The 124,529-nt window shown below is 53.1% G+C and overlaps 6 protein-coding genes and 2 long non-coding RNA genes across 41 annotated transcripts; 4 read left to right on the forward strand and 4 right to left on the reverse strand.

The window, feature by feature from the left end:
* Positions 1–4,945: 4,945 nt before the first annotated feature.
* LOC135968966 (uncharacterized) lies at positions 4,946–9,453 on the reverse strand. Its single transcript, XR_010584017.2, has 2 exons — positions 8,619–9,453; positions 4,946–6,205 (listed from the first exon to the last, which is right to left on the reverse strand). It is a non-coding gene; the product is annotated as an uncharacterized lncRNA (long non-coding RNA).
* Positions 9,454–9,543: 90 nt separating this feature from the next.
* DEF8 (differentially expressed in FDCP 8 homolog) lies at positions 9,544–29,434 on the forward strand. 14 transcript variants are annotated; one of them, XM_065537687.1, is made up of 13 exons: positions 9,544–9,571; positions 9,894–10,112; positions 14,356–14,492; positions 15,287–15,384; positions 17,621–17,770; positions 19,422–19,563; positions 21,382–21,546; positions 22,201–22,328; positions 22,477–22,590; positions 24,129–24,209; positions 24,913–25,053; positions 25,208–25,317; positions 27,251–29,434. In XM_065537687.1, the coding sequence occupies exons 1-13, from the start codon at positions 9,546–9,548 to the stop codon at positions 27,351–27,353; spliced, it is 1,614 nt and encodes a 537-aa protein (XP_065393759.1). In that variant the 5' UTR covers positions 9,544–9,545; the 3' UTR covers positions 27,354–29,434. The 14 variants fall into 14 exon arrangements, with proteins under 14 accessions (XP_065393759.1, XP_045238068.2, XP_073884247.1 ...); XM_045382133.2 differs by having other exon boundaries at positions 9,894–9,990; positions 14,359–14,492; XM_074028146.1 differs by having other exon boundaries at positions 9,894–9,990; positions 14,359–14,492; positions 24,919–25,053.
* Positions 29,435–32,071: 2,637 nt separating this feature from the next.
* On the reverse strand, positions 32,072–33,394 carry CENPBD1 (putative CENPB DNA-binding domain-containing protein 1). The gene is given in 2 exon segments (XM_015442830.4): positions 32,072–32,586; positions 32,589–33,394. Coding segments are annotated over 2 exon segments (561 nt in total). The 5' UTR covers positions 32,773–33,394; the 3' UTR covers positions 32,072–32,209.
* Positions 33,395–33,433: 39 nt separating this feature from the next.
* LOC102138490 (mitochondrial inner membrane m-AAA protease component AFG3L1-like) lies at positions 33,434–62,647 on the forward strand. The gene is given in 18 exon segments (XM_005592848.5): positions 33,434–33,619; positions 39,206–39,359; positions 40,873–40,967; positions 42,721–42,870; positions 45,526–45,594; positions 46,400–46,524; positions 49,707–49,893; positions 49,895–49,978; positions 52,011–52,148; positions 52,386–52,539; positions 53,929–54,040; positions 55,182–55,306; positions 58,008–58,118; positions 60,730–60,845; positions 61,354–61,554; positions 61,633–61,827; positions 62,312–62,502; positions 62,504–62,647. Coding segments are annotated over 18 exon segments (2,472 nt in total). The 5' UTR covers positions 33,434–33,484; the 3' UTR covers positions 62,634–62,647.
* LOC141409331 (uncharacterized) lies at positions 34,088–37,081 on the forward strand. Its single transcript, XR_012429457.1, has 3 exons — positions 34,088–34,195; positions 34,978–35,055; positions 36,949–37,081. It is a non-coding gene; the product is annotated as an uncharacterized lncRNA (long non-coding RNA).
* Positions 62,648–65,304: 2,657 nt separating the features above from the next.
* DBNDD1 (dysbindin domain containing 1) lies at positions 65,305–79,460 on the reverse strand. Of its 3 annotated transcripts, none has more exons than XM_045382140.2 (4): positions 79,282–79,460; positions 68,955–69,101; positions 68,455–68,595; positions 65,305–66,938 (listed from the first exon to the last, which is right to left on the reverse strand). In XM_045382140.2, the coding sequence occupies exons 3-4, from the start codon at positions 68,525–68,527 to the stop codon at positions 66,781–66,783; spliced, it is 231 nt and encodes a 76-aa protein (XP_045238075.1). In that variant the 5' UTR covers positions 68,528–68,595; positions 68,955–69,101; positions 79,282–79,460; the 3' UTR covers positions 65,305–66,780. The 3 variants fall into 3 exon arrangements, with proteins under 3 accessions (XP_045238075.1, XP_045238074.1, XP_005592904.1); XM_045382139.2 differs by lacking the exon at positions 79,282–79,460 and adding an exon at positions 78,987–79,142; XM_005592847.5 differs by lacking the exon at positions 79,282–79,460 and adding an exon at positions 78,585–78,828.
* Positions 78,012–113,378, forward strand: DRC4 (dynein regulatory complex subunit 4). 19 transcript variants are annotated; one of them, XR_010584015.2, is made up of 12 exons: positions 78,857–79,027; positions 90,680–90,766; positions 94,925–95,122; positions 96,383–96,589; positions 99,509–99,563; positions 100,266–100,471; positions 101,085–101,252; positions 101,597–101,683; positions 104,977–105,186; positions 108,010–108,985; positions 110,904–110,969; positions 111,611–113,378. XR_010584015.2 is itself a non-coding variant. In XM_074028138.1 (12 exons), exons 4-12 carry the CDS (start codon positions 95,084–95,086, stop codon positions 111,758–111,760), a joined length of 1,188 nt encoding a protein of 395 aa, XP_073884239.1. In that variant the 5' UTR covers positions 78,857–79,027; positions 90,680–90,766; positions 92,053–92,987; positions 94,802–95,083; the 3' UTR covers positions 111,761–113,378. The 19 variants fall into 19 exon arrangements, 18 of the variants coding, with proteins under 18 accessions (XP_065393750.1, XP_073884239.1, XP_073884238.1 ...); XM_074028138.1 differs by lacking the exon at positions 108,010–108,985 and adding an exon at positions 92,053–92,987 and having other exon boundaries at positions 94,802–95,122; XM_065537680.1 differs by lacking the exons at positions 78,857–79,027; positions 108,010–108,985 and adding exons at positions 84,043–84,076; positions 92,053–92,987 and having other exon boundaries at positions 94,802–95,122.
* Positions 112,129–115,904, reverse strand: LOC102139239 (5-hydroxyisourate hydrolase-like). The gene is made up of 4 exons (XM_005592849.4): positions 115,664–115,904; positions 115,084–115,223; positions 112,921–113,056; positions 112,129–112,415 (listed from the first exon to the last, which is right to left on the reverse strand). Exons 1-4 carry the CDS (start codon positions 115,721–115,723, stop codon positions 112,326–112,328), a joined length of 426 nt encoding a protein of 141 aa, XP_005592906.1. The 5' UTR covers positions 115,724–115,904; the 3' UTR covers positions 112,129–112,325.
* Between the last annotated feature and the right edge of the window lie 8,625 nt (positions 115,905–124,529).

Below are 124,529 nucleotides of genomic sequence, written 5' to 3' on the forward strand. Positions count from 1 at the left end.
TACTCAGGAGGCTGAGGCAGGAGAATGGCGGGAACCCGGGAGGCGGAGCTTGCAGTGAGCCGAGATCGCGCCACTGCACTCCAGCCTGGGCAACAGCGTGAGACTCCGTCTCAAAAAAAAAAAAAAAAAAAACTAAAGATTTAAGCAAGTTGTAGAAGGTTTGTAAAAGATTAATTTTGTGAAACATTCTGTGTGTGAGCAAGTTGGCTACAATGAAGAGTATTATTTAGTTTTTCTGTAAATTGATCTTGAAAAGCACACTGATGCAGAGCCAGAATCTGTGTCTGTGGGTCTTAATAAAGGCTTTTCTTAGAGCATTGATCTCTTTAGCAGAAAATTATAAATGTTTATAAAAGGTATATAAAGGCTGGGAGCGGTGGCTCAAGCCTGTAATCCCAGCACTTTGGGAGGCCCAGGCGGGCGGATCACGAGATCAGGAGATCGAGACCATCCTGGCTAACACGGTGAAACCCTGTCTCTACTAAAAAATACAAAAAAACTAGCTGGGCGAGGTGGCAGGTGCCTGTAGTCCCAGCTACTCGGGAGGCTGAAGCAGGAGAATGGCGTAAACCCGGGAGGCAGAGCTTGCAGTGAGCCCGGATCGCGCCACTGCACTCCAGCCTGGGCAACAGAGCCAGACTCCGTCTCAAAAAAAAAAAAAAAAAAAAAAGGTGTATAAAAATCTTACGTTATGGTCAAACTAATTAAAATTTGACAAACTAATTAAAATTTGACTAAATAAAATTTGAGATTTTATTTATTTATTTATTTATTTTTTTGAGACCGAGTCTCGCTCTGTCGCCCAAGCTGGAGTGCAGTGGCGCGATCCTGGCTCACTGCAAGCTCTGCCTCCCGGGTTTACGCCATTCTCCTGCCTCAGCCTCCCGAGTAGCTGGGACTACAGGCGCCCGCCACCTCGCCCGGCTCATTTTTTGTATTTTTAGTAGAGACAGGGTTTCACCGTGGTCTCGATCTCCTGACCTTGTGATTTGTCCGCCTCGGCCTCCCAAAGTGCTGGGATTACAGGCGTGAGCCACCGCGCCCGGCCGAGATTTTATTTAAATTAGCTTTAGCATTAATGATTCACCAATGTAAAAATGGAATTTGGTTTTCTTTATTTCTATTTTTTTTTTTTTTTTGAGACAGAGTCTCGGTCTGTTGCCCAGGCTGGAGTGCAGTGGTGCAATCTTGGCTCACTTCAACCTCCACCTCCCAGGCTCAAGCAATTCTCCTGCCTCAGCCTCCTGAGTAGCTGGGATTAAAGGCATGCACCACCACACCCTGCTAATTTTTGTATTTTTAGTAGAGCTGGAGTTTCGCCATGTCAGCCGGGCTGGTCTTGAACTCCTGACCTCAGGTGATCCGCCCACCTTGGCCTCCCAAAGTGCTGGGATTACAGGTGTGAGCCACCACACCTGGTCAATTTTTCTTTTTTGAAGAAGATTTTTATATATTATGGAGAGATAATGAAATATTTTTGTTTGGCTTTTGAGTAAACTGAAGAAAACAAAAAAGGTGAGAATGAAGACCAGATTCCATTGACCTTGTGTTATCCTCATTGGGTCTTGTTTGGAAAGCTGAGTTTCCTAGCAGAGTAAAGTTTTTTGCCTTTCTAAAACTTCTGAGTCATTTTGACTAAATGGATGACTTATGTTGACCTGAGATTCTAATTTGTGATATCCAATGTTTAATGATATTTGACAGCTTTACCAAACACAAATTCTAAATTCTTTTTTTAAAAAAACTAATCTTTTAAATATTAGGTCCCCTAAATTCCAAAAGAGACATATTTGACTGGTATGATGTATTAAAATCACACAGGAAGTATTGTCAAATGTAAAATGGTGTTTAACTTTCTTTGGGTTATATATAAATACGTTATTCATATGTATTACAAAATTATGTAAGATTTCTATATTTCTTTTTTTTTTTTGAGACGGAGTCTGGCTCTGTCGCCCAGGCTGGAGTGCAGTGGTGCGATCTCAGCTCACTGCAACCTCCGCCTCCTGGGTTCATGCCATTCTCCTGCCTCAGCCTCCCGAGTAGCTGGGACTACAGGCACCCGCTACCACGCTGGGCTAATTTTTTTCTACTTTTAATAGAGACGGGGTTTCACCATGTTAGCCAGGGTGGTCTCCATCTCCTGACCTCATGATCCACCCGCCTGGGCCTCCCAAAGTGCTGGGGTTACAGGCGTGAGCCACCGCGCCCGGCCAGGGTATTCTTAAGTTATGGCAATTTGCACATGTGCAAGAAGAATCTTGTGATGGACACAATTGGAGACACTAGTTATTTTACCAGGACTTTCACTGGAATGGCATGTGCTCAAATATAAACAGACTGCTTTTGTGTTTTGTTTTGTTTTGTTTTGTTTTTTGAGACTGAGTCTTATTCTATTGCCAGGCTGGAGTGCAGTGGCATGATCTTGGCTCACTGCAACCTCCACCTCCTGGGTTCAAGCGATTCTCCTGCCTCAGCCTCCAGAGTAGCTGGGACTACAGGCGCTCACCACCACGCCCAGCTAATTTTTTTTTTTTTTTTTTTTGTATTTTTAGTAGAGGCGGGGTTTCACCATGTTAGCCAGGATGGTCTCGATCTCCTGACCTCATGATCTACCTGCCTTGGCCTCCCAAAGTGCTGGGATTACAGGCGTGAGCCACCGCGCCCGGCAACGGACTGCTTTAAGGAATCAAAGTTGACTTAGCCAATAAAAGCCGCTTGGGAATACTGACCTCATACCTTGTCTGTATAATCTCTGTATGGGATTCCTAACCTGCGGTAAGTAAAGAATGTCACTTTCTGACAGCTCCAAGAGACCCAAGTTATCTTTGGGCCTAGAGGAGAGAAATTCACACAATTCATAGAGTATTGGCAAGCACAGGTAAATCCGTGGCTGGGTTGAAGGTTTTAAAAAGTCTAATCTGAGATTCCTTATGGAAGAAAGTTTCAGCAAAGCCAACTTCAAAACTAACCTATATGGCAAATAATTATTCTTGCTGCACTTTATGCAAATAATCTGGCCAAGCATAGTAAGACTAGTATTTGTTCTACTATGATTTGTCCTGAATAAAAATGGAGACTGGAGAGAGAAAAATGTTTCAGAAAAACCATACTAGTAAACCTGTTGTTAGAGTCTTGTTCGTTGTTTTTGAGGTTTTTTTTTGTTTTCTGCAATGTGATCTGAGTCCTGAATTGTTTCTGGGCTACAAGTCCCCACGCTAATACTTTCAAATTTGTCTTTTGTTTTTCTGACCTGGACTCAGTGAAATTGCTACTTTTTCCTGAGGCTCAGAAAGTTGAAGTTATTCTTTGTAACACGGGTGAAAACATAGTGTCAGACTGCCAGGGGCTTCCTCCTCTGTATCTAAAGATGCTTTGAGTCTAACATCTGGATAGATTGTGTCCAACAGTAAACTTTTTCTTCTGTTTTCACAGAAATGCCTCTTATTAAAAATATGTTCATCTTCCTTATATACCTAAGTCTAGCCCATCTGCAGTGCCGCCTCCTGTGATGGGAAATAGCTGTTTAACTGAACTGATCTTGTCTCAGGACCCGGAAATCAACTAAAAAGATATGTGACAGTGTATCTAAATTTGTTCTTTCCTGTCTATCCCAATGTGTCTTTTTTTTTTTTTTGAGACGGAGCCTTGCTCTTGTCACCCAGGCTGGAGTGCAGTGGCCCAATCTCAGCTCACTACAACCTCTGCCTCCGGTGTTCAAGCGATTCTCCAGCCTCAGCCTCCTGAGTAGCTGGGATTATGGGTGCGCGTCACCACATCTAGCTAATTTTTGTATTTTTAGTAGAGATGAGGTTTCACCATGTTGGCCAGAGTGGTCTTGAACTCCTGACCTCGTGATCTGCCCACTTCGGCCTCCCAAAGTGTGGCGTGAACCACCGTGCCCGGCCCAGAGGGATCTTTTGAAAACAAAATTATACCACTTCTCTGCTCAGTATCCTCCAGGGGAGAGACCCACCACACCAGTTGTTGGTGTGGACACAGGAACCGCTGGAGCACTCACACCTCCCAGCAGGAACATGAAAAGGCACAACCACCATGGGAGAAAGTTCATGCATCCTAAGAAGTAAAATCACTGCACGTGACCAAGCCATTCTGTTGCTAAATATTGCCCAGGAGAATGAAAGCATATCTCCACACAGTGATGCACACACACGTTTATAGTAGCTTTATTTATAATAGCAAACACTGGAAACAGCCCAGATGGCCATCAACAGGTGAATGGATAGACAGTGTGGTCATCCATGGATACTCAGCAGTGAGAGGGATAAACCACAGACATCTGCTGCCACATGGATGTGTCTCAAAATAAGTATTTTTTTTTTTTTGAGACAGAGTCTCGCTCTGTCACCCAGGCTGGAGTGCAGTGGTGTGATCTTGGCTCACTGCCAGCTCTGCCTCCCGGGTTCACGCCATTCTCCTGCTTCAGCCTCCGGACTAGCTGGGACTACAGGCGCCCACCACCACACGTGGCTAATTTTTTGTATTTTTTTTTTTTATTAGAGACGGGGTTTCACTATGTTGACCAGGATGGTCTTGATCTCCTGACCTCATGGTGATCTACCAGCTTCAGCCTCCCAACGTGCTGGGATTACAGGCATGAGCCACCACACTTGGTCTCTTAACAGCTTTGTTGAGATATAATCAACATACAATAAACTGCACATGTGTAAGGGTAGAACTGGATAGATTTTGACATATGTATACATTTGAGAAACTATGACCATGATCAGAGATGTGATGAGCATCAAGAAGGAAGCAGATAGTAAACCTATCCTCCATCAACAGATGAATGGATAAAGAAAATGTGGTACTTTACACAATGGAGTACTATTCAGCCGTAAAAAAGAATGAGATCCTGTCATTTGCAACAACATGGATGGAACTGGAAGTCATTATGTTAAGTGAAATAAGCCAGGCACAGAAAGACAAGCTTTGCACGTTTTCATTTATTTGTGGAGGCTAAAAGAAAATTAAAACAATTGACCAGGGCCAGGTGCCGTGGCTCACGCCTGTAATCCCAGCACTTTGGGAGGCTGAGGCAGGCGGATCACAAGGTCAGGAGATCGAGACCATCCTGGTTAACACAGTGAAATCCTGTCTCTACTAAAAATACAAAAAATTAGCTGGGTGTGGCGGCAGGTGCCTGCAGTCCCAGCTACTCAGGAGACTGAGGCCGGAGAATGGCGGGAACCGAGTAGGTGGAGCTTGTAGTGAGCTGAGATCGTGCCACTGCACTCCAGCCTGGGTGACAGAGCAAGACTACGTCTCAAAAAAAAAAAAAAAAAAAAATTGGGCTGGGTGTGGTGGCTCACACCTGTAATCCTAGCTACTCAGGAGGCTGAGGCAGAAGAATTGCTTGAACCCAGGAGGTGGAGGTTGCAGTGAGTCGAGATCACACTACTACACTCCAGCCTGGCAAAAGAGCGAGACTCTGTCTCCCACCCCTCCCCCCGAAAAAATTAGGAAGGCGTGGTGGTGTGTGCGTGTAGCCCTGGCTACTAGGGGGGCTGAGGCAGGAGGATCCCTTGAGTCTAAGAGGTTGAGGCTGCAGTAAGCCGAGATTGTGCCACTGCACTCCAGCCTGGGCGACAGAGTGAGACCCTGTTTCCAAAAAAAAAAAAAAAAAAGGGCTGAGAGAAATTTCCAACGGCTCCTATCTCACCACAAATCAAAGCCAATGTGTTTACTATTAGCTCATAGCCTCCCATATCTGGTCCTCTGCCCTCACTTCACCTTGTGCTAAACTCCAGCCACATGGACCTGCTTCCAGTTCCTCACTCACAGGAGGCTCTTTCGGTTCCTTGAGGGCTTTGCACTCGCGTTTCTACCTGGATGCCCCTCCCACTCTTCAGCGGTTCTCTCCCTTCTGATCCCTGAGGCTTGGCTCAAGCATCTTCCTTCCCTGATCTCAGTCACTGTCTCGTCCAACTGTTTATTTCCTTCTTGGTGCTTATCACATCTCTGATTAATTTGCATCTTTGCTTATTGTCTGGTTCCTTGAGTGATGGGACCTTGTCTGTTTTCTCACCACACTGTCCTAGTGCTTTGACCAGAGCATGGCATATAGTTGGTGCTCAATAAATTTATTTGTGGTGGCTCATGCCTGAAATCCTAGAATTTTGGGAGGCTGAGGTGGGCAGATCTCTTGAGCTCAGGAGTTGGAGACCAGCCTGGGCAACCCCATCTGAAACAAAACAAAACAAAATAGTAAATGTTCTAAACCAGTATATAAATTCTCTGTAACTGTAGATTCTCCCAGAACTCTGGGATGCTAAGGCTGGAGGATCACTTGAACCCAGACAGTCGAGGCTGCAGTGAGCTATGCTCATGCTGCTATGCTTAAGCAGAGTGAGACCTTGTCTCTTCAAAAATACGAATAAAATAGGGCCAGGCATGGTAGCTCACGCCTGCAATCCCAGCACTCTGGTAGGCTGAGGTGGGCGGATCACTTGGGTCCAGGATTCCGAGATCAGCCTGGGCAATGTGGCAAATGTCTCTACAAAAAATACAAATAAAGTTAGCCAGGTGGTGGCGCTTGCCTGCGATCCCGGTTACTCGGGAGGCTGATGTGGGAGAACCACTTAAGCCTGGGAGGTGGAGGTTGCAGTGAGGTGAGACTGAGCCACTGCACTCCAGCCTGGGTGACAGAGCGAGACCCTGTCCCAAAATAAATAAAAATATAAAGATTAAAAGTGTTGTTGAATGTCTACAGAGAAATAGAGATGGTCATGACACACTATGTTGTTTGTTTACTTATTTAATTTTAGAGACAGGTTCTTGCTCTGTCACCGAAGCTGGAGTGCAGTGCGCCCCTGCAGCCTCAGATTCCTGGGCTCAAGCAATCCTGCCACCTCGGCCTCCCAAAGTGCTGGGATTACAGGCATGAGCCACCACGCCCGGCCCACACCTTCTGATTAAGAAAGTAGACTTTAAACTGCGTGGAGAGTGTGGGTTTATCTTTGTCTGTCCTTGGAGGAGGGTTCCCATTGCTTTTGTGGACACTGGTTCAGATCAACAACCGGTTCTAACATGCATCTGGGTAGTGGGTCATCTGCTGGGTGGAACCTCCTTCCTCTCAGGGCCAGCCTCAACCGGGGACCCATTCCTTTCTTAGTCTATGTGAGGAGTCACCCTCTGTGTCCAGGCACTGGCCGTGAAGCAGCAAAGAAAGGCAACAAAATGTTGCCTGCAGCTCTTAGCTTCTGGTGGTTGAGGGGTGGGGGTAAGAAATAATAAATAAAAATGTCCAAAACAGAAGACAACAGACAGTGACGAGTGATTAGGGAGATGATGAGTGAGTGAGGGGAAGGTCCCTGCCACCCAGAGATCACTGAGTACCACTGAGCAGAGGCAAGGAGGAGGTGTTCGGGTTACTGGGGAGGAGTGCTCCACAGAGGCTCAGCCAGGCAGGGGCCCCGCTGGGGGTGGGCCTGGCCTGTTGGGAGAGGAGCCAGGAGGTGAAGGTGGGGGTGGGGGTGGGCCTGGCCTGTTGGGGGAGGAGCCAGGAGGTGGGGGTTGGGGTGGGGGTGGGCGTGGGGCTGGCCTGTTGGGAGGAGTCAGGAGGTGAAGGTGGGGGCTAACTTCTTCCCAAGGTCCCTCGACTGCCAGGCTGAGGATGAACTGTGGGGCCCAGGTGGGAGCTGAGATGGAAAAGGGCTTTTCTAGAAGGAGGAGCTGGGAGAGAGGCCAGGTGGACGTGGAATCTCTAGGACTGAGGACCTTTTTTTTTTTTTTTTTTTTTTTTTTGAGACGGAGTCTCGCGTTGTGTCACCCAGGCTGGAGTGCAGTGGCGCGATCTCCGCTCACTGCAAGCTCCGCCTCCCAGGTTCACGCCATTCTCCTGCCTCAGCCTCCGAGTAGCTGGGACTACAGGCGCCCGCCACCACGCCCGGCTAGTTTTTTGTATTTTTAGTAGAGACGGGGTTTCACCATGTTAGCCAGGATGGTCTCGATCTCCTGACCTCGTGATCCACCCGCCTCGGCCTCCCAAAGTGTTGGGATTACAGGCTCGAGCCACCGCGCCCGGCCGGAGAACTGAGGACCTTGAAGCAGCAGACAGAGCGGCAGCTCAAGGCAGTCTCCCTCCAGATCTGAGTGCATGGAGGAGCACAGGGTCCGAAGCTACCCTGAGCTGGGGTGGAATCTCGCTCCGCCCCTTCTGAGCAATGTGGCCTTGGTGGGGCCGATGGAGTTGCCTGTTCTGTAGGTGACTGCTCGCCCCCAGGCTTCCACAGGGTTAAATGAGATGGTGTTGGGAACAGGGCCCCCAAAATCTGGCCATAAACTGGCCATAAATAAAATCTCTGCAGCACTGTGACATGTTCATGATGGCTGTAACACCCACGCTGGAAGGTTGTGGGTTTACCAGAATGAGGGCAAGGAACACCTGGCACACCCAGGGCAGAAAACTGCTTAAAGGCGTTCTTAAACCACAAACAATAACATGAGCGATCTGTGCCTTAAGGACATGCTCCTGCTGCAGATAACTAGCCAAACCCATCCCTTTATTTCGGCCCATCCCTTTATTTCCCATAAAGAATACTTTTAGTTCATCTATGGAAACAATGCTTACCACTGGCTTGCTGTTAATAAAATACCTGGGTAAATCTCTGTTCAAGGTTTTCAGCTCTGAAGGCTGTGAGACCGGATTTCCCATTCCACGCTCTATATTTCTCTGTGTGTGTCTTTAATTCCTCTAGCGCCGCTGGGTGAGGGTCTCCCCGACCCAGCTGGTCTTGGCAAGATGCTGTGTGGCTCCCACTGGGGAGGCCCCCAGTTACTGGCACTGTCGTCATGATGCCCACTGAACAAAGTGGGCCAAGCCCAGAGGCAGCCAAAACCACATCTTTCTGCATAGAGGGGAAACTGAGTCCGCGAGCTCAGGGCAAGGGCACCAGGCCCATATGCTGGCCTTCATCTGTCCTCAGCTCCTCCCTGCGGGCACAAGCGGGGGCAGGTGAAGAATCTTCCACCTGAGAAGTGTAAGAGGAGGGACATGGGGGCGGGGAGCAGCCGGCCTGCTCTGTGTATAAACAACCGGACAGCAGGAAGGATGCCAGGGCCCACGGACACCAGCTGCCTCCGAAGTCCCGCCGCCCGGGCCTCCACGGAGCAGCCTCCGAAGCGCAGCGTGGCCGTGTCCTCCGTAAAGAGGGTGGAGCCGCCCCGGGCCCCTCGCTCTCCAGCCGTGAAGCCCCGCCGGGGCCTGCAGGTGGCAACCCGCAAGCCGCCCGCACACGCGGGTTCTCTGTTCCTTTTTTCTCCTCGACCACTGCGGTTAAAAAAAAAAGCTAAAAGCCACCTGTTTTGTTTTTAAACGTGCTGTGGCTTGGATTTCGGCCAGGCCTTTTGTGGTGACAGGAAACCCAGGACGGGCGCCCCGGCCGGGCCTGGCGGACTCCGGGGCTCGCAGACTCGGGCCCCGCGTGCCATGAACCTCCGCGCCGGAGGCGGCAGCAGCGGGCGCCGGGGATCAGCGCAGCGGGGCGGCCGGGCGGATCCAGCGCAGCCGGGAGGCCGGGCAGATGCGGGGCGGCGCGGCGGCGGTCAGGTGAGCGGCGCGGGGCTGGCGGGGACGGGCTGGGAGGGCGGCCCGCGCCGGGGCCTCGAGAGCTCGGCCGCCCCGCCCCGGGGACCCCGCCGCTGCTCCGGCGTCCACACCAGCTGCGTGCGGGGCACCCGGGCGGCCCAGGGGACCCGAGTGCTTGTGCCCCCTTCCTGGGCTGCTCCGAGCCTCAGTTTCCCCATCTGTGGAATGGGGGGTGGGACAGACCTGCCCCGCGAGGAGCCCGGGACACCAGGGTACCCCGAGCGAGCTCCTGCGGGCGTGGTAGGTGGGGGAGGCACAGTCCTGGGGCGGCTTCTCCCTGCAGCAGGTGGCGAACCCACGGCCAGGCTTCCGTGGCGAGCAGCCCTAGAGGAATGACCGTCCTGTCCCTGAGAGCCCCTGGGCCCTGGCAGGCGATCCAGGTATGGGCAGACAGGGCGCTGTTGACTCCGCACACCGCGGTGACTTCTCAGGTTCTGGGGGTGGCAGCTGCAGTGGTGACACCACTTCCTGGTGGTCACACGGCGGGCAGGGCGCGGGAGGCCAGCTCCATGCGTCCCGAGTGTCCTGAGCTTCAGCCCAGAGTCCCCCTGTGCCCCGGAGCCCCGCCGGCTGTTCTTCTGTTTCCTTTCATTGCTAAGTTGTGGAGTCCTCCCGGATGAGAGCAATGGGCTCTAGAGGAGGGGCCGGGGGTGGCCAGACCTCTGCTTTCATTCTCCCACTTCCTGCCTGCTCCTTTCTGAGGCCAAGTCCTACATCTGGGTGCAGAACTGGTGGGTGAGCCTGGTGGGAAGAGCATTCTGCTCAGAGTCGGCCACTGTGGCCAGCATCCCCAGGTCAGCGTGTGGGGAGATGCTAAGGCTGTGAGGCCAAAGGCCTCGCCTCATTCATCCCCTGCCCATGGGCCAGGCCTGGGGCTGGCACTGACTCTCAGTAAATACGCAAATAAAAGATGCCTTTTTTTCACAGCCCAGAGGAGAGCTCGTAGCCTAGAGTACAGCTGCTGGGCAGAGCAGAGGTGTCCGTGCCAGCGTGCCTGCTTTGATGCTCCTCTGGCCGTGTTTTAAACACCAGGAGGTTTCCAGGGGCTGCCCCAGGCGTAGCTCCTGCACCCTTTTTCCTGGGCTGGTCACCATATGTGATGACAGTGCCAGTCTGTTCTGAGCAGCTCTGGGCTCCTGGCTTCACTGACATCATACACAAGTCCTTAGCCCTTCCATCCACCCCAGAAAGTAGGTGTTCCCCCTGATTTATAGGCAAGAAAATGGAGAACCAGAGTCTAAATCAGGGCTGATTTATTTTTATTTATTTATTTTTTTGAGATGGAATTTTGCTGTGTTTCCCAGGCTGGAGTGCAATGGCACAATCTCAGCTCATAGCAACCTCCACCTCCTGTGTTCAAGCGATTCTCCTGCCTCGGCTTTCCTGATTAGCTGGATTACAGGCGTGCACCACCATGCCCAGCTAATTTGTTTGTATTTTTAGTAGAGACAGGGTTTCACCATGTTGGTCAGACTGGTTTTGAACTCTTGACCTCAAATGATCCACCCGCCTCAGGCTCCCAAAGTGAGCCACTATGCCCGGCCATGATTCTTTTTTTTTTTTTTTTTGAGACGGAGTCTCACTCTGTCCCCCAGGCTGGAGTGCAGTGGCGCGATCTCGGCGCACTGCCAGCTCTGCCTCCCAGGTTCACGCCATTCTCCCACCTCAGCCTCCCGAGTAGCTGGGACTACAGGCGCCCACCACCACGCCTGGCTAATTGTTTTTGTATTTTTAGTAGAGACCGGGTTTCACCATGTTAGCCAGGATAGTCTCAATCTCCTGACCTTGTGATCCGCCCTCCTCGGCCTCCCAAAGTGCTGGGATTACAGGCTTGAGCCACTGTGCCCGGCCGCGCCCAGCCATGATTCTTAAAAGTAATGGTACTAGGCCAGGCATGGTGGCTCCCACCTGTAATCCCAGCACTTTGGGAGGCTGAGGCAGGCAGATCACCTGAGGTTAGGTGTTCCAGACCAGCCTGGCCATCAGAGCGAGACTCCGTCTCTACAAAAAGTTAAAAAACATTAGCTGAGTATGGTGGCACACACCTGGAGTTCCAGCTACTTGGGAGGCTAATATGGGAGGACCCCTTAAGCCCAGGAGTTTGAGGCTGCAGTGAGCTATGATCTCACCATTGCACTCCTGCCTGGGTGACAGAGCAACACCCTGTCTCAAAAAAAAGAAAAAGTAATAATGATAAGTCGTAATCAGTATTTATTGGGTGCTTACTATGTGCTGGCCAGTGTTCTCTGAACTTAGTAGTAACTACTTTAATCTTGATAATAACCCTGTATGGTACTATTGTAATCCCCATTTGAGACATGAGAGAATGGAGGCAGAGAAGGGTTTATCCACTTACCCAAGGTCATGCAGCTAGGAGCTGGCAGAGCTGGGATTCCAGTTGGGCGTGTCTGTCTTGTTACCATGAGACTATTGGTATCATCAGTCAGAATCTTTTTTTTTTTTTTTTTTCGAGGTGGAGTCTCGCTCTGTTGCCCAGGCTGGAGTGCGGTGGCTCAATCTCGGCTCACTGCAGCCTCCGCCTCCCAGGTTCACGCCATTCTCCTGTCTCAGCCTCCCGAGTAGCTGGGACTACAGGCGCCCGCCACCACGCCTGGCTAATTTTTTGTATTTTAGTAGAGACCATGTTGGCCAGGATGGTCTTGATCTCCTGACCTCATGATCCACCTGCCTTGGCCTCCCAAAGTGCTGGGATTACAGGCGTGAGCCACTGCGCCCGGCCCGTATTTATGTAAAATTTAATAGAGATTGGTCCTCACTGCATTGGGCCTGGCCTAATGCCGTCCTCCTGCCTTGGCCGTCCAGAGTGCTGGGATTATAGGTGTGAGCTACCACGCCTGGCCCATTACTGTTATTTTCAGATAGCCCTGATTTAGTCTCTGGTTCTCCATTTTCTTGCCTATAAATCAGGGAGAACACGTACTTCCTGGGGTGGATGGAGGGTAAGGACTTGTGTATGTCAGTGAAGCCAGGAGCCCAGAGCTGCTCAGATCTGCCTGATCTTCTCAAGCCCAGGGAGTCAGAACTGTCAGTCACTTTACCAAGTGTATCTGCTGGGGAGGCTGGGAAGTTATGTGACACACAAAAATGAGGCTCCCCATTCAGGAAGAAGGAGGAGTGATGTTGGGACGGCCTGATTTCCCCTGTGTCCTGGGTGCTCCCTGGGAGACTGGGGAGGTGCTGGCATCTGGCAGCCGCCTCTGGCTCTGTGACCCACCCAAAGTCATCAGGTAATAAGAGAAAGAGGTGGGACTGGGGCCCACGCCCCTTGTGTCTTCCCTGTGCCTCCCTGTTTGGGTCCACGGGCAGCCTATCAATGGGTGCTGGATCCTTTTGGGCTGGCGTGCAGGTGCCCAACCCACACTCCTTCCCCACAGGCACAACAGGCAGGACAGGTCCCATAGGTGGTGTGGAGTCTTGCCCAGTTGCAGGGTAGCCATGTGGGGCTGGGATGGCCACCTTATCCCACTGCCAGTGAGGCAATGAGTTCAAATCCCAGTTCCCCCAGGCCACAGTGTGACTCTGAGCAGGGCCGTCCCCTCTGGGCTCAGCTCTCTTTCTTTTGGGAGAAGGGGCAGAGGATAAATCATAGGATTGTTTATTCTACTTGTGAATTATTTCAGGCTGTAACAGGTGTAGTGAAAGCATAACTAACACTGATGCGGTTACTGAACAACTTTAAAAAGACACCTCCAACTTCCTATAACATCAACAGGCCTTACAGCGAGCTTACTTTGTGCTCAGTCTCTGTTAACTCATTTCACCCTCACAATGGCCCATTACGGATGGGAAATGGAGGCAGGGAGGCTAAGGAATGTGACCCAGGAAGTTATGTGGGAGGGCTGCATGCAAACTGCCTCTACTCCCACCCCAACCAAAGTGCCTTCCTCCCTGCCAGGAGCCATCAGCCCTGTGAGTTCTGCAGTTTTCTGAGCCTCAGAGCGGGAAAAGAGCATTCTTGATTCTTAGCTTCTGCCACACGGAGAACTAGGCCCTTCCTGCCTGTTTCCTGGGCTCCTGAGGCACAGAGCCGTGGGCCTGGTTCAGCTCATGTTGCTCATCCCAGGATCAGAACCCAAGCCAGAGAGCCTGGATGCATTTGTAGGGGCTTCTCCGTGTGCTGGCAGGGAACCCTCCCAAGATCTCCCACTCCTGGTATGGGGAAGGTGGGCCCTGCTCACCCACATGTGGCAGAGAGGATGGGCCCTGGCACTGTCCCCAGGTGTCCAACCCTGAGTCCTGAGACAGGGGCTGTGGTTTCAGGCTCTGACAAGGAAGCACTTTTTGTTGGGGGCCCAGGAAGGAGGAACCCATTTCTGGGAGGTCTGTCTCACAGGAGCAGGTGGATGGCAAGCTAGAGTGGGGCTGAGTGAGTATCTGGGGCTGAGGCCTAGAGAGGATCCCATAGCCAGCTCTAGGGCTGGAGCTCTGCAACGTCGGGCCAGAGGACCCTGTGCTGGGAAGGAAGATGGGCCACATGCCCTCGTGGGACCCTCATTGTCACCGTGAGCTCTTTCCAAGGGGACACCACCAGTGGGGGCCTGGGCGGGAGGCAGCTGAGGTGTTTCCGGAAAAGGCTGAAGATTGAGGCCGTGGTGTGAGGACTACCCACTTTAGGGAAATGAAAGAGGCCAGCCTCACCCCAGACACCCCAGTGTGGTTGGGGAAAGGGGATGGTCCGTGGTGAGCCTGGTACCTGGGGACTCATCCTGGCGCTGCCTGGCCCTCAGGTGGGATGCTATGGAATATGATGAGAAGCTGGCCCGGTTCCGGCAGGCACACCTCAACCCCTTCAACAAGCAGTCTGGGCCAAGACAGCATGAGCAGGGCCCTGGGGAGGAGGCCCCGGACATCACTCCTGAAGGTGGGTGCTGGTGGGAGTCAGGGTGGGAGCTGGGCAGGTCTCTGACCGTGTACGTGGACCCCCCGTCTTCCTGCTGCCTCCTGTGCAGCCCTGACTTTCCCACAGAGCCGGCACCTGCTGGCTCTTTTCTGTTACCCGTCTGTTCTGTGGTTCTGTGGTTTGTTTCTGTGTCCCTACTAGAATTCACACTCCGAGAGCAGGATTTGTGCCTGACCCGTCCCCGCTGTATCCTAGGGCCCAGCACGCAGTAGGTGCCCAGGGAACACTTGCTGAGTGAGGTCCACTGAGACCTGGTGACGGAGAGGTTAGCTGAGGGAACGCACTCTGGGTTCCCTCGTCAGAAGGTGGCATGAGCCTTAGAAACTGCAGATGAGGCCATCAGGGGGTGCTTGGAGCGGGGCAGCTGCAGAGACGGCCTGGAGTCAACACTGGGGTTCGTGGACTTTGCCACGTAGCCATCCAGTGGTTTTTCTGTCATCCCCATGGTCATCCATGAGGTGTCTGCCTTAGAAATGGGATGTTTCTATAATGCTATCTCGAGGACCTTTTGGCACTGAGTATCATTCCACCTCCTCCTTTCGAATGTCTCTTTCCCGTCTGCACAAGGCTATGGGTTCCTCTGAAAGCAAACTGGATGGCGTGCAGATCTGAGTGGTGCCCAGCTCCCACAGTGCCTCCTTTCTGTGCGGCTTCCTGAATCCCTTTCCCACTCCTGGCTATCTCAGCTCCTTCCTAGGGGATGGGAGGCAGGAGGTAGCAGCTGACCCTCCACACCTGTCCCCGTCTTCCCCCAGAGGCCCTGCCTGAGCTGCCCCCTGGGGAGCCAGAGTTCCGCTGCCCTGAACGCGTGATGGATCTCGGCCTGTCTGAGGACCACTTCTCCCGCCCTGTGGTAAGGTTTTGGATCTGGAAGGGGAGAGGGACTGAGGGAGCCCCCAAGGCAGGAAGGGCCGGGGTTTCCATGTCACTCCCTCCCAGATGGTGGGACGGCGTCCTGTGAGCTGGGGTATAGCCTCACTCCATTGTCAGGCTCAGCAGCCCCCACCTCAGCCAGGGCTCCTGGCTTTGAATCTGAGGCCTGCATGACACCACAGACCCCCACCCTCAGAGCCTGAGTGAAGGCAGGTTGAGACAGCCGGAGATTGGGGTTCGTGAACCTGGGGCTTCTCCTATCCCCTGAGCTCCATGTCTTCATGTAGCAAATGTGCAGAGAGTCGGTTCCCTCTGGGGTCCTTGAGGTCCTGTAGACTTGCAGAGAGTCAGGGTGTGGGAGGTAAGGGGGAAGCTGCTTGTCTTCCTCCTACTGACCAGTAGGTATTACAGGGCCACTCTTGTTTGTTCTGTATTTTGTTCCATGGAAGCCTTGTGTTGAAGAAGAAAAGGGGGAGGCTATAATGATTTTTTTAAAAAGTTTGAGGCTGGGCGCGGTGGCTCACACCTGTAATCCCAGCACTTTGTGAGGCCGAGGCGGGTGGATCACAAGGTCAGGAGATTGACGCCATCGTGGCTAACACGGTGAAACCCGGTCTCTACTAAAAAATAGAAAAAATTAGCCCGGTCGTGGTGGCGGGTGCCTGTAGTCCCAGCTACTCGGGAGGCTGAGGCAGGAGAATGGCGTGAACCCGGGAGGCGGAGCTTGCAGTGAGCCGAGATCGGACCACTGCACTCCAGCCTGGGCGACAGAGTGAGACTCCATCTCAAAAAAAAAAGTTTGAAAACCTTTTATTTTTACGCAAACCATCTCCAACTTTTGAGAGAAACATTACGGTAACATTGAAATGTAACTTTGAAATGATTTGAGCCAGGCACGGTGGCTCACGCCTGTAATCCCAGCACTTTGGGAGGCCGAGGCAGGCAGATCACAAGGTCAGGAGATCGAGAGCATCCTGGCTAACATGGTGAAACTCCATCTCTACTAAAAATACAACAAATTAGCCAGGCATGGTGGCAGGCGCCTGTAATCCCAGCTACTCAGGAGGCTGAGGCAGGAGAATTGTTTGAACCTAGAAGGCAAAGGTTTCAGTGAGCCAAGATCATGCAGCTGCACCACTCCAGCCTGGGCGAGAGAGCGAGACTCTGTCTCAAAAAAAAAGAGAGACTTCATATGTGTGTTTCGTATCTTTTTTTTTTTTTCTTTTTCTTGAGATAAGGTCTCTCTCTGTTGCCCCTGCTCTGGACTACAGTGGCGCGATCATGGCTTACTGCAGCCTCGACCTCCTGGGCTTGAGTGATCCTCCCACCTCAGCTTCCTGATTAGCTGGGACTACAGGTGTGCACTACAATGCTCAGATAATTTTCAATTTTGTTTACAGACACGGGGTCTCGCTTTGTTGCCCAGGCTGGTCTCAGGCTCCTTAGCTCAAGTGACCCACCCACCTCCGCCTCCCAAAGTGCTGGCATTATAGGTGTGACCCACTGCACTCAGCTTGTTTCGTGTATTACAACATTTTGAGCACTTCCTTTAGGCCACAGACTGAGCTGCAAGGGGGAGGGGAGGGTGCCACCTCCCCTTTGCCTGGGTCTCAGAGCCCAGCAGCCTGGAGGAGGAGGATGGCTCCTGAGGGCGGGATCCAGGCCCACAGCTCTGAGACCTGATCCCGTCTTCCCCAGGAGCACCAGAGTGTTCTGAGTCTGGGTCCTTGCTGGGCCCTGAGCCCCCTGGTCATTATGTGGCGAAAGCAGCCGGAAGTGCTGGGACTGGCTCTTGGCATCTGCCTGTGCTTGGCAGTTAAGCTGGAGGCCACTTACTCTCCTTCACGACAGCAAATGTCATTTCCCTAGCTTTCCTCCAAGAGGAAACTCTTCAGAAGTAAGTGAAGTGACGTCACAAAAAAGCATCTGGATTTCTCAAAGAAGGAAGTTGTCTTTTGAAAAGCATCTTTCAAACATTAGATTTTCAGAGGCCCGTGGGCAGACAGGTCGGGCTGGGAGTGCGCAGCACCAGGTGGACCTTGACCGTGCTGCCACCTTTCCTGTCCTTGAGCAAGTCCTCAGTGCCCTCTGGCTTCAGTTTCCTTCTCTGGGTGAGGGGTGTCGGGGTCTGCTCTGGGCCTGTCTCGGCAGGTGGGCCTTAACAGGGAGATCCTGCAGGGTGGGTATTTGACTGCCCCCGCCCCCAACCTGGGCAGGGTCTGTTCCTGGCCTCTGACGTCCAGCAGCTGCGGCAGGCGATCGAGGAGTGCAAGCAGGTGATTCTGGAGCTGCCCGAGCAGTCTGAGAAGCAGAAGGATGCCGTGGTGCGTCTCATCCACCTCCGGCTGAAGCTCCAGGAGCTGAAGGTGGGTGTGGGGCCGCCCCACCGTGGGGCAGCCTGGGGCCGAGGCCAGGACTGTGGAACCAGGAGGACCCTGCAGCCTCTGGATCCCTCTCAGGTGGTGGTCTCCCTCTCGGCCACAGGGGCTGGGGTAGAAAGGCTCCAGACCGGCAAGGTGGAAGACGGGCCCTCACCCCACTGCGGGAGGTTTCCCTGTTAGTCTAGACCCTCCTGTTGGAAGAAACAGAAACCCAACCTTAAGTAGCTTAAACCAGAAAGAAAAATGTATTTTCTTGGTGACTGGAAGGTCCTCCAATGTCAGGAATCTTGCTGTCTCCCAACTCGACTTTCTGCGTCTGATCCAGCCTCAGGTAGGCTTTCCAAAACTGTGTGGTGGCAGAGATGGTCCCGGCAACCACACCTTGCTTTCCAGCCGCCGAGCCTCCTGTGCAGATGACAGCTGCCTTTTCTCAGTGGTCATAGCAGGAACCTCAGGCCTGACTTTCATTGGCCAGTCCTGGGCCCACCCCTGACCTGATGACAGTGACTGATTGGCCAGTTCTGGGTCATGTGCCCACCCCTTACCCAATGACAGTGGCTGATTGGCTAGTTCTGGGCTGTGTGCCCACCCACTGAAGCAAGCGGGTGAGCTGAGTTCCTCCCTGAGTGAGCCACATGACCTGGACAAGGACGGGTGGTGTCTTGAAGGTGACAACAAAAGAAGGTGGGGGTCCCAGGCCACGGATGTTCCTGATGCAGTCCTTGGGTCTCTGTGTGCTTTCACCTGGCTACCCTGTGTCCCCTGTGCTGATTCATGAGTCCCTGGGAATGCAGAAAGTAGAATATTCATTAAGAAACAGGTAAATTGGTGGTAACAAAAAAAACCCCAAAACATAGTGGCTTAGAGAAGATGTGTTCAAGGCCGGGCGCGGTGGCTCAAGCCTGTAATCCCAGCACTTTGGGAGGCCGAGACGGGTGGATCACGAGGTCAGGAGATCGAGACCATCCTGGCTAACACGGTGAAACCCCGTCTCTACTAAAAAATACAAAAAACTAGCTGGGCGAGGTGGCGGGCGCCTGTAGTCCCAGCTACTCGGGAGGCTGAGGCGGGAGAATGGCATAAACCCGGGAGGCGGAGCTTGCAGTGAGCTGAGATCCGGCCACTGCACTCCTGCCTGGGTGACACAGCAAGACTCCGTCTCAAAAAAAAAAAAAAAAAAGAGAAGATGTGTTCGTTTCCTCACGTAAAAATCCCACGGGTGGTCTGGGGCCCCTATGGCAGCTAATGGTGTTGGAGAGGGCCTCCTTTTCCATTGCCCTGCACCTAACTGGCAGAAAGCGGGAGGGGCAGAGAGGCCGCGTCGCTCCTGCTCACATGCCCGTGGCCCAGCGCGATCCCACACAGCACGTCGCTGCAAGGGATGCTGCGAAAGGTAGCAAAGGATGCTAGGAAAGGTAGCAAGGGATGCTGGGAAAGGTAGCATGTGACCTTGGTGGTGCTTGTCCAGCTGATCATTGTTTACTGTGAAAGGGAGAAAAGGGACGTGGCATTGTGCTGAAACTCACAATCTCTGCTCTAAATGGTGCCTGGAAGAAATAAGCTGAGGGGCTTGTGTGAAGGGAAAGGAACTTCAGCCCAGCTCACCTGTGACCCCTCCCTGACTCACCCTCTGCAGGACCCCAATGAGGATGAGCCAAACATCCGAGTGCTCCTTGAGCACCGCTTCTACAAGGAGAAGAGCAAGAGCGTCAAGCAGACCTGTGACAAGTGTAACACCATCATCTGGGGGCTCATTCAGACCTGGTACACCTGCACAGGTGGGCCGAGACCCAGATGAGGGGGCTCATCCAGACCTGGTACACCTGCACAGGTGGGCCGAGACCCAGATGAGGGGGCTCATCCAGACCTGGTACACCTGCACGGGTGGGCCGAGACCCAGATGAGGGGGCTCATCCAGACCTGGTACGCCTGCACGGGTGGGCCGAGACCCAGATGAGGGGGCTCATCCAGACCTGGTACGCCTGCACGGGTGGGCCGAGACCCAGATGAGGGGGCTCATCCAGACCTGGTACACCTGCACGGGTGGGCCGAGACCCAAATGAGGGGTGAGGAATGAGGGACTCTGCTGGGCTCACGTTCAGATCTGAGCTGTCCAGTGTGGTGGTCACTAGCCAAACATGGCCAAAGTTAAATTAACTAAATATGCATTTCCTCAGTTGTACTGCCTGCGTCGGACAGTGCTGTTCTGGATGAGAATTAAACTAGTGAATTACATGGTGTGTCAGTTTGTACAGTGAAGAAAAAGGGAAAGGAACTAGCACGTGTTAAGGTAGAGCGAATGTGACTTTAGGGCAGAATGTAAAGGCATCATGTGACTTTTTTTTTTTTTTTATACGGAGTCTCGCGCTGTCGCCCAGGCTGGAGTGCGGTGGTGCGATCTCAGCTCACTGCAAGCTCCGCTTCCTGGGTTCGTGCCATTCTCCTGCCTCAGCCTCCGGAGTAGCTGGGGCTACAGGCACCCGCCACCACACCTGGCTAATTTTTTGTATTTTTAGTAGAGACGGGGTTTCACCATGTTCGCCAGGATGGTCTCGATCTCCTGACCTCGTGATCCGCCCGCCTTGGCCTCCCAAAGTGCTGGGATTACAGGCATGAGCCACCGCGCCCGGCATCATGTGACTTTTAAGCAAAAACTTGAAGGTCAGGGAACAAGCCAAGAGAATATCTAGGGAGGAATGTTCTGGTGGGGGCAACGCTGCGGTTGATGTGTCCAGTGCCTTGAGGAGAGGCAGAGAGCCAGGTGTGGCTGCAGCTCTGTGTCAGGGGAGGTGAGCTCAGGGGTGGTCAGGGCTTTTCTTTAAGTGCTGTGGGGGCCACAAGTGGGTACTGGACATACTTGGGCTTTAATAGGTTACCCTGGCTGCTGATTGAGCTTGGACTGAAGAGAGAGATGACTGAGGAGAGGAGGATGACTCTGATTGGGTTGGGACAGGTGGTGGGAGTGAGGAGTAGCTAAGTGCAGTGCCAGCTGAAGGTTTGGAAACGGAAAGTAACAGATGAGAAAATTGTCTGACTGGGTGCGGTGGCTCTCACCTGTAATCCTAGGGCTTTCAGATGCAAAGATGGGAGGATCACTTGAGCCCTGGAGTTCGAGGCTGCAGTGAGCTCTGATCGTAGCACTGAACTCCAGCCTGGGCAATAGAGCAAGACCTTGTCTCTTAAAAAGTACAAAACAAAACAAAACAAACAAAAAACAGAGATAGAAACCCATCAGGGTAACTCATGATATTTAAGGGTGGAGCTGCTGAAACGGAGATGGGAAGCTGAGGGCTTGGGAGGGAGGGTGGGGTTTCGTTTGTCTGTTTGGACAGGTTGGGTCTGGTGCTGGGAGTGGCAGGTTGGCACTGGACATGTGAGACAATTGGAGGACAAGGTCTGGGCCACCTTTGGGGCAAGGCTCGGGCCAGGGACAAGAGGATCTTTGAGGTTCTAAGGCTTCCCTTGGTGCCAGGAGGTCTTAGATTGATCTGGGCCTCGGAATAGAACCCATGGGGAGGGGGCAGGCCAGCTGAGGGTGGCCTGGGCTGCAGGTGCACCCTTCCCGCTTTTGAGAACCGTGTGTCCTTCCACCCTAGGGTGTTATTACCGCTGTCACAGCAAGTGCTTGAACCTCATCTCCAAACCCTGTGTGAGCTCCAAAGTCAGCCACCAAGCGGAATACGAACTGAACATCTGTCCTGAGACAGGGCTGGACAGCCAGGATTACCGCTGTGCCGAGTGCCGGGCACCCATCTCTCTGCGTGAGTGGTGGCAGGGAGAGAAGAGGGTGAGGGAGCTGTTCCTCGCAGGGGAGCTGGGTGCACCGGTGTGTAAGGACACGTAGGTCAGACAGCTGAGTGAGGCCCTGGGGCAGTCCCTGCTTGTTATCCTTGGGAAGTGACAAGGGTCTGTTGCTGCCGTTTTTTCATTTCTCACTGAAGCAGACACAGGTTCCAGGCATTCTGTAACTCGCCCAGATCACTGAGGAGCACCTGGAGGGCTGGGACCCAGCCTCCGCCTTCCCATGTCAAAGTCTCCTAGACGGGGACCGGGGAGAAGTCACACGGCACAGAAAGTCTCCTAGACGGGGACTGGGGAGAAGTCACACAGTTGTCATGCACATGCGTGTCAGCTCTTCTTTCTAGAGAGTTGCTGGCGTTAATTCACGAAGTTTCTGCCGCAGTCCTACAGTGAGGCCCTGTTTATATCCCATTTTACTGATAGGAAAACAGGTCAGTGAGATGCTGGGACCACCTGAGATCTTGTGGCTGAGGATAGGATGAGTCAGGAGGGAACCCTTGGCCTGGTGGCTCTCTCCCTGAGGGTTGTGGTCCATGGGAGGACAGACCATGAGGCTGGAAAGCTGAGTGGGGCTTTGGTGAGGCAGGGACACTCATGGCCCCCTGACCCTGCAGGGGGTGTGCCCAGTGAGGCCAGGCAATGTGACTACACCGGCCAGTACTACTGCAGCCACTGCCACTGGAACGACCTGGCTGTCATCCCTGCACGCGTGGTGCACAACTGGGACTTTGAGCCTCGAAAGGTGGGAGTTGGAAGGTGGGGGCATCCCACTGGCGAGGGAGAGCAGGAAGGAGGATGGGGGTGTGGAGCCGGTGTACCCCGGGGTGTGTGCTGCTGGCTGCACGGGCCCTGGGTGGGTGTGAGAGGTGTCACCCGGCCATGCCTCGCAGGTATCTCGCTGCAGCATGCGCTACCTGGCGCTGATGGTGTCTCGGCCCGTGCTCAGGCTCCGGGAGATCAACCCTCTGCTGTTCAACTACGTGGAGGAGCTGGTGGAGATTCGCGTGAGGCTGGAGCCCTGGAGTGGGGGGCAGGGGCGCTGTGTCAGATGGGCCCTAGGGCTGGGCCAGTACCCTCTTCTCCTCTGGGCCATGGGAGGTTCTGAGCAGAGGAGGGAGGCCACCTGCTTAGGGTCAGCTGGGCACCATGGCTGCCCTTTTGGTTGAAGATGCTGGAACCGTGTCCAGTAGTGATCTGATGCCAGGCAAGAACGCAATATTAAATTTTCTAATAGCCATATTAAAAAAGTAAAAAGGGCTGGGCGCGGTGGCTCAAGCCTGTAATCCCAGAACTTTGGGAGGCCGAGGTGGGTGGATCACTTGAGGTCAGGAGTTCTAGACCAGCCTGACCAGCATGGTGAAACCCCATCTCTACTAAAAATACAAAATTAACCAGGTGTGGTGGTACACGCCTGTATCCCAGCTACTCGTGAGGTTGATGCAGGAGAATCACTTTAACCCCGGAGGCGGAGGTTGTTGTGAGCCGAGATCGTGCCACTGCACTCCATCCTGGGCAACAAGAGTGAAACTGTGTCTCAAAAAAAAGTAGGCCGGGTGCGGTGGCTCAAGCCTGTAATCCCAGCACTTTGGGAGGCCGAGACGGGCGGATCACGAGGTCAGGAGATCGAGACCATCCTGGCTAATATGGTGAAACCCCGTCTCTACTAAAAATACAAAAAACTAGCCGGGCGAGGTGGTGGGCGCCTGTAGTCCCAGCTACTCGGGAGGCTGAGGCAGGAGAATGGCGTAAACCCGGGAGGCGGAGCTTGCAGTGAGCTGAGATCCGGCCACTGCACTCCAGCCTGGGCAACAAAGCGAGACTCCATCTCAAAAAAAAAAAAAAAAAAAAAAGTAAAAAGAAATAAGTGAAGTTAATTTTAATAGTATATTTTATTTAGCCCAATATATCCAAAATATTATTTCAACATGAAATCAATGTACGTTTTTGAGATAGTTACATTCTTTTTCTTTTTGTGCCACGTCTTTGGCTCTAGCATGTGTCCTCTGCTGAATCTCACTGCAGGGCAGCCACTTCCATGTGCTCCATGGCTGTGCATGGCTGGGGCCACTCTCTTAGCCAGCGGTGAGGGAGGAGGTAGGGCGGGAGCCGAGGGCAGACGGGAGCTGCAGTCCCGGCAGGATGTGACGGCGTCTCACGCGAGGTGGTGAAAGGAGTCAGGTCCCGTTTTACCCAGGAGGAGACTGTGGCAGCAAGTTGAGTTGCCAAGGCCAGGGCTGGGGAGGCCACTGGGATTTCTCTGGAAGTTTGGCTTGGTCCTGAGGCTGCTGGCTCCCAGACAGTTGTCTGCCTGTGGGGCCGGGTGGGGGCAGAGGGAACGGAGGGTTTTCTGGGCCACGGTAAGCGAGCCTCACGGTCCTGCCCAGTCCGGGAGCTGTGATTTTGGGCTTTGGTGAAGCACTCAGATCTCGGCCCACCCGGGTGTGAGGCGAGACGTCTGTGAGCAGGGCTCCCTGTGAGGCCCACACTGGGGCAGCCCTGTGTCCTGGCTGAGGAGGCCTGCCTGCTCCCGCCTTGTTTGCAGAAGCTGCGCCAGGACATCCTGCTCATGAAGCCGTACTTCATCACATGCAGGGAGGCCATGGAGGCTCGCCTGTTGCTGCAGGTCAGACTGCCAGCGGGACTGGCCCTGATGGGAAGCGCAGCCAGGGCAGTGAGGCTCCTCCGGCTCAAGTCTTTTCCAGACAGCTTGTGCATGGAGTGCCTTTAGCAGAGGGGCTCCCGGGTCCCAAGGAACAAAGCAAACAGGCGTTCAGCCCACAAAAGAGTTCTCCCATTAGTTCAGTTCGGGAAACCCTGTATCCTTTATGTGAATCTCCATAGGGGTGGGTCCAGGCCAGCCCTCCTCAGGCCAGTTGACCACAAAAGCAATTTCAGGGTTCATCTAATTATTTATTCAACAGATACAGATGTTCTAGATTCTGGAACAGTGAACGAAACAGGCAGGAAAGCTTGCCCTGAGAGAGTGCCTTTCAAGTAGGGAAGACAAGAAAAATAAGTTGTGTGTTGGCGGGGTGAGCTGTGTGACAAGACAGAGAAGGAGGGGTGGGGAACACGGGGGTGCAGTGTGGCTGGGAGGGGCTGCATTGGGGAGTGGAGGGCGGCGGCTACACGGGTCAGGAAATGTGGCCCAGGTCCATCTTCCCCTGTTGGCTTCCTGGGGCTCCTGGATTCTACTCCTGGGGCCCAGACCCTTCTGTAGCTCGTTTCTCTGTGGACACCCGGGCCCTGACCGCTGGAGCGACCATGGGTGGGCAGTGGGAGGGGCCCTCCCCAGTGCAGGGGTCACAGCTGCTGGGACTTGGCAGCTCCAGGATCGGCAGCATTTTGTGGAGAACGACGAGATGTACTCTGTCCAGGACCTCCTGGACGTGCATGCCGGCCGTCTGGGCTGCTCGCTCACCGAGATCCACACGCTCTTCGCCAAGCACATCAAGCTGGACTGCGAGGTGGGCCTGTGCCCGAGGGCTGCTTTTCTCCAACCCCAGCCCTGAGGGGGGATTGGCAGGAGAAGCAGCCCAGCCCGGTGTGTCCCTGGCCTGGGAGTGCCCAGAGGAGGTGGCACTGACATGCCCGTGCCCCAACCCCACACTGTTCCCCCAGCGGTGCCAGGCCAAGGGCTTTGTGTGTGAGCTCTGCAGAGAGGGCGACGTGCTGTTCCCGTTCGACAGCCACACGTCTGTGTGCACTGACTGCTCTGCCGTCTTCCACAGGTGGGTGTGGCCTGCGCCCTGCACTCAGGGGCTGGGGCTCTGCCCCGTCCTCTGGGGAGCTGCCCCTTGGCCTCCGGTAGGATGATGCTGTGGGAGCTGGCACTGCTACCCCAAGAGAGGGGAGACGTAAAGACTCTGACTCACAGGGCCTTTGCTGACCCTGAGATACGAAGTCAGACCCTGATGTCTGTGACTAAATGAGAAGTTCCCTTAGGAGCAGCACCTGGGGGATGAGGGGGCTGCCCCTTCCCAGGGCCATCCCGGACCAGCCCCTGAAACTCCAGCTTGGTCTTGGATGTGTTCACAGCATCCCAGCTGCTCCCTTTCTTCACTAGGATTGAAGTCACTCTTTCAGGGTTAGGATAGGCTAGAGATTCCCAAACTTATAGTTCCTGTCACCTTTTCATATCTCAGTAATTTTTTCAAAGTGTTTCTAAGCCAAGGCTGGGCGCGGTGGCTCAAGCCTGTAATCCTAGCACTTTGGGAGGCCGAGACGGGCGGATCATGAGGTCAGGAGATCGAGACCATCCTGGCTAACAAGGTGAAACCCCATCTCTACTAAAAATACCAAAAATTAGCCAGGCGTGGTGGCAGGCGCCTGTAGTCCCAGCTACTCAGGAGGCTGAGGCAGGAGAATGGCGTGAACCCGGGAGCTGGAGCTTGCAGTGAGCTGAGATCGCGCCACTGCACTCCAGCCTAGGCCACAGAGCCAGACTCGGTCTCAAAAAAAAACAAAAAAAAACACACAAAAAAAAGTGTTTCTAAGCCAAAAGAAATTCCTGGCCGGGCGCGGTGGCTCAAGCCTGTAATCCCAACACTTTGGGAGGCCGAGACGGGCGGATCACGAGGTCAGGAGATCGAGACCATCCTGGCTAACACGGCGAAACCCCGTCTCTACTAAAAAATACAAAGAACTAGCCGGGCGAGGTGGCGGCGCCTGTAGTCCCAGCTACTGGGGAGGCTGAGGCAGGAGAATGGCGGGAACCCGGGAGGCGGAGCTTGCAGTGAGCTGAGATCTGGCCACTGCACTCCAGCCCGGGCGACAGAGCGAGACTACGTCTCAAAAAAAAAAAAAAAAAAAAAAAGAAATTCCTAACACTTTGATTTATTAAGTACTTATGCTCTCTCGTTTTTTTTCCTAGCCACTAGACCAACAGGAAAAAATATTTATGTTCAAACAACTTTATAAGTATTTATATCCTAAAGATTTGGTGGCTCTTTGGAAAAATAGTATACACAAATTAGAAGAAAAACATTTTAATTTCATTCTTCAGTAAGTTCTTACTCATGATACGAGTGCACCTTTCGGGCCCCACACATCTTTCAGACCTGGAATCAGACGGAACACTCCCCAGCAGCTTCTGTCCCCTGATTTTTGCTTGGAATTTGCTACTTTTCATAGCAACTGCTGAAATCCCAGCTCTACAGAGCTATGGTCACACAGATGGGACTGTGGCAGAAACTAAGGTTGAGACTGACTCACTTGAGCTAGTCGTTTGCTCAGTGTCTGACAGATGTTAATTACTGCTGTGTTCTGTTTAAAAGTTTAAACTAGGCTGCAGTGCCCCAGGGTTCCCTGATGCACAGTTTGGGAGCCAGGGGAGGTGCCAGGCACGCTGGGATAGGAACAGGTGGGAATCGTGAGGAAGGGCTCAGTCTGGCGCGGTCACCTGGCTCAGCCCCTCAGCTGTGTGAACTGGGACCTGTGTGGTCGGGGGATAGCAGGGAACGTGAGGACCCCTTGGAGGTCCACATCTGCACGCCGGGAAGCGCTCTTCACACGGCCATACAGTCATATGCATCTGGGTGCAGACCCCGATTCTGCCCTTTGGTAGTGGCTGTAGAGGGGATGACAGGAGCTGATCTAGGATGCTTGGGGGGTTCAGTGCTGGAGTTTCCTGTGCAGAGAGCCCCAACCTGTTTCTGCCCCCAGGGACTGCTACTACGACAACTCCACCACGTGCCCCAAGTGTGCCCGGCTCAGCCTGAGGAAGCAGTCGCTCTTCCAGGAGCCAGGTCCCGACGTGGAGGCCTAGCACTGAGGAAGAGTGCTGGGCACCCTGCCTGGCCCGCCGGGACCCACCCTGCCAACGTCAAGTTGTTCGTCCTGCTCTGGAGACCCCTGGGGTGTGGCCCCTGGATCCCTCCACCCCTGCTGGGTGGGCAGTGTCGAGGACCGAGGGGGTGGGTAGTGTCAGGGACCGTTGTCTCCCAGGTGCTTGCTGGGACTCGGGGCGGCCGCACCTGGGTGTGCTGCTGTGAGGGGTCCTTGCGTGGCCCCCATCCTTCCCCCAATGGGCAGGGAGTTGGGGGGACATCTCACCTCCCCCATGGCACAGAACCCTCCACACTCCTGGACCAGGGCATCTGGGCCCTAGAGATTCCACAGCTCCTGTCCTGGCCACCCTGGAAACTCGTCAGGCCAAGACTCCGAGAGAGCTTCAGAGGAGAGTTGAGTAACACCTGAGGACGTGGCTGCACACACCAGCCGAGGGCTGAGTCTCACCTGCAGTGGGGTTTCGGCTCTGCCTGGAGGCTCCATCCCTTTCAGCCACTCGTCGCCTTCTGGTTGTCCCCAGCTGGGGCTGTTCACAGTTGTCACCTGTCGACCTGACTCTACCCTGGCCTGAGATTCAAAGGCCTCACTGGGTGGTCAGTCCAGTGGGGTTACCTGTTGTTTCTGTACAGCAGCAGGGAAGGGGGCCGTGGAGCTTTTCCCTGCTGGGCGCTCCTGCCTTGGCCCAGCCCCTTTCCTGGTGCTCCAAGCTGGGAGGCCGTGGCCCCAGCCTGAGGAGGGTGTCCTGGCCTCCAGGTGTGGAGCAGGGACTGTGTGCTGCGGGAGGTTTCAGTGAGGCGATGGGATCCTACAGGGGTCCGGTGGCATTTCTTGGAACCAGATTTGCCTGAGGAACTCGGTCCTGCTGCCTGTGGAGGGCTCTAGATAGCTCGGGAACGACCAGCCAGTGGCCTTTTGTTTGGGGGCCTGAGGTCAAGAGCTGGGAGTATTTGCTCGACAGCCCATTCAGGAAGATCAGGGCAGGGGCGTGTGGGAGGTCCCTCACTCCACAGGACAGAGGCCCCTGGACAGCAGAGGAAACCTACGGCTCTGGGTGAGGGGACACTTGGCTTTGCACTTTACAGATCCTGCGGTCCACGAGGGGCCTCAGGAGAGGACATGTCAGGACACGGCTTCCCAGCCTTCTGCCGTGGGAAGTGGGGGTGCTCCTGTCTGTCCTTTTCCCCCACACCCTGGACTGCACTTGGCTGTTGGTACACATGGTTGGCACACATGGTGGGCAGAGGGCAGAGAAAATGTCACTGCTTGGATATTTGTCCCCTTTGACCAGGAAGCCCAAGAGGAGACACCTCAGCCAGCAGAAAGGCCACCCAGCTCACTGGCTCATTCCAGGAGCGGGAGACACGGCAGGGTCTCCTCTTCGCCCTCCGCCATCAGGAAGGGGATGGTGTCCTGTCCCCACTGTGGTGGCTTTAGGCGACGTTCTTACTGTCTGCTCTGCCTCGGTTTCCCCATCTGGAAAATGGGGGCAGGGGTACTGACCTACCTCAGGTGGCAAGGTGAGCAGGGAACATGTTGGAGTCCTTTAGAGAGTGTGATGTGAGGTTGGATCAACAGTGTGTGTTCCTGTCCTGCTTCCCCTTCCTCTTTGGGGCTGAGGAGGGGGTTAAAGGCCAAATGCTGTTTCCCAACACCCTGAAGTCTACACACGTCTCATGAATGCATCACACTTCTGTCATATGGATATTAGCCATTCCGAAATCTGTGTAATCAACTTCACATTATTCAAGTTACAAATCACTGTGTCCATAGAAAAATTATACTGGCATTTGCTGGACAAAGGGTTGGGCCCCTTTTATTTTTACCTGCCACCCAGCATCTCCCCCACCTGCCCCTTCTAGGTGACACGGTCTGTAAACAGAATCATGTATGGGTCTTTGTCTGAGTCTGTAGCACAGCAGGAAAAGCCCAGCAAGGACCCAGTTTGCACCGACAGCACCCACACCATGGGTGGTCCCACAGCAGGGAACCAAGCTGGCCTGAGGCATGCCCAGTTGTAACAATGCTGCTGTCACTGTCTCATTAAATATATGTCCTTTCGCCTGGTGTGTGTGTGGTGAATTGGGGACAAAGTAAGAGAAATTGGTTTGTTGACACAGAAGTCATTTGCAGGCTTAGGAAAGAGCTTTTGCCATCCAGTGGGGTTGAATGTAATATGGTGTGAGGTGAAATAACATGTCCTGATTGGTTGGGAGAACGACCTGTGGTGGTATCACACAGACTTGTTGAACATCTCTGGGCTTAAGCTGTTCTCCTGCCTCCACCTCCTGAGTAGCTGGGACTACAGGTGCATGCCACCACGCCCAGCTAATTTTTTGTATTTTTAGTAGAGACAGTTTTACCATGTTGGCTAGGCTGGTCTCAAACTCCTGGCCTCAGGTGATCTGCCCGCCTCGGCCTCCCAAAGTGCTGGGATTACAGGCGTGAGCCACGGCGCCCGGCCAGGCATCAGTTTTTCTTAGTGTCAGATGTCCTTCCAGAAGGGCATTCCCACCGGCAGTGTATGACAATGTCCATTACCCTATAGCCTCAACAGCAGATTGTGTGGTCATACCTTTCAATGCAGTGTGAGAAATGTGTATTTGTCATTTTAATTTGCATTTCTCTAATCATGAGTGAGGTCAAACTTCTCATATATTTCAGGATCTAATTTATTTATGAATTATGTGCCCATTTTTTCGATTGGGTTCTTGGTATTTTTTCTTCTTAGTTTCTCACATATTGGGGATATTAGCCTGTTATTTGTGAGATGTAAATATTTTCTTTATGAATTGCCATTTGACTTTGTGGTATTTTCTTTCCTATGGCGAAGTTTTATTTTGCTTACATTTTTATATGGTCACATTGATTAATGTTTATTTCATCTAAGTTTTAATGTCTGGAAGGGCTAGTCTCCCCTGTGCAATTTTTCTTTTTCTTTTTTTTTTTTTTTTTTGAGACGGAGTCTCATTCTGTCACCCTGGCTGGAATGCAGTGGCGCGATCTTGGCTTACTGCAAGCTCCACCTCCCAGGTTCATGCCATTCTACTGCCTCAGCCTCCCAAGTAGCTAGGACTACAGGCGCCCGCCACCATGCCCAATTTTTTTGTATTTTTTTTGGTAGAGACGGGGTTTCACTGTGTTAGCCAGGATGGTCTCGATCTCCTGACCTCACAATCTGCCTGCCTTGGCCTCCCAAAGTGCTGGTATTACAGGCGTGAGCCACCGTGCCCGGCCTCAATTTTTCTTTTTTAACAAACATCTTCTGCTGGGCATGGTGGTTCACACTTTCAATCCCTGCACTTTTGGAGGCCCAGGCTAGAAGACCACTTGAGTCCAGGAGTTCCAGACTAGCCTGGGCAACACACAGACTCCTTCTCTACCAAAATAATTAGCTGGGGGTGGTGGCATGTGCCTGTAGTCCCAGCACTCCAGAGGCTGAGGTGTGAGGATTGCTTGAGCTTTGGAGGTCGAGGCTACAGTGAGCCAAGATTGCGCCACTGCACTCTAGCCTGGATGATGGAGCGAGACCCTGTCTCAAAGAAAAAAAAAGTTTTCCTGGCGATTCTTACACATATATGAGCTTTTCAAAGCATATATTTAAATAACATTTTAATGACAAAATTTGATACTCTCAGGCATCAAAATGGAAATACCAACAGCAAGGTTTCCAGGGATGTCGAACACCGCAGAGCAGAGAGGCCTGGCTGGGTCTCCACTGTTGAGTTCGTCATGGTGCTTCTGCTTTGTTCTGATTAACGTTTGGTTACACACATGGAAAAATGACCTAAGAGAGTTGTTTTGAACAGTGCTTTTTCTCATTGTACAGCTTCTGGTAACAGTTTATTGCATCATTGATAGCTCTGGAAACTCTAAGTTTTCATCATTAGGGCTGTTACTAGCAAGGACCTGCAAGCCAGCCTCGAAATGCGAGAGGGCTGCCAACAGTCTTCCTGTGGTTAACTGCCGCAGCGCCCAGGGATCATCTTCCCTCTCCTCCTCCCCCACTGCCGGCTCCTGTTCCAGCTGCATTAGTTCCTCATTTGAGAGATCTTCATGGGACTGCAGCAACTGGTCCACAGCAGCCTCAGCAATCTCCTCAAAGGCCACATTTCTGGCAAGGGTCACAATGGTTTTTTTAAGCTGTGCAATGTTATCTACCCGGGAAAAATGCTGGGCCTGAACACACTCAGGCCAAATCTTCTCCCACACGCTGTTCATTATCGCTGGTTTGAGCTCCTCCCAAGTACGCGGTGTTGTCCACAGCATCCATGATGCTGTAGTTTCTCCAAAATTCCCTAATCACAGCTGTATCCTCACCATCCGTTGCTTCTAGGATGTGCTCAGAAGTCCTCAGATAGTGAGCTTTGAAGGCAGAGGCTACACCTTGACACATGGGCTGGATTTAGTCAGTTGTACCGTCATGAATGTATTATACTCTTATGTTATCAGAAACATCGCTCAAATTCACAGGGTGGCATGACGCATTGTCTAGTATGAGCAATGCTTTGTTGGTGAGATTATTTTAGGCACAGTGTTTTTCAACGGCAGGGCAAAAAAAGTAAGCGAACCATTCATGAAAGATGCTCCTGGTCCCCCAAGCTTTTCTGTTGGAGCGCCAAATCACGGGCAAATTGGGCTTCGAGTACCCCTTCAGAGCCCTGGGGGTTTCCAAGCGGTACACCAGTAAGGGCTTCAACTTAAAGTCCCCAGTGGCACTGCCACCAAGCAGCAGCATCAAGCGATCTTTGTATGACTTAAACCCTGGCTCAGCATTCTCTTCCTCGGAAGTGAACGTTTCTTCGGGCATTCTCTTCCAATCAAGTCCTGTCTCATCTACGTTAAAGACACCCGGGAGGCGTACTCACCTTCTTCGATGATGCTTTTCAGCATTTCTGTGTACATGTTCTTGTTGCTGGGAGCTGCGCTGTTCAACTTGAAGTGGGGCAAACAGTGGCGCTCCTTGAATCTCACAAGCCACCCTGACCCTTTACTCACATGAAACCTCTCCACTTGAGAGCTTTCGCCATGTTCACGCTGTAAGTCATCAAACTTAGCCTTCTGAACGATGGCGGCGTTCAAGGGCGCATTTCGCTGCCTCTGGTCTTCCAGCCACAAGCTCAGCAGCCGCTCCATACTCTCCATCACTGCACTTCGATGGCGAGTCAACCGTGAGGCTCTCAAAGGAGTAGCTATTTGAGAACTCGATTTTTTTCTTTACTATCTCAGATGGTCGCCACTGTAGAGACAGCAAGACCTAAGGCCTTTGCGATCTGACTGAGCTTTTCACCCGCTTCAAATCGTCGTAACACTTCCAATTTGAGGTCAAGGGTAATCACTTTCCGTTCCCTTTTGGCACTAGGGATGACAGTTGCATCTGTGGGCCTTTTCCCAGGCATTTCTGCCTCCAAAATGTCAGAAAATCACAGCGGTCTCAAGTGCAAGAAGGCTGTGGTTCCTCTACGTCCCCCTGCAGAACTCGGTAAAGAGAAAACGAGGCTAGGAAGAGGCGCAGGCTGATGTCCCGGAGACGTGGACGGGTCGCCATGGGCAGGCCCAGCCCCACTGCCCAGCCCCGCTGCTTCACCGTCCACTCCGAGAAGGCCGCGCGGGTCTCCCGGTGCCGCTCCAGGTCCGCGTGGTGGGGCCGTGCGGCCGCAGGCACATACAAGCGGCCTGGGTTCTGGGGCTCCAGAGAAAGTTGCAACCAACCAAGCAGACAAACGGAACTCCGTGAGGGGGACACTGCGGCAGCAACGTCCCGGGGCGGTTTTCTACTGCAGCGGAGGGCGGGCCGGGCGGCTGTTCGGTTTCGGGAGCTGCTTTCCATGGAGGATCCCAGCAATAAGTGTGGATGCAGATGCCCGATTTAAGATAAGCCTAAAGGCGCTGGGTATCCCCTTAGCGCCCAGCTTTCTGGGCAGGACGAGCCTGCGCTGGCGATCAAAGCCTCGAACTGTCAGGCGACGGCGTGGACACCCAAGACTGGGCCCCAGCCGGCGCCGCGGCCCTGCTGCGCATGCGCGAGGCCTCCCTATGCGTGCGGGGCCGTAGGACCGCTCTCCCGTTGCGCATGCGCGCGCTCGGGCGGCGCGGGGTCTGGGTCTGGGGATGTGGTACCGGCCGCTGGCGGCGGCCGGCAGTATAGCGGTGGCCGGGCCACTGGCCTTGCTGTGGCGATGTGGTGGTCCAGGAGGCAGCAGGACGGCCAAGACCAGCGCGAGGGCCCTGGGCACGGCCCGGCAGGTGAGCGAGGAGGCGCTGTCCGCCGGTTCCGGGCGGCTGGTCTGCGCTGGACGCCGCGTGACGCCATTCGCCTGCGCCGGCCGCGGGGGAGCGCGGGAGCGCGGCGGCCCTGACCCGGTCCCCGCAGTGAGGCCGGCAGCCCCTGGCCGGAGCTTCCCGCCGCCCGCCTCCTCCTGGGCGTCCCCTCCGTCTCCAAACTCCTCTTCTCCCCGCTGCCTCTTCCACCCACTTGTTGCGGAATTCCCGCTGTTTCCTGGATGCCCGCGCACCTCGGACATCGGAACCGGGACCTCCAGCCTCCTTGCTGGGCTCTGTAGAGAGCCGGGCGTTGAGCGGTTTGCGCTTGAGTCCCACCTGCTCGCGAACCAACTTTGTGGCCCCGCGTGCCGGCCCGTTTCCTCCTGGGCTCGGCGGCATTCGGCTGTATCCACCTCGCAGTTACTCAGTGGACCAGATACGATGAGAGGCGTGAAAGGGTTTTGCAAACTGTTCTTCATTCAGCGACCAGTCACTGTCGTAACAGCTAATACTGAGAGCTAACGGCTTTACGCGGATTGTCTGTCTTACACCCGCCCTGTAGGTAGATATGGCTGTAACCGTATTGTAATTTATTATATTATTTTTTAAATTTGGGGGCGGGGCCGGAGTCTGGCTGTGTTGTCTAGGCTGGAATCGAACTCATGGGCACAAGCGATTCTCCTGTCTCAGCGTCTGGAGTAGCTGGGACTACAGGCTTGAGCCACGTGCCCTGCTCATAACCCTGTTTTTTATAGGGTTATAGTCTAAGGCCGGAATATTCTGTATTTTAAGATTGCTTTATTTTTTTTATTTTTATTTTTTTTTTTTGAGACGGAGTCTCGCGCTGTGTCACCCAGGCTGGAGTGCAGTGGCGCGATCTCGGCTCACTGCAAGCTCCGCCTCCCAGGTTCACGCCATTCTCCTGCCTCAGCCTCCGAGTAGCTGGGACTACAGGCGCCCGCCACCACGCCCGGCTAGTTTTTTGTATTTTTAGTAGAGACGGGGTTTCACCATGTTAGCCAGGATGGTCTCGATTTCCTGACCTCGCGATCCACCCGCCTCGGCCTCCCAAAGTGCTGGGATTACAGGCTTGAGCCACCGCGCCCGGCCAAGATTGCTTTATTTTTATGTTGCTACATCCCAGTGGGCAGCAGTAAAGTTGAATTTTTTTTTTTTCTAATGCAGAGTTTTTGAATTTTGATCCCAGAAAACTGTCATGGTTTTCAGACAGTAGTAAAATAAAAAGAAGGGTTCCATGAGTATTTCTGTCCTGTCTTCAGGAATGAACTTTCCCTTCATCTCCATTCATTTGGGAAACTGTATGATGGTTTTGTTTCTAGCAATATGAGCGAAAGCAGTCTTTCACCTGTGGCCATGTGGCATCAGCATTGCAGAGGCCCTCCTGGTGGTTAACACATGTTAACAGTCAGCAATGTACAATATCAGTGTGTACAGCCTAATACAGCCCAGGAGAGTTTTGAATCATTGAACTGCTATAGACCCCTTTATGAAGGGAGGACGGACGTTGAGTGATCTTTGAGTTCCTTCCCAGACTGGGTCATTCATCTGTATCTCATTTATTAGAGATCGATCTGTTAATCATCTACCAGGGAATGTCTGGGTGAACACAACAGGCAAGGGTTCTGCCCCACTGGCTTGCTCTCCTTTGAGAGCTTAATGACTTGTGGACTGAGGGTGACATGCAGAAGTTGGAGAGGTGGCAGCAATTTGCTTTTTTTTTTTTTTTTGAGATGGAGTTTCCCTCTTGTTGCCCATGCTGGAGTGCAGTGGCGCAATCTCACCTCACCGCAACCTCCGACTCTCAGGTTCAAGCGATTCTCCTGCCTCAGCCTCCCAAGTAGCTGGGATTACAGGTGCCCGCCACCACACCCAGCTGATTTTTGTATTTTTTTTTTTTGAGACGGAGTCTTGCTCTGTTGCCCGGGCTGGAGTGCAGTGGCCGGATCTCAGCTCACTGCAGGCTCCGCCTTCCGAGTTTACACCATTCTCCTGCCTCAGCCTCCCGAGTAGCTGGGACTCCAGGCGCCGGCCACCTCGCCCGGCTAGTTTTTTGTGCTTTTTTTTTTTTTTTTTTTTTTTTTTTAAGTAGAGACGGGGTTTCACCGTGTTAGCCAGGATGGTCTCGATCTCCTGACCTTGTGATCCACCCGTCTCGGCTGGGATTACAGGCTTGAGCCACTGCGTCCGGCACTGATTTTGTATTTTTAGTAGAGACGGCCGGGCACAGTGGCTCGCACCTGTAATCACAGCACTTTGGGAGGCCGAGATGGGCGGATCACCTGAGGTGGGGAGTTGGAGACCAGTCTGACCAATGTGGAGAAACCCCGTCTCTACTTAAAGTATAAAATTAGCCGGGCGTGGTGGCAGGCGCCTGTAATCCCAGCTTCTCGGGAGGCTGGGGCAGGAGAATTGCTTGAACCTGGGAGGCGGAGGTTGCGGTGAGCCAAGGTTGCGCCGTTGCACTCCAGCCTGGGAGTGGGACTCCGTCTCAAAAGAAAACAAAACGAAAAACGCCCTAACAGCTCTCTTCATGGACGCTTATGTTGTGTAGGCTTCCATGCAGTCATCTTTCATTCATTGAGCTACCTACTCTATCCTTGTTCTCATGGAGTTTACGTGCTGTGCAAGGAGGAACCAGACAATAAATAAGCAAGTATTAGGCATGTAAGGAAAGGAAGCAGAATAAAGGAAATAGAAAATGAAGAAAGGGAATAGAGGAGGGATAAACCCTGTTACTTGTGTCTCCTGCAGGAAGTGAGGGATTCAGATGAGCTTACTCGGAGAATGGAATAGAAAGTGCCCTGCCCTAGGGTAGGTCCAGCCTTGTGTTTGTGTGATCAGCATGAGGAAGAGTTTAGTGAGAGACAGTGAGGCCAAGGAGGGGCAGGGCCTCATAGACCTGCTGAGGTTGCACCTGTGTGCTGTGTGTGCGTCTGTGGGACCCAGAATAAGGGTCAACTCATTTATGGTCTGACTGGAAAGAGGACAGCAGCACTTTGCCCTGTTTAAGGGAGTTTGTGTTTTGCCCACCTTCACATCTTGACTTTGCATATACAAAAACTAATTTAGCAAGATTATCTATTGTGAGCTGTGAACTGACTTGCGGAAAACTCCAAGAAGGAATGGTAGACTCTTGTCTCAGTGTTTACGTTTACTGTGAGAACTACATCTGACTTAACCAGATTGTGTCCTAACCAAATCACAAAAGGACTAAATTGTGAATTAAAGCAAAGGAATTGGATGTTTTATCAAGTTTTGGAAGCCTGAAGAGTCATACTTTGTAACTTCAGGGCTGTAGGCTACCTGGTATCTACCCAGCCACCACGACCAGCGCCACGCCGTCTTTGGGGTGGTCCTGGAAAAGCCCTGGAAGATTGGGGCATCAGAACTCTCTGCACACCTTCAGCGACCAGCTGTCTTCAGGCACTCACATTACCTCTCAGTTTCTACTTTCTCAGATGGGCAGTGGGGATCAAGTGAGGTAAGAGGCACTTGGCACCCTACAATGTGCAGTACGACCGCCTTCTGTTCTTTGCGTAGGTTTCCTGTTGACCCACGCCTTGGGTTCCAAACCCCCATCGGGGAAACACACATTCATGGGACCCTTGGAGAGTCATTGCTCGCTCTGTGTCAGGTACCGTGCGCCGCTGGTGCGGGGATGGCTGCTGCAGATGGATTTCATTCATGATGCAGGAGCCTTTGCTAGCCCCACAGCCTTTACTGTCAGCATTCTCTTTCTGAGCTGCTTTTTTTTTTTCCCTGACTTTAATATCTTTTTCATAGCATGTCTTACGTTTTAGTCTACTGTGGTCTTTTACAGGGATATTTGAATAGTGTAGTTAATTAGAAAGTTACTAATGGGGGAATGAGTTTACTTTGGGGTAATAGCCTACAGAGTTGCATCACCCTGAATGTTGACGCAGCTGAAATAACACAGGTGTTGTCAACTATTGGTCTTGTTTCATTATAACAAAATATTGGAGGCTCACGGCTATCATCCCAGCACTTTGGGTGGCTGAGGCAGGTAGATCACCTGAGGTCAGGAGTTCAAGAACAGCCTGACCAATATGGTGGAACCCTGTCTCTAATAAAAATACAAAAATTATCCAGCGTGGTGGTGTACACCTGTAATCCCAGCTACTTGGGAGATAGGGAGAATCGCTTGAACCCAGGAGGCAGAGGTTGCAGTGAGCTGAGATCACGCCACCGTAGTCCAGCCTGGGTGACAGAGGAAGACTGTCTCAAAAATAAATAAATAAATAAAATATTGGGGACAATATAAATTCACTGGTTATGTTGGGATTTTGTTGGATACAGTTAGTACTGGGTTATTGAGTACTTAGATTTTGTTTATATATATATATATATATATGTTTGTGTGTGTGTGTGTTTTTGAGACAGAGCCTCACTGTCGCCAGGCTGGAGTGCAGTGGCACGATCTCGGCTTACTGCAACCTCCGCCTCCCAGGTTCAAGCAGTTCTCCTACCTTAGCCTCCCGAGTAATTGGGAATACAGGCGCCCACCTCCATGCCTGGCTAATTTTTGTACTTTTAGTACAGACGGGGTTTCACCATGTTGGCCAGGCTGGTCTGAAACTCCTGACCTCACGTGATCCTCCTGCCTCAGCCTCCCAAAGTGCTGAGATTACAGACATGAGCCACGGCACCCGGTGGACGTTTTCCTCCTTGAAGACTGAAGAAAATACAGAGCTGCTGGAAAAATTGTTTTCTTGGCCTGACAAAAACTCTTACCTCTTGCTGGATGCCGTATTACCTGCCTGTTGTCCCTGCTGTGAATAGCCACTGCACTCCAATGAGATCCCATCTTAAAAAAAAAAAAAAAAAAAAAAAAAAAAAAGGCTAGGCTCACGCCTGTGATCCCAGCACTTTGGGAGGTGAAAGTGGGCAGATCACCTGAGGTGAGGAGTTCGAGACCAGCCTAACCAACATGGTGAAACTCCATCTCTACTAAAAATACAAAAATTAGCCGGGCAAGGTGGCGGGCGCCTGTAATCCCAGCTACTCGGGAGACTGAGGCAGGAGAATGGCATGAACCCTGGAGGCAGAGGTTGCAGTGAGCTGAGATCACATCACTGCACTCTGGCCTGGGCAAGAGCAAAACTCGGTGTCATAAAAAAAAAAAAAGAAAGAAAAGAAAAGAAATTAATCTCTTGGTTGACCAAAGATGAGTCATAGTGTATTTCAGTATTTAAATTTTACGCATTTGTATGTTTTAGTCTTACAGTCTTATTTTTGAAGCTGCAATATTTTAAGTTACTAAATAAAGTTGCCTCCGTTTCTTAGCCATGTTTTTTGTTTTTTGGGGAGCTTTTTGCTTGCTGTTGGAGGCTATAGCTATAAAAATTTGCAGTGCATTTCTGCAGTGAACTTGTTCCTGTTTAGTTCTATTGAATCATATTTCTAATGGGATATTTAAGGCAATAAACTCACACCTCGTCCTGCTTCCTCCTGTGGTTGTGGCCAGTGAGAATGAGCAGTGTTGTATTGAATAAGAAGCTGATAAGCTCATCTGGTGTCTTGTTTCAGTGCCTCCGAGGGATCCACTTTCAGAAACCGACTCTGCAGGCGAGATCAACGTTTTTTTCCTGGTGGCTGTGTTCAAAACCACCCAAAGGTGCCTGTCTTTCATCTACCATCGTTAGCAGCATGAGGTTTACAGGAACTGAGTGTGACTTTTACAGTGAGTGACCAGGGGGTGAGGATCAAGACCACTCAGGGCACACCCCACTCCACCCCGCCCCATTCTACCCCTTCCTGGCTTCCATATTGAGCCACACAATGTCCAACACTTTCTCTGTGTCTTTATGGTGTTGATATCTCAGTAAAGCTGGTGAGAGAAAAGCTCTTTCCAAAGGAAGGTGCTAGATGAATCTTTTGGAAGGCATGGGAACAAACCTTGGTTTCTGCATATCTCACTCTGCGGACCAGCTAAGCCTCATGTTTGGAAAGCAGAACAAAAACAATGTGCAGACTGTCATTAGCTCAGAGCACACTTGCCCACTTGGAGTCCTTCTGTAGGCCATGGACCTGGGCTTTGTGCTTTGTGTCCAGGGACAGTGTTCACTGAAGTCCCTGGAGACCCTGTGTCCCCACAGAGTAGAAGGTGCTCCCTGCACTTGCCTCATTGTTAGGACCTGAGGGCACTTGCTGATTGTATGAAGTGAGAAGAGAGAGACAGGAGGAGGGAAAACTGTCCTGTGTCTCACTTTCTCTATAGCGACTTGACAGTATGGTTGCTTTTCTTTTTTTTTCTTTTTTTTTTTGAGACAGAGTCTCGCTCTGTCACCCAGGCTGGAGTGCAATGGTGTGATCTCGGCTCACTGCAAGCCCCGCCTCCCGGGTTCACGCCATTCTCCTGCCTCAGCCTCCTGAGTAGCTGGGACTACAGGCGACCACCACCACGCGCAGCTAATTGTTTTGTAGTTTTAGTAGAGACGAAGTTTCACCGTATTAGCCAGGATGGTCTTGATCTCCTGACCTTGTGATCTGCCTGCCTTGGCCTCCCAAAGTGCTGGGATTACAGGTGTGAGCCACTGCGCCCGGCCAAGCAGTGTGTCTATGAAGACTGATGTTTGTCCTTAACATTTATGCAAATTTTTACTCCATCTTGTAATATGTTTGCCATTCCTGGGGTCACCTTGGCCTTCTCTGGCCTTTCATGTTGTTACTTTGCGGTAGTTGGAGTAGCACTGTATTTGTGAAGCGGACAGTGTCATAGCTTACTTGTCCTGGAACATTACAGGAGGAGGCTGGTAGGTCCGTGGGTCACAAGTGTATGTAGGAGGCCAGATTTTTTGGAGGAGAGGCAGACTCTGCTTAGAACAGGTGGTTTGTGTTCCCTGGTTCTCTTGAGAAGGGGGACCACCCATACCAGTCTGCCTTATTATCATTTTCTTCCTTTCTTTCTTTCCTCTAATTACAGCCGATTTTGGGACTGTTACCCCAAAAAAGTTTGCTATTAAAGCTCAACATTAAGCCAACAAGGTGAAATTTTAGGGATTTTAGATGTGTCTGAAGCCACTTCTCAGCAGTATCTCCCCAGTCTCATCCTTTTCCTGGTGTCTGTTTATTTCCAGAAGGCACTGGTGTTATTAAAATTGTGTGTTGGAAAGTGTTTTGCTGTTTTCTGAGTCCTCTTTCTCTGGAAAATTATATGTAATTGCTTTTTGAAGTCAGACTTTGTTTTCTCTCAGAGACTGGTGAGCCAAAGAATGCCGAGCCTGGGGGAGATGGAAGCAGGAGAGGAGGGAAGCGGGATGACGTTGCCTGGTGGAGGCGGATGCAGAAGGTTTGTGTGCATCTTTGTCTACGCCTGCTGCTGTAACAGAATACATCAGACTGGATAATTTATAAACAGGATACATTTACTGCTCATGGTTGTGGAGGCTGGAGGTACAAGGTCGCAACGTGGACAACATGGTGAAACCTCGTCTCTACAAAAAATACAAGAATAAGCCAGGCGTGGTGGCGTGTGCCTGTAGTCCCCACTACTCAGGAGGCTCAGGCGGGAGGATTGCATGAACGTGGGAGTTGAGAGTGTGGTGAGCCATGATCACACCACTGCACTCCAACCTGGGCGACGGGTTGTGAGGGCACCAATCCCATTCGTGAAGGCAGAGCTGTTGGGACCTAATCCCCTCCCAGGGGCCTCATCTCTTAATACCTTTGCCTTAGGGGTTGAGGCCCAACATGGGAATTATGGGAGAACACATACATTCAAACCCACATCAATCTTTCTGCTTGTTTAAAGGTGAGCTGTTGAATTAGTTCATAAGTTTCAAAGAAGTTAGTTTCTAAAAATGTCCTGAGGCCGGGTGCAGTGGGTCATGCCTGTAATCCCAGCACTTTGGGAGGTGGGAGGATTACTTGAGCCTAGGAGTTCGACACCAGCCTGGGCAACATAGCGAGACCTCGTCTCTACCAAAAAAAAAAAAAAAAAATTAGCCAGGCGTGCTGGCATGCACCTCTGGTCCCAAGTACTCAGGAGGCTGAGGCAGGAGGATTGCTTAAGCCCAGGAAGTTGAGGCTGCAGTAAACCATGATCGCGTGATTGCACTCCAGCCTGGGTGACCAAGTAAGATCCTGCCTCAAAAAAAAAAAAAGGCCGGGCGCGGTTGCTCAAGCCTGTAATCCCAGCACTTTGGGAGGCCGAGACGGGCGGATCACGAGGTCAGGAGATCGAGACCATCTTGGCTAACCCGGTGAAACCCCGTCTCTACTAAAAAATAAAAAAAGTAGCCGGGCGAGGCGGCGGGCGCCTGTAGTCCCAGCTACTCGGGAGGCTGAGGCAGGAGAATGGCGTGAACCCAGGAGGCGGAGCTTGCAGTGAGCTGAGATCCGGCCACTGCACTCCAGCCTGGGCGACAGAGCGAGACTCCGTCTCAAAAAAAAAAAAAAAAAAAAAAAAAAAAGAAGTGCTGAGATTTCTGTTTGGATTTTATTATTATTTTTTGAGGTAAGGTCTCACTCGTCATCCAGGCTAGAGTGCAGGGATACGATCAGATACAATCACTGCTCACTGTAGCCTTGACCTCCCAGGCTCAGATGATTCTCCCACCTCAGCCTCTAGAGCAGCTGAGACCACAGGCGTGCACCACCACTCCTGGCTAATTTTTTTTTAAATTTTTTGTAGAGACGGGGTCTCCCAATGTTGCCCAGGCTGGTTTCGAACTCCTGGGCTCAAGCAATCCTCTCACCTCGGCCTCCTTGAGTGCTGGGACTACAGACGTGAGTCACCATGCCTGGCCTCTATCTGGATTTTAACAGACTCACATAAGAGATAACCCTAGCAACAGTGGCTCAAACACAGCGCTCTTTGTGGACTTTCTGCTTCTCCTGGGGCATCTGGTGAGCTGCGGCTTTCAGTGTGTTTCATACACCATATGAAGATCTTTCCTCATGAGAGGAACTGAGGCTACATTGTGTAGGGTCCGGAGAGGGGGTTGGAAAACTTTTGTAATAACATCTGAAAAAGGAAGTAGCCATTTTCATGAAGAAACTATTTTCATTTAACTGGAAAATGTGTTTTCTTTTTCCCACAGGGGGACTTCCCCTGGGATGACAAGGATTTCCGCAGTCTGGCCCTTTTGGGGGCAGGTGTTGCCGTGGGATTTTTCTACCTCTATTTTCGAGATCCTGGAAGAGAAATCACTTGGAAGCACTTTGTACAGAATTACCTGGCCAGAGGTCTGGTGAGAGGCATTTATAGTTCACCTACCTGGGAAGGAGGCCGCTGTAGTGGTGTACACGTGGTCTGCGATGCCCGTAAGAAGCTGTGAGCGCTGAGGCCTGGGTTGAGAATGCATTGTGTGGTAGATGTGCTGGGCAGTCCCACCCTCTGGTCATAGATGAGACACAGTTTTACTTTTCCCAGGAGTGGCCCCAACAGAAGGTGAGTAAGCTCAGTTTCGTGCTGGGTGGAAGCTTCCTTAACATCTTGGCTTTTTTTTTTTTTTTTAGCTTCAGCTTCCGTGAGTAAGTTCTGATTGTCTGTGTCTGTTTATCATCAAGTGTCAATTTCTTATTTAATTCAGATCTTTTCTTTCCCCTAGTGTACCCCTGTCTACTCCTGCACCCCTGTGCCCTGCTGAGTGGCCCTGGACAGTAGTTGGGGGCTTTGTGTCTGTGCACAGGGGCATATGGCACCAACAAGCCTCCGCCTGTCCTTCACTGGGCCTGGGTCTGTCAGGTTGCTGAAGGCAGGTGAAGCACTGCTCAGGCTTTAGTATAAAGTTACATGAGAGCAAGTGCTGTGCTTCTCAGTTGCCCTCAGAAAGATATTTGTTAAGTGATGCAGTGTTAAGATCTGAACTTCTTTCTGTAGGAAAATCTTGTTTTCCCAGCAGGGTTTGTGGCTAAGGCCTTTTTTTTTTTCTTTTTGAGACAGGGTCTTGCTCTGTCACCCAGGCTGGAGTGCAGTGGTGTGAAGTCTCGACCTTCTGGTTCCAAGCCAGCCTCCCACGTCAGCCTTCTGAGTGTCTGGGACTATAAAAAACATAATTTTTTTTTTTTTTTTTTTTTTTGGAGATGGAGTCTTGTTGTGTCGCCCTGGCTGGAGTACAGTGGCGTGATCTCTATTCACTGTAACCTCCACCTCCCTGGTTCAAGTGATTCTCCTGCCTCAGCCTGATGAGTAGCTGGGATTACAGGTGCACATCACCACGCCTCCACGGGAGGTGGAGGTTGATAATTTTTTGTATTTTAGTAGAGACAGGGTTTCACTGTGGTGCCCAGGCTGGTCTCGAACTCCTGAGCTCAGGCAGTCCTCCCGCCTTGGCCTCCCAAAGTGCCAGGATTACAGGCGTGAGCTACCGTGCCCGGCCCGCAATTTCTTTTTTTAGAGACAGTGTCTCCTTATGTTGCCCAGGCTGGTCTCAGACTCCTGGGCTCTAGTGATGCTCCCACTTCGGCCTCCTGAAGTGCTGCAATTATAGTTGTGAACCACCACCCAAGGCCTTTTTGTCTGGCCACAGGGCACACAGCTGTCTTCAGAGAGGTCCTTGACGACTCCTTATGCGTGGAGGGGAGAGCTGCTGTAGCCCCTCTCTGCCGTGGGTCTTCACCCACAGCTGCTGCCATGAGGAGGGGTGAGACAGATAATTTGGCCCACGATGCCTGCTGGTGTGTGGGTTCTGGACAGATCCCAGAGCTTCTGCGAGGTCCTTTTCAGGCGTCTGACACGCTGACCGTGCCGCGGTTGTGGGGTTAGGCTCGAGACACACCTGTCATAAACACGTTGATGTTGGTCACATGACCCTGAGTAGTCAAGAAAAGTTGTGTCGTTGTGGTTTCCGTTTCTGTGGAGGGGGAAGAGCAACGCTGTTGTCATCATACCTGACGAAATGGCTGCCCCTCCCGTGTTTTTGCTGCACGCCGGCTCTCAGGCCGTGTTCGCCGCTGGGTGGCTGCGTGGAGGCCTTTGGGGTTGCGTTTTCATTCTTGGCCCCATTTTCTTGTGCTGTCTGCAGCTGTGTGGGCGAAATGTTTCTGGAAGACTTTGCTGTATTGTCAGCTGAGACTTCTATACCTTTTAGATTTTTTTTTGTTTTTTCAGATGGAGCCTCACTCTGTTGCCCAGGCTGGAGTGCAGTGTGCAATACTGGCTCACTGCCACTGCCGCCTCCCAGGTTCAAGCAGTTCTCCCTGCCTCAGCCTCTTGAGTAGCTGGGATTACAGGCGCACACTACCACATCCGACTAATATTTGTATTTTTGGTAGAGACAGGGTTTCACCATGTTGGCCAGGCTCGTCTCGAACCCCTGGCCTCAAATGATCCACCCTCCTCAGCCGCCCAAAGTGCTGGGATTATAGGTCTGAGCCACCGCGCCCAGCCTTCCTTTTAGGTTTCAAGTCGCTCTGGAATCTTTGGTGCTCAGATCTCAGATGTACCAGGTCTGAGCCACCGCGCCCGGCCTTCCTTTTAGATTTTTAGGTCACTCTGGAATCTTTGGTGCTCAGATGTACCAGGTCTGAGCCACCATGCCTGGCCTTCCTTTTAGGTTTTAAGTTACTCCGGAATCTTTGGTGCTCTGGAATCTTTGGTGCTCAGATCTCAGATGTACCAAATTGTAAATCCTCTGAATTACATGCACAGGCCAGGCTAGAAATGTCCGAATCAGTGGGAAAACAAAACTCGGATCTGCACAGCAGAGTGGATGCAGCTTCTCAGACACCGTCAGAGTCTCGGTCTGCACTGTGGGACTAGTCTGAGGATAAGCCTGAGGTTTAGTATCGAATATGATACTCACTGCTTTAGCCGTGGGCTGGTCTGAGGGTGAGGCCCTGTTTACTGTTGAATATCATACTCATTGCTTTAGCCGTACTGATTATTTTTCTCTTTTTCCCAGGTGGACCGGCTGGAAGTCGTGAACAAACAGTTTGTGCGTGTTATTCCTGCCCCTGGGACCTCTTCTGAGGTGAGGGGTGAGTTTGAGGCTGAGTACTCCAGACATAAGTTTTTTTCAGTAAAATACTCCCTTAGTATCCATCAACTACTCTTTAATGTGATTTTTTTTTCTCATTGGCATGTATCAATAACAAAGCTTTCCAAGTAGGACAGGAGCCCTTATAAGACTAACTAGGATTCAGATTTGCCATGCAGTGTCTGAGAACAACTTATCGAGGATTGTGGGGAGAGAAGAGACAAAAATAAAAGAGTAAAAAGCAAAAAGGAACGGCTGGGCATGGTGGTTCATGCCTGTAATCCCAGCACTTTGGCAGACAGAGGTGGGCGGATCACTTGCGGCCAGGAGTTCAAGACTTGCCTGGCCAACATGGTGAAACCCCATCTTTACTAAAAGTACAATAATTAGCCAGGCATGGTGGCCTGTACCTGTAATCCCAGTTACTCAGGAGGTTGAGGCATGAGAATTGCTTGAACCCGGGAGGTGGACGTTACAGTAAGCCAAGATCATCCCACTGCACTTCAGCCCGGGTGACAGAGGGAGACTGTCTCAAAAAGAAAAAGAGACAAAGGCACACCCCAGCAGTCATTGGACATTTTACACTTTTGTCTAGAACTTAAAGACTGTAATTTCGTGGGGCCAAAACCAGAGTCTTCTGCTGTTAGTATAGTTTCCCTTGGAGCTAGCCTCGGCACAGGCCTCGTCCATGTTGTGGAGATTAAGGCTAGGAGAAGAGGCAGTGGGAGGTGCATGTGTGAGGGTGGGGCTCAGTGTGGGACACAGTGATGCACCCTAAGCTTGCTCTTGCTCTCTGCAGAAGTTCGTGTGGTTTAACATTGGCAGTGTTGACACCTTTGAGCGGAACCTGGAGTCTGCTCAGTGGGAGCTGGGGATTGAGCCCCCCAACCAGGCAGCAGTGGTCTACACCAATGAGAGTGACGGGTGAGGAGGATGGTGAAGGGCCTCTGTTTGAACACGAAACAAAAATGCCATGTTTAACCTGTTTTGGAATATATTTCTCAAACTTATAAGCATCTATAATAAGCAATGCCTGTAGTAAAAAATATATATATATGCTTTTATATATATATGGGTGTGTGTGTGTATATATGTGTGTGTATATATATGTTTTTTACTCTGTTTTTCATGAGAAGAGAATTGAAGCAGGGAAATAATTTGACTACGCAGCCTTAAAAAAGAAAACCAGTCGTTTGGGTGTCTTTGTTGTAGCAGAAATTCCCTGAAGTCCTGTAGGGAGCCTTCCACAATTGACTGTGCAGCAGGATCACTACGGGAGCCCTGTCAAAATGCTCTTCTGTCATTTCTACCTGCCACTCCTGCAGAACTGTCGAATTAATGTCCAGAGGCGGGGCTTGTGCACCTGTGACTTCCCCAGGCTCCCTGTTGGGCAGCCCTGACCCATCCTCCCAGGTGCTGGGGGTCCCTGCACACAACTCTGCAGCTCCTATGTAGTACCTGACACTTGGTCGTTCTTTTTTTTTTTCTTTTTGAGACAGAGTCTCGCTCTGTCACCCAGGCTTGGAGTACAGTGGTGCAATCTCGGCTCACTGCAAGCTCTGCCTCCTGGGTTCACGCCATTCTTCTGCCTCAGCCTCCCGAGTAGCTGGGACTATAGGCACCCACCACCATGCCTGGCTACTTTTTTGTATTTTTAGTAGAGATGGGGTTTCACCATGTTAGCCAGGATGGTCTCGATCTCCTGACTTTGTGATCTGCCCGCCTGGGCCTCCCAAAGTGTTGGGATTACAGGTGTGAGCCACCGCACCTGCCCGACACTTGGTCATTCTAAGCTTCCCATGGTTCTCATGTTATCTTGGATTTCCACTGCATCGTATGTTCTTTTTTTTTTTTTTTTTTGAGACGGAGTCTCGCTCTGTCGCCCAGGCTGGAGTGCAGTGGCCGGATCTCAGCTCACTGCAAGCTCCGCCTTCCACGTTCACGCCATTCTCCTGCCTCAGCCTCCCGAGTAGCTGGGACTACAGGCACCCGCCACCTCGCCCGGCTAGTTTTTTGTATTTTTTAGTAGAGACGGGGTTTCACCGTGTTAGCCAGGATGGTCTCGATCTCCTGACCTCGTGATCCGCCCGTCCCGGCCTCCCAAAGTGCTGGGATTACAGGCTTGAGCCACCGCGCCCGGCCTATTGTATGTTCTTAAAGTAATTATGGACATGAGGGCAAAGACCAGATGAAATACTCTGTGCTTCCCAGGACTCAGCACAGAAGTCAGTGTTGCTGAGTGTGGATCCTGTTTTCATGTTTACATCCTGGGGATGTCATTGCTCTGTCTTCTCCGGCCCTTCTGCCCAGAATTGAAAACTGAACCGAGAGAGTACAAATCCAGTACCAGCTTTAGCCAGGAGGGTGTAAAAATTGGAATTGTAGTGGTTTTGGTGGTTTCTTTGAGACATATGTTTAAGCACAGAGTAGGGGCCGCAGTGGGGTGAGAGAAGGTGAGGCAGGTAGAAATCTGGAGATTAACTCTCAGATTCTAGTGGCAGGGCTCAGGCCTGTGGTCTCCTGCTGGAGCTCCTGGATGTCATCTAGGTGCTGTTTATTGCTGACTTGGGTTCTGTCTTTGCTTGTTGAGTTGCCGGGAATGCCTGGTTGTATGTGGGGCTGAAAGGGACTGCAGAGCCACTGGAGGAGGGATGGCCTCTGAAGAGCAAGAGCAAAGATAAAAAATAAAGCAAGAAGACATTTGGTGTCTTCCTCTGATGAAACAGGCCCGGTTGGCCCTAGATGCCAGGAGGCCTTGCTGGGTCTGCTGGAGGCACCTCCTGTCTCCTGGGGGAGATGTGGTGTAAGCTCCAGCAGGGCTGCTTGGCCGGGTGGAGGAGGTGGTGGGTGGTGGAATTGGTCACCCTCCCTGCCCCACCAAGGCAGCCACAGGTTACATCAGGGAGATAGAAATGCCTGTGACTAGAGCCTTCAGAACTGGAGAGGCCTAGTGCTGGACCGACTTTGACACATTTTTTAAAAAAGAGGCTGGGCGTGGTGGCTCATTCCTGTAATCCTAGCATTTTGGGAGACCGAGGCAGGTGGATCATGAGGTCAAGAGATCTGAGACCATGCTGGCTAACAGGGTGAAACCCCGTCTCTACTAAAAATACAAAAAATTAGCCGGGCGTGGTGGCGGGTGCCTGTAGTCTCAGCTACTTGGGAGGCTGAGGCAGGAGAATGGTGTGAACCCGGGAGGCGGAGCTTGCAGTGAGCCGAGATCGCACCACTGCACTCCAGCCTGGGTGACAGAGGGAGACTCCATCTCAAAAAAAAAAAAAAAAAAAAAAAAAGGACGAGGGCCGGGCGTGATGCTCACATAGGTAATCTCAGCGCTTTGGGAGGCTGAGGAGGGGGGATCACCTGAGACTAGCAGTTTGAAACCAGCTGGACAACGCAGTGAGACAAGACTGCGTGTCTATAAAAAGTTAAATATCTGGTGTGGTGGCACGCATGCCTGTGGTTCTAGCTACTCAGGAGGTTTAGGCAGGAGAATCTCTTGAGCCTGGGAGTTCAAAGTTACTGTGATCGTGCCACTGCCCACCAGCCTGGGTGACAGTGAGACCCTATCTCAAAAAAAGGAAAAAAACCTGCTCCCTTTTGTGTAGCAAAACAAAGTCCTAGAGCGGTCTCTTCTAAGAGGGTTTTGCTTTGTCATCCAGGCTGGAGTGTAGTTGTGCAATCATGGCTCATTGCAGCCTTGAACTCCCAGGCACAGGCAGTCCTCTCACTTCAGCCTCCTGAGTAGCTGGAACTACAGGCACACGCCACCACGCCCAGCTAATTTTTGTATTTTTAGTAGAGATGGTTTCACCAGGTTGGTTAGGCTGGTCTCGAACTCCTTACCTCAGGTGATCCACCTGCTTCGGCCTCCCAAAGTGCTGGGATTACAGGTGTGAGCCACCACGCCCGGCCATTTTTATATTTTTTGTAGGGACACAGTCTGGCCATGTTGCCCAGGCTGGTCTTGAACTGCTAGGCTCAAGAGATCCTCCCACGGTGGCCTCCCAAAGTGCTGGGATTACAGGTGTGATCCACCGTGCCTGGCACAAAGGTGCTATTTCTGACCTCCTGAGCGTGACAAGTAGTTCTCTTGGATTTTCCAGCTCTTTATTGCGAAGACTGGTGCCCACCCTTCTCCTGGTTGGCATTCTCCTCTATGCTGCCAGGAGGGGCCCTATGGGAGCCAGGCGCAGTAGACGAGGAGGGGGCCTCTTCAGTGTTGGTGAGACAACAGCCAAGATCTTAAAGAGCAACATCGATGTGCGATTTGCGGATGTAGCTGGGTGCGAAAGAAGCCAAATTGGAAATTATGGAATTTGTGAATTTCCTGAAGAATCCCAAGCAGTATCAGGACTTGGGAGCAAAAATTCCAAAGGTACTGATTTTAGAAAATGTAGTAATCCTCTGAGCTCCAAGTCAAAGCCAGAGATGGCTGTGGGTCAGAGTAGGTTCTTACTCCTGTTTTATTAGTTTGTTTAATATTTATTACATAGAACAACAGGTACAACTTGTATGAACAGGCTTGGGATCAGATGTAGCTGCCTCTTTTAAGCCCATGACCCAGACAGCGGCTAGGTCTGTGCAGCCGGACAGCGGCTAGGTCTGTGCAGCCAGACCGCGGCTAGGTGTGTGCAGCCGGACAGCGGCTAGGTGTGTGCAGCCGGACCGTGGCTAGGTGTGTGCAGCCGACAGTGGCTAGGTGTGTGCAGCCGGACCGTGGCTAGGTCTGTGCAGCCGGACCGCGGCTAGATGTGTGCAGCCGGACCGTGGCTAGGTGTGTGCAGCTGACAGCGGCTAGGTGTGTGCAGCCGGACCGTGGCTAGGTGTGTGCAGCCAGACCGTGGCTAGGTCTGTGCAGCCGGACCGCGGCTAGGTGTGTGCAGCAGGACCGCGGCTAGGTCTGTGCAGCCGGACCTCGGCTAGGTGTGTGCAGCCGACAGCGGCTAGGTGTGTGCAGCCAGACAGCGGCTAGGTGTGTGCAGCAGGACCGCGGCTAGGTCTGTGCAGCCGGACCGTGGCTAAGTCTGTGCAGCAGGACCGCGGCTAGGTCTGTGCAGCCAGCCAGTCAGCGCGTTGTGGGTGGTGTGGGTCAGGGTGCCAGATCTGGCTGCTGGGCACACAGAGCAAGTTTATCTCTTGGTGCCATTTTGGGGTCATGACTCTTTGAGGGCCTGACAGAAGCCATGGATTTTTTTCCCAGAAATATTTGCATTCACAGAAACTCGATTCACACACCCTTTAAATCACCTCTGGGCTTTGGACCAAGCTGAGGACACCCAGATCCTTGCAGTGCCATTGCACCCCCACCCCCAGCACCTCGCGATGGGGTGGGCATTCACTGGACAGTTTGCTCCAAACAATAAATAATGATTAGGCCAAGCACTGTGAACCTGGGGCAAAGCCAGGAGGTGACAGACCTGTTTTCCCCTTTGGTGAGCGTGAGGCCGGGAAGCAGGTGTGTGTGACGGACGTGAAGAGCTTCTGTTGGAGCTCCACCTCTGCTCATAGTCAGGTGTTGCAGTGGGTGGTTCTCTTTGCCTTTCAGAATGTTTTTTTTTTGGAGACAGAGTCTTGCTCTGTCGCCCAGGCTGGAGTGCAGTGGCGCGATCTTGACTCACTGCAACCTCCACCTCCCGGGTTCACGCCATTCTCCTGCCTCAGCCTCCCAAGTAGCTGGGACTACAGTCACGTATCACCATGCCCAGCTAATTTTTGTAATTTTAGTGGAGACGGGATTTCACCATGTTGGCCAGGCTGGTCTCAAACTCCTGACTTCAGGTGATCCGCCTGCCTTAGCCTCCCAAAGTGCTGGGATTACGGGTGTGAGCTACTGCATCTGTTTTTGTTTTTAATTTATGTCTATTGCTGCTGAAAAAATTACAGTTTTTTTCATATGTATTTGTTGGCGAAAATCTGTATGAGAAAGGGAGTGGGTGAGGCAGTCAGGTACCAAGAAAGGCCCCTCACCTGGTGTGTTGGTCCCCGTTTCCCAGCAGGCGGGGCTCCTGCGAGAGGGGGCTCTGTCAGCCTCTGTGTTACATCACAGGCCTGGTGCTGTGCTGTGGATGTCAGGAAAGAGTTCGTGGGGCCAGAGCCCATCTGGCTTCCCGTTATTGGGTGTGAGGTACAGTGATTTCCCAAAATTACCTCTGCCTGTGGCATCCCCTGTGAGAATCCATCATGAAGAGCTGGCTGTGTGTGCGGCCACGGTGGTGCCTTTCCTGGAGCACATGGGTAGAACAGAGTGTGCTGTGGGCAAGTCTAGCCCCCTCCTGCCCTCCAGCTCCTTAGCCATCCCTGATGGGATTCTTCTTAGTCAGTCTCAGAAGTCACCAGTGTAAGCAGCTTTCTGTCTTGTGTACCGTCTGCTCCCCTGTTAAGAGCCCAGTGTCACCATTCTGTTTCAGGGAGCAGTGCTCACTGGTCCTCCTGGTACCGGCAAGACCCTTCTTGCCAAAGCAACTGCAGGGGAGGCCAGTGTGCCCTTCATCACTGTGAACGGGTCCGAGTTCCTGGAAATGTTTGTTGGCGTTGGGCCAGCAAGGGTAAGTGGACGGGAACCTGCTGCAGGTGGCCTCAGCACCGTGCCTTGACCAGGACTGGTCAACTTGAATAGCTTGGTGTGGGGCCCGGGCCCTGGCCCTGGGCATGGGCACGTGTGGTAGGTGCTGGTGCACCGGGGCGAAATGGGTCAGAGGTTTCTGAGGAGAGGGTGGAGGATAGTTGGCATTCCTGTCTTCCTACCAGTAGCAAAACAGGTTCTCTGTGGGTTTCTGTTTCAGGTTCGTGACATGTTTGCAATGGCCCGAAAAAACGCTCCATGTATCTTATTCATTGATGAGATTGATGCGATTGGCAGGAAGCGAGGCCAAGGGCACTTTGGAGGCCAGAGTGAGCAGGAGAACACCCTGAACCAGATGCTCGTGGAGATGGACGGTGTGTGTAGGCTGCAGCCGGCCTGTGGTGTGCAGCTGTTCCCCTGCAGCTGCTTAGGGACAGTCTGCACAGCCTTTTTCTGTACAGTCACCCCCAGAAGAGAGTCCCTGATTATTCTGTTTTTAAGGAAGGCTGCTCTCAGGCAAACGTGATGGAGAAAGCTGTGTCAGATTCACAAGCCTCCTCCAGTGCCCGTGACAGGATAGGGGCAGTTCATTCCCTTGCCGCCAGATGGAGAGGGGTTCTCTGGAGTGTGGAGACACCTGCTTCTCTGGGGAGGGGGACCAGGTAGACGAGCATGGCTGCTCCTGACGGTGCCCACAGGGTAGTGTGTCCACAACCCATGCTCCTTCCGCTCTGAGCCTTGTCTTGGTGCCCCTGCATCACCCAGAATCTCACAGACCCCCCAGGCCCGTCTCTTCTCAGAGTGATTCTAGCTAAGATGTGACTGACCGTCGCCTGTCAGTCCTGCTAAAGCCTCGTTGGGCACGTCCAGGTTCTGTGCCATTTTTCAGATTTGGAAAAACTTTCACTTAGACCTTCGGCAGATTTGATTTTCACTTTGGCTTCAGGGCTGTGTTGGGGTCCCTAAGACCACCCCAGATGTGGTGACTTGCTAGGAGAAGTCACAGGAGTCGGCCTATAGTAGCACTCAGGGCTGTGATTTACTACCGTTAAAGGAGGACACAGCAAAGTCAGCCAGGGGAGAAGCCACATTGGGTCGCAAGGAGACCGGGTGCAGTGTTGAACCCTCCTCCAGTGGAGCCACATGGGACGCGCTCACTTCCCCCAGCATCAGGCTGTGACCACGCCTGCTGCATGTTGACCAGGAAGCTCAGGAGAGACTCGGTTCCCGGGGTTTTTGCTGGGGGCGCACAAAGCGTTTGGGCCCAGGGAGCTGTTTATCTCCGGGAACGCCCCCAGACTCACAGCGCCAGACACTGACCTTGCGAGCAGGCCTTTCTGAGGACAGCAGTGAGGCCTGCTGTGTTAAACACTGTTCTCTGCGGGCCAAAAGCATTTCCTAAGTATTTTTCTGTCTTTAGTACCCAATAGTAATTCTAATTAGATTATGACTGTTTTGATATCTGGAGGAGACCGATTGGAGACAGGACGGACGTGGGGCACTCAGCCTTTCTCCTCCCTTCCCCTCTGTTGAGCATCCCATTTCCTGTGCAGTCCCTGGCCTGCCCTCATCCACTCCAGCACGACGTGGTGTCAGAGGCTGCAGGAAACAGAATTAAGTCAGGATAAGGAGGGCCCACGCCCTGGACTTGTCTACCCCCTGAGCCAGGCTGTGGGGTTCCCAGTTAGTGGAGGGATGGCTGGTTACCTGCCATGCCCACATTGGGCTTGCTACTGGGGCTCACCTGCTTCTCCCGTGTCCAGGGTTCAACTCTGCCACCAACATCGTGGTGTTGGCTGGCACCAACCGCCCTGACATCCTGGACCCAGCCCTGATGCGGCCTGGCCGATTTGATCGCCAGATTTACGTTGGTGAGTGCCCCTTTCTCAGGGTTGGGCCTTTATCCCCTTGGCCGAAAAGTTTGTTTAGGTGATTTACAGTGTATTTGGAGGAGATTTTGATGGTAATTCTGAAGCAGTTAATGTAACATTTTGAAAATGTGTGAGAGCCGCAAGTTGCTGCCATCAGTCCTGCCCCTGGCAGTCCACTTTTTGACAAGAATACGTGCGATCGGGCCTGCAGGGATGTTTTTTTTTTTTCACTACTGTAAAAATTTGATAATTGGTCAAGTGTGGTGGCTCACGCCTGTAATCCCAACTCTTTTGGAGGCCGAGGCTGGCGGATCAGGAGGTCAGGAGTTCGAGACCAGCCTGGCCCATATGGTGAGACCCTGTCTCTACTGAAAATACAAAATTAGCTGGGTGTGGTGGCGTGCACCTGTAATCCCAGCTACTCGAAGGCTGAGGCAGGAGAATCGCTTGAACCTGGGGGGCAGAGGTTGCGGTGAGCGGAGATCTCACCACTGCACTCCACCCTGGGCAACAAGAGTGAAACTCTGTCTCAGAAACAATAAATAAATGAAAAAATTGAAAATTGATAATTTAGAAGACAGCAATTTACCCCTTACTCTTCACCCTGACGGTCAGCCATCATTGCCTTCCCCCTCCCTTCTCGTGTTTGTTAGGAAGCGTTAATTCCCTGTGGCCCTTGTGTTGCTTGCTGTCAAGTGGCGTGGCCCTGGGTTGAGGGGTGCTGTCAAGTGGCATGGCCCTGGGTTGAGGGGTGTAGTCGAGTGGCGTGGCCCTGGGTTGAGGGGTGCTGTCAAGTGGCGTGGCCCTGGGTTGAGGGGTGCTGTCAAGTGGCGTGGCCCTGGGTTGAGAGGTGTAGTCGAGTGGCGTGGCCCTGGCTTGAGGGGTGTAGTCCAGTGGCGTGGCCCTGCGTTGAGGGGTGTAGTCGAGTGGCGTGGCCCTGGGTTGAGGGGTGTCGTAGCTGTGGAGCTGAATGTGCCTGTGCCCTGGCTGGTTTCTGCCATTGCTTTCAGCTCTGTCTGGAGGATGACAGCAGAGAGCTCCACAGGGACCCCAGCTGTCCTTGCAGTTCTGTGATATGGTTGTGGGCGACTGTTCTGAAGACCCAGAAGGCACAAGAGCCCGTGCCTCTCTCTCTCTTTCATTAGGCCCCCCGATATCAAAGGCAGGTCCTCCATCTTTAAGGTCCACCTGCGCCCACTGAAGCTGGACGAGAGCCTCAATAAGGACACCCTGGCGAGGAAGCTGGCAGTGCTCACCCCAGGCTTCACTGGTGAGTGTTGGGGGCTGTGCCGTCCCCTTGTGGTGGGAGCCATGTATGCTCTGCTTCTTGTCATGGGGAGTGGGGACTGGCCCTTCTCATCCAGTTCTGGCAGTGCTCACCCTTGTCTGCAGGACTTTTCACCTGTTGAGAGTGTTCAGAGGCCTCAGAGGTCAGTTTTCTTAGCCCCAAAACTAATTTGCACCCACTTGAATTTCTGTTTTAATTACAGTCAGACTTAGTGAGTCTTACCGCAGAGCTGACAGTAAGCTAATGTCGGGGGGGTGGGGGAGGATCTGGCAACTTGATGCTTCCCTCCACGTTTTCGCCTGGGGCTTGCCCTCCCTGCTGAGGAAGCTCATTTGATTTTCTCTCTTATTTTTAATGAAATCCTGGTCTATGCTAGGAAACCTACTTCCCTGCCTAGGCTGGATCACCCTCAGGAATGAGTGGGGACTTCTCCGGGAGATTCCTGTCCTCCTTACCCATACCTCACGGTTATGCGGCCATTGGCCACGGCCTCTGACCTATGCCCACCTGCTCCCGCCACCCCTGGAACATTCTGCTGTGGCATCTCATCACCTCCAGCTGCCTTGGCACCCCCAGTGGTACCCATCCCCTAGGCTCCCCAGTGTCCTGCCTAGTGTCAGGTCAGGTGTATTCACACAGGATTGTACATTTGTCTGCTGCAGAATGGTGAGTGAAGTCTTGCAGGCATCTGAAGGGTGTCATGTGTCTTAGACACAAAATGTGCTTCTTTCCTTTTGTTCTCTCCTCTGGCTGACTTCAGATGTCTGTTTACATACCAAAGATAAAATGCTGGAATGTTACCAAGACTGCTTTCTTGTGCCCCTAGAGGGGATGACACAGCAGGGATGAATCAGCACTACCCCTCAGCGGGGATGCCTGATGACTCTGACTGCCCCTCAGCAGGGATTACTAAGCACTACCCCTTAACAAAGGTGACTCAGCAGGGATGACTCAACAGGGATGACTCAGCACTGCCCCTCAATAGGGATGACTCAGCAAGGATGACTCAGCAGGGATGGCTCATTACTGCCCCTCAACATGGATGACTCAGCAGGGATGACTCAGCACTGCTCCTCAACAGGGATGACTCAGCAAGGATGACTTAGCATTGCCCCTCAACAGGGATGACTCAGCAGGGATGATTCAGCAGAGAACTTGGGGATGATGCTGACTGCCCCTCTGGAGGGATGACTCAGCAGGGATGACTCAGCAGAGATGACAGCACTGTGCCTCAGCAGGGATGACTCAGCACTGCCCCTCAGCAAGGATGACTCAGCAGGGATGACTCAGCGCTGCTCCTCAACAGGGATGACTCAGCAAGGATGACTTAGCATTGCCCCTCAACAGGGATGACTCAGCAGGGATGATTCAGCAGAGAACTCGGGGATGATGCTGACTGCCCCTCTGGAGGGATGACTCAGCAGGGATGACTCAGCAGAGATGACAGCACTGTGCCTCAGCAGGGATGACTCAGCACTGCCCCTCAGCAAGGATGACTCAGCAGGGATGACTCAGCGCTGCTCCTCAACAGGGATGACTCAGCAAGGATGACTTAGCATTGCCCCTCAACAGGGATGACTCAGCAGGGATGATTCAGCAGAGAACTCGGGGATGATGCTGACTGCCCCTCTGGAGGGATGACTCAGCAGGGATGACTCAGCAGAGATGACAGCACTGTGCCTCAGCAGGGATGACTCAGCACTGCCCCTCAGCAAGGATGACTCAGCAGGGATGGCTCAGCACTGCCCCTCAACAGGGATGACTCAGCAGGGATGACTCAGCACTGCCCAACAGGGATGACTCAGCAGGGATGACTCAGCACTGCCCCTCAACAGGGATGACTCAGCAGGGATGACTCAGCACTGCCCCTCAACAGGGATGACTCAGCAGGGATGACTCAGCACTGCCCAACAGGGATGACTCAGCAGGGATGACTCAGCACTGCCCCTCAACAGGGATGACTCAGCAGAGATGACAGCGCTGTCCCTCAGCAGGGATGATTCAGCAGAGATAACTCAGGGATGACTGACTGCCCCTCAGCAGGGATGAGTCTGTTTTGCTCCAATGGAAGCATCCCTAGTGTCCATCAGCAGGTGAATGGCCGAAGTGGCATATACTGTAGTCAAATTCAGCTATAAAAAGGAATAAAGTATCAATGCATGCCACAACATGGGTGAACCTAGAAAATACTGTTCTAAATGCAAGAAGCCAGACACAAAAGGCCGCATAACATATGGTTCCATTTATGTGAAATGTGCAGAATAATAATAAACATGTATAGAATAGCAAATCTGTAGGGACAGACATGAGGTGAGTGGTTGCCAGAGGTGGAAATGGGAATTAACTATAAATAGCACAGGGTACCTTACAGAGATGATGGAAATGTCCTAAAACTAGATTATGGCAATCGTCGCACTACGCGATCAGTTTATTAAAAAATCTGATGTGTACGTGTAAAATGGGTGGATTTTATGGCTTATAAATTATACCTTAATAAAGGTTGACAAAAAATGTGGCTAAATAATGGTGACTGGTGGACAGCTCCCATTACTTTTTAAGTTTTCTACTGAATTTCAGTCTTGTTCTCTCTGCTGGAGATGTTCCTTAACAAAACTGATCTGGGTCAAGCTCCAGCGGCCAGGAGCAGCACTGACTATTGGCTGTTTCTCCGTTCCTGGGTCAGGTGCTGATATTTCGAATGTTTGCAATGAAGCAGCCCTGATTGCTGCCCGGCATCTGAGTCCTTCTGTTGAGGAGAAACACTTTCAGCAGGCCATCGAGAGGGTCCTCGGAGGTGAGCTGGGAGTCCTTGGGGAGGGAGGGGTGTTTGCAGCTCTGGGCCTGGCAGGCTCACCCTCTGGCCCCAGTTTGAATTCTGCAAGCCGGCCGGGCACAGTGGCTCACACCTGTAATGCCAGCACTTTGGGGGGCCGAGGCAGGTGGATCACTTGAGGTCAGGAGTTTGAGGCCAGCCTGGCCAGCATGGCGATACCCTATCTTGATTTTTAAATACAAAAATTAGCCGGGCATGGTGGCACATGCCTGTAGTCCCAGCTACTCAGGAGGCTGAGGCAGGAGAACCTCATGAACCCGGGAGGCAGAGGTTGTGGTGAGCCGAGATCGCGCCACTGCACTCCAATCTGGGTGACAGAGCAAGACTCTGTCTCACAAAAAAAAAAAAGTCAATTCTGCAGACAGGAACCAATTTTCTAAACCAACATATGGGACTTGGGATCTACCAATAGCTTTCATGCCCCTTCTGGGAGCAACATTTAGAAATTGAAAGGGATAGGCCTTCCAGGCCATCAGAGGCCCAAGGAAGCATATTAGAACCAGGTTTGAATGCCTACTGTGGAGGGCAAAGAAGCTTTCTTCCCTGAAGGGAAAGGATGAGATTTCCTGGGAAAAGCCTCCTGGAAGCTGTAGGGACCTTCCTGAGCCTCCTCAGGACAGTACTGTTGTGAGAGGAGTGAACAAAGTGGATTTCTTTTTTTTTTTTTTTTTTTTTTTTGAGACGGAGTTTAACTCTTGTTGCCCAGGCTGGAGTGCAGTGGCATGATCTCGGCTCACTGCAACCTCTGCCTCCCGGGTTCAAGTGATTCTCCTGCCTCATCCTGAGCAGCTGGGATTACAGTCATGTAGCACCACACCTGGCTAATTTTTGTATTTTTAGTAGAGATGGGGTTTCACCATTTTGGTCAGGCTCGTCTGGAACTCCTGACCTCAGGTGATCTGCCCGCCTCGACCTCCCAAAGTGTTGGGATTATAGGTGTGAGCCACTGTGCCCAGGCTTACGGTGCATTTTCTTCAGCTTGGTGGGGAGCGGTATCCATCTCTCTCTTCAGCTCAGCAGACTGTAGAGTGGGCTGGGTCACAGCCTCCTGCAGCTAGGCCAGCTTGGGAACTGGAGTCAGCTGTGAGGAAGGGTCTCCGGTGGCTGCCAGACCAGGCAGTGCCAACACGGCCTTGCTTGGCCTGGCTCTCCCTGGTGCAGTTCTGAGGGTGGAGAATAGGGAAGTGGCCAGTAGCCATCCTTCATGGTCCACCCCAAGCTGTGAGAGCTGACATTGGTCAGGTGGAAGAGTGTTCTAGCTGCTGCTTCTTTATGTAACCATTTATCGAAGCATAATGTATACATAAAGTACTTATGATACTGAGTATCTCAAAGCAAACACTAAAGCTGCTGCCTTTTTTTTTTTTTTTTTTAAGTGGAGTGTTGGGATCTTGCGCTGTCTCCCAGGCTGGAGTGCAGTGGTGCGATCTCGACTCACCGCAAGCTCCGCCTCCTGGGCTCAAGCAATTCTGTTGCCTCAGCCCCCCAAGTAGCTGGGACTACAGGCACGCACCACCACGTCCAGCTAGTTTTTTGTATTTTTAGTAGAGATGGGGTTTCACTGTGTTAGCCAGGATGGTCTCGAACTCCTGACCTTGTGATTTGCCTGCCTCGGCCTCTCAAAATGTTGGGATTGCAGGCGTGAGCCACCGCGCCCGGCCAAAGCTGCTTATTTTTATTTAACTTAAAAAAATTGGCCGGGCGCGGTGGCTTAAGCCTGTAATCCCAGCACTTTGGGAGGCCGAGACGGGCGGATCACGAGGTCAGGAGATCGAGACCATCCTGGCTAACACGGTGAAACCCCGTCTCTACTAAAAAATACAAAAAAACTAGCCGGGCGAGGTGGCGGGCGCCTGTAGTCCCAGCTACTCGGGAGGCTGAGGCAGGAGAATGGCCTGAACCCGGGAGGCGGAGCTTGCAGTGAGCTGAGATCCGGCCACTGCACTCCAGCCTGGGCGACAGAGCAAGACTCCATCTCAAAAAAAAAAAAAAAAAAATTAAAAAAATTTTTTTATAGAGATGGGGTCTTGCTATGTAGCCCAGGCTGGTCTCAATCTCCTGAGTTCAAGTGTTTCTCCAACCTTGGCCTCCAAAGTTCTGGGATTCCAGGTGTGGTCACCATGTGCTGCCACCAAAGCCTCCTGAGGGCTGTCCTGGTGTGATTAGAGGGGTTTGAGGAGGGCTGGCTGTGCCATCTGTGCTTTTCCTTTGTCCTGTTACCTGCCCGTACACTGGGCTGTTAGGGCACTGAAATCATCCCTCTCTGTCTTGTCATGCTGTGCTGTCATTTTTAGTCAAACCAGAGGATATGGTGCCTTTCTGTGTTTCACATGCAGCTGTTCCCACTGGCTTCAAACGGGCCTGTTTTAAGGCTTCGTGTGAGGTGTGTGGGATGTGGGTTTCACTGCAAAGCAGAAGGCAGCATGGAGCTGGGGCTTGGCCTCTGCTGTCTGGTATAGACAAGCCTGGGGATCAGGTGTAGCTGCAGACACGGCTGGGCGCAGAGGGGGGGACCTCATTTCCAGCCACCTACTCCTGCCCTGCCTCACTCCCCTGGGAATGTGATGTGTAGGTCTTGAGAAGAAGACCCAGGTCCTGCAGCCTAGTGAAAAGACAACTGTGGCCTACCACGAGGCCGGACACGCGGTGGTGGCCTGGTTCCTGGAGCACGTGGACCCCCTGCTGAAGGTTGGTCTTCCCACCCTGAGTGAGTCTGCCCGGCAGGCTGGGGCCTGGAATGTCTGTGCCAACCTGTGGTCATGTGGGCATGGGACATTCAAGGGTTGGCCCTTTAACTTTTTAAGGAATATACTGCTCTAGAATTTGTCAGAAGAACCCTTTGGGGTGGGAAGGAAGAGCACTGGGTTCCAAATGGGGCCTCGGCCATGCGACTCCAGGGGGCAGCCTCAGTGTTAAACCCACCTCACTCCTGAGCTCTGGGTTCCACCATTGGCCCCTCCAGAGCCTCTGCAGGGCAGGCAGAGCAGAGGTGGTTTCCATGTGAAGCCCCCAAAGGCGGGTGCACTTCTCGGGGCATCCCCATGGTGTACGAGGGGCCTGGGTCAGGCTCTCTTCTCTCACGTTCCAGTAGAAGGACCTGTGGTCAGAGCTAGGGTCAGGTGGCCTGGCCGCTCCAGGGTGGCTCCTGGAGGAAGCGGGGACAGTGGGGTGACAAGGGCATGTGTCCTGTCCTCAGGTGTCCATCATCCCCCGGGGCAAGGGGCTCGGCTATGCACAGTACCTGCCCTGGGAGCAGCACCTCTATACCCGGGAGCAGCTCTTCGACCGCATGTGCACGATGCTCGGGGGCCGGGTGGCCGAGCAGCTGTGCTTCGGGCAGATCACTACGGGGGCTCAGGACGACCTGAGGAAGGTCACCCAGAGTGCGTATGCCCAGGTAAGGGTGGGCGTCCCCCAGCGCGGGCTGCAGGAGGCTGTGTTGGGCGCAGGCTCATCCTGGGTTCCGCACTTGCAGATTGTGCAGTTTGGGATGAGTGAGAAGCTGGGCCAGGTGTCCTTCGACTTTCCCCGACAAGGCGAGGCCCCAGTGGAGAAGCCGTACAGTGAGGCAACCGCCCAGCTCATTGACGAGGAGGTCCGGTGCCTCATCAGCGCTGCCTACAAGCGCACCCTGGACCTGCTGACACAGTGCCGGGAGCATGTGGAGAAGGTGAGTGTGGGCCGGGCGCGGTGGCTCAAGCCTGTAATCCCAGCACTTTGGGAGGCCGAGACGGGCGGATCACGAGGTCAGGAGATCGAGACCATCCTGGCTAACACCGTGAAACCCCGTCTCTACTAAAAATACAAAAAACTAGCCGGGCGAGGTGGCGGGCGCCTGTAGTCCCAGCTACTCAGGAGGCTGAGGCAGGAGAATGGCCTAAACCCGGGAGGCGGAGCTTGCAGTGAGCTGAGATTGCGCCACTGCACTCCAGCCCGGGCTACAGAGCAAGACTCCGTCTCAAAAACAAACAAACAAACAAAAAAAAAAACAAAAAAAAAAGAAGGTGAGTGTGGCTTCTGCCCAGACGGTCGTGGGTCCCATGTTGGGTCACGGTCAGGCCACACCCGAAGGCCACACCCATCCTCGAGCTTGCTTAGGTTTGGTCTGTGAGCATGTCCTCAGAGCTGTCTGACAGGTGGGCCGTTGTTTCCAGGTGGGCCAGCAGCTCCTGGAGAAGGAAGTGCTGGAGAAGGCAGACATGCTGGAGCTGCTGGGCCCTCGGCCCTTTGCGGAGAAGTCTACGTATGAGGAGTTTGTAGAAGGCATGGGCAGCCTGGAGGAGGACACGTCCCTACCCGAGGGGCTGAAGGGTTGGAACTGGGGACAGGAGGAGGAGGACATGGAGCAGCCTGTGCAGGGGAGCTCTGCATAGCCTGTGGCGGTGCCTGCACCTGCTGCTGGGTGGAATTCCGGTGACTGCCACTTACCTGGGGCCTTTGCAAAGCAGCTGTGGACTCTCACCCAAAACAAATTAAAATGTGACAACTGTGAACGGGTGTTTTAGATCAGGGTGCTCTGAGCCCACATGCAGGGAGTGGGAGTGGACAGAGGGGGTACCCTGAGTCCCTGGGTCCTGCTGCTGGAGGACAGTCGGGTCCAGGGTTAGATGGGAGAGGCCCCAGGGCTCTGGCCCCTGTGGTGCTGAGGCTGGCATGAGTGTAGCTTCAAGAGGGACTTGGTGGGGCACCTTCCGTGGAGGCGTGTTGATGTGGCCATAAAGTCACTCAGAGGAGCCTGGGCCCAGCACAGAAACCCTCACAGTTTGGTGGAATTCAGAAAAGGAGAGCGTCAGCCAGGTATCAAGGGTGAGTCAGGTTTCTAAAGCAGCTGTTTGGATTGGTGGAAGCTGATCTGTTGATCTGTCCTTAAAAAGGATTAAAAAGGAAAGTCCACACCACCCACAGGTGCGTGGCTGAGGCGGGAGGAGGAGCTGTGGGGCCTCAAACCTGGGTTCCTCATCCGGGCACCCCCCACCCCCGCCTGCACCTTGGCTCCGTGGCAGCACTGCTCCGAGTATGAGGGACTTGAGTTGCTTAAAAAACCTGGCCCCTGTCCTTGGGTGGAGGTGCTCTCACTGCAGGATGTATCTGGGTCATCGGTTCGGTTCCTGTGATCCCTTTTTGTTGGAGTCCTGGAGAGGGAAGCTCTGCAGGGCCCCAGCCGGCTCAGGGGTGTTTGTGGAGAGGCCGTGGTCCTGAAGCCTCAGCACGCGGCTGCCTCTGACCCTGGTGCCTGTTCATGAACCCTTTTCCTGGGGTTGGGTAGCTCCTAATTTTTGTTAGGGAGGCCCCTTCTGGGCTCTGAGCTCCAGGCCCTTTGGTGCCTTGAACTGAGGGAGGCTTTGCTTTTTCTTACCTGGGGTGTGTGGGACTCGGTGAGGATACCCCTTGTGCTGTCTCCAGTACGTGACCTACCTCCGGGATTCACTGGGGTCAGCAGCAGTGTCAGCCTCAACCATGCCTTGGGGTGGGGGGGATGCGTGTCTAGGTCACCTGGGATGGGACCTGGGGGATGCCCATTTGCAGATGTCCTGGGTGAGCGGTCGTAGGAGGAGGCCCTGCTTGTGGGTCACCTGGGATGGGACCTGGGGAAGACACCCTTTTGCAGATGTCCTGGGTGAACAGCTGGAGGAGGAGGCCCTGCTTGCTGCCCTGGGCACTATTTGTTCTCAGCCTCTCTCTCGACCTAGGCCAGATCAGACACTGGGGTTTTGTAGTACATTTTATAAATTGCTTGTTACGTTGGCCTTAGAGCCTCAAAAATATAATTTCCAACTGGGGGTGAACACGTTCAACTTTTGCCGTTTGTAAAATGCATATCATCGGACTCAACAACTCTCCAGCACTCAACCTTCATCATGGCCTCCACCAGACCCAGAGTAGCTGAGCCACTTGGGGTCCGGTTGGGGCCTGGTCTCAGGTCCCTCAAATGGAGGTGGGGGTGCTTCCTCAACCCCACCCTGCCCCGGTGACATCGTGGCATCTGGTGGCCTCCGGGATGCACGGTGGTCATGGGCTCATGGCTCCGGCCCCACTGTGGTTCCCTCCAGCACCCCTGGGAGAGCCTGGGTGTCCGTTTCGTCACCTCCCAGCCGGCTGCACGTGTCTGGGGTCCTTCACGATGATCTGGGTGTGGGATCCTTGTGCCTCCCCTACCGGGCTGTTCCCTCCAGACCTGTCTGCTCGGCACCTGCCTTCACCCTCACCTCTTCAGGGCTGTCACGCGCCTTCCCCTCAGCCTTCCTGCATGTGTCCTTCACAAGCTGTTCCTTATGTCAATCAGGAGTCGTCTCACCCCCTGAATCAGACACCATTTTCCACGGCCTTTTCCCCCGTCCTGGGCGTGACCTGCAGTTTGCCTCATCAGTCTGTCGATGGTAGCTCAGCTGCACCTTTGCTGAGAAGCTCCATCGGCCAGAGTGACACCTGCGGGTGCTGCTGTCTGTGCTGTGGTGGTCTGTGCACCCTGCGGGGACACGAGCCTTCAGCCCCTGTATTTCTCAGCCTGCCTGCCTCCCTCCCTCTGCCAGAAGGGAAGGTGGAATGGGGTGGATTGCGTGTAGCTGCCGGTAGCTGTGCACCCTTTCCAGAAGGTACATCAGACGGAGGCCGTTTTCTGGGTCCATGGTCGTAGGACACCTGACTGAGAATGTTCATGTACGGGAGGCCCCAGGCTTCTCCCCTCAGAGCCCAGCACGGAAACACAGAGACCCATGGGTCTGGCAGAAGGGAGGTCAGCCCTGGCCAGGCTCCGTGGCTATCTCATTTCATGAGTAGTGACAGTGGACAGGAGTTTAGGCCTCATCTGGTGCCTCCGCATGACCAGTGCCAGTGGCGTCTGGGACAGGAATGTGTTGAGAGCGACTCCTTTGCTGGGGAGTGACTCCCTCCCCTGGCCTGGGCCACCTTTACAAACACGTGGGGCAGGACTTTCACTTCCTTAATGATTCCTTCTGTTGTGTAACTTTGGGACTAGAAATCCAGGACACTCATCCCCCAAATGGGACCCAAGTGAGCACAGCAGAGCCCTTGGGCTGCTGCAGCTGGAGAATGATCAGGGCATGGAGCCCAGGACAGCTCAGCCCACACCCCTCAGCAGGCACCTCACGCACTCTGGTGTTGGAAAGGAAGAGACTGCAACCAGGCCTTTGAATGCGCAGTGATGCTTTAATCCCACTGTTTGCAAACGAGCTCTGTGGAAGCTCAGCAGGGAGGATGGAAGACGGGGAGGAAGACCTGGCGGGTGGAGGTGTGGCCAGGGACACAGGCTGCCTTTATGGGACTGAAAGAGAAAGCTGCCTGGCTCTCTGTGACTGGAAACCAGGGAAGGAGACCTGGCCGAGGCAGGAACTGGGTTTACCAGCAGTGCTGAGAGGCAGCGGGTGGCTCAGAAGTGGGAGCAGGTGCCGCCTCTAAAGTGCCGTACACAGAAGGAGCTCAAGGCATGCCTGGGGCATCTCCAAAGCTCTACTGACAGTGAAGGCCAGGAGCCTGTTTTCCTTCCCCAGAAGTGTGCTCATGGGAAATGGGGCTGGGGCAGGCTGGCTTGCGGATGGAAAGTAAGCTTACACTTTCGTATTAAACTCATTCTTTGACTTGCTGTCAGGCGGGAAGCCCGTTCTGTGAGCTTCAGCATATAAGCATTGGGAGGGCATGAGCTGGGCCCCCAGACACCCCAGAGCAGAGGGAGCAGGGCCTGTCAGCCTCCTCTGCTGCTGCCGGACACAGACCCACGGGTCCCATGGGCCCCAAACCTGCCCAGCAAGTTTAAGGGCTGTGGGCAGGCCGTGTAACCGGGCAATGGGATGTGAGCAGAAACGAGGATGTGGCCTCATAGTGGGTGCAGGACAGGGAGACGGTGAACCCCTCCCCGAGAGCATTCCAGGAGGTGTCACCAAGTTTCCGAGGCAGTCTGGTGATATTTGGTGTTCTGAGCTAAGGAGGGAATGGACTTGCCTGTCACGCAGGGACCAAGAGAAGCAGGTGCAGGTCTTAGAGCTGAGCCTTGGGGAGGGGACCCTAGTGAGACAGTGCCTCGTGGAGTAGAAGAAGGGGCAGGATGGAAATCAAGGTGGGAATTTTGGGGCCGCTCCTCCATGTGCTTTGCTGGACAGCACATTGTCCCATTAGCCACTACCAAACCTGCCTCTGGCTTCTGAGCTTGGTAGCACAGGTAAGCGCGGAGGTTGGAGCAGCCCCCAGAGTTCCTGGAGTGGCTGTCACAGGCCTGGGTCCCCCTCACCCCAGGGTCGCCGTGGGCCACTCCACTCCTCACCACGTTTCCGGCAGTGACTCTGTGGCGTCTTCCTGACTCAGGGCCCAGGAACAAGCTGGACGTAAGGCCACTGGGCTGTGCTTGTGCTGGGTCTCCCAGAGGCATCCAGGGGCCCCATGTGTCCCCCAGGAAAGCCGGCTGGTCTCCACGTGAGGCTAAGACCTGTGCCCAACAGACAAGGCAGGCCTTGGGGCTGGCAGGGGGCTGCCCCCAGGGTGTGTGTCAGGAGGTGACGGCTGGAGCCTCGTGGGGGTGCGAAGTGTGTCTGCTGGGTCAGGACTGCCCAGATCTGCCATCGTGATGTTCTGACTCCAGCCCTGTAGGAGCTGGAGGGCAGGCGGAGATGGCTTAGTCCTCCTGGGGCCTCTCCACAGTGAGAAACGTGTCCAGGACTGTGGCCTGCCGCTCAGGGTCACCTAGGGGCTGCTTCTCGCGGTTCTGCTCAGCCCTTGTCCTCGTCCAGGAAGGGGAGCGCAGGCAGCCAGCCCGGGGCAGCGGGTGCAAACCTAGGGGGGTGCGGGCAGGGCAACTCAGCGTGGCCGAGAGGCCTGGGTGAATGCAGGAGGGCTTCAGGTCCCGTTGGCCTCCTGGGCCACTCCTGCCAATGCTCTGCACCGGCCCCTGCGCCTGGCATGCACACATCTACCTCTAACAGGAGGCCCCCACCACACACTGGCCCCACCGGAGTGGTGGGCATTGTGGTCTGGGTGGGGCCTGGGCACTGCTCCCCAGAGTCACTACAGCCCAGGCTGAGCCTCTCCTGCGTGGTCAAGTGACCCTGGTGGGGCCTCCCCAGACCACCCCCTGGCAGGTGTCCCAGCTCAGCCAACCACTCCCGTGAGCCCTGCAGGTCTCTTGGAGCCTCTGCCCCATCATGGGCCTTGTGTCTCCGTGGTGCAGGCTCTGTGGGGCTGGGGATTCCGGTGGGCTGGAGTCTGAGCCCCTCACTCCACCTCCCCAGCCACAGTAGCACATGCCTGGGCTCATGGGCTGGATGGGAAGAGTTGCCACCAACATGGAGATGGTGGGAACTGGCCAGGGTCAGGCAATGGCCGTGTCCTGGAGGTGAGCTGGGGGCTGACTCACCAGGCCCCATTACCTCCCAGACACCTGGGGCTGCAGCAGCCCAGGACACACAGGCCGACACCCCTTCCTGACACCTCCAGGAACCAGGGGAGCAGCTGGCCGCTGGCAGGATTCACAGTGGGGCTGGTCCTTTTAATGAGGTCCTGAGTGGCCTGGGGGGTGGGGAAGCAGAGGCCGGGCCAAACTGTCCCACGCAGGGAAGGCTCGGCCCTGATGCTCTCACAGTTATCACTGAAGTTCACACAGGTCACGTCAGTGTCCTTCACTGGCCATTGTTAGAAGAGACTAAGGACACGCTGTCACAGCCTCAGTGGTGAGTCCTGTGCTCTGGTCATGCTGAGCACGTGGCCGTGCTGGGGGCCGTGCTCGCAGGCAGAGTGAGGACACCGGAGCTGAGCACGTGGCCGTGCCGGGAGCCCTGCTCGCAGGCAGAGTGAGGACACCGGAGCTGAGCACGTGGCCGTGCCGGGAGCCCTGCTCGCAGGCAGAGTGAGGACACCGGAGCTGCCTTCAGGCCAATGGCAACACTCCATGGGAATCAGAGGAAGTTAAGTGAGCTGAGGAGGGGCCCGGGCTGGTGATCACCCCCACCTTTCATTCTTGGCCCAATTTATGATGAAAATTCACGTTCATTAAATTCTGCTTTTGACGAGACAGTGGCTTTAGCCTTCTGTCGTTCACTTGAAAAGTGAAGTTTTAAGCAGCTGTGATGGGGAAATTGCTTCAAGTTGGGCAAATAGCAGCGTGGTGAAATGAAGTGGTGACGGATTCTTGCTAAAACACACGCACCCCTCCCAGGACTTCCCAGGGGCCTCAGCCCACCGCGCACCCCTCCCAGGACTTCCCAGGGGCCTCAGCCCACCGCGCACCCCTCCCAGGACTTTCCAGGGGCCTCAGCCCACCGCGCACCCCTCCCAGCCCCGATGCCGGCCTCACCTGCTGGGGACTCGGTGTGGAGGTTCTCGTCGTCCGAGTCAGCAAAGACCTCGGCCAGCTCCTGGTCGGACATGTCGGTCAGCTCCGTGAGGTCCAGGAGGTCGAAGTGGACCTCCAGAGAGGAGACACTGCTCAGAGGCTCTGAGGGCAGAGAGGGTACGGTCAGCCCTCAGGCCCTCCCCCAAGGCTGCTTAGAGCCCTGGGGGTCTAGGAGAGTGTGCGCTGTGTCCTCCCACAAGGCCGTGGGTGAACCACAGCTTCCTGCAAAGCCCAGCACCATCAGGATCTGATGGGTGTTGCGTATACTCATGACTAGAAGGCTTTCACTTGGCAGATGGTGCAGCTGAGGCCCAGAGAACCAAAGCTGCAAGAGTCTAGCCTACAGCGCTGGACCCAGAGCCCCCAGGAGTGTTTGGACAGGAGGTGGACCCTGCTGCCTTGTCTCCTGGGGGAGCTCACGGGGTCCTCATAGAGTGCACTGGGCAGGGAGCAGTACTTACGCCTCCTCTCCGTGACCTGCAGGAGCCCCGGTGCTGGTATTGGGATGCCCCCCACCTCCTCCTCCACAGGCGTGTGGCCATTGTCCCCTGTCCCGTGGGCTGGGACGCCCAGCGCAGCCTGCAGCACCTCAGCCTCCTTAACGATCTCTGCATCCAAAGACACAGGGTGTTACCTTGAGACCCACAGGGCTCCCACATCCCTCCAGAACGCGGGGCTGGGTGTGAGGACTTGGCACATCCAGTCCTTTGAAACTCTGGGCAGTGACCAGCAGGTGATGGGATGGCTGGGCTTGTGACCTCATGCCTGGACCCCAGACAAGGGGTTGGGGGGCTTCAAGGAGGCTGCCCCTTCCCCTTGGGCCCGGCCTCCCCTAGTGAACAAGGACTCTGAGATCCAGATCACCCTTGGTACTCAAGCACCCGTGAAAGCAGCACCATGCAGGCCTGGAAGTTCCACCAGGGCCCGCGTGGCTCATCCCAGTGCTGTCCTGGCCTCTGAGTTCTGGCTCAGCCCAGGGTCCCCTGAAGGATCATCCGTGAGTTTCCATGCCCAGCCTCTTGGTCCCCTTCAAACCAGAACAGCCCCTCTCCACTGTCCTTTTAAAAATCAATGTTGTATTTGAGTTCAGAATAACACATTCTCATTAAATGAAAGTTAGAAACCAGGAGGAATAGGCAGGCCTGCCATTCTGTGATCACTTAGCCACCAACCACGCCTCACAGTCGAGCAAATATTCTTCCAGGTTTTTTCCTTTTTTTTTTTTTTTTTTTTTTTTTTTTGAGATGGAGTCTCTCTGTCACCCAGGCTGGAGTGCAGAGGCTCAGTCTCAGCTCACTGCAACCTCTGCCCCCTGGGTTTGAGCGATTCTCCTGCCTCATCCCCCTGAGTAGATGGGATTACAGGCATGCACCACCATGCCCGGCTAATTTTTGTATTTTTAGTAGAGACGGGGTTTCACCATATTGGCCAGGCTGGACTTCTGACCTTAGGTGACCCATCTGCCTTGGCCTCCCGAAGTGCTAGGATTACAAGGTGTGAGCCACGGAGCCTGGCCTCATTTTTTCACAAACGTAACTGTTCCTTTTTGTTTGTTTGTTTGTTTGTTTTAAGACAGAGTCTTGCTCTGTCACCAGGCTGGAGTGCAGTGGCATGATCTCGGCTCACCGCAATCTCCACCTCACAGGTTCAAGCAATTCTCCTGCCTCAGCCTCCTGAATAGCTGAGACTACAGGTGCGCGCCACCATACCCAGCTATTTTTTTTTTTTTTTTTTTTTTTTTAACTCGTGATCCACCCGCCTTGGCCTCCCAAAGTGCTGGGATTATAGGCGTGAGCCACCACGCCTGGCCCAACTGTTTCTTTTTTATACTTAACAATTGTTTTGTCAGACGAGAGCAGGAGGCCCCTTGGCTGCTGACCCAAAGCTAGAGACATTGGCAACTCTTACATCCGTCCCTCCACAGATCCCCTCAGCCCTCCCCAGCTGCTCACCCTCTCATCCAGGGCCACATCATTCTAGCAGCCACCTCACTTGCCACAGGCAGCCAGAGAGTCCTGTTAGCCAGAGTCAGGCCTGTCCCTGGGGGCATGCTCCCCTTTGGCCTTAGGCCCTGCAGGTCCATTCTTAGGGAAGAGACAAAGCACTTGCTTTTTGACCCCACCCATTGCCCCTGCAGGAACCTGTTTCCAGATGGCCCTCCTTCCCTCAGCTGCTTCCTGGACCCTGCGTGGCAGGGGCCTTCTGGGGACACCAGCACTTCCCCCGAGTGGGTGCTCAGCACACGCTTGTCAGATGGACAGGTGCCCTCCTGCTTCTGCCAGGAGCACCCTGAGGACCCTGTGAGGTATTTTTGGCAGCCCCCAGTGGTGAGCACAGATCGTAGCTGGATGTGCTTGAAGCCGAGGGGAGCAGCTGGGATTCGGTGCCAACAGCTGCCTGGGAGGGGTGGGCCTGTCCTCCCCCATGGCACTAGCTGGCAGCCTAGATACTGCCAGGTGAGCCTGGTGGGTCTGCAGCGTCCGTCCTAGCGCACCCCCACCTCTCCCCAGCGGAGCCAATGGAGCTGCAGGCCCGCAGGTGCCCGGCCTCCTGAGTGAGGAGCACCAGTGCAGGGCTGGGAGGTCCCCATTGGCTTAAGAACTTGGCAGTGTGGCTGTAGGCAGGTGACCTGGCAGCGAGCCGAGTGTTAGGCTCTGCCTGGGCAGCAGCCCTGTGGCCTGACGGTGGCCCACCTGCCTCCTGTCTGAGGAGCCGAGTGCTGTGTCATCGCATGGCCCATTTCAGGCCTGGGGGTTGGGCAGGCTGGACGGGGCTCGCAGAATCTGGTTTCTGCCTCTCCACTGGCATCTGGAATGAGGTTTCTGAGCATCCTAAAGGGTCAAGTTACTGGTGTCTTGGCCCACCCCCAAGTCCAGCAGGGATACCTGCCTGCCCAGAGGGCACAGGGGACAGGGGATGAGATGTGGACTCTGTTCTAAGGCTGTGAGCAGGGGGACCTCCCGGACATCAGCAGGAAGAAGGCTGCTTGACCACTGTCCGTAGCGCTGAGGGGGCGCCCAGGGGAGGGAGACCCAGCCTGCCCTTGGGCCCTTCCTCAAGGAGAAACAGTGTAGCCCGCAGCCGCAGGTCCCTGCCCACAGGTAGAGCACCCTCTACATGTGCTCATGTCCCGCTGGACGGTGCTGTGGTCACCGTTCCAAAACACTTCCACACAACTCAGAGTGGTGGCCATGGCTGCAGAGGGCGTAGCTCTGTCCCAGCCTTGAGTCTCAGGAGGGTGCTGCAGCTGGCCCTGAGGGTGCAGCGGGGGCCTCAGACCTGCCAGGTCCAGGACAGAGCAGGGGCTCTCCCTCTGGCACAGCTGATCCAGAGCCCTGAGAGCAGGTACGAGTGGGGAACCGAGGTGCAGGGTAAGTCACTGGCCAGGAGGCCCTGCTCTCAGGATCCCCAGCTGAGGAGGCTACAGGGGCTCTTACCTCCCCAGGTTTATAGGCCAGGCATGTCCCCCATGGGCACCCTCACCCCAGAGCAGGACTCTGGGGAATAGCCCTCAGCTCCACCTCTGTCCCTCCCTGCCCCTCCTTCTGTCCTGAGGGGCACCCCCTCCTATTTTTTCTTTCTTTCTTTTTTTTGAGATGGATTTTTGTTCTTGTCCAGGCTGGAGTGCAATGGCGCGATCTCGGCTCACGGAAACCTCTGCCTCCTGGGTTCAAGCGATTCTCCTGCCTCAGCCTCCCGAGAAGCTGGGATTATAGGCATGCACCACCATGCCCAGTGAATTCTGTATTTTTAGTAGAGATGGGGTTTCTCCATGTTGATCAGGCTAGTCTCAAACTCCTGACCTCAGGTGATCTGCCTCCCTCAACCTCCCAAAGTGCTGGCATTATAGGCTTGAGCCACCGCGCCTGGCCTCTCTCTCTCTCTTTTTTAAGAGACAAGGTCTCCCTGTTGCCCAGGCTGGAGTGCAGTGGTAAAACCATAGCTCACTGCAGCCTCAACTTCTTCAGCTCAAGCGATCCTCCCACCTCAGCCTTCTGAGTAGCTAGGACCACCACTCCTGGCTAATTAAATTTTTTTCTGGTAGAGACGGGGTCTTGCCGTATTGCCCAGGCTGATCTCGAACTCCTGGGTTCAAGCGATCATCCACCCTGGCCTCCCATCCCCTCCTCTCTGGCAGCCCCCTGATATCAAGGAAACCTGGGGCAAGAGCAGTTCTGCAGAGAATCTCTGTGGGGACAGCACCCTTAGAAGCAGGGTGGGGCAGGTGGTTCTGGGTTAATAATGACTGCTGGGTGTGGTGGTACACACCTGTGTGGCGGCTACTCGGGAGGCTGAGGCAGGAGGACCGCCTGAAACCCAGGAGGTCAAGAATGCAGTGAGCTATGATCGTGCCACTGCATTCCAGCCTGAGCAACAGAGCAAAACCCTGCCTTAAAAAAAAAAAAAAAAAAAAAAGGCAGTGGCTTATGGTTTTCTAGGACAGTCCCAGCATTCTGTGTTTATTGACTAACTCCATTCTCACCTCACCCTAACTCCCAGCTACATGGGGAAGACTCTGAGATTTGTACTTGAGAGGAAGAAGCTGAGGCACAGAGTAGCTCAGCATCTGTCCCCAGCATGCAGCACAGGGCTGGCCACAGACGCAGCTGGAGCTCTCAGCCATCACCTGTCAGCCTGTTCCTGATCATGGCGTGGGGAAGGGAGACAGGGATCCTGGTTCAGGGCCCAGCAGAGGGAGCAGAAAGTCCCTCACTTGCTGGCTTAGGTTCCCTGGGTCCTGACCCCGGGGGAAGTGGATCTCTGAAGGAAGGTGGGACAGAGGTGGAGTCTCCCCTTGTAGCCCCCCTCTCGCTGGGCGGGGCCCCTCATCCAGACGAAGGCTCTCATTCATTCACCAACCAAGACTTCTGAATCGCCCTCCATTCTGGGGACATGGCCTAGACAAACTAGATGATTCCTGCCCTTCTGAAGGGCAGTCAGTGCAGGGAGCAGTGTGGGGCTGTGCTCCCATTTTAGGGAGGGTCTGGGGAGGGTGCTCTACCGAGACTTGGAGGAGAAGCCTGCAGGTGGGAGGGAGCCGTGTGATACTGGGGGGACATGCATAAGGGCCCTGAGCAGAGTGCATTTGAGGACAGCTGGGGGCTGTGAGGCAGGGCAAGGGTGGGTGTGTGCAGGTTGTATGGACCTTGTCAGAACTTTGGTTTCTACGCCGAGTGAGCTGGAAGAAGCTGCTGAAGGGTTTGAGCTGAGTGGGACAGCATCTACCTGAATTTTTTTTTTTTTTTTTTTTTTTGAGGTGGAGTCTAACTCTGGCGCCAGGCTGGAGAGCAATGGCGCAATCTCTGCTCGCTGCAAACTCCACTTCCTGGGTTCAAGCGATTTTCTTGCCTCAGCCTCCCGAGTAGCTGGGATTACAAGTGTGCACCACCATGCCTGGCTAATTTTTGTATTTTTAGTAGAGACGGGGTTTCATCCTGTTGGCCAGGCTGGTCTTGATCTCCTGATCTCGTGATCTACCTGCCTTGGCCTCCCAAAGTGCTGGGATTACAGGCGTGAGCCACCGTGCCCGGCCAATACCTGCATTTTTACGATGAGGCCAGCAAGGCACAGTCCAGCGGGAGGTAAGTCTGCAGGCACTGCTCCCACCATCCTCCATGTATGCTGGGTGACCTCTGCTTGTGCTGGGACAGGGACCCCCAGCAGGACCTCAACCAAACAGCAATCCCCTTCCCCATCTTACACTGGAGAAGGGGCATGGGAATGCCAGCAGTCCTCATTATAGATCCTGGGGTCCCAAGGGACCACAGACAGCTTCTGGGACAAAGCTCTAGCCCAGTGGAGCAGCACAGCAGCCCTGTGTGGAATGAATATCATAATTGACAGTGAATATCATAATTGAAGCATCTTTTCGGCCTGGCGCGGTGGCTCACGCCTGTAATCCCAGCACTTTGGGAGGCCAAGGCAGGTGGATCACTTGAGGCCAGGAGTTCGAGACCAGTCTGGGCCAACATGGCAAAACCCCATCTCTACTAAAAATACAAAAATTAGCCGGTGTGGTGGTGCGTGCCTGTAGTCCCAGCTACTCAGGAGGCTGAGGCAGGAGACTCACTTGAACCTAGGAGGCGGAGTTTGCAGTGAGCAGAGATCATGCCACTGCACTCCAGCCTGGGTGACAGAACGAGACTCTGTCTCAAAAAAAAAAAAAAGCATCTTTTCATATTTCTACATTCCTGAGACAGCAACGCATCTGTAGCTAATGGTGTCAGCATTGATGGGATTCAGTCCTGTAAGCATTTGAAGCCACCAGGTATCTAGTCTGATCCTTCCCCACCTCCCTTTGGCAGTGGCCTGATCTTTATTCTGTAAACTCTGGTGCCTTGGCCTGTGTTGAGGCTTTGGGGAAGGAAAATTTGGAAGATGCAGCTTTTCCCATCAGGACACTAATTTTTTGGCCAGAAGAATGTGATGCCAGGGACACACAAGACCTGAGCACCCAGGAGGGGCAAGATTGATCTTGGCATGAAGAGCGTGCAGCTGCTGTAAGGCATGCTCGTGATTCCTCTAGTGACTGAACCTACCGTGTAATACTCACAGCATACAAATACGTGTTCGTTAACCATATCAGTAAAGCTGTGGTCAACAGCAGGCTACTAGCAGTTAAGTTTTTGGGGAGTCAAAGGTTCTATGTGGATTTCAGACTTTGAGGGAGGTTGGCGCCCCTAACCCTTATGTTGTTGATGAGTCAGCTATACACGCATGTCCACAGCGTGATTTGCAGGAGCCCAAAGTGGAAGCAATCGAATGCATGTCAGTGGCTCAATGGATAAACAAAATGTGATTCAGCCCAAGAAGGACTGCGGCACCGACACAGGATACCACGTGGATGAGCCTGATCACCTCATTTGAGTGAAAGCCAGGCCCAGAAGGACTAATACTGCATGACACCGTTCTTACGAAGTGTCCGGAATAGGCAAGTGCATAGAAATCCGATCAGTGATTGTCAGAGGCGGCGGCGGGGGTGGGGGGCAGTGGAGAAGGGGAGAATGGGTATGGGTTTTTTTTTGCGGGGGGAAACGAAGATATTATAAAATTAGATAGTGGTGGTGACCTCACAATTTTGTGAATATACTAAAACAGTGAGTTGCACACTTCAAAAGGGTGAACTGTATATGTGAATAATATCTCAATTTAAAAACAATCCTCAATGGAAACAAAGGCTGATCTTGGCTGGAGTTGATACTCGCATACACTGTGAGTCAGCCACGCACCAGACCCCCAGGCTCAGCCCCAGAGCAGGCTGGGACTGGGTAGAGCGAGAAGCATCAGCTCCAAGCAGCTTGTATCTAGTTCCTGGCTGCATTCCTAGGACCGAGCACACAGTAGGTGCGCAGTGAACAAATGAGGGTGAATCAAGGAGCCCAGTAGCCCACGGTTAGTAAGGAGCTGTGCTAGGAATCACCCAGGCCTGTCTGACACCCTCTCAACAAGCTTGTGGGGAGAAGAAAACTTCTCACCGGCGAGACCTGCTGCTTTTCCCAGGGTGGGAACCAGAGGCTCAATGCTAGGCAGGCATGGGGGCAGGTGCTGGCAGCCCCCAGGGTCTCCAGGGCCAGGGCAGAGGCAAGCAGGTATTTCTGATGCCCCAGAAAGGACCCCGGAGTGTGGGGTCACAACAATGTTCTGGTCCTTACCCCAGTACAGCCCCTATCAAGGGGGACCCAACCCCCCTGCAGGGGTTGCTGGTGCCCTGGCTGATGAGTGGGCACTGAAGCAGCATCCCAGTGAGGGAGCCAGGAGTTGGGGTGCCTCAGCCCAGCCCCCAGGCTTCCCTGAGGGCTGATTGCTGATGCCCTGTGCTCTGCTGCTGACCTATTTTCCAGCACATTCTCGACTGGAAAACTTGGCCCAAATCCTGTTCCCTGTTGTGTGCCCAGGGCCCTGCCCAGAGCATCGAGAAGGCACTTGGCACACACCACTGTATGGATGAATGAGCTAATGAAGTGAATGAATGAATATCATAAACTAACTGGCTGCAGGGAAGGCAAGATGGTCGCAGAGGCAGGGGCCACCTGCCGCCCATCCCCCAGCACCTTCCTCTCTGGATTTGGACCCCCAAAGCATTTCAGGGATGCTGGGGTAGCCCTGTCTAGACTCTCAGCCTCCTGAGGATCCCTCTCATTCTCCCTGTGGTCCCTCGGGCAGACTGAGTTGGGGTGGGTTACAGCCCTGGCTTCCAGGTGGGGCCCTCAGCGAGGGCACACGTCACATTCCTGTGCACACATGCACCTCCGTGTTCTACATTTCATATTAAGAAATAATTCCTTTAGGTGCAAAAATAGTGTTTTAATAATGTTTTATAAAAATCGTAGTTTACAGATATTTCTGATTATTTATCAGTGAAATAATATGTCTAGATTTGGTTCAAACCACTAATGAAGGGAGGTTGGTGGTAGTCTGGAGAGGAGACTGTGGGCCTAGGGGCTGGGATATCACACATGGGCCTTTGTCATGCTGTTCTCTCTACTTTTGTAAGGTTTTCAAAAGTAAGTGATAAGTAATGACAGTTATAGTCACCAACGTGTGATCTCATGAGGTTCCACAAAGTAGGCATCACTGGCCACTTTGCAGACAAGGAAACAGGCATTGGTGTCAAGAGTGTGAGCCCTCAGAGGACAGGGCCCTATCTTCCCACTAAGTCCCCACCCCAGGGAGGGTACTGCGCAGAGCCGTGACCTGCAGGTAGATACCTGTGCACTGATTGAGTCAGGTATCTGAAGCCCCCAGCCAGTAAGTGATGGGCTCAGAAACTGAACCTGCTTTCTCTGCCTTTTAAGCTGCTGGGAAGTCCTCCTTTTTTCCCAAAGGAGGAGGGAAAAGAGATTAACCTCCACTCCCAAATGCCTTGGGCTTCCACAGCCCTGCAGGGGAAGCAGAGCTGTCTCCACTGACAGACATGGAAATTGAGGCTCAGAGGGGCCTGACTGCCCACAGTTCACAGCTGGAAACAGGTCTGAGACCCCCAAGCCCTCACTCTCAACTTCCAGGCTTCCTATGTCCACAAAGCTGCTATTGGGAAGACCCAGGGGACTGAGACTATCAGTGTTAAGAAAGAAATCTGATCCCTCCCACAAATGACAAAACAAAACCCAAATCCACCAGCCCTGGGGCATTCGTCCCTCCACCTTGGACTGCAGACACACAGGGTGGGTGGACCTGCTCCTCCTGGGGACGCCACTGTGTGTGGCTGGGGGACTGAGAGGTTCCCATGTAGTTACAGAGTGGCAGGCTGGCCTGTGCCCTCAGGTACCTGCTGGCTCCCTGCAGTGGGACCTCTAGGAAACCAGGAGGTGGTGGGCTTGGCTGGGCAGGTGGAGGTGTCCGCAGTTTGCATCCAAGTTCCTACCTAGGCCAATGGAACCTCGAAAGCCCTTTTGGAAAAGGCTCTGGGAAGCGGGGAGAGTCTGAGAGCTTTCTTCCCGTTACCAACTCCAAGGTCCTGCAGTAGGGCCTCCACCATCAGGGCAGGGAGCGCTCCACGCGCACCTACCCTCCCCGGTGAGCGTGCGCCTGGGCCGCGCCCGGACCAGCCACGCTTGCAGCTCTGGAGCCCCCGGCAGGCCGCACCCGTGCATGCCCCACGCCCCCACCAAGACGCATCTCAGCCCCTCGCCCCTGGCAGGATCCCTGCCACGGTCTACGGCCCTCGCGCCCCGGACTCACGGCTGGGCGAACAAAGCGGACGCGCTTGCAAGCGACCAGCGTCGCCCCCACGCCCCACCGACAGGGACCCCAAACTCCAGCCTCGGAACGCCCCTCCCCCGCTCCCCGGGTCACCGGCTGACTCTGCTGGGAGGGGGCTCAGGACGAAACTCCGGGCCACCCACCAAGGAGCGTGCCCGGCACGGCTTCCCGGGCCGGGAACGCAGAGAACAAGGGGGCGGAGACTCGGTCTGTGTGCCCCCAGCCCCGCGCGGGGACCGCGCCCGGGAGGTGCCCCTGGTCCGCCGGACGCCCCCGAGTTGCCAAAGGGGTCTCCCGGGAGCAGCGAAGGGTGAGCCCTGGGGGGAGGGGCTGCGGCTCGCTGCGGGAAAGCGCTGCTCGGGGGTCTCGGGGGCTGCGGCTGAACTCACCTCCGGGGCCGGCGCCCTCCGGGGGCTCCATGCGGCCGGCGGGGTCTGGGAGGGGCACCGGCGACGGCGGTGTCGCCTGGCCCGGGCGCCCCAACAGCTGCGGCAGCTACTCGGCCCCGGCTCCGGGCGCAGCGCATCGGGGCAGCAACCGGGGGGCCGCGGCGGCAGGGAGGAGCCCGCGGGGCGGGGCGCGCAGCTGCTCCCGGGCCCCGGCCCCCTCCCAGCGCCCCCCCAGCCGCAGGACAGGTGCGGCCCCGCCCCGGCCCGCGCGCGCCCCCTGCCGGCCCCCGGCCCCGCGGACGCCTCCCCCGCCGACCCTTCACTCGTGGGCCGCGGACCTCCCCGGGACCCCGCTGCGACCTCCCGACCCTGGCCGGGCGTCCGGGGCTCCTGCGCACTCACTCGGCAGCCGCGCCCGCTTGCGTCCTCTTGTTCTCTTTCAGGTGCGTGCGTGTGGGGCGCCACTGTGTGCGGGCGCCCCTCGGGGCTGGCGAGGGGCACAGGAGGGGCCTGACTCGGGCGGGTAATGACAGAATCGCAGAGCGCACTGGATGGTGTGAATTAACGCGGGGGGTGGGTGGGGGCGAGGACGTGTACTTGGGAGGCTGGAAGGGGCGGGGTGGGGGATGGGAGGCAAGGAGAGGGCGGCGGGGCCCGGGCTGCAGAGAGTGCCCAGGCAGTTTCGATGAAATCCCACCTCCCAGCAGGCGCTCAAACCCCCGCCGCGTGGGGCCGACTCTCTCAGCGCACAGAGCTCTCGTGCAGTGTCTCCTTGCTTCTCCCACTGATCCTAAGAAGAAGGTATCCTTTCAGGTGAAGAAGCACAGAGACCGTAGGTAACCTGTCCAACGATGCAGTCGGGTGCTGAGAAGCTCTGACTCCAGGCCCGTGCTCTGCACTTGAAACAAAACAAACCAAACCAAAGTGTCAGGTAGGAAGAATTTGTTCCCAGCTGGGAGTGAAAAAGGCAATGAACTTGACAGATGGACTTGAGCGGCCCAGATTGCAGGAAAGGCTGTTTCAGAGGCCAGTGGTCCGTTCAGCTTCCACTAACCACAGTCAGCCCTCAAGGCCCTGGCTGCCCCGCCCAGCCTGACTCCTGCCCCTACTCCGGTTACACGGGGGTAGTGCATGTCTTTGAGTCTGGAAGTCAGTGGGGCAGGCTTTTAGTTTCCCTGTTTCTTTAGTTTACAAAACAAACAAAAACTGCTGTTTAAAAGCCTCTGAAATGATTTCATGACCCACTGGCCTCCTCGCCACCCTGAGGGATGCAGAGCCTTGCCTCTCAGGGAGGCAGTGGAGCAAGCTAGTGGCTGCCCTGGGAAGTGGGAACAGTGCATGGGCGTAGACCACCCAGAATTGTTTGGGGTGGCAGGTTGTTTTTTCTCAAAATGACCACAGCAGTAGTTCTGATCCCCTGTGTCTTCCAGAACCTTCTATTCCCATGAAGACACCCCCACCCATGCTGCTTCTCCGTAAACATTATTGGGGCTTGGGACTGCTCTGGCCAGTAAGGGTGGCAGAAGCGATGTCATGTGACTCCCAAGGCTGGGTCTTGAGAAGCATTCAGCTCTGTGGAAAGGTTCCTCCTGGAACTAGAACTTCCTCCACGTGGTGAGGAAGCCCATGCCACATGGGAGGACACCTGTGTGTGTTACTGCTGGCGGTCCCACTGAGCTCCCCGCCAACAGCTGGCCTCAGCTGCTGAAGCGAGTGAGCCTTTGAGCTGTCCTGGGGAGGGGTGATGAGTGGGGATGAGGCCAGCTGTCCCCACTTTGTCATGGCCAAGTTGCAGATTCATGAGCAGAACAAATGTCATTGGATTAAGCTGCTGTGTTGTAGGGTTGCTTGTTACGCAGCTGTGGTAACTGTAACAGTCATCATTGTGTGTGAATGATTCCCATTTGAGAGAGGAATAAATGATACAGAGGGGGTCTTGTCGAAGATTGTCCTGCTGGTAATCAATAGGCAGTCTGGGCCGGGCGCGGTGGCTCAAGCCTGTAATCCCAGCACTTTGGGAGGCCGAGATGGGTGGATCACGAGGTCAGGAGATCGAGACCATGCTGGCTAACACGGTGAAACCCCATCTCTACTAAAAAATACAAAAAATTAGCCGGGCGAGGTGGCGGGCGCCTGTAGTCCCAGCTACTCGGGAGGCTGAGGCAGGAGAATGGCGTGAACCTAGGAGGCGGAGCTTGCAGTGAGCTGAGATCCGGCCACTGCACTCCAGCCTGGGCGACAGAGCGAAACTCCGTCTCAAAAAAACAAAAAAACAAACAAACAAACAAAAAAATAGGCAGTCTGACTCCAGAGGACAGTGTCTATTTGTCTTTAACTTTTTATTAATAACATTAGCAAACACCAAAGGTAGAGAGAATGGCACAACTGACCCACATGTACCTACCGCCCAGATTCAGCGATTACTAACTCCTGGCCTGTGCCGTTGTTTCTCTGTCCTCATTCACTTCCCTCCACTGCTGGGTTATTTTGAAGCAAATTATATACACATTAGATCACTGCATTTGTAAATACTTCAATATTTATCTCTCAAAGAAAGTCCATTTGCTGGAGAATTGACTCATGCCTGTAATCCCAGCACTTTGGGAGGCCAAGGTGGGAGGATAGCTTGAGCCCAGGAGTTTGAGACCAGCCTGGGGAACAAAGCAAGACACTATATCTTCAAAAAATAAAAATAAGAACATAAGCCAGGTACAGTGGCTTGGAGGCTGAGGTGGGAGGATCGCTTGAGCCCAGGAGTCCAAGGCTGCAGTGAGCGATGATTGTATGTCTCAAAAAGAAAAGAAAAGAGAAAGTCTAGTCTTCATAAACACTCTTGTTATCCCAACATCCAGGCCTTCGCTGAGTTGACGCAGTGGCCTGAGGCAGTTTACCTGGTGGACAGTGGGCGGCAGGAAGCATCAGACGTCAGACAGAGGGCAGTTGGTTTGTTTGTATTAACATTTGCTCTGGGATTTTTCAGGAAACTCAGAGTTGCACAGCTTGACACTGAATGAAAGTATCTTAAGCCATATATGTGAAGAAAAGGCTCTTTTCCAAAAATCTGAACTCAAATTCAATATGAAAAGAACAGGTTGCAGTGGGCCCTGTCGGGAGCCCAGGGAGCTGCAATTCAGGACTTCCTAAATGATTCATTCATCTCTGCAGTTCATACCGACAGACCAAGCTGTGCTCTTCGCTTGTGAAAAATGAATACCCTGTCTAGGCTATCCTGAGCTAACCCTCGTATTCTTGCCCTTTTTGCTGAAAGGAATTATTGTTAATATAGCTATTTAATTCAGGACTCTCATCCAGACTTCTGAAGCAAAAAGCCAATCAGCATGAAGCTGCTAGCATATTGGTTTTGTGAAGTAAGTGTTAAATAATAATAATAATTACCCCCACTGTGCTCTCCAGTGTCACCGTCTGACCACCTTATCCCAGGGGGAGGAGGCCCCCTCAGGCCAAGGGAGTCTGGCACAGTGACCAGCCAGACTTCACCAAGGCCTCAGGGCTTACTATAAATAAATCACGGCTTTGTACAAGCTGAGCCAGTGCAGTTCTTCCAACTGGCTGCTCCTCTCCAAGAACAATCAGGACTCGGGTGGGCAAGCAGGAAGTCTCTCATCACAGTGGTTCTCAGATTCCCACCACTGTGTGGGTGCCCGAGGCCTGAGCAAGCCCAGCTCATGTGGCAGCATGAGCTGGACGGGAAGACCTAAGTCCACCAAGCCTTTCATTTCTCACCCTTTGCCCCCAGCACAACTTTCTATGAGCATAGATTCTGGAATCTTCATCCAAGACACACAGGAGAACAAGATCTGCTGCAAGACCTTTTTTTTTTTTTTCGAGACATGGTCTCAGGTCTCACTCTGTTACCTAGGCTGGAGTGCAGTGGTGTGATCTTGGCTCACTGCAACCTCCACCTCCAGGGCTCAAATGATCGTCCCACCTCAACCTCCCAAGTAGATGACCACTTTTTTTTTTTTTTTTTTTTTTGAGACAGAGTCTTGCTCTGTCGCTCAGGCTGGAGTGCAGTGGCCGGATCTCAGCTCACTGCAAGCTCCGCCTCTCGGGTTTACGCCATTCTCCTGCCTCAGCCTCCTGAGTAGCTGGGACTACAGGCGCCCGCCACCTCGCCTGGCTAGTTTTTTTTTTTTTTTTAAGTAGAGACGGGGTTTCACTGTGTTAGCCAGGATGGTCTCGATCTCCTGACCTCGTGATCCACCTGTCTCGGCCTCCCAAAGTGCTGGGATTACAGGCTTGAGCCACCGCGCCCGGCCGATGACCACTTTTTAAGAAGATGTTAAAGATGACAGCTTACGGCCAGGTGTGGGGCTCACGTTGTGCTCCCAGCACTTTGGGAGGCTGAGGCAGGAGGATCGCTTGAGACCAGGAGTTTGAGACCATTCTGGGCCATAAAGCATGACCCCATCTCTATAAAAAACTTATTTAAAAAAGCTGGGTGTGGTGTCTCACACCTGTAGTCCCAGCTTCTCAGGAGGCTGAGGTGGGAGGATTGCTTGAGTCCAGGAGGTCGAGGCTGCAGTGAGTTGTGATCACAGCCTAGGCGACAGAAGGAGACCCTGTCTCCAAAAAAAAGAAAAGAAAAAAAGCAAGAAGCACCTGTTTATGACAAACTCAGCCATCTGGGTGACGTAGATGGTTGTATGTAGGTAACAGGGTGGTTTCAGGGATGGCAGGTTCACTTTAGAAATTGTAAAATGCCTAGCAGTCTTCAGAACAAGAGATTAGTTAGAAAAGGAAAGTGACAACTGTGTGTTTTCTGCAGGGCCTGTCGGAAAGTCTCTGGTTTCTCTTCATCCCTGAGGACTGGGGAGGAGGCCTTTTCAGGAAGAGCAGTTTATTTTTGTGAAAGGGATACTTCCTGATTTCAAACATTTGGAACTAAACTGGAACCTATTTTTCTTTCCTATTTCTACGTTTTTGAGGTGTGTGTAAAGCCACCAGCGCAGCAGCTGGGAGGACCCCTCAAAGCGGGGCGGGTGGGGTGAGTGAATCCCAGCGGGTAGAGTCTTTGCCCAGATTTGAATCTCATTTGGGTGATGTTTCAGAGCCCTGGGTGGCAGATGACCATTTATTCAACGGTCCTTCATTCACTCATCCAGCCACTCAGCACATCTTTACTGAGCACGTGCTCTGTGCTGTTCTAGGCGCTGAAGGATAGAAGTGAACGGTTCTCTCCTCATGGAGCTTAGGTTCCAGCAATAAGCAAAACATGTCCTGCAGCGAAAGGCTTCTGGGCTTCTGGGCTGCCGGCGAGATCTTCCCAACTTTCACTACCGGGTTCCTTCCTGACGCCCGTCTCTAGGGACGCACTCCCGCGGTTGGCAGGGCTGGGGCCCGGCGGAGTCTCGCGAGGATCTGGTGACTTCTCGCGGTAGCGCCCAGCGGTTGCCGGGAAACGGCGTGGCTTCCGGGGGGCGGGCGCGCTGGTCCGGGAGTCGCGGCTGGGCCTGTCCGCTGGCGTCATGGTGAGCAGGGGCTGGAGCGGGGCTGAGGTCCTCGGCAGGGGCCTGGAGACCTCGGGGCAGGGAGGCCTCGGTACACAGAGACCCTGGGAATGGGAGGACTGGAGCGCTGGGTTCCTGGAATTGAGAGCTCGGTGCTCTTGTGAGGGTCTCCGTGGGGCAAACTCAGGATGCTCCTGGCCCCGGGGCCTGCCCGCACTCGGAGCTGAGACCTGGGCTGTCCAGAGCCCTGTGCTCCCTGGGGTGGTCGTAGAAAGCCCAGGACCCAGGGTCCGCAGCGCATGGTCCCCAGAAGAGTGAAAATGCGTCAAGGGGACTCCCATCCTGGAATGGGAGACTCGGTCTGTTGGATCCCTGGGACCTAGGGTTTCACCTCACAGGGGCTTTGCAGCGCACCAGGGTGCCCATTGAATAGAGCCGGGGGCAGGGATTACCCTAAGCCCTTTGGTCTCCGGAATGGAGAGCCTGGGGCACACCAGAGTGGCTAGGGATCCCTCTACACCAAGGAGGCCTGGACAGGTCCAGTGCCCTTGGAGTGCCCAGGGCACAACCTTGGGATACAGGAACCACTGTTCCCTTAGAAAGCCTGGCAGGAGTCAGGCCCAGACCGAGAAGAGGAAGGCGGAGCTCGTGGCCTCATCAGCGCCATCTCTGTCTTTCTCGTGTAAAGGGCTCTCCCTTTGTGATACAGGAATTGTCAGTAACTCAATTTCTGGGCAGGTGTGGCAGGGTGGGTTTCAGCTGGTGGGGGAGGAAAGCTCTGGGAGCCCCACCAAGTCCCTGCAGCTGGCTGTGAAGGTCCCAAATGCTAAGTGATGCTGAACCTTCCTCTGCGGCCTTTAGGGCTTTCTGATGAGGTAGCCTTCTTGGAGTGGAGGGATTAGAAAGAGAGCAGTACATTACGAATTAAGATTTAAGTGGATGAGTTTTTTGGCCCAGGAATGGTCTTCTGAAAACAGACTGTGAAAGAAACTACCAAACTAGGCCAGGAGTCTTGGCGCCGTGACTCACACCTGTAATCCCAGCTCTTTGCGAGGCCGAGGCAGGCGGATCTTGAGGTCAAGAGATCGAGACCATCCTGGCCAACATGGTGAAATTCTGTATCTAGTAAAAATACAGAAATTAGCTGGGCGTGGTGGTGTGCACCTGTAGTTCCAGCTACTCGGGAGGCTGAGGCAGGAGAATGGCGTGAACCTGGGAGGCGGAGCTTGCAGTGAGCTGAGATGGCACCAGTGCACTCCAGCCTGGCAACAGAGCAAGACTACGTCTCTAACAAAACAAAAACAAAAACAAAGGCGGGGCATGGTAGCTGACACCCGTAAACCCAGCACGTTGGGAGGCCAAGGTGGGTGGATCACTTGAGGTCAGGAGTTGGAGACCAGCCTGGCCAACATGGTGAAACCCTGTCTCTACTAAAAATACAAAAAAAAAAAAAAAATTTCCTGAGTGTGGTGGTGTGCACCTGTAGTCCCAGCTACTTGGGAGGCTGAGGCAGGAGAATTGCTTGAACCTGGAAGGTAGAGGTTGTGCAGTGGGATTTTTAAGGAATCAGACTGATGCAGTTCAGGAGGATATTTATTAATTATTTAGGTGCACTGGCCCAGTCAGATTAACATCCAAAGGACTGAGCCCTGAACAAAGAGTCAAGTTACCTTTTTTTTTTTGAGATGGAGTCTCGCTCTGTTGCCCAGGCTGAAGTGCAGTGGCCGGATCTCAGCTCACTGCAAGCTCCGCACCATTCTCCTGCCTCAGCCTACCGAGTACCTGGGACTACAGGCGTACACCACCACGCCTGGCTAATTTTTTGTATTTTTTAAGTAGAGATGGGGTTTCACCGTGTTAGCCAGGATGGTCTCAATCTCGTGACCTTGTGATCCGCCCGCCTCGGCCTCCCAAAGTGCTGGGATTACAGGCACGAGCCACTGCACTCGGCCAAGTTACCTTTTAAGCGTTTCGTGTGGCAGACGGGAGATCTGTGCAGGGGGAAGCATACTACAGACGCAAGAAGCAAAGACAGTTGTTCAGTTGAAACGTACGTTACATCATTTCTTACTTTTTAAGGAAAAACATGTTTTGCGACGAGTTTATCTGCCTAGTGACCTTGCAGCTGCGCTAGAGAAACAGGGTCTTCACAATGCCTGGGAAGGGAGGAGAGATCAGGCTCACTACCACCAAAAAACAGGCAGTTACTTTTTTTTCTTTTTTTTAATTTATTTATTTATTTATTTTTTGAGACGGAGTCTCGCTCTCTCTCCCGGGCTGGAGTGCAGTGGCCGGATCTCAGCTCACTGCAAGCTCCGCCTCCCGGGTTCCCGCCATTCTCCTGCCTCAGCCTCCCGAGTAGCTGGGACTACAGGCGCCCGCCACCTCGCCCGGCTAGTTTTTTGTATTTTTTAGTAGAGACGGGGTTTCACCGTGTTGGCCAGGATGGTCTCGATCTCCTGACCTCGTGATCCGCCCGTCTCGGCCTCCCAAAGTGCTGGGATTACAGGCTTGAGCCACCGCGCCCAGCCGACAGGCAGTTACTTTTTAAAGCACTCCAGCTCTTTCTCTTTCAGGGAGATTGGGTTTTCTTACATACAACTGAGTTTCTGCTTACACACTTTTTAATTTCTTTTAATTCCTGTTCCAGTTGCAGTGAGCCAGGATTGTGCCACTGCACTCCAACCTGGGTGACAGAGCAAGACTTCATCTCAAAACAAACAAACAAACAAACAAAAAAAACCACTACCGGCCGGGCGCGGTGGCTCAAGCCTGTAATCCCAGCACTTTGGGAGGCCGAGAGGGCGGATCACGAGGTCAGGAGATCGAGACCATCCTGGCGAACACGGTGAAACCCCGTCTCTACTAAAAAAATACAAAAAACTAGCCGGGCGAGGCGGCGGGCGCCTGTAGTCCCAGCTACTCGGGAGGCTGAGGCAGGAGAATGGCGTAAACCCGGGAGGCGGAGCTTGCAGTGAGCTGAGATCCGGCCACTGCACTCCAGCCCGGGCGACAGAGCCAGACTCCGTCTCAAAAAAAAAAAAAAAAAAAAAAAAAAAACCACTACCAAACTACTTCTATTTCTATTAGGTTGTGGGAATATGGGCCTCGGTCTGTTGGATCCTTGGACCAAGGAATATGGATGATAATTTTTCTGTTTTCTTCTCATCAGTGTTTTCTAAAATTTCCACATAATATTTTCTTTTTCTTTCTCTCTCTCTTCTTTCCTTCCTTCCTTCCTTCCCTTTCCTTCCTTCCTTCCCTTTCCTTCCTTCCTTCCCTCCTTCCTTCCTTCCCTTTCCTTCCTTCCTTCCCTCCTTCCTTCCTTCCCTTTCCTTCCTTCCTTCCCTCCTTCCTTCCTTCCCTCCTTCCTTCCTTCCTTCCTTCGTTCCTTCCTTCGTTCCTTCCTTCGTTCCTTCCTTCCTTCCTTCCTTCCTTCCTTCCTTCCTTCGTTCCTTCCTTCGTTCCTTCCTTCCTTCCTTCCTTCCTTCCTTCCTTCCTTCCTTCCTTCGTTCCTTCCTTCGTTCCTTCCTTCGTTCCTTCGTTCCTTCCTTCCTTCCTTCCTTCCTTCCTTCCTTCCTTTGTTCCTTCCTTCCTTCCTTCTTTCCTTCTTCTTTCCTTCTTTCTTGTCTCGCTCTGTCGCCCAGGCTGGAGTGCAGTGACGCGATCTTGGCTCACTGCAAGCTCTGCCTGCTGGGTTCACGCCATTCTCCTGCCTCGGCCTCGCGAGAAGATGGGACTGCAGGTGCCCACCACCACGCCTGGCTAATTTTTTTGTGTTTTTAGTAGAGACGGGGTTTCACCATGTTGGCCAGGCTGGTCTTGAACTCCTGATCTTAAGTGATCTGCCCACCTCGGCCTCCCAAAGTGCTGGGATTACAGGTGTGAGCCACGGCATCTGGCTCCACCTAATATTTTCACTCAAGACTAAATGAAACATAAATGAAAATAAATGGGCCAGTCGCAGTGGCTCACACTTGTAATCCCGGCACTTTGGGAGGCCGAGGCGGGCAGATCACGAGGTCAGGAGCGTGGGACCAGTCTGGCCAACATAGTGAAACCCTGTCTCTACTAAAAATACAAAAAATTTGCCAGACATGGTGGTGCGTGCCTGTAATCCCAGCTACTCAGGAGGCTGAGGCAGGAGAGTCGCTTGAACCCGGGAGATGGAGCTTGCAGTGAGCTGAGATCACGCCATTCCACTCCAGCCTGGGTGACAGAGTGAGACTCTGTCTCAAAAAAAAAAAAAAAAGAATTCAAGACCAGCCTGGCCAACATGGCAAAATCTTGTCTCTACTAAAAATACAAAAAAAAAAAAAAAAAAAAATTAGCTGGGCGTGATGGTGGGCGCCTGTAGTTCCAGCTACTTGGGGAGGCTGAGGCAGAAGAATTGTTTGAACCGAGGAGGTGGAGGTTGCCGTGAGCCAAGCCAGCCTGGACGACAGAGGGAGACTCCATCTCAAAAAAAAAAAAAAAAAAAAAAAAAAAGGATAAATGGATTTAGGTTTTAATGTTTTTTAAAAATAAAATTTCCACATTAAGTTTGTAGTTTTAAAAAAGTTACATAGCTGGGCACAGCAGCAGTTCTCTCCTGTGGTCCCACCTCCTGCGGAGGCTGAGGTGGGAGTATCAGTTGAGCCCAGGAGTTGGAGTCTTCAGTGAGCTGTGTGACCACGCCACTGCACTCCAGCTTGGGTGACAGAGCAAGACCTTGTCTTTAAAAAAGGTGACCGAGGCCGGGCGCGGTGGCTCAAGCCTGTAATCCCGGCACTTTGGGAGGCCGAGACGGGCGGATCACAAGGTCAGGAGATTGAGACCATCCTGGCTAACACGGTGAAACCCCATCTCTACTAAAAAATACAAAAAAAAAACTAGCTGGGCGTGGTGGCAGCGCCTATAGTCCCAGCTACTCAGGAGGCTGAGGCAGGAGAATGGCGTGAACCCCGGAGGCAGAGCTTGCAGTGAGCTGAGATCCGGCCGCTGCACTCCAGCCTGGGCAACAGAGCGAGACTCCGTCTCAAAAAAAAAAAAAAAAAAAGGTGACCGAGACATGTAGACACAGAAAAGCATGGGCTGAAGACTATTGGGAGTAGCAAAGTCAGCAGGATAGGATATGGAAATTTGGTATGTGCTTGAGTGCTCTGTAAATGGGTGGCCAGACAGAACTGCTCCTGGTGTTACGCTGGTTTCAGCAACTTCCACAAGGAGGTGGGGTTAGAAGGTTCTCTCCCAACCTTGTCAAAGTTGCTAAAACCACGCACGACGCCATGCGCAGTTCCGTCTGGCAGTCCATTACAGAGCTCTCATGGTGGGTGCTGTCGGCCCAGGCTTTCTTGACCAGGCTTCTCTGAAGCAATTTTCTCTTTGGAAGGAAGGAAACTTCTGGTTGTTACAACCACTTGCGGTTATGGAGGCTTTTCTCCCTACGCTTACTGAGTGGTGTCTTGCAGGTCTTTTCCATGGTGGTTACCAAGTATTGCTGCCAGCATGGTAACGTTTGGCAGTGTGGTATTGAGGCTCTTCCCTCGGTGCCCAAGGACGTTTTGCATGTACAGCAGTGGTCTTTACTATTACCAAGAAGTGAGTGGGTTTGGAATGGGTTCCCCCTCTCTTAGTTTTTGGAGACAGGATCTCATTCTGCTGCCCAGGCTGGAGTGCAGTGGCGCCAACATAGCTCACTGCAGCCTTAAACTTCTAGGCTCAAGTGATCCTCCTGCCTTGGCCTCCCAAAGTGCTGGGATGACACGTGTGAGCCACTGTGCCTGGTCACCATATACGAAGGAATGAGTGGGTTTGGAGTGGGTTCCCTCTCTTTACTTTTTTTTTTTAAGGTACAATTTTCTTTTCTTTCTTTCTTTTTTTTTTTTTTTTTTTTTTTTTTTTTTTTGAGACGGAGTCTCGCTGTGTCACCCAGGCTGGAGTGCAGTGGCCCAATCTCGGCTCACTGCAAGCTCCGCCTCCCGGGTTTACGCCATTCTCCTGCCTCAGCCTCCGAGTAGCTGGGACTACAGGCGCCCGCCACCACGCCCGGCTAGTTTTTTTTTTGTATTTTTAGTAGAGACGGGGTTTCACCATGTTAGCCAGGATGGTCTCGATCTCCTGACTTCGTGATCCACCCGCCTCGGCCTCCCAAAGTACTGGGATTACAGGCTTGAGCCACCGCGCCTGGCCTTTTTTTCTTTCTTTTTGAGACGGAGTCTTGCTTTGTCGCCCAGGCTGGAGACGGAGTCTCGCTTTGTCACCCAGGCTGGAGTGCAATGGTGTGATCTTGGCTGACTGCAACCTCTGCCTCCCGGGTTCAAGCGAGTCTTCTGCCTCAGCCTCCCAAGTTCCTGGGACTACAGGCGCCCGCCACCACGCCCGGCTAGGTTTCCTCTCTTTTCTAGAAGGAATGTTCTCCTTCTCGAAAGGAAGGTTTCTCCTTTGTGCTTCTCCAAATGCAACAGCAGGATGTGTGTGTGGTTAAGGGTGGGAACACTCAGGGCAGTGATGTGCTCCAGGTGAGCAGAAGGGCGAGCGGTTCCAGAGCCTTTTCTGCCAAATGTCCCTGGGAGCACATCAGAGCCAGCCAAGAAGGGGAAGCTGTTAGAGTCTCTCTTACTTACTCTATTATCTCCACCAAAGGCACCCAAAAAGAAAGGGAAGAAAGGCAAAGCCAAAGGCACACCGATTGTGGATGGGCTTGCTCCAGAGGACATGAGCAAGGAGCAGGTAAGCACAGCGGGCTGTGGCCCAGTCCCTGGGTGGGCGTGGGTGGGCGTCACGCATGGCGCCTGCATGAACCTCTCATGTGGCTGCACCATTTGTCCATCTCGCCATGTGGATCCACCGTTCTGTCCAGGCCAGAACACCTGCCCCCTGTGGCCTGTGATTCCCATCAGCGGCAGAGCTTTCGAGTACACTGTGTCTTTTCAAAAAGGCAATGAGGCTGTTAAAGAACTTTGTAGCCGGGCGCGGTGGCTGAAGCCTGTAATCCCAGCACTTTGGGAGGCCGAGACGGGCGGATCACGAGGTCAGGAGTTCGAGACCATCCTGGCTAACACGGTGAAACCCCGTCTCTACTAAAAAATACAAAAAACTAGCCGGGTGAGGTGGCGGGCGCCTGTAGTCCCGGCTACTCGGGAGGCTGAGGCAGGAGAATGGCATAAAAACCCGGGAGGCAGAGCTTGCAGTGAGCTGAGATCCGGCCGCTGCACTCCAGCCTGGGCGACACAGCGAGACTCCGTCTCAAAAAAAAAAAAAAAAAAAAAAAAAGAAGAACTTTGTAATAGGCCAGGTGCGGTGGCTCACGCCTGTTATCGCAGCACTTTGGGAGGCGGAGACGGGCGGATCACAAGGTCAGAAGATCGAGACCATCCTGGCTAACACGGTGAAGCCCCGTCTCTACTAAAAATACAAAAAAATTAGCCGGGCGAGGTGGCGGCGCCTGTAGTCCCAGCTACTCGGGAGGCTGAGGCAGGAGAATGGTGTGAACCTGGGAGGTGGAGCTTGCAGTGAGCCGAGATCGCGCCACTGCACTCCAGCCTGGGCGACAGAGCGAGACTCCGTCTCAAAAAGAAAAAAAAAGAACTTTGTAATAGGGCGGTAGGAATGTGGAAGGACATGTTTTTCTGATCTAAAAGCTATTTTTAATTTCATGTATTCTCCTTCAGTCTTACCGTTTTTTGCACCTGATGTGTATGGACTTATCATAGTACACATACTTAGCATTCTCCTTTATTTTATTTGCCATTAAACATTATCTCAAAAAAGGAAGTTTTTAAAGGAAAGATGATTTACTTAAAATCACATCTGAATCTGATTAATCATTGGTTGTTTTTGATAAAAGTCCCAGCGAGGAGTAACAGCATCAGGGCTGCCTTTTTCTTGTTGCTTATTCTGGGGAGGAGGTGATGCTTTTATAGTTTCTTTGTAGGAGTTAGTTTAAGTCCCTTCTTCATTTGGATGTAGTTAAGGGATACAGAACATAATTATATAATTACAATTTTACCTAAAAGGCTCCTGAAGACGGCAGTGTCTAGCAAGCACGGTGCGCCCTCCGGCCTCTGCCCTGATGGACGACTGCCCGTGGGCACCTGACATGGGACATGAAGACTGTGTCAACTCGGTGTTATTGTTAATCTTACCTTCTTTAGATAGTTGTAAGATAAAAAATCAATACGACGGAGACTGAAAGAGTCACATGACCTGAAGTTGGAGCTGGGTGGAGGTCCTTGAACAACGGTAAAGAATGGCTTTATTTGACATGCAGGAAAACCATTGGCAGTTTAAGCCAATGGCTAAGCAGAGAGGTGATGGGGTCAGGTTTGGGTTCTGGAAGATGTGTGGAGCTGCTGGGTGGAGAACGGATTGAACACTGCGTTGTCCCATCGTGTGAGCTGCTGCCCGTCTCCCTGTTTGCTTCCCATTCCTGTGGAGACTGGCCTTGTGGGGCAGGGGCCATGCAGTCTACTGGGCAGGCCCTTGCACTGTACATTGCACATGGAGCCGCAGACTCAGAGGGCTTCTTCAGGGTCCAGGCAGGTGGGGAGGGATGGGGGCGACCTGGAGACTCCTGCCCCGCAGCAGACGACAGTTTTCGTCAGTTCACTGCGGATTGCCCTGTGGGCCTAGGACTTCAGTGCTGTTTTTTTCTGGTTTTCCAAGAGAAGCTGGAAATCTGGATATTTATAAGAAATCTGAATATTGAGTGATGGCAAAATCTCAACACCGTGTGAGCCAAACAGACCAGTCAGAAACCCTGGTTCAGGCTCCGCACAGGAGACACTAAAGGTCTGTGACGTGAAGACATTTGTCACTGTGCTGAGGCACTGCTTGGATTCGGGGGTGCTGTGCCTCCCTCATGTGAACCTAGCCCCCCGCCCGGCATCCTCAGCTCAGAACCCCTCCTGCTGCTCCTTCTTGATTGGTCGTTGTCTTGTCTTCTTTTGAGGTGAGAAATGTGGTTTCCCTGTGGGGAGTGTGGTGTTGAGAAAGAAAAAGGCGGCCGGGCGCGGTGGCTCAAGCCTGTAATCCCAGCACTCTGGGAGGCCGAGGCGGGCGGATCACGAGGTCAGGAGATCAAGACCATCCTGGCTAACACGGTGAAACCCCGTCTCTACTAAAAAAAATACAAAAAACTAGCCGGGCGAGGTGGCGGGCGCCTGTAGTCCCAGCTATTCGGGAGGCTGAGGCAGGAGAATGGCGTAAACCCGGGAGGCGGAGCTTGCAGTGAGCTGAGATCCGGCCACTGCACTCCAGCCTGGGTGACAGAGTGAGACTCCGTCTCAAAAAAAAAAAAAAAAAAAAAAAAGAAAAAGGCTTACAGTAAGTGACCCGGGGCTGTGCCCAAAAAGTAACTGATTCTGACGGAGTCTTGCTGTGTCGCTCAGGAGTGCAGTGGCGTGATCTCAGCTCACTGCGCGAACCCGCCTTCCGGGTTCACGCCATTCTGCTGCCTCAGCCTGCCCGGTAGCTGGGACTACAGGCACCCGCCACCACACCCGGCTAATTTTTTTGTATTTTTAGTAGAGATGGGATTTCACCGTGTTAGCCAGGATGGTCTCGATCGCCTGACCTCGTGATCTGCCCGCCTCGGCCTCCCAAAGTGCTGGGATTACAGGCGTGAGCCACCGTGCCTGGCAGTAAACTGATTCTTAAGGGAAATGAGCTCCCAAGAAAGCTGGAAGCCTGTCCTACTTTTTTTTTTTCTATTTGCAGATTCTCAGTTGAACCCTCTTGAGGGTCAGGAGTCTGCTGGTTTTGTGTTTTTTGCTTAACATTGTATCTTTAGAGGTGAATTTTTTTCATTTAGCATTATCATATGAATTTGTTTAAATGCTGCTACATCATTTGCCTGTATATGTTTTGTGTTAATGTGATATTTCTCCTAGTTGATATGTTCTAATTTGCCAACCATTTCCATATTTATTTATTTATTTTTTTAGAGACAGGGTCCTGCTCTGTCACCCAGGTGGAGTGCAGTGATGTGATCATGGCTCACTGCAGCCTCGACCTCCCAGGTTCAAGCAATCCTCCTATCTCAGTCTTCTGAGTAGCTGGGACTATAGGCACGTGCCACCACTCCTGGCTAATTTTTTTTTTTTTTTTTGTAGTGACGGGGTTTTGCCATGTTGCCTGGGCTGGTCAACTCTGGGTCTCAAAAGATCCTCCCACTTTGGCCTCCCAGAGTGGCGGGAGCCACCATGCCTGGCTGTTTGTGTATTTTTTGAGACAGAATCTCACTCTGTCACCCAGGCTTGAGTGTAGTGGCATGATCGTAATTAACTGCAGCCTCAGCCTCCTGAGCTTAAATGACTCTCCCCCCTCAGCTTTCCCAGTAGCTGAGACTATAGGTGCCATCATGCTTGGTGAATTCAAAAAAAATTTTGCAGAGATGAGGACTTGCTATGTTGCCCAAGCTGGTCTTAGACTCTTGGGCTCAAGGGATCCTTCCACCTCGGCCTCCCAGAGTGCTGGGGTTACAGGCGAGAGCCACTGTGCCTCGCTCATTTCCCTGTTTAAACTGGTCTTAGATTATTTCCTTTTCGATATTTTTGCTGTTGTAATAATGGTGTGGGTAATATCTTTGAGCAAGATGTTCTTATATTTCTTTTGAGAAATTTCTTAGGCATAAATTCTCAGGAATGGATGAAAGGATATAGTTATTTTATGATTATTGGTCAAATTGAAGAGAATTCTTCCATTTGCTGAATGTATTCTGTCTCTGGAGCTTCCTAGCCTTATATTTTAACTTTTTACGTTCAGCTGTTTATTTTTAGGTGAAATTGAGTCCTCCCTCTTTCTTCCTTGCCTTTCTTCGGCCACACGCCCCTTTGCCGTGCATGGGCCCCTGCTCAGTGCCTCACCTGACCCACTGCACCTGGCCAGGTGGAGGAGCATGTCAGCCGCATCCGGGAGGAGCTGGACCGCGAGCGGGAGGAGCGAAACTACTTCCAGCTGGAGCGGGACAAGATCCACACCTTCTGGGAGATCACACGGAGGCAGCTGGAGGAGAAGAAGGCTGAGCTGCGGAACAAAGACCGGGAGATGGAAGAAGCTGAGGAGAGGCACCAGGTGGAGATCAAGGTGAGTGGGGCCAGCCTGCCTGTGGCCACGTGGTCACCACACAGCTGCAGAGGAGCTGGACCCAGTGAGGGTGCAGGTGGGACATTTTCTGTTCTTGGCTTTAGGAGTCACAGCCCTAAAAGTGTTTTTTATAAAAGGCTGAGGGAGAAAACCTGCAGGTCCTGAGGGTTTAAAATGCAGTTTCCACAACCTGGAGGGAGTATGGGCTCTGGGGGCAGACTGGCCTGTTTGCAACTCAGCTCTGCCACTTAGCACCCCATGAGCTGGGGATGCACCTCACCTCCCAGCCTTGGTGTCCTACTCTGTGCCTCAAGTGTACAGGTTTGCATAGGTGAACAGGCATGTGTAGCTGTGTACAGGTGAGGAGGCATGCAAGTGAGCAGGTGGATGCAAGTGTTGAGGTGTGTGCAGGTGAGGAGGTGTGTGCAGGTGAGGCGTGGGGAGGTGAGCAAGAGGGGCAGATATGTGCAGATGAGGTGTGTGTAGGCGAGCAGGTGTCTACAGGTATGACAGGTGAGGAGGTGTGGTACAGGTGTGGTGCAGGTGACCAGGTCTGTACAGGAAGGTACAGGTGAGGTGTACAGGTGACCAGGTGTGTACAGGTACGGACAGGTGAGGAGGTGTAGTACAGGTGTGGTGCAGGGGACCAGGTATATACAGGAAGGGACAGGTGAGGAGGTATACAAGTGACCAGGTGTGTACGGGTACAGACAGGTGAAGAGGTGTGGTGCAGGTGACCAGGTCTGTACAGGAATATGCAGGTGAGGGGGTGTGGTACAGGTGTGGTGCAGGTGACCAGGTGTGTACAAGAATGTGCAGGTGAGGAGGTGTGGTACAGGTGTGGTGCAGGTGACCAGGTCTGTACAGGTACGGACAGGTGAGGAGGTGTGGTACAGGTGACCAGGTGTGTACAGGAATGTGCAGGTGAGGAGGTGTGGTAGAGGTGAACAGGTGTGTACAGGTATGGACAGGTGAGGAGGTGTGGTACCGGTGCAGTGCAGGTGAGTGGGAGTGTACAGGTATGTACAGGTGAGGAGGTGAGGTACAGGTGTGGTTCAGGTGACCAGGTATGTACAGGAATGTGCAGGTGAGGAGGTGTGGTACAGGTGTGGTGCAGGTGACCAGGTATGTACAGGAATGTGCAGGTGAGGAGGTGTACAGATGTGGTACAGGTGACTGGTGTGTACAGGTATGGACAGGTGAGGAGGTGTGGTATAGGTGTGGTGCAGGTGAGCAGGTGGTACTCCCTTTGCCCTGCAGGTGTACAAGCAGAAAGTGAAGCACCTGCTGTATGAGCACCAGAACAACCTGACTGAGATGAAGGCTGAGGGCACCGTAGTCATGAAGCTGGCACAGAAGGAGCACCGCACACAGGAGGGTGTGCTGCGCAAGGACATGCGGGCACTGAAGGTGGAGCTCAAGGAGCAGGAGCTGGCCAACGAGGTGGTGGTGAAGAACCTACGGCTGGTAGGTGTGGCGGGGGCACGTGGAGGCTGACAGGTGGTTGGGACGGCGAGCCTAGTGCTGCATGAACTCCTGTTTATTCAACAGCAACTGGGAATTCATGTTTTTGTGTAAGACCTTCTGCATTTTTGCAATTTGTTGAAATTTTTTTTTAAAGCATGCATCCAAACAAACTCCATTTTGGGACCAAGTACACAATTCTGTTTCAGATCTCAGCAAAAAATTGACGTCCCTGAAGAAAAAAATCCAGCTTAAGATCTTTCATGTGCTGCTGACACCTGATACCCAGAGACTTTTCCTAGGGAATAGCGTCAGATGCATTTAGTAGAATGCAAACCAACCATTAAAATATCCAGTGTGTTGACTCCTGGGCAGCTGTGACAGTTTGTCACACAAGCTGGTCTGATTTTTACTTTTGAGGCGGGGGGTTTCCAGGGCAGCACTAAATTCATTTGTGCACCTGGTTGAGTGACTCACACCCGTAATCCCAGCACTTGGGAGGGTTAGGTGGGAGAATTGGTTGAGGCCAATAGTTTGAGACTAGCTTGGGTGAAATAGTTGAACAATAGTTGAACCCCATGTCTAAAAATTAAAAAACCATTAACTGGTGTGGCAGCTCATGCCGATAGTTTCAGCTACTTGGGAGGCTGAGGCGGAGGGTCTCTAGAGCTCAGAAAGTCAAGGCTGTAGTGAGCTAGGATTGCGCCTCTGCACTCCAGCCTAGGTGACAGTGAGACAAAACAAAAAGGAAAGAACTTACTGGCTGAGTGTCCATTAGCTGCTAGGTCCTGATCTGATCTCTGACAAAATGCCTGCCCGACTGGGTCTGCTGGTCTAGAAAGGAGAGACAACAGGTGAGCTGGAAGACAAAATAAATGTGTCAGATACAACAGAGTCTCTGGTGGGGAAGAGTGCTACAGAAGGAGCAAAGTGGGGAGAGGTGGGGTGCAGTTTTGTACAAGTAGGTGACCAGCTGGGAGAGGGGATGGGCCAGTGGGAAGGCCCAGAGTAACAAGGAGGAGAACGCTGGGGGAGAGGGGTCAGAGCTTGTCCGCCTTGAAAGCTGTGTGAGGAGTGGGACTTTGACCCTGGGGGAGTTGATTGCCCCCTGAGAACCTGGGCAGAGGAGAGTCGTGTCTGACTAAGGTTCTTCCTGGCTGCTGGGTTGAGGAGACTTTCTTAACACATTTGCCTCATGCCTGGAAGCAGTCCAGCCTCAACTGAATCTGGAAGAAACTTGGTGACATTGCTGACTTTGCAGCAAAGCATAAGAGTGCTGAAGTCTTGAACCCTCCAGAATTATCTGGTCTTAACCCAGGTCCTGGATATGGTATTGTTACAGAATCAGAGTTTCCTGTTGGGTAAAAATACGGCTTTAGGCCAGGTGTGGTGGCTCACGCCTGTAATCCCAGCGCTTTGGGAGGCCGAGGCGGGCGGATCACGAGGTTGGGAGTTTGAGACCAGCCTGACCAACTTGGCGAAACCCTGTCTCTACTAAAAATACAAAAATTGGCCAGGCATGGTGGCGCGCGCCTGTAATCCAAGCTACTTGGGACGCTGAGGCAGAAGAATCGCTTGAACCTGGGAGACGGATGTTGTGGTGAGCCGAGATCGTGCCACTGCACTCCAGCCTGGGCAACAGAGTGAGAATCTGTCTCAAAAAAAAGAAAGATTGCTGCTTTAAAAATAATTGGCCGGGTGCGATGGCTCACGCCTGTAATCCCAGCACTTTGGGAGGCTGAGGTGGGCGGATCACAAGGTCCGGAGAGCGAGACCACCCTGGCTAACACGGTGAAACCTCGTCTCTACTAAAAATACAAAAAAATTAGCTGGGCGTGGTGGCAGGCACCTGTAGTTCCAGCTAATCGGGAGGCTGACGCAGGAGAATGGCGTGAACCTGGGAGGCGGAGCTTGCAGTGAGCCGAGATGGCGCCACTGCACTCCAGCCTGGGTGACAGAGCGAGATTCCGTCTCAAAAAAAAAAAAAAAAATTTAATTTTTTATGCAAAATTTTAATATATAATGTTTATTTAAATATAATATATAATAATTGCTTATTTAAAAAATATATATTTATTTTTAGAGATGAAGTCTCACTCTGTCTCCCAGGCTGCAGTGCAATGGTACAGTCGTAGCTCACTGCAGCGTCGAACTCCTAGTCTCAAGCGATCCTTCTGCCTTAGCCTCCCAAGTAGCTGGGACTATAGATATGAGCCACCACACCCACCTCATCTTTTTTTTTTTTGAGATGGAGTTTTGCTCTTGTTGCCCAGGCTGGAGTGCAGTGGTGTAATCTGAGTTCACCACATCCTCCGCCTCCTGGATTCAAGCGATTCTCCTGCCTCAGCCTCCCGAGTAGCTGGGATTACAGGCGTGTGCCACCACGCCCAGCTAATTTTGTATTTTTAGTAGAGATGGGGTTTCTCTATGTTGGTCAGGCTGGTCTTGAACTCCCGACCTCAGGTGGTCGGCCCACCTCGGCCTCCCAAAGTGCTGGGATGACAGGTGTGAATACTTTGAAAATGCTGCTTTAGGCAGCAGTGCAGCAGGTTGGAAACTACACACGGCACCTGGAGAGATCCCACGGCTCTGTGTGGATGTGGCTGCTGCTCTCCAGGCTGTGGGATGGTTTGGTAAGGGAACCAAGCTGGGTTCAGTGCTCATGACGTCTGTTCATGTTCTCTCAAGCTTAGAGGCGACTTTAGTTGAGGGAGGTGAGTTAGGAAATGTGCAGGTGAACAAAACCGTGTTACTCTGGGCATATTTCATGAACCTGGAGGTGAGGGGAACCCAGTAGCCAGCAGCAAAATGGGGTTTGTTGGGCTGGGTTTTTCATGGAGGTGAGGAACAGGGTCAGCCTAAAGGGAGCGGGCTTGCCTCTATGTCTGGCTGTCCAGTAACAGCCTCTTTTCACCTGTGCAGAAACACACCGAGGAGATCACCAAGATGCGGAATGATTTTGAGAGGCAAGTTCGAGGTCAGTTTCCCATGTGCTCATTGTGTGGGACGGTGCCAGACACACCCTCCCCGCCCCTCCTCCATCCGAAAGGAATTTACCTCCAGAGCTTGTTAACTCAGGGAACAAAAACTAGATTAAAACAGCCCAGGCATGCAAGAGAAAGAATGTGGAAGTTTCCAAGGCCAGTAGACCCACTCAGAATCCCGGAACAACCTATTTCCATGTGCGTTTGGGAGGCTGTGATTACCACACACTTGCCCACTCCTAGCTAAAATCAGTAGTTATCAGCAGGTGGCAGCTATTCAGTCCCATGGGCAGCATTTTTAAAATAGTCTTCTCCATGGCTCCTGGTCTGAGAAGGCTCCAATTTCAGCAGTCTGTTTTACTCATAAAGGCTGATAGTCTGGCTGGATGGCCACACAGGCCTTGCTTACTGCTCACTGGGGTCAGCTGACATGCAGCTGTTGGCACCCCCAGTGCAGGGAGCGATTAGCAATGCCTGTCGCTGGCAAAGGCAGGCCGACAGTGGTGTGTGTGCTGAGTAGGAGCAGCAGCAGAAAACACTCAGTCTAAGCCCCTCTGTTCTCTTGCAGAGCTTGCTTGCAAAGCTGTTCTGACCACAATGGGCGTTTTGGGCCCCTGTTTACAGGCTGCATGTTCTGTAGCCATAGGGGCACCACTTCTTCCTCTGCCAAGCTGCTGTTTGCTGCTGCCTTTCAGAAATTGAGGCCAAGTATGATAAGAAGATGAAGATGCTGAGGGACGAGCTCGACCTGCGGAGAAAGACTGAGCTCCACGAAGTGGAGGAGAGGAAGAACAGCCAGATCAACACGCTGATGCAGCGCCACGAGGAGGCCTTCACCGACATCAAGAACTACTACAATGACATCACCCTCAACAACCTGGCCCTCATCAACTCCCTCAAGGTGCTGCGCGTGGCGTGGGCTGGGGAGACACACTCTGCCTGTCCTAGAATGTGGGCTGCAGAGTCCTGGGGGATCCAGACCCCAGCTCTCCACCCCAACACCCCCGATACTTTTTATAGGATTATTTGACAATGCCCTTCTCATATCCTTAATTGAAATTCCTAAATAATGCAACCTATCGCTACCTATTGTTAAAAGCAGTCAGGATATTGCCCTCACCCTAGTGCGGAGGGGGAAGTAATCAAGTGTATTCTGATTTGTAAAAGCTCGGGTGGAACTGCAGCGAGTGACATGATGTGGCCGGAGTGGATGAGTGTCATCGTCACTACATGCTGGCAGTGACAGGACTTTGTACAGTAGACAGCGGCCCTTGGTGGAATCTTGAATAAAGTGTAGTCCCTCAGTGTGCATGGAAGCTGCATTCCCAGAAAACTCCGAATACGTTGAAGCTGCAGAAATACTGTTTATACATAGAACAGGTCTAGGTGCTAGCATGCCTGAGGCTGGCAGGATCTGGTGATGGGCAGGAGAGCACCCAGCTCTCACCCTGCAGGCCACAGCCCCTTTGGTTCTGCCTGCTGAGCCCCTGCTGGGCCTGTGCTTGTGCCTGCAGGAGCAGATGGAGGACATGCGGAAGAAGGAGGACCACCTGGAGAGGGAGATGGCAGAGGTGTCTGTGCAGAACAAGCGCCTGGCAGACCCTCTCCAGAAGGCTCGGGAGGAGATGAGCGAGATGCAGAAGCAGCTCGCCAACTACCAGAGGGACAAGCAGATCCTGCTTGTGAGTTTCCTGCTGGATTCCTCTCCCTCCTTGGCACGAGTTAGCCTAGACTCAGGAGGAAGGAGCATCACAGGGGCAGGAAGGGAGACGGGGGAGGCCTGCATTTCTCCTTTTTCTGCCTTGTGTTCTCCTGGGGAAAGTAAAGTCTGGGGGTGTTTTGGAGACAAGGCCCTCATCTTCCACCGTGTACTACTGACCTGCCTTGATGGGGCTCAGCTGCTTGTGTCCTGGAACCATGTCTTTCTGGTGATTATTTTTGGCCTTGCCATCTCCCAGGAGCCTGTGTTACTTGGATGACTGTGAATCTTGAATACTTTCTGTCCCCTACTCCGTTTTTCCTCCAGTGCACAAAAGCCCGTTTGAAAGTCACAGAGAAAGAGCTGAAAGACCTGCAGTGGGAGCATGAAGTGTTAGAGCAGCGGTTCACCAAGGTGAGTGGGCACCAGGCTGGCCCTGCAGCGGGGGGTGGCACCCCTGCTAGCCAGGGACGGGGCTCTCCTTGTGGCCCTGGCCCCTGGACCAGCTTCAGATACCTTGGCCAGGTTTTTGGGTTCTGAAGCTGGGGGCCCTATTCCCTGTAACTCATTCCACAGCTTCTAAGAGGCAAAAACCTTTGGCCTATTCCGCATGCATATCCTGCAGAAGGCCTGAGGTCTCATGGGGAGCAGATCACACATGACTTTCGGCCCCTCAAGCGCTCACCTCTCAAAGCACATGAGGGATGCCTGGCCCCTGCAGCAACTCCTTTCTTCCGTGGGTTTATGTTTCTAAGTGCTAACCTATTACCTTCTCATTGTAAAGAAGTCATGGGGTCTTAAGTGTAAGTGAAAATGAGCCTCCAGCTCCTCACGCTGGCGCGTTTTATGAGCTCCCTTCCAGGTTTCCTGCATGCTCTAGTGTGGATGTGACTGTGTGTGTTATGAACACGGGATCAGGCCATAAGCACAAGTTGCTTTTTAATCTCACAGCGTATCAGGCTACACACAGGAAGCCGTTTCATCCTTCTCACAGTCACGTGGTGCTGCATTTCATGAATGTTTGATCATTTAGCTGACTCCCCTCTATTTCTAATCCTCTGCTGTTATAAGCATTGCTGCCTCGATCCTTTTAAATTTGTCTTTGTGCACTTGTGTGAGATTGCTTCTTAGGAAAGCCAGTTCCTAGCAGTGGGATTGTTGGGTCTGAGGGGTCTGTGTTGAGGGTTCTGATCTGTCCAGAGGGCTGCTCTGAGTCACACACCTGCCAGGGTGCGGAGGGGCCGTCTCCATCCTCAGCTGCACCAGATCTGACAGGTTTAAACCTTTGCAGAAGAGTCTGGGGGGAAAACATTTCATTTCGTGTGCCCTTCCGAGATTGCCAGTGAGTGGTAGGGATGCTTGGTCCTGTCTTTGTCCCTCAAAGAGACTTCTTGCCTCTGTTGATTTTCAAAGTTCTGGCCAAGGACCAATCCTTGCACCATGGGGCCCTCAAGGCTTTGTGTGTGGTGTGCGTGGCCAGATCATCTTATCTTGAGCTGCAGTTACGTGTGCTGTTTGTGTTCTCTAGCCTAACTGAAATTCATGAACACAAACGGTTGTAGTAGGATTCGCCCCTCGGAAACATCCCATCTGTCGGAGACACCTCAGGTCCTACCTGATGTGCATTGCTAGGCTGTGCCGACTCTTGGCACCTAAGGGAAGGGTGCCCCAGTGAGACTCTGAGGACTGCTGTGTTAGGGGCCCTTCCTCCTCCCTGTGAGTTTTGAGGTGGACATTACTGGGAAGAGGAGAGCAGAGACGTACCTGGGCTGGAGTCTTGTTCCCTGCCGTATTTTCTTCCATTTGAATGTGGTTCCTGACAGTGTCAAAGTCCATGTCTCTTCCTAGAGAACTGGGAGCTCAAATTTGTCAGCAAAATTTAGAGACCAAAGGCACTTACTTATTTATTTTTATTTTTTGAGATGGAGTCTTACTCCATCGCCAGGCTGGAGTGCCGTGGCGCGATCTCGGCTCACTGCAACCTCCGCCTTCTGGGTTCAAGTGATTCTCCTGCCTCAGCCTCCTGGGTAGCTGGGACTACAGGTGCCCACCACCATGCCCGGCTAATTTTTTGTATTTTTAGTAGAGACGGGGTTTCACCATGTTAGCCAGGATGGTCTCGATATCTTGACCTTGCGATCCGCCCGCCTCAGCCTCCCAAAGTGCTGGGATTACAGGCATGAGCCACCGCGCCCGGCCCAAAGGCACTTATAATCCACGTGCCTGCGGACAGGGAATTGGATTTAAGCAAATCTGGGGAATTCTAATTAACAGCAGTTAGAAGGGGTACAGGGCCAGGTGCTGTCTTGGAGGTGCTCCAGGTATCACAGGTCGTGCTTTGAAAAAAGCTGCAGTATTTTAGCATGATCCTGTTTTCTTCCAAACAGTCATAAATGTTTTTACATGTATAGAGAACATTCTGGAAGGGGTCACACCAAATGTTCACAATGGTGGGTGGCCTCTGGGAACTGGGGTTAAGGGTGTTAACTTTTTTTTTTTTTGAGATGGAGTTTCGCTCTTGTTGCTCAGGCTGGAGTACAATGGCGTGATCTTGGCTCACTGCACCCTCCACCTCCTGGACTCAAGCGATTCTCCTGCCTCAGCCTCCCGAGTAGCTGGGATTACAGGCGCTTGCCACCATGCCCAGCTAATGTTTGGTATTTTTGATAGAGATGGGGTTTTACTATGTTGGCCAGGTTGGTCTTGAACTCCTGACCTCAGGTGATCCACCCACCTCACCCTCCCGAAGTGCTGGGATTGCAGGCGTGAGCCACTGCGCCCTGCTCAGGGTGTTCACTTTTTTTTTTTTTTTGAGACGGAGTCTCACTCTGTCGCCCAGGCTGGAGTGCAGTGGCGCGATCTCGGCTCACTGCAAGCTCCGCCTCCCGGGTTCACGCCATTCTCCTGCCTCAGTCTCCCGAGTAGCTGGGACTACAGGCGCCCACAACCGCGCCCGGCTAATTTTTTGTATTTTTAGTAGAGACGGGGTTTCACCGTGGTCTCGATCTCCTGACCTTGTGATCCGCCCGCCTCGGCCTCCCAAAGTGCTGGGATTACAGGCGTGAGCCACCGCGCCCGGCCAGGGTGTTCACTTTTTTATAGTCTTCAACCAGGTCTAGATTTTTTTTAGAAAGTGCAATTAATAAGTAGAAGAATTAGGAGGTAAAAAAGAACAGTCTTACTGGCCGGCAGGCAGCTGGCTCCAAGGCCATGCTCCAGATCCGCCATTTGTGGGGCGGACAGCACCTGTCCTGTGATGCCAGGATCTGGGGCGGGCCAAGGGAGCACATCCTCCAAGGGGTTCCACCTGCAAGCTCTGCCTGCCGGATGCCCTGGATCTCACATCTCACCTGAGCCCACAGCCCTCATTCGGGCAGGACTGGCCTCGGCCACCCATGGAGCAGCTTTCAGGGTGGGGCTGCTCCAGCTCTCGCCAGGACACTCACGGCTTGCAGAGACACCTTCCTGAGAGGAGAGCTCGTGCCGACGTTTTTCTCCTGCCTTCCACTGTGTGGCAGCTATACAGAGGGCCAGGGTGCAGGCAGTGTGGACCACACCCCGGTGCTGTGGGAGTGGGCGCTATTGGAAAGCCACCTCCCATAGAAGCAGCGTGTTCCAGGCAGGTGCAGAGGTGGGAGGCAGCATCTTGCCAGCGAGATGTCCCCAAGTGAGGGGCCTCATCGCCCATCCCAGCGCTGTCCCTGCAGGTGCAGCAGGAGCGGGACGAGCTCTACCGGAAGTTCACTGCAGCCATCCAGGAGGTGCAGCAGAAGACAGGCTTCAAGAACCTGGTGCTAGAGCGCAAGCTACAGGCTCTGAGCGCTGCTGTGGAGAAGAAGGAGGTGCAGTTCAACGAGGTCCTGGCTGCCTCTAACCTGGACCCCGCAGCCCTGACGCTGGTGTCCCGCAAGCTTGAGGTAGGCCCTAGACAGGCTCCTGGCCCCAGTGGGCAGCCTCTTCCGTGTGGCAAGGGTCTTCAGTTCTGTGCTGTTCCCCCTCGGACGGGCACAGAGACCCCTCGGTTAACCACTGGGGAGGGGGCATTCATGGGTTTCCTGTGACCTGAGAACAGAGCGGGGTGCCATAGGCATGGATGCCTCTCACCATCTGCACCGGCAGCCTCTTCTCACAGTTCTGCTCAAGTCTCTCTCGGATCTTCCCTTGCCCCTGTGTGACCTCATGGTGACTCCTAACCTCTGAGCCTCTGCCCACTCCAATTCTCGGGTCTGGCTCATCTGAGCACGTAAGGCTCTAGTCATCTGAGTGCAGCCTGAGGATGGCCTTGGGAGTGGAAAAGCCACTCTTGGAATCTCTGTGGGCCTGAGCTCGTCTGTTGGTGGTAACAGACCCAGACACAGGCCTGGAGGATGGCGGTACTTCCTGAGCTCTCAGCCCAGGGCACCGCATCCTGGGACAGAGATGGTACCGGGAGGCCCTGAGATGGGCTGGTTTAGGACATGGACAGTAATGGATACGGTAAGTGCAGGGCCGTGGGAGCCTGGGTAGCCTGACCCCACCTTTGCAGGTACTGGGGACATGAAGTCTAAGCAGGGCCCAGAACATTCCCTCGTTCTGTGTCACAGTTATTTATGGTGCTGCTCTGCTAGGGTGTCCCGGGCATGGGCGAGGGCAGTAAAGAAAGCAGATGAGGCCTGGGCCCCCCACAGGGAGAAACAGCATCAGCTGGAGGATCAGGAGGAGGCTGGAGCCTACAACTGCCTCACAGGTGGTCTCTTACCTGTGTCCAGCTTGTGGACCTGGGCCTTGCCTCTGTTCCCTGGACCTCGTTGGGAGAAGTCACAGAAGGAACAGGATACAGGGCAAAGGGTCTTTGACTGACACTGGAATCCTGGCCAGGTGAGGCCAGGCCTGTGGCTTCCTCGTGGCCCTCCAAGTTGGATGACGTGCCCCTGGCCCAGCTGCTGCCCCTGAGCTGGAAACAGCTGGTCTTGAAGCCTCTACCAACAGCCCCAGCACAGGGAGGCTGGGTTGTCACAGAGATGCAGCCTTCGGGGCCGCAGGGTACCCGTCTGTCTTTGTGCTGGACTCGTCCTTCAGTGAAACAGATGCCTGGGACATAGGCTTGAGGCTTCCTCACTGTCTGGGGAAGCATCTTTTATCCTGAGAACTATCACAGATAGCATTTTTGTTTGTTTGTTTTCAAGACTAAGTGTTGCTCTGTTGCCCAGGCTGGAGTGCAGTGGCGTGACCTTAGCTCACTGCAGCCTCTCCCTCCCAGGTTCCAGTGGTTCTCGTGCCTCATCCTCCTGAATACCTGGGATTACAGGCATGTGCCACCACGCCCGGCTAATTTTTGTATTTTTAGTAGAGATGGAGTTTCACCATGTTGGTTAAGCTGGTCTTGAACTCCTGACCTCAAGTGATTCGCCCGCCTTGGCCTCCCAAAGTGCTAGGATTATAGGCATGAGCCACCGTACCCAGCCACAGATGGCTTTTTTTTTTTTTTTGTAAATTATTTCTTCCTTGATGATTTAGAGGGACTATATTTAAACCAGTAAAAATAGTTCATACATAATACCTGGCCATTTTCTTCCGAAATCTCTCTCTTTTTTTTTTTTTCCGAGACAGGAGTCTTGCTCTGTCACCCAGTCTGGAGTGCAGTGGTGTGATCTCGGCTCACTGCAACCTCTGCCTTCTGGGTTCAAGCAGTTCTCCTGCCTCAGCCTCCTGAGTAGCTGGGATTACAGGTGCCCGCCACAGCACCCAGCTAATTTTTTTTAGACGGAATCTCTCTCTGTCGCCCAGGCTGGAGTACAGTGGCATGATCTCGGCTCACTGCAACCTCCGTGTCCCGGCTTCAAACGATTCTCCTGCCTCAGCCTCCTGAGTAGCTGGGATTACAGGCGTGCACCACCACGCCTGGCAAATTTTGTATTTTTAGTAGAGACGGGGTTTTACCATGTTGGTCATGCTGGTCTCAAACTCCTGACCTCATGACCTGCCCACCTCAGCCTCCCAAAGTGCTAGAATTACAGGTGTGAGCCACTGCGCCTGGCAATTTTTGTATTTTGTTTAGCAGAGATGGGGTTTCACCATGTTGGCCAGGTGGATCTCGGACTCCTCACCTCGTGATCCACCCACTTTGGCCTCCTAGAGTGCTGGGATTACAGGCGTGAGCCACCACGCCTGGATACCTGGCCATTTTCTAACCAGTTGAGTAATTTGTTGCACAATAAGCTACCTCACGTCTTTCAGCAAGAAATACATTACATTTGAGTAGTAAAGACATTATATAATGAATTAGGACACAATTAAAATTTGCTTTAAATATTTCTTTGGGGGAGAGGATGCCACACTTCTACTCAATGAAGAGAAACATTTTATAGTCCAGAGGTCTTGTGTTTTTTTAACACCTATGATGCCATGAATTCATCGGAAAGAGGTTCCAGCAGCTTGGGCTCCTTCCCGTTGATTCTCGCAAAGCTGCTTCTCTGGGTGGAGCAGGCTGGCGCTTCAGTTGAACCCACGTACCTTTCTCTTCGGCTTCTTTCTTCTGATCATTTTCCTTCACGCGTTTCAGGAAGCTGTCTCGGCTCTTAGAGTGCTCAGTGTGCTCAGTACACACCTTAATTCTCTCAGCAAGAATCTTGCCCTTGTTTGTTTACAACAACGCCAGCAGCGTGCTGGGGAACACTGCAGACTCCCCAGTTCAGCCATGGCTGCACTTGTGGGGCTTCCTTTTTGAACAGTACCCATTCCCTTGATGTCTGCAGTATCAGCTTTCTTACAGATTTGCATATACGTGGCCAGAGGAACAACTGCTTTCTAAAAAGCCGGAGAACGTGTATCGGGTGCCTCTCCTCTTTCTCTTTGTGTTTGTCATTTGGGCGAATTACTGGAAGATGGTGGTTCCAGCCGCAAGGCCACAGATGGCGTTTTTAAGGTGATTGGTCCACATGCAGTTCAGCTGAACACAAATCCATGTGCTCATCGCTGACACCAGGCCAAGGGTTAACCTCATTCAAGTCAACTAATCTCTTTTTTTTTCCTGCGAGTCTCGCTGTGTCGCCCAGGCTGGAGTGCAGTGGCACAGTCATAGTAGTGAGCCCCTCGCTGAGCCGCCCTGGGGGCACCCAGGTGTTGGACAGATGCAGGACTGGGCTGAAAAGGCTGGTTCTGAAAGGCCCGTCAGCTGTGCCTTTGAGTTTCGGGCCAGTTGGGAACTATGGAAGGGCTGGGCAGGGGGAACCAGATCAGAGCCCACTCTGCTGCTGATGGGGAGCACAGGGCTGGCGGGGCTGGGTGGGGCCAGCACACAGTGGGGACAGGCAGAGGGTTTAAGAACCACCAGGAGGCTGAGTCCACAGGTGGGGCTGGGAGGGGCCGAGGTGACTTGGTGTTCACACATGGGGGAACCATGGGTCCTGGCCCAGTGGGTGGTGGTGCCTGTGGGGGACCCTGGTCATCTGGGATGGCCTGGCTCTCAGGGCCTGAGGTAGTAAGGCTGGACAGGAGGGGCCTCACCTGGGCCAGAGGCACTGTGGCCCCCAGACTGAAGACTCATCTTTGCTGGTCTGCTCAGCACTGGGCCCTGTGAGCACAGGCAGGTGAGGGGTCACTGCTGGGAGGCGGGGGAGGTGTGTTTCCAGCTCCTGGCTGAGGGCTGCACCTGGCCTGCTGCTAAGCCACCGCAATGAGGGTGAAGAGAGCAGTCGTGGCCTGTGAGAGTTGTTGCAGCTGCGCCCACGCACCAGGGTGAGGATGGAGCTAAATGTGGGTCAATTCCTTCTTTCCTGGTCATTGTTACCTTGACTTCTAAGTGAGGAATCTTCTGGGGAAATGACAGAGGCCCCCGCAGGGACACTGTTTGCAGACTGGGCAGGTTGGGGTGTGAGGGGGCTGCTGTGTCAGTGGGCAGCAGAGACGGCTCAAAAGCCAGGCTGGGCCCAGCAGTGCCCCACAGGCAGGAGCCCAAGAAGCCCCCTGCCTCACCACATGGTGAAACCCTTGCCCACATCTGGGTGGGGCCAACGCTGCTGAAGACTATTTGTTTCTGTTACAAAAAAGTGGGATGGCCAGGTGCGGTGGCTCATGCCTGTAATCCCAGCACTTTGGGAGGCCAAGGCGGGCAGATCACAAGGTCAGGAGTTCAAGACCAGCGTGGCCAAGATGGTGAAACCGTCTCTACTAAAAATGCAAAAATTGGCTGGGCGCGGTGGCTCAAGCCTGTAATCCCAGCACTTTGGGAGGCCGAGACGGGTGGATCACGAGGTCAGGAGATCGAGACCATCCTGGCGAACACCGTGAAACCCCGTCTCTACTAAAAAATACAAAAAACTAGCCGGGCGAGGTGGCGGGCGCCTGTAGTCCCAGCTACTCGGGAGGCTGAGGCAGGAGAATGGCGTAAACCTGGGAGGCGGAGCTTGCAGTGAGCTGAGATCCGGCCACTGCACTCCAGCCTGGGTGACAGAGCAAGACTCCGTCTCAAAAAAAAAAAAAAAAAAAAAAAAAAAAAAAAAAAAAGCAAAAATTAGCAGGGTATGGTGGCAGGTGCCTGTAATCCCAGCTATTTGGGAGGCTGAGGCAGAGAATTCCTTGAACCTGGGAGGCGGAGGTTCCAGCGAGCCTAGATTGCACCACTGCACTCCAGCCTGGGCAACAGGGCAAGACTCCATCTCAAAAAAAAAAAAGTGAGATAGTACATTCACAAGCCTTAAGAAATGCAATGTGGCCGGGCGCGGTGGCTCAATCCTGTAATCCCAGCACTTTGGGAGGCCGAGACGGGTGGATCATGAGGTCAGGAGATCGAGACCATCCTGGCTAACACGGTGAAACCCCGTCTCTACTAAAAAATACAAAAAAAACTAGCCGGGTGAGGTGGCGGGCGCCTGTAGTCCCAGCTACTCGGGAGGCTGAGGCAGGAGAATGGCGTGGACCCAGGAGGCGGAGCTTGCAGTGAGCTGAGATCCGGCCACTGCACTCCAGCCTGGGCGACAGAGCCAGACTCTGTCTCAAAAAAAAAAAAAATGTAATGTAGGCAATATGCGAATGGTGTTTAGTGGCCCGTCTCCACGGTGTGGCTGCACGCTGCCTGCCCTTGCCTCATCTGCATTTCTTGTGTGTCTGGACCGTTTTGGGGGTTTTTTTGAGGTGGTGTCTTGCTCTGTCATCCAGACTAGAGTGCAGTGGCTCAATCTCACCTCCCTGCGACCTCTGTTTCCCAGGTTCAAGCGATTCTCGTGCCTCAGCCTCCTGAGTAGCTGGGATTACACAGGCGCGAGCCACTGTGCCCGGCTACTTTTTGTATTTTTAGTAGAGATGGGGTTTTGCAACGTTGGCCAGGCTGGTCTCAAACTCGTGACCTCAAGTCATCTGCCTTCCTTGGCCTCCCAAACTGCTGGGATCACAGGCGTGAGCGGCTGTGCCTGGTTCGGGCTGTTGATGGAGATGCAGGTTGTGTGAGCACAGGCTCCCAGTTCTCTGTTTCTTCCTTGTTGTTTTCTCTCCACCCTTGGAGACCTTTTTCTGCTGATGACCTTGTGTGGATGGATGCATCCATCAAACCAGGCTGCTATTCCCTGGATCTCTGAGGACCCCCACTGGAACCCCCAGGCCACCCCCACTGCCTCGGCCAAAAGATGAGTCTCAAACTCCATCACCTCTCTCTCCTCAGGATGTTCTGGAATCGAAGAACAGCACCATCAAGGACCTGCAGTATGAGCTGGCCCGGGTCTGTAAGGTACGGATGTGCCCTGCCCTCCCTCAGGGCCACCCCCTCGGTGCCCAGCCTGTTCTAAATGCAGATGGTTTCAGAGGACCGCACCCATTCCCACTTTGTACCTCGTTCGACAAGGCAGCTGTCACTGTCCCCAGCGGAGAGCATCTGGATTCTGTGTGGTCTGGGGCACAGCACTGTTGTCTAGGCCACATCTCTGCTGGGATGGGTGTGGGGGGGACCTGGACCCTTCCCTGGTCAGCCCCTTCCGCTGGGCAGGGAGTCAGAAGGTGCTGTGCCCACCAGGGAAGGTAACAGACGTCATTCAACAGGGGCAGGGAGGGCGTGAAGAACCTGAGTGGGAAACCCCCAACCAGGGCCCAGAGCCCTCCCAGACCACAGCTCTGCCCTGAGTGTCCCTGCCCTCTGCCTCTGTCTCCTCATTTGTGGAACGGGAATAGGAACAGCCTCTCCCTGTCGTGCTACCTGAGCCAATGCAGTGGAGGTGCTTGGTGCTGTGTCCCACACAGGAAATGACAGATAAGCGTTTGGCTTTATCCTTCTACACCGTGATGCTCACACTGCCCCTCCACGGAGCTGCACTCAGCTCTGGTGGTCCTGAGCCTGGGGATCCTCAGCTCCCTCACTCCGCCCTGTCTCCACAGGCCCATAACGACCTGCTGCGCACGTACGAGGCAAAGCTGCTGGCCTTCGGGATCCCTCTGGACAACGTGGGCTTCAAGCCCTTGGAAACAGCTGTGATCGGGCAGACACTGGGCCAGGGCCCCGCGGGACTGGTGGGCACCCCCACGTAGCCGCCCCACTGGGGGGCCACAGCCCAGACAGCCAGCCTAGGAACACTCTGGATGACAACCCCTTTCATACCAAGGACAGCAAGTTTTTTAGATTTTATCATCAGCAAATGAAAACTTTTCACATGTTCTTGCCATCCTCATTCCTGGCTCTGTGGAGGAGAACCACCTGCAGGACCCTCACCCGTGGTGCCCTGTCGCTTCCTTCCCTGGGTGCATGTCCAGGCTGTGTCCAGGCCTACTGCCTGGTCTCACCTTCAACCACAGTCAGCAGCACCTTCTCAGAGTGCCCCACACTCACCTGGGGGCTGGGGCAGTGCTGCACTGTGCTGCCTGTCTTCATGCCACTGTTGTCCCATCAAGTGGACAGCTTTGCAGGTGCTGGCACTGACTTTATTGACACCTGAGTCACAGCCGCCCAGTGGGATTCTCCAGGGGGCCAGGACTTCCCCAGGAATTGGTGACACCAGTGCTCCCCGATGAGCATGAAGCCCACTCTGTTGAGGGCTGGGTGGGTGCAGCCAGCGTGCGGGAAAGGGCAGGCAGCCTCCTGCCGCCAGTCTTCGCTCTAGCTCCCTCGATAGGTGGTGTAGGACCAGGGGCTCAGCAGCAGGGGCACGTGGAACTTCTGGGCATTGCTGGTGATGGTGAACACAACCTGAGACGGAGAGAGGGCCAGGAGAGAGTATAAGGGGATGGCAGCAAACCACCTATCTGGCCCCAACACACCTTGGAGAATTCAGCAGCCCAGACTGAGGGTCTGGGAGGGGTGAACCCTCTGCACCAGAGGACACTCCACAGAAGCTGCAGCCCAATAAGTGAGGTGCTTCTGTGGCGGCTCCAGTGTGGGGTGAGGCAGTGAGGTTAGGCCCAGAGAGCAGGAGTTGGCTCAGATGAAAACCTGTGTCAACAAAGAGGGGATGAGTGGCCCAGCCTCCCCACAAAGCCTGACCCTGAGCAGGTCAGCGATGGGTGTGTCCTTATAGAGTCTATTGCTGCCTGGACACCTTTCTTTTGGGAGCTCAAAGCAAGTGAGCTCACCTACCTGCCACCGCCCAGGACCAGTCTGCCCACTGTCTAAATGATGCCCAGCCAGCAGGACCTGGCCTGCAGATCCCAGTGAGTCATGGGCCTCAGGCCCTCCAGCCCACCGGGGCTCTCACCTCCACGTATGGGTAGAAGCTTTCCTGCCCCCTCTTCCTCCAGTAGCCCTCAGTGTCGAAGGTGAGCTTGTAGGTGCCTGCCTTCATCTGGTCCGGCATCAGGAGTCCAGGGCAGCGGCCATCTGGGTCTGTGTAGCTGGGGAGAGGATGAGGCTGCAGAGATGGGGATGAGACGCCCCACCCCAGCTTTCCTGCGTCTGTACCCCAGTGGGCCTCAGACACTGCCCTGCCACCTGTCAGACTTGGGTGAGCAGACACAGTGGGGCTGTTAGGGCCTGCAGTTGCAGAGCAGTCCAGGGACACCACTGCCCTGTCTTTAGGAAGTCACAACACAGAGAAGCAAAAAGGGAAAAAGTCTCCTACAGTTTATAACCACTTTACAGCTGGCACGTATTTTTCCACATTTTCTCTATGCATATTTGTTTACAAACTTAAAATAACTCATCAAGTGGATTATACTATTTGTATTGTTTTATAACCTGTGGTTTTCACTTAAAATATTGTGTGTGGCTGGCTGGGCACGGTGGCTCACGCCTGTAATCCCAGCACTTCGGGAGGCCAAGGCGGGCGGATCACGAGGTCAGGAGATCGAGACCATCCTGGCTAACACAGTGAAACCCCGTCTCTACCAAAAATAGAAAAAATTAGCTGGGCATGGCGGCGGGCGCCTGTAGTCCCAGCTACTGGGGAGGCTGAGGCAGGAGAATGGTGTGAACCCGGGAGGTGGAGCTTGCAGTGAGCTGAGATCGCCCCACTGCACTCCAGCCTGGGCGACAGAGCGAGACTCCATTTCAAGAAAAAAAAAGGAAAAAAAAAAAAGGAAAAGAAAAATGTGTGGCTTTCTGCCAAACCCTCACCCACAGAATGGGCCTGTCCAGCTCCACGGAGTGTCCGTGTTGCGTGCCCTGGTCCCTTATCAGGGTTCTGAACAACTGTGGCTTTGCCCATAGTCACCTCCGGAAAACCTCACATCGTTCTTGCCGGCTGGTCTTTAAAGTGCGCGCCTCTACTGTGATTAGAAGGAGCAGGCCCGAACAAGGTGGCTCACACCTGTAATCCCAGCACTTTGGGAGGCCAAGGCGGGTGGATCATGAGGTCAGGAGTTCAAGGTCAGTCTGGCCAAGATGATGAAACCCTGTCTCTACTAAAAATATAAAAATTAGCCGGGGGTGGTGGCGGGTGCCTGTAATCCCAGCTACTTGGGAGGCTGAGACAGGAGAATCTCTTGAACCCGGGAGGCGGAGGTTGCAGTGAGCCGAGATCACACCATTTCACTCTAGCCTGGACAACAAGAGAAACTGTCTCAAAAACAAAACAAAACAAAACAACAAAACCTAGCGTGTGTGCATGGGGGGAATGGGTCCCTGTGACCCACCACGGACGCCCAGCCCACACAGTGCTGTCCTAATTTCTCACGTGAGACCTGGACCCCTCACGTCTCAGCTTTTGTGAAGGACCAAATGAGGACCGGCACAGTCAGACTCTGATCCTATGGGCCCAGCCCTGCCCTTCTGGCTGGAAGGGAGGGGCCTGCCTCTCATGCAGGGGCCATAAGGCCTGGGTAGGTGACATCTGCCTCTGGAAGTGCCCCGCAGAGCCTGTGCCTGGGGCAGTGGGCAAGAGCCCATGGAGGCTGAGGGACACACGGCCCCTCAGGCCTGGCTGGGAATCCCAGCATGTACCTGGGCTTGCTGCCTCAGTCTTCCCATGTGTGTAGAAGGGGTAAGTATGGTGCTGGCCCATGGGGTGTATGGAGAATGAAAAGAGTGGAAATAGTGTCCAGCCTACCTCCTGTCACAAGGTTACCCGTGATCTCAGTGACAGTGAGGTCTTCGATTGCACCTCAGGCCTCACCTAACCACCACCCCCCGCCCTCGCCCTGGCACAGCTGCCAGGGAGAGGCAGAAACTCACTCCTGCCCCATCAGGGTCACAGGGGCCTGAGGCTGGAGGGAGGGAGGAAACAGCTCCTCTCCTCATCCCTGTATTTTCAGAGGAAACGGGCTGAGAGAAGCAGAAGGGAGAGCTCCCAACCTAACCCCCAACCCGGGCTGAGAGGAGAGTCAGCAGCGGTGAGCTCCGCTCTCCATCCTCACTGCCTGGCTCCTCAGTCCCCGCCATCTGTCTCAGGGCGGGACTCCCCGTCCCAGGGCCTCTCTCCTACCTTGTCCTCAGCTCCATCCACTGCTGGCTGTGGTCCTCCAGCCGGGACAAGCGGAGACAGAGGCCTCTGGCTGGGAGCCCCGAGGCGGTGTCCAGCACATGGGTGGTCAGTGGGCTGGCCGTAGGCTCCATGCTGCTGCCCTGGGCCAGGAGAAGGAGACCAGGGTGAGCCTCTGGAGCCCTGTGCCCGCCCACCCACCCCAATCCTGCGTCCACACCAGCTGTGGGGCATAAACAGCCCTCTGGACAAGTTCTCCCAGCTGCCCAGGGGACAGGGGGCAAGGGTGACTGGAACTGCCTAGTCAGCTGATAAGGCACCAAACGTAAACAGCGCGACCTGTGCCTCCCCACCCTCCCCCACCAATCCCTCTGGCTCCCCTGCCCCACTGGGGACACCCACTCTCCCACCCACGCCCCCACGAAATGGCCATCTCCCCCCAGGCCCTCAGTTCCAGCCCCTGGGGTGGTTCTCCCGGAACTGGGCTCTCCTCCGCGCCCCGATTCCTGGGCCCTCGACGCTCAGCCCCCCGCAAGCAGCTGAGGGGACAGGAGCCCTGCAGGTCCAGGCCTGGCCCCCTAACCTCCTGGGGTCCTAGGTGTCGCTGGAGCCTCAGCAGCCGCAGGGCGGCCCGCGAGCTCATCCTGCCCTGCCGGACTGCGACGCCCGCGGGCAAAGGGAAGGGCGGGGCCGGTCACCCTGTCCCGGACCACCTCGTGCCCACCAGGAGGGCCCCAGCGGGGCTTTGCCCAGGAAGGGGGCGCTGGTGGGGAATCAGGGCGAACAGACCTGGGGCCCGAAAGCGGAGTCGCGAGGACCTGCTCGGGGGTGGGTGGGGGCCGGGGGCGGGGCCGCGGCGAGAGGGGGCGGGGCCGCATTGAGAGCGGGGGTGGGGACCGGGGCGGGGCAGTGGGAGGGGGTGGGGACCGGGGCGGGGCAGTGGGAGGGGCGGGGCGGGGGGCGGGGAGACGGTGCTGTCCTGCTCTGGGACCTGGGACCTTTTTTTTTTGAGACGGAGTCTTGCTCTGTCGTCTAGGCTGGAGTACAATGGCGCGATCTTGGCTCACTGCAACCTCCGCCTCCTTGCCTCAGCCTCCTGAGTAGCTGGGATTACAAGCGCCTGCCACCACGCCCAGATAATTTTTGTAGTTTTAGTAGAGATGGGGTTTCACTGTGTTGGCCAGGTTGGTCTCGAACTCCTAACCTCATGATCGGCTTGCCTCGGCCTCCCAAAGTGCGAGGATTACAAGCGTGAGCCACCGCGCCTGGCCGGGAACGTCTTTCTTCTTGTCAAACTGCGTTTCCAGTTCTTGGGTGGTCAGCGTGGGTTATTTGTAGATGAAAAATTAGGCCACTCAAAGTCAAGGGAGGAGACCCCTCTCAGCAAAGGTTGGGAGTATTCTGGCTTACAACTACTTTGGGACTAGTTAGGAAACATCTATTTGGGATTCAAACACACATGACATTTGTTGTGGATTCTGCTTATAGGAGATAATCCCAAAGAGAGGCTCACACCTGTTATGGCAAATGCCCATGGGTGCCAGAGACCAGAGACAACCAGACTGGCCCCAGTGGGGAAAAATTACCTAAACACCAGGGTACTCTGCAGCCCTTTAAAAAGCATGAGGCCCAGTTGTGTGTAAGATGAGAATTCTCCTGCAAAACAACTAGTGACAAAGGACAAAACAGTGTATAAAAGAGGGGAAGCTTGTAAATTCGTATCTCACTTTCACTGACTTGCAAGGATTAGCTAATTTAATCCTCATAACAACCTCATGCTGTATTGTTGTCCCTACCTTACAAAGCAGGAACTGAGGCACAGGGAGGCCATGTATTGGAATATTTCATAAAAGGAGACACAAAAGTCATCCCAGTGACCACCTCTCGAGATAGGCAGTTGCAGATGGAGTATATTTATTTTTACTCTTTAACCTTTTGTACTCTGAGAAATTCTAGTGGGCTTGTATCACTTTTTCAAAAGTCTCAAATGTTATAAATAAAGTGACAAAACAATGATCAGTCCTTTTGGGGGTTACCATGTAACCTTCCCCCTCTCCTGAGACTCTCCCTGCAGGGAAGGAGAAGCTAGTGGCCTGAGGAGGGAGAATGGCAGACCAAGGAGTTGTCAGAATTCCTCTCCTGGCCTCTCCAGGGTAAATCCCCCATCTTGCACCCACCTAGACCAAGAGGGACTGCAGGGCCCCCTTTCCCAGGGAAACTGAGACCCTCAGCTATGCCTGACCTCCTGGCATCTGCCCCTCTCTGAAAACCAGGGTCACCACTGGGATGTCATGTGCTGTGTTCTGGAAACTTCCTTAATGAGATGACCAGGCTCCACACCCCAGGGCCTTTTGTTTTTTTTGAGACAGAGTCTCGCTCTGTCAGCTAGGCTGGAGTGTAGTGGCACGATTTCAGCTCACTGCAACCTCTGCCTCCTGGGCTCAAGCAATTCTCCTGCCTCAGCCTCCTGAGTAGCTGGGATTACAGGTGTGTGGCACCACGCCCGGCTACTTTTTGTATTTTTAGTAGAGACAGAGTTTCACCATGTTGGCCAGGATGGTCTCCAACTCCTGACCTCAGGTGATCTGCCTGCCTTGGCCTCCCAAAGTGCTGGGATTACAGGTGTGAACCACCGCGCCTGGCTGAACACCCTGGGGCCTTTATGGCACCTTCAGGCAAATTTGAAAAAGAAGCGTCATCTTCAAGACTCTTACCTTCCAGAAAATTGTCATAATAAATATCCAAGTAGCCTATCTTTGGTTTTTAAATAAGTTATAATAAAATACAAAAACATTTCAAAATTATAAAGATGTCTGCAGTGATGGAATAATGTCTGAGATATGAAATAACGACACACTGTACAGCCTGAACACATTTTTCTGTCTGTAGAGCCAACCTCCTCCCTCTGACTCGTTGGAACACTTATTTTATTTTGTGGAATGAAGTGTTGCCTGATTCTAGAATTGCAAATGAGGTCAATTGAGATCTTTAAACTGAGTTTGTTGCAATTTTGTCTTCAGACAGGTTTCTGTTCTCCTGCAGAGACTGGGAGACAAGAGGCCTCACCCTTGCTGATGATCACCTTTCTAAGGGAGGGCTCTCAGGCTTAGAGAGAGGCCCTTCTGAGTCGCAAGACATGCTTACAAACTGAAAGCTTTTTAGTAAATGCTCCAAGAAAGGGAGGTCGGGGCCTATCATCAGAAGTTGGCTAGATCAGAGGTCCCCAAATGGGCCACATAGTAGGAGGTGAGCGCATGGGCAAGCGAGCAAATGAAGCTTCATCTCTATTTCCAGCTGCTCCCCATCAGTGGCATTACGCCTCCTGAGCCCCGCCTCCAGTCAGATCAGCAGCAGCGTCGATTCTGATAGGAGCACGAACCCTATTGTGAACTGCGCCTGTGAGGGATCTCCGTTGTGTGCTCCTTGAGACTCTAGTGCCTGATGGTCTGTCACTGTCTCCCAGATGGGACCGTCTCATTGCAGGAAAACGAGACGGCTCCCACCGATTCTGCATTATGGTGAGTTGTACAATTATTTCATGATATATTGCAATGCAATAATAACAGAAACAAAATGCACTGTAAATGTTCATTTGAATCATCCCAACCCTCCCCTCAACCCATCTGTGGAAAAATTGTCTTCCGTGAATCCAGTCCCTGATGCCAAAAAGTTTGGGGACACCTGGGCTGGAGCATGGTGAGATTTCCTCACTGCACTGAGCTTTTGCAGGCGGATGTTTTAGTGGAAGCAGCAAGGGTGCAAGTGCTGCTGGGCCATCCTGGGGGTGCAGTCTTACGCTGCTGGAAGCCATGCTGGATACTTCTGTCAAGTCTCCTAGTGTGAGGGTTTGGATGAGTTGTCATGTGCTGAGGGTTCAGCAGTTCTCCGTGGGTCCCTGTCCACTTCATTGGCCCCTAATAATTGTTTCTGAGTGCAGAAACTAAATTTTAGCTTCATTTCACACATATTGCCTCTAGCCGTTTTTCTCTACTGCCTCTAGCCGTTTTTCTCTACTGCCTCGTGTATTTTGGGAAGTTACAGCTTGACTGAATCAATCTCAGGTGATCCCTTTTATTCTCATAGGAAAAATCACTAAGGGCACTTCTACATATGTTCTTTAGGTTTGTCAGCTGAAGAATGACGAGGTTTCCCAATTTGGAAAGAAAAGATTTATTTCTCGTAAAGAGTTGCAGCCTGGTCATTTGGACGGGCTGGAAAGCACAGCCTCCGGCCAGAAGCCAGAAATAGGCACTTCAAGGGGCAGAAGACTAAGACGGGGATTTCACTGAATGGCTTGGCCAAATATACATACCCCATAAGCTATACGAGAAGTCATGAATATGTATGAGAGGAGAAATGTGTGCATTCGTGATTGAGCTTCCTGCCTCTCCCTGGGTCCAGTGTTCAGAAAATGGCACTGTTAGCATGACTTGAGGGTGGAGTTTTTGGGCCTCTGACCTCCAAGGTGAAGTAGAAGACTCAATGACCCTCACTATGCATTATCTGTAGACGGGCTAGAACCACGTCATTGTCTGTCGTCCGGCCAGAACCACTGCCTGGTCATTGTCTGTCGTCCGGCCAGAACCACTGCCTGGTCATTGTCTGTCGTCCGGCCAGAACCACTGCCTGGTCATTGTCTGTCGTCCGGCCAGAACCACTGCCTGGTCATTCTCTGTCGTCCGGCCAGAACCACTGCCTGGTCATTCTCTGTCGTCCGGCCAGAACCACTGCCTGGTCATTCTCTGTCGTCCGGCTAGAACCACTGCCTGGTCAATGGTCTTTCAGCAGGGAGGAATGCTGGTTAGTTGTGTCGAAACTGCAAAAATGGAAGGACCATAGTCTGGCACTTGATTGATATCAGTGGTGGAGTCTCCCCAAAGGGCCGATTGCTGTTTAGCCCTTTGGGAAGAAAGACTAATGGTGGTTAGTGAGGAAGGGGGTATAACAAGGTATGTCTGAGCTCCTGTCCAATCATGACTGGGAACTCAGTTTTCAGGCTTTCTCTGGAGTACCCTTGGCCACAATCAATTGTGGGGTTGTTGAAGTGTGTATTGGCTGGGCACAATGGCTCACACTTGTAATCCCAGCACTTTGGGAGCCCGAGGCAGGCAGATCATGAAGTCAAGAGATCGAGACCACCCTTGCCAACATGGTGAAACACCACTAGGTGGCGTGGTGGCATGCACCTGTAGTCCCAGCTACTCAGGAGGCTGAGGCAGGAGAATCACTTGAACCCGGGAGGCGGAGGTTGCAGGGAGCCGAGATTGCGCCACTGCACTCCAGCCTGGTGGCAGAGTGAGACTCCATCTAAAAAAAAAAAAAGGTGTATCACCTCCAGCCTCGCTCTCTCTCTTCCTCCTGCTCTGGCCATGTGATATGTCTGCTCCCTCTTTGTCCTCTACCATAATTATAAGTTTTCTGAGGCCTCTGCAGAAGCCAAGCAGAGACTGCAATGCTTTCTGTACAACCTGCAGAACCATGAGCCAATTAAGCTTCTTTTCTTTATAAATTACCCAGCCTCAAGTATTTCTTTTTTCTTTTCTTTTCTTTTTTTTTTTTTTTTGAGATGGAGTCTCGCTCTGTTGCCCAGGCTGGAGGGCAGTGGCGCGATCTCAGCTCACTGCAACCTCCGCCTCCTGGGTTCATGCCATTCTCCTGCCTCAGCCTCCCGAATAGCTGGGACTACAGGCGCCCACCATCACACCCAGCTAATTTTTTTTTTTGTATATTTACTAGATATGGGGTTTCACCATGTTATCCAGGATGGTCTTGATCTCCTGACCTCGTGATCTACTCACCTCGGCCTCCCTCCCAAAGTGCTGAGACTACAGGCATGAGCCACTGCGCCTGGCCTCAAGTATTTCTTTGTAACAATGTGAGAACAGAGTAATACAGAAAATTGGTACCAGGAGTGGGGCATTGCTATAAAGATACCTGAAAATGTGGAAGTGACTTTGGAACTGGGTAACAGGCAGAGGTTGGAAGACTTTGGAGGGCTCAGAAGAAGACAGGAAGATGAGAGAATGTTTGGAACTTCCTAGAGACTGGATAAATCATTGTGACCAAAATGCTGATAGTGATATGTATAGTGACACAGGCTGACAAGGTCTCAGATGGAAATGAGGAAGTTATTGGGGCTGGAGCAGAGGTCATTTTTGTTATGCCTTAGTGAAGAACTTGGCAGCACTGTGCTCCTGCTCCAGGGATCTGTGGAATTTTGAACTTGAGAATGATGATTTAGGGTAACTGGTGAAATAAATTTCTAAGCAGCAAAGCATTCAAGATGTAGCCTGGCTGCTTCTAACAACCTATGCCCATATGTGTGAGCAAATAAATGACTTAAAATTGTAATGTATATTTAAAGGGTACACAGAGGGTAAAAGTTTAGAATGGGCCGGGCGCGGTGGCTCACGCCTGTAATCCCAGCACTTTGGGAGGCCGAGACGGGCGGATCACGAGGTCAGGAGATCGAGACCATCCTGGCTAACACGGTGAAACCCCGTCTCTACTAAAAAATACAAAAAACTAGCCGGGCGAGGTGGCAGGCGCCTGTAGTCCCAGCTACTCGGGAGGCTGAGGCAGGAGAATGGCGTGAACCCGGGAGGCGGAGATTGCAGTGAGCTGACATCCGGCCACTGCACTCCAGCCTGGGTGACAGAGCGAGACTCCGTCTCAAAAAAAAAAAAAAAAAAAAAAAAAAAAAAAAAAGTTAGAATGTTTGCAGCTAGGCCATGTGGTAGATAAGAAAAGCCCATTTTTAGGGGAGGGATTCAAGCAAGCTGCATACATTTGTGTAAGTTAAAAGGAGTCAGGTGCTAATAACCAAAACAATGGGGAGAAGGCCTTGAAGGAATTTCAAAGACCTTCAAGGCAGCTCTTCCCATTACAGGCCTGGAGGCCTAGGAGGGTTGAATGGTTTGGGCCAGCCCCAGACCCCTGGCAGCCTCGAGATGCTGCTCCCTGCATCCTTGCCACTCCAGCTTCAGCCATGGCTCAAAGGGGCCCAAGTACAGCTCTGGTGGCTGCTTCAGAGCGTGCAAGCCATAAGCTTTGGCAGCTTCCATGTGGTGTTAAGCCTGTGGGTGCACAGAGTGCAAGAGTTGAGTCTTGGGAACCTCTGGCTAGATTTCAGAGGATCTATGGAAAAGCCTGGATGTCCAGGAAGGAGCCTGCTGCAGGGGCAGTGCCCTCATGGAGAAGCTCTACTACAGCAGTGGAGAGGAGGGGAAATGTGGGATTGGAGCCCCAACACAGTCCCCACTGGGACACTGCCTATTGGAGCTATGCGAAAGGGGCCACCATTCTCCAGACCCACCAATAACTTGCACCCTGTGCCTGGAAAAGCCTCAGGCTCTCAATGCCAGCCCATGAGAGTGGCTATGGGGGTGCTGAACCCTGCAAAACCACAGGGTCATAGCTGACCAAGGCCTTGGGAGCCCACCCCTAGCATGCTTGGATGTGGGACATGGAGTCAAAGGAGATTATTTTGGAACTTTAAGATTTAGTGACTGCCCTGCTGGCTTTTGGGCTTGCATGAGGCCTGTAGCTCCCTTCTTTTGGGTGATTTCTCCATTTTGAAATGGGAATATTTACCCAATGCTTGTACTCCCATTGTGTCTCGGAAGTACATAACTTGTTTTTGATTTTACAGGCTCATAGGTGGAAGGGATTTGCCTGTGTCAGATGCAACTTGGAACTTTGAACTTTTGAGTTAATGCTGAAATGAGTTAAGACTTTGAGGGACTGTTGGGAAGGCATGATTGTATTTTGCAATGGGAGAAGAACATGAGATCTGGGGGGCAAGGGTTGGAATGATATGGTTTGCATCCATGTCCCCATCAAGTCTCATGTTGAATTGTAATCCCTGGTGTTGGAGGTGAGGCGTGGTGGGAGGTGACTGAATCATGGGGGTGGATTTCTTACGAAGAGTTTAGCACCATCCCCACTTGGTACTGCTTTCATGACAGTGAGTGAGTTTTCATGAGACCTGGTCATTCAGAAGGGTGAGACATAGCCCTCTTCCCTCTCTCTTGCTCCTGCTTCCACCATGTGGGATGTCTCACTGCCCTTTGCCTTATGCCATAACTGGAAGCTTGCCAAGGCCTTCCTACAGGCAGAAACCACTATGCTTCCTATACAGCCTGCAGAACCATGAGCCAACGAAACCTCTTTTCTTTATAAATTACCCAGTCTCAGGTGTTTCTCTATAGCAATGTGAAAATGGAATAATACAGAGGGCTTATGATTTTAATTTTACTTCTCAGATTATGTTTTAGTAGAAGAAAAGAGCTAAGTGAGCCGAGTGTGGTGGCTCACACCTGTAATACCAGCACTTTGGGAGGCTGAGATGGGTGAATCACAAGGTAAGGAGTTTGAGACCAGCCTGGCCAACATGGTGAAATGCCATCTCTACTAAAAATACAAAAAATTAGTAGGGCATGGTGGCGCGTGCCTGTAATCCCAGCTACTCAGGAGGCTAAGGCAGGAGAATCGCTTGAGCATGGGAGACAGAGGTTGCAGTGAGCTGAGATCACACCACTGCACTCCAAACCTGGGCAACAGAGTGAGACTCCATCACAGAAAAAAAAAAAAAAAAAAAAAAAAAAGAAAAGAGCTAAGTGTAGCTGTGGCAGGCCAGGTCTTACTAACACAGGCTTCTGTTACAACTGTCTCAGCACTGACTGAGCAGTTAGGTTAAATATTAAAAGCTAATTGAGCCAGTGCCCTTGTAGTAGGACAAGCCACAGACAAAACCCCTCAGACACTGAGTTAAAGAAGAAAGCGGTTTATTCAGCCGGGAGCATCAGCAAGACTCCTGTCTCAAGAGCCGAGCTCCCTGAGTGAGCAATTCCTGTCCCTTTTAAGGGCTCACAACTCTAAGGGGATGTGCATGAGAGGGTCATGATTGATTGAGCAAGCAGCGGGTACGTGACTGGGGGCTGCGTGCACCGGTAGTTAGATTGAAACAAAACAGGACAGGGATTTTCACAGTGCTTTTCCATACAATGTCTATAATCTATAGATAACATAACCAATTAGGTCAGGGGTCGATCTTTAACTACCAGGCCCAGGGTGTGGCGCTGGGCTGTCTGCTTGTGGATTTCATTTCTGCCTTTTAGTTTTTACTTCTTCTTTCTTTGGAGGCAGAAATTGGACATAAGACAATATGAGGGGTGGTCTCCTCCCTTACCCTCATACAAAGCCTGGAATGTAACAAAGAGCCCACTAAGAGTTTTTCCTAGGCCTTTCCTGGGCCTTGAAACATGACAAGATAATGAAGGAATTCTTAACAGGACCCTTTTAGGATTAAACAAGTTTTTTGGGGGGTCTGAAGAAACTCCTCACACTACCACATGTAAGTTTATTGAGGGTCTAAAGGAACTCCCCAAGCCTCCATGATTTAGCAGGAGATAAGGATAATCACCCCAGCACCTGGACCCATGTAGTTT

Source organism: Macaca fascicularis, chromosome 20 (genome assembly GCF_037993035.2).
Source record: "Macaca fascicularis isolate 582-1 chromosome 20, T2T-MFA8v1.1".
Classification (NCBI taxonomy): Eukaryota; Metazoa; Chordata; class Mammalia; order Primates; family Cercopithecidae; genus Macaca; species Macaca fascicularis.

Excerpts from the sequence above, each read along its gene's own strand:
- LOC102139239 (XM_005592849.4), bottom strand. The coding sequence starts at position 115,723 with ATGAGCTCGCGGGCCGCCCTGCGGCTGCTGAGGCTCCAGCGACACCTA. Across the intron at positions 115,224-115,663 it reads GACACCTAGGACCCCAGGAG|GGCAGCAGCATGGAGCCTAC; the intron begins GTTAGGGGGCCA and ends CTCCTGGCCCAG. Across the intron at positions 113,057-115,083 it reads TGGATGGAGCTGAGGACAAG|CTACACAGACCCAGATGGCC; the intron begins GTAGGAGAGAGG and ends TCCTCTCCCCAG.
- DBNDD1 (XM_005592847.5), bottom strand. The coding sequence starts at position 78,615 with ATGGAGCCCCCGGAGGGCGCCGGCCCCGGAG. Across the intron at positions 68,596-68,954 it reads GCAGGTCACGGAGAGGAGGC|AGCCTCTGAGCAGTGTCTCC; the intron begins GTAAGTACTGCT and ends CTCTGCCCTCAG. Across the intron at positions 66,939-68,454 it reads CCACACCGAGTCCCCAGCAG|GTTTGCACCCGCTGCCCCGG; the intron begins GTGAGGCCGGCA and ends GCACCCCCCTAG.
- DRC4 (XM_005592844.4), top strand. Across the intron at positions 95,123-96,382 it reads GGCACCAGGTGGAGATCAAG|GTGTACAAGCAGAAAGTGAA; the intron begins GTGAGTGGGGCC and ends TTTGCCCTGCAG. Across the intron at positions 105,187-110,903 it reads TGGTGTCCCGCAAGCTTGAG|GATGTTCTGGAATCGAAGAA; the intron begins GTAGGCCCTAGA and ends CTCTCTCCTCAG.
- DEF8 (XM_065537687.1), top strand. The coding sequence starts at position 9,546 with ATGCGGGGCGGCGCGGCGGCGGTCAG. Across the intron at positions 14,493-15,286 it reads CCCGGACATCACTCCTGAAG|AGGCCCTGCCTGAGCTGCCC; the intron begins GTGGGTGCTGGT and ends GTCTTCCCCCAG. Across the intron at positions 22,591-24,128 it reads AGGAGCTGGTGGAGATTCGC|AAGCTGCGCCAGGACATCCT; the intron begins GTGAGGCTGGAG and ends CCTTGTTTGCAG.